At 41.3% G+C, this 144,179-nt stretch overlaps 1 protein-coding gene across 6 annotated transcripts; it reads left to right on the top strand.

Annotated features, from left to right (window-relative positions):
* Positions 1-37,607: 37,607 nt before the first annotated feature.
* On the top strand, positions 37,608-112,007 carry PCDH10 (protocadherin 10). 6 transcript variants are annotated; one of them, XR_014470443.1, is made up of 7 exons: positions 37,609-40,811; positions 42,113-42,171; positions 42,687-42,793; positions 55,078-55,422; positions 70,851-70,957; positions 78,910-79,047; positions 107,870-112,007. XR_014470443.1 is itself a non-coding variant. In XM_083173787.1 (5 exons), the coding sequence occupies exons 1-5, from the start codon at positions 38,295-38,297 to the stop codon at positions 107,887-107,889; spliced, it is 3,048 nt and encodes a 1,015-aa protein (XP_083029913.1). In that variant the 5' UTR covers positions 37,610-38,294; the 3' UTR covers positions 107,890-112,007. The 6 variants fall into 6 exon arrangements, 3 of the variants coding, with proteins under 3 accessions (XP_083029935.1, XP_083029925.1, XP_083029913.1); XR_014470442.1 differs by lacking the exon at positions 78,910-79,047; XR_014470444.1 differs by lacking the exon at positions 70,851-70,957 and having other exon boundaries at positions 37,610-40,811.
* Positions 112,008-144,179: the final 32,172 nt, after the last annotated feature.

Below are 144,179 nucleotides of genomic sequence, written 5' to 3'. Positions count from 1 at the left end.
ATAATGCCAGGGAACGCAATAATTTAAAGAAGCTATAAAAATCACCCAAGTGTATTAATTAGGTAAAATACTTCTACTAATGATTTTTTTTAAGAAAACTGTCAGCTGGAATACAATAATGCTTGTTTGTCATGTATTTCCTAGTGCAATTACAAGTAACCCCTCTACACCCGAACCACAGATTTATAAACAAGCCCTTAAAGTGAACCTGTTAAATGTGTATTATTATTATTTCTATTAAATTATATGGATATTATGAATATCTTCTGTCATTGCTTTTCCTACCACTCACAATTGCCGGCAGCGTTGTGTCAATCATGGATTCCTTCAAGTTCCTGGGGTCCACCATCACCCGAGACCTCAAATGGAACTCCAACGTCAATGCCATCATCAAAAAAGTGCAGCAGCGCAAGGTTCCTCAGAAGCTCATACTTCTCTTCTACTCTGCGATCGTCGAGACCGTGCTGTGCTCCTCACTAATCATCTTTTACGGAGCTGCCATAGTGAGTGACAGGCTCAGGCTCCAAAAAGTAGTCAAGACAGCTGAGAGGATCATCGGCACTGCCCCTACCTCCGGTTCATGACCTGTACCTCGCCAGAGTTAAGAAACGCGCTACTAAGATAACCAACGAACCCTAATCACCCCGGTCATGACCTCATCAAGCTGTTGCCCTCAGGCAGGAGGTATAGGACTATCTCATCCAAGTCGAACAGAAGCCTCAAAAGCTTCTACAATGAGGCAGTGCGCCTCCTGAATTCCTGAATGCCTGGCTGCTCGGACTCTTACTACTAGACCTGCTACTCCCCTCTCCTCCTCCTTGTTGCTGCCATCTAGTTATTGTGTGTTTATGACTACTATGCATGTACATATACTTTAATGCTTTTTAATGTCCTTGCTGCACTGTACTCAGCAACAAATTCCGAGTATACGATGAGTATACCTGGCCAATAAAGCTGATTCTGATTGTATCATTGTAAAGTTGGACATTTCTCTTGTTGGGTGTGGATCATGGTGTTGACAGTAAGTAGTTCAACAATGTCTAGGTCGATCCCAAAAGGTCGACATGCACAAGGTCATTACTGAAAAAAGGTCACTATAGGAAAGGTCAACAAATGAAAAGGTTGACATGAGTTTTGACATTTTTTTCGGTGTCAATGTGGATACTAGAGCCTATGGACCCGCAATCATTGTACTGCACCCCCGTGGATAGCTCACCATGCTCCAACCCGGGCGCTCAGCACAATTTACCATTCCCAATTTTAATTCAAATGGGTAGTAAGGCATGAAAAACTCACATCAACCTTTTCATGTGTCAACCACTGCCGTGTCGACATTTTTATTGACCTTATGCATAAGGTGTCCACCTACTGACTCGACCTAGACACTGTTGATAACCTAGAACTGGATCCCAGCTCTTTTGAAGACAACATTCAGCTACAATATTTACTGACATTTATTACATTTATCTTTATCACCAGCATGTACCATTTTCTGTACAATTGGGAAAAAAGCGTATTAAACTGAGATTATTAACAGACAGGCATAAACGTAAGAGGGCCATGCTCGCAGAACTACAATCTATAGGATAATAGGAGTTTAATACATGAGGTTTAGTGCTGCATATTGCATATTGATCCAGTCAGACTGCAAGGGTAAAAGTGCTCCTGGGTTATATGATCCAGTCACACAGAAATGTTGTTCTCAATTTAAAATGGCAGGATAACAGTGTTTCCATTGAAAGCTAATTGTCGCTACAGAAGTTTCAGAGCACAATGTTTTCTTCTGGCTGCAAGATTGGGCATTCTCTCTCTCTCTTATATAGTGTGTGTGTGTGTGTGTGTGTGTGTGTGTGTGTGTGTGCGTGTGTAAAGAAAATAAATAATGGGAGTTCAGCACAGAAGTTAATTACTTTGCTGAGTGTGTAACATCACATGGAACAAACATGCAGTAGCGGGACATGCAGATAAGTATGAGCGTACCCCTTTAAAAATACACCTATGTGTTAAAGTAAAAACGCAAGAAAATCACACATTAGTAATCACTTACCAAAAAATAATTTGTTAAACATCAAGGCATTCTTGCCTACCTGGCCATCTCCATGCGGGAGAAAATGCTCTGTTCCTGTGCGTCCCTGGTAATGTATGATTGCCATCACCTGTGGTGAAACACCTTTACATAGCTCCCCACAGGTGATGGCAATCATACTTTACCAGGGAAGTCCAGGAACAGAGCATTTTCTCCCGCATGGAGAGGGTCAGGTAGGCAAGTATGCATCAGGGCTACTGTAAAACATAAAAAAGACCAAGGGGGGTTTATTCAAAGCGCTAAGGGGCATTCACTACAGCTGCTGTCTCAATCCCCATAACCAGACAGAAACAGACCAATAGAAAATTAGAGACAGCGCTAGTAGTGCTGTTATACATAGCATAACATTATATGTGGGTATATTCAATGCAGATTTTGGTGAGCTATGATGGCAAGCAGTGCCTATTGCTCGCCATCATAGCCCTCCCTCAGTATTCAACCCACCACCCTGCACTCACAATGAAGGACCTCAGTCATCCCAACAATGGACTATTCTCTTTGTTACGGTCAGGGAAACACTACCGCTCATTGAAGCCAAACAGAGCAAATGAGAAGGAGCTTCTTCCCGCAGGCAATTAGAGCCCTCAACCAGACCTCCTACTACCGGGAAATTCTTTCTTTCTAGACCTACCGGACACATTCTCTCTCTCATCCTCAGCCGATCTACTTATCGTAATGTAGGACAGTTGCATAATAAGCATTTCACTACATATTGTACTATGTATGATTTCTGTATGTGACAAATAAAAAATTGACTGTTTCTAAAAAGTGAGGTGGAAATGGTGAGCGTGGCCATCAAAACAGCGAGGCTCGCGGCAATATGCAGTGGGCTTGCGGCGAACCTTGCAAGAATAGGGTGAGTGGCCAGTGAGGGGGTTAAATGGCGAGGATGGCTTGTTCTCGGTGATCCTCACTGAAATCAAGACATCCTCGCTATAAAACCCCCCTCACCGGCCGCATTGAATATATACACCATTGAGTATTAAGAAATAGCACTGCATGTGTATAGACTGTTTGTGGATTGAAGATCTACAGTGTAAGGTCAACATGCAATAGGTCGACAGTGTCAAAAGGTCCACATTCAAAATGTTGACAGGTGTCAAAAGGATGACATGGTCAGAAGATCGACAATGAAAAGGCCAACACTCGCCAGGCCATTCGCTGCAGAGAGGGCAGAGCGGATGGGCAGGAGGCTGTAGCAGAGGAATGTCTAGAGATTTATGCACATCCCCATAAAAACACTGGGCATTCCCCTGGGATGGCAGGCGGGTCAATGCCTGCTTAGGGCGGGCAGCTGACAGGACATCAGCGCCCGCCCCAGTTTTGGCAATCTGCAGCTTGAAAGAAAGTTGCTGAACATCGACTGATTTCTCTCCCCTTTGGCCGCGTGCGAAGGCATGTGTTCTCATCCACATACCCTTGTATGTGTGGGTGGTGCAAGGGCAGGGGGTGTCATTTGGCAAGGGGTGGACAGAGCTGACCTGTTCTCTAGGCTGCAAGTATATACAGCCTACTGAACAGGTCTGAATCAGGCTCTATGAGAGATCTCAGCCACCCTTGCTCTGCAGTCATCATCACAAAACATCTGCGCAAATTATTCCCACAGAAACATAGAACAAATCCCCATCTCTTTGTAAATAGTGTTTCTAAATAGTGTGCTAGATGTTCCCAGAAGAAGCCAACAGCTGTGTATGCTGCATGAGCTGTGTAACATGTTGTTTTCAGTCACATTACTGTCATAATGAACAAATACAAGAGAGAATCGGCCACAGTTTTAATAGCAGATTATAGCCTAAAGTTTGTTATCCCATGATCCAAATCGTTATTACTGAAAAGAACTCACATGACAGATGTCATCATGCACTTTATATTTTAAACAGAACTAATTATTCAATTTCCACATTGACAGAGGTTTTTAGCAGTGAAGTAAAAACCACTATGCGATAGTATGATATGAGCTACGATACATTTGTTATCTGTATTAGAAAATGCCACATTAGATGTGTGTATGGTATATTAATAGTCATTGTGTCGACATTTATAATGTTGACATGTTCATAATGTACGGATGGTCATAATGTACATCACTGAGGTCATTGGTTTAGTTCCTGCCATGGACATAACTGTGTGAAGTTTGTATATTCTCCCCACGCGTGGATTTCTGCTGACTACTCGAGTTTCCTCCCACAATCCCCAAATACACTGTTAGCTTAATTGGCTCCTGACAGTCCTTAGTGCCTAACCCAGGGGTGGGGAACCTCAGGCCCGGGGGCCGTATGCGGCCCCTGTAGCCGGTCTGAGTGGCCCTCTCACCCGCTCGGCGGCTTTGCCGGAAGTCAAGTACAGGGGAATTCTCGCAAGAGGTAAGTAGTTCTCACGAGATTCCTGTTAATCAACAGCAGCCATAGACTGTCAGTCCTTTTCAGTGGCAGCCACCGGAGCGTGGGGCGGCTGCAGCAGGACAATTCTTACATATGGCCCCCGAAGGATTTTTTCCCCATACAAACGGCCCTTGGCACAAAAAAGGTTCCCCACCCCTGGCCTAACCCATACCTCCCAACTTTCATCATTTTAAAACAGGAGACTGGCTCACACCGGAGGCATGTGGCCAAAATGTGTGGGGGTTGCCTAGTGACCAAGGGGCATGTCCTACAAGTGGGTGTTTCCTAGCGACCAACAGGGCATGGCCCCATGAGGCCATGCCCCTGTTTTCACTACTGTGTGGGCATGACCAGCGCTCTTTGATCTGCTATCTATGCCCCCAGCCCCTCAGTCTATGGGAATAGATCAGCAGAACAGCGCCAGGCAGGGGGTACTCCCGACTGCCCACCCCCCACTGCGGGACACTGCCGTCCCAAAATAAAAGGTCAGTCCCTGTGAAAATCTGGGCAGTTGGGAGGTATGCTTATACTTAATGACAATGTTGACATTTCACATTATAGGCGAGATGTACTAAGCCTTAAAGAGTGATAATATGGAGAGTGATAAACCTCCAACCAATCAGATCCTACCTGTCATTTTTCAAACACCCTGTAGAATGGCTGTTACGAACGGTTTGGCTGGTTGCTTATCACTCTCCATTTTATCACTTTTCAAGCTTAGTACATCTCGCCCTAAAACATTTAGAGAAGGAGGCGGACATGGTGTGGGTAGCTTTTTGACTACAAAACCTAGAATCAAAGCTATGGAAATCAAATGAACATGAAATACATTTTGCAGAGGTTTTACTAAAACAATTTGATACATCTAGTAATGGAGACATTGACAATTAGTAATTTAATCAAATCACGGGGGCCAATATTTTTTATTTTCATTAATACAGTTAAAGTTCTGTCCATGAGCTGTTAAAAGGGCATTTGCAGGCTCTTTTGTTTTGTGAAAATGAAACACTGTAGTTCTTATTACCATGTGATGTTTGAGAACATTCAGACTTGAAACATTACCCATGGTTGCCAGAGCTAGCTGCTGCTTGTAGACCCATGCCCTGGCTTCAAGGGAGGGCAGGCACAAAATCTAACACAGAATTGAGTTCAAATCTATTTAAATAAAAAGACCCCACATAGGGTGAGATTTAATAGGATGAGATATTCAGAAAGTGAGAGATTTTAGAAGAAATCTCCAGTTTTTTTTAAAGCGGCAATCATCTACACTTCAAAATCAAACTGGTTTTGCAGTGTAAATGATTGCCGCTTTAAAAAAACTGGAGATTTCTTCCCAAATCTCTCACTTTCTGAATATCTCATCCTATTAAATCTCACCCATTGACTCTTTTAGACATCCATCCATCAACTGCATCCAAAGTAAATCTACTTTTCTTAAAATGCTTCATCTTAAAAAAAAAAAAAAAAACCTATTGTTTTTGAAAATGTAATCAACAAGAAGCGTCAACTTGCAGATTTGGCTTGTCATTAACCTACTAATCAGACCGGTTGTCAGAAAATTTAGGACCATCTAATGCGGGCTCAAAGGTGTCAAAACAAGGGGGACCCCCCTACAAAATAATATAAACTATGTTTTGTGATTATTTGGAAAGTCTGATCAGGGACCCCTTTGTATACCCATGCTGAATATTGGAGACTGGAAGCAATCCTGAGAGCAGCACCTAATGTATTTTGAATAAGCAAATACGGCCCTTCCTGGACTATATGTGTATATATATATGGCCCACTGTCATGCACATTGCACTTTATGTTTGTGAACTGCTGAAGATGGATTAAAAAGAAAAAGTTATCTATCCATATATGAAGCCCGGTGAGTGTCCTCATTTTTCTCTGTAAGCTATATATATATATATATATATATATATATATATATAATGGCTGTGTGCGGTCCGGCACTCTCCCCTCTCCAGTCACGAGACCTCGGTGCCCTCCAAACAGGCAATGCAGATGAACAATAAGAGGCGGCACTCCAAGGATTTTCAAATCGAATTTTTTAGTGATGGAAAAGACACCAACGTTTCGGGGCTCTGGCGCCCCTTTGTCAAGGTGAATACATACACTGTATGTATTCACCTTGACAAAGGGGCGCCAGAGCCCCGAAACGTTGGTGTCTTTTCCATCACTAAAAAATTCGATTTGAAAATCCTTGGAGTGCCGCCTCTTATTGTTCATCTATATATATATATATATATATATATAACACAAATAACGATGCGCAAATAGGGTATATAATGTCCCTTATGGGTGAAGGAAATACCGTCCCAAGTCTGTGTAATCACAGTCCACTGGATAATGTCCAATAGGTATATGTAGCACTCAGATCTTTTGTTTAGTGATCCGGCAGCACTGTTTTCCACAATTAGATTTGGGTGGGATTTTACACCTGCCTCACCTGCAGTGCACATGGTTTTGTCCATCTAAGAAATATTTTGTCAGAAAGAGTGAACTAGAATGAGGGCCTCAGTTCCTGCTGGAGCCTTCTGAAAAATAGCCCTGTATATAAGTATATGTAATCAAACGGCAGTTGGATTTCAAACTATGTTTTGTTGCAAAACAACAGAATCAGCGTTTCTTCTTTGTCAAGGTGTAGATGAAACCAGAATACACATTTTGAAATCCCTCTGAGTGCCACCGTTTGTTTTCTTTGATTCTACATACTCTAATAAAGTTGTGGCCTGCTTGTGCACAATCAATGTGTCATTAAATACTTTGGAACAATGTACTTTATACAACAATGTGGGGGAAATGTACTAAGATGTGTATTCTACTTCACATCTGATGTTGCTATGGGCAACCAATCAGAATCTACTTATTTATTTACCACCTTCTAGAAGATAGTAGACATGATGGGGGAAATTTACTAAAGGAAATTTGTATAAAAAAATAGGTGTATTTGTATCCAAAAATACACTTATTTTTGACATTTACTATCCTGAAAATACGGCAATTCGTAGTCGTATTGATGTGCTTAAATATCCCTTTATTTTTCTGGAACAAAAAAGCTAAGCCATTACCAAAAGTATAATATTGGCCAAAAAGCCCAGTGTGCAAGATATTGAAATATGAACACTGAACAACGGGAAATCAAGAAATGTATTGTGAAGTTCAAAATAAAGAATTAGCAGTCACAGGCCGTGTCTATGCATACACAAATGATTCACAAATTATTCATTATGTAGAAAAAATATATGATAAACAAGTTCAGATAAAACATAATACATGAAAAGTATTGATTGCTGTGTATCTTTATTTTTTACTGTGCCAAGGAAGCTGTGAATATAGAATGTTGCATCAAAACAGGAATCAAACATTGGCAATAATTAGGTCTCAATTGACTTTTATTCTTTGTTAAAGAAGTGTTCTGTTTCATGGTACAAATCAAGAAAATAAAACTGAAATTATGTAGACATAAATGCACCCATTTCTGCAGGCTTGCAGGCCAGTAGCGCATACGCAGGGGGGGTGGAGTACCCAGAAAAAACCCCAGGAGTCTAAGGGCCCTAGGCTGAAAGCTGAGGGTCCCCTCTTTCCATGGGTACAAGAATTTTAAAAATCGGCTCTTGGGAACCGGAGATATCTGACTTCAAAGCAGTGGTCCTCATCCAAGCCTGTTAATTGGTCTTCCCAGTCAGATATTTCACTTTCTGTCTGACAGAGTTTTTCTGAGGGTATATTCCAAAAGCTGGGGTTTTCTTTCTTTGATGGACACTAGGAGCTTGTCTCTACTGTTCCCAGAACCCGAGATATCAGCCTTCCAGCAGCTGGTTACTGCTCCAGCTCCACACACCTGGTATGTTGTTTTATATACTCGTTGGTAGATTGCTCTGCCTCCTGAATTCTGATCCGCTAGACCCCAATACCATTTGGTAGGTGGGATTCTCTAGTTTTTAATTCCATTAAAATCTAAGAAATCTATTTCTGGGAACTGGAGATATCTGCAGTCAAGCAAGCTGTCCTCCCACCAGAAAATTATGAATAATAAGCCCACTCCACTATACACCCCTCCTCTGCATATTAAACATCCTCTACCATCCTGGAAGTTATGTATCAGGACCCCTTCATTCAGCCCAATGCCCCCTTCTCCCACCCCATCTCCCACCATCTGTGGGGTTATTAGTGGAAATTACTGATCCAGGCCCTACATGCTGACCGGTTGATATAATACCCCCTACCACCCTGGGGACATCAAAGCTTCCCCCACCCCGACCGCTGGAGGATCGGTAAGTGCCCCAATACATTGCAATGCCCAGGGGTCTACACTGCTGTTGACACCCCCTGTATGTATATATATATATATATATATATATATGTATATATATATATATATATATATATGTGTGTGTGTGTATATATATTTTTTTATTATTATTTATATACATTTGGTCTATCTCTAATAACTGACCCGGCATATACTGGGTCACCTAAGTGTCCATCTCTGTGCTTTGCTCCGCCCCTCTGGAAACCCCCTTCTGAAAATCCTGCACTGCAGGCTATTGCAAAACACACCATCAAGGCTGCCGAGAGGGGGGGGGGGGTGGGGAGCAGGTACTAATTACCCGGGCCCTGGCTTGCTGGAGGGGCCCGGCGTGGTCCTGGTCCTCCCGCCCAAGTATCAGCAGCACACACCTACAGCATGTGCTGTCCTGGCAGCAGACTCAACATGAGCGTCTCACGACACTGACATTGTGAGAGCTCATGCTGAGCCTGCTGTCAGCACATGCTGTAGGTGTGTGCTGCTGCCGCGACTGCTGCTGCTGAGGGAGGACACAATAAAACAAAACATTTTGGGGGCATGGCTTAATCGCGGGAGGTGGTCACTTATACCGGGGCCCAGCAGGGATGCAGTTACAATCCCGGCGGTTGGTGTCCCGGTATTCAAAATCACGACGCCGGAATCCCGACCGCCAAATCCCGACACTTTCTCCCTCTGTGGGTGTCCTGGCGATGCTGTTGAGCAACATGAAAACGGGCCAGGGTCACGGCTGTCAGGACGGATCGACAGTTGTGACTTTGGATTGAATACCTTAGAGAGAGAAATAAGAGATATAGGGGCCGATTCTAATTAACTTGTAATGATCCAAATTCAGCCCCTACCCCGGGGTGCAAACCTCGACAGTGAAAGGCCATTGACAGCAGGGAAGGAGGGGTGGAGGCAGTTGTGGCATTGGGCCATGGGAACACCCAGTATCGACGACCATTGAATGATTTCTAATGCAGTGGTGGCATGCGATGGGATGTGTCTTTGTTACACATCCCCTCGCATGGTTGCGAGAGCAAATGGTGGTGGGGGGGTGGGTATTTGGCAGGGCGGCCTCTATGGCACTCGGTAAGCTGCAATCTTCGCAGCTTACCGAGCCATCCAGAAGGAGGACCATAGTTCTAACTATTCAGCTCCTGTAAAATGTCAGTTAGGAGCTGGTTTTCTGTCACATTGGGCCAAAAGTTAAAGGGTTTGAGAATCAGAAAGTGAGAGATTGTGGGTAGTTTTCCTATATTTTTAAAGCAGCAATCATTTACACTAAATAAAAAGGGTTGGTTTTGCCATGTAATTGTCACTTTAAAATAATGGGAAAACTCTAACTTTCTGATTCTCACACAAATGGCCAATTATCTTTCTCCACTTTATCTCTTACCAAGGCATGATACATTGCCTCCTCTGCATTCTACCCACTGGACTGCAGATGGTGGTTGATTTGTCCTCAGATAACATTGATTTAGAAAATGTCATGGTTTTTACAGTGTCACAATGCCAAAATTCAACAGACAGATAAAAACTAGATGGTTCACTTATATTCTCTTCTTCTTATATCCTTATAGTCTCTCTACTCTTTTATAGGACCAAATTGCTCATTATAAAAAATAAATACATTTTTACCAGGTGGCATATGTGAAAATATTATGTGCTGATAAAATACAATTCATTTTATAGCGACGTTGGTGTTATGTAGTAGGATGAAAGAAGAACCGGTTGATTTGTAGAAATTTTTTACTTCGATTTTTAAGCAATCAATACAATGTGCAATTGTAAATTAACAATTCGTCAGAATCAGAGAACGTAATCTTTAAAAGAGTACCTATTTCTAGATTTTGATTAAGTATGAATGGAGAAATAGGGATTGTCACCAAAAATCACCTTCTAGAAATAATAATAATAATAATAATAATAATTATATATATATATGCCGTCGGGCATCAGTGACCCTTGCAGTGGACCACCATGCCTTTGTTATGGATGTGGTAACTACCATGTATTTGGACTATGTAATTTTTTGCATTGGTGTGTCCACTTGTCTTTTCCTGATGGAATTGATTTATTCACTTTTTGACATATAAAAACGTTTTTGGACATTTTCATTCACTGTGCTGGCTTCTAATTTTTTACCTATCTACATTTATGTGGCTACAGCACGGTACAAGTTGTTTGCAGTTTAGTGTGCATACTGCCCTGGCTTCCAGTAACTTTATTATGCAGATTGCACCTGGATTTAAAGATACAGTACGTCTATCTCTATTTTTGTGATTTTTTGTGATTTTTCACGTTTTTTTTTCTCCTTTTTTTACTTGGATTTTTTTGCATTTTTTGGTGGCATATATCGGTTTGTCTGCGCAGATATGATGGATAATACAAGTATCTCTCCTGACGCTTTGACTGGTGTCAAAAGATTCGACAGTAAAGATGAAGCTAGGATCTTATTCACCAACACTGAATCATTGGCATTTGATGTAGATACACCGGCAGAAATTTACTCCGACCTGTTGAAATTGAGAAAAAGGAAAGTTGAACTAACTTTACATGGGTTAACCTTGTCTCAGTATTTTAAGGATAAAATGATACCTCGTGGATTTCGGATACGGAATCAACCCACGATAGGCAGGGCTAATGTAAATTTCTGTCAACAGTGGTGCCAGATTTTAAATGATTGTTCGTTTCAGCTTATCTTACTAGTGATTGAACAAGTGAATGCTGATTTAGAGATACTAGATCATGAAATTAGGACCTGTGAAGCTATGGGTTTAGAATTGTTGAAAAATGACCCGACAGGTGACATGATTGCCAAGTTAGAGGATTCCATTAACACCTTTCACATAGAATTATTAGCATTTAAAAAAAACAAATATAAAGTTGTCAAGGAGGACTATAGAGACATGAGGGTCTATGGCTGGGTACAGGAAAATGACTCTAGACCTAATTGGAGGGAGAATTTTAGAAACAGACGTAGACGGACTGGACGCAATGACAAAGATTTTTCTGATATAGAAACACATACTTCAGCTAGTGACTCTGACCACTCTGGGAAACGGGTTTTACCTTAGGGCAGTGTCACCCGCTCCAAGTACAATGGCCAAATAGGAGGAGAACTGTTAGGAGGGGTGGAGTCAATCGCAGGAAAACAAACAGGACGCAAAAACAGAGGGAAACCATAGTTTTCAATTTATCTGACTATACTCCCAGTCAGGATGAATTAGATGTGCTCAGCAAGGGTTTATCCTTTGTGAGAACATATAAGCAGCGCCCTTTTGACTTTGAGATAGAACTGTACCGCTTTCACAGATTATTGAAACTAAAAAACTACTTTGCTAAATATCCCACTACTATTAAACAACAAAATCCGTTTAAAGTAAAGAGTACCTTTGAACCCCCTTACTCCAACCCATCTATTGAAATCTTCATTAATTTGGTCAAGCGAGACACCTTGGAATTTATTGGAAAACAAAAAATTTCCTATTCCAACGTGACTAAGGAACAAAATGTAGCCTTAAAAAACCTTAGCAACAACACTGAGATCACCATCCGCCCCGCTGACAAAGGGGGCGGTGTGGTGATCCTCAATAGGTGTGACTACATCACGGAGGTTAATAGGCAATTAGCCGATGGGTCTTGCTACAAAACCTTAACATATGATCCTACTTACAACTATAAAAAAGAAATTGACTCAGTCATTGCTCTAGGTCTCAATAATGGTTGGCTTGATGAGGCCACATCTTTTTTCTTGACCCAAAATCATCCCCGTATTCCAATCTTATATATTTTACCAAAAATCCACAAGACCCTTGTCAAACCCCCTGGACGCCCCATAGTGTCCTCATGTGGCTCCATATGTCAGCCTCTATCACAATACATAGATTTTTGGCTCCAACCGGTTGTACAGAGTACTCCATTCTATTTACGTGATACGACCGACTTTATTCAAAAATTACAGAAAATTGACAACTTACCCACTGATGCTTTATTGGTAACACTAGACGTATCTAGTTTATACACCAACATCATCCACAGGGAAGGTTTGGCTGCTGTCAGGAGTTTGATTTCCACCAGTCCACACTATGCGGGTCCCAATGTTAATTTTCTTTTATTATTGATGGAAATTGTATTAACCAAGAATTATTTTCTTTTTGAGAATAAATTTTTTTTGCAGTTACAGGGCACTGCGATGGGGTCTAACATGGCCCCATCGTATGCCAATCTGTTCATGCATATGTATGAAAATCAACACATCATGTCCAATCCCCAGTTTTCATCTTTTGTATTTTTCTATGTAAGATACATTGACGACCTGTTCATGGTGTGGACTGGTGGACCTGAACTCCTGGCACTCTTTGTGGATCATTTGAATAGTCTAGACACCACTATACGCTTCACTATAGCTTTTAGTGAGCACTACATTAGTTTTCTCGATGTGGGCATCTCCTTGTCCAATGGGTCCTTGTCCACTTGCATATATAGAAAACCCACCGATAAGAACACCTTATTTTCGGCAGGTAGTTTTCATCCAGCACCACTAAAACATGGGTTACCTCTGTCTCAATTACTGCGAGTGAGACGCATTACCTCTGATGATAATAAATTACTGTCAGCCCTCACTGAGATGGGGGATAGATTCATTGAGAGAGGGTATATGTCTGATGAGATACAAGAAGCTATTTCTCATTGTGTAAATTTGTCTCAGGAACAATCCCTGGTACCTGCCGTGAAAGACAATGACCCTGATAGATTAACTTTTGTGAGTACATACTCAATTGCCTCCAAAAGGATTAGAGATGTAATACATCGTCATTGGCACATACTTCAGGCAGATGATACCATGGGACCATTCTGTCACAAATTGCCCATGTTTTGCTACAAAAAAAGTGGCAATGTAAAGGATATTGTTGCAAAATCTGACTTGTTACCCATCAGAAACAGTGGTTGGCTTACTCCTAAGAATGGCAGTTTTCGCTGCACTAAATGTGTCAATTGTCAGTTTGTAATATCATCTCCTGTCTTTGTAGATCCTCGTACTTCCAACGTTTATCCCATCAGACATCATCTTAATTGTGACACACGATATGTTATTTATGCTATTACCTGTCCGTGCAAACTGATTTATATCGGCAAAACGATAAGGACCCTCAAAGAACGTGTTGCCATGCATCGATCTTCCATAAAAAAGGCTATGACATCGATTGATACCAGTACGCCTCCTGTTGCCAAACATTTCTACAATTGCAAACATCATATAAAGGACTTTCGGTTTCAACCAGTGGACCATATTCCCCCTCTGAGGAGAGGCGGGGATCGTGGCAACTTGCTATTAAGGAAGGAATGCTATTGGATTAATCTACTTGACTGTGTGTCCCCCAGAGGACTTAATGAGGAACAGTCTCTACATTGCTTCTTATGAAATAATATTCTATTGTTTATATCATTATCCACTGCGCAGTTCTGTTATTTGTCCCCTATACTGGTATATACTTTGCATTTTCTTTTCTTTTTCTCTTTTTTTATTGTGATGTTTTATGACATTATACTCCTGCTTGCCCGTCTCCAGACAGCCTGACTTTTCTATATAGCCTTTATCTTTTTTTGATCGTAGTGAGGGGCAGAGCGACAGCTGGATTATATATCTGGTTTTCGTTTTTGATCCCACACTTGATCTAACGCTTCCCCGACTCTGATCGGTGTCTTTGGCTTATAACCTATGACGCCGCCAGAGCCTGAGTGACGGAGCGTGGTAATGAGTTGCGTTACCATGGATACAGACGCCGAGGCGGGTTTTCAGCCCACCGGGCGTGGTGTCTGTGACGCGTACGCACTCTATCATTGTGTTCCCTTGGTGACGGCGCCGCGACTAGCTCTGGCCGGAAGCGACGCCACATCACTTCCTGGATACGCAGTTGTTGATTACACGCTGGCTACGTGTTACTAAACACAACAGGTGTCTGAACGAGATTATGGGCGCACAGGTGAATATGTTTACTTCATTTAATGCACTATATATATCCGGTCTTGCTGGAGGGTCACTTATGCTCCTGAGGACGGTGATACAGCATCGAAACGGCCGTCGGGCATCAGTGACCCTTGCAGTGGACCACCATGCCTTTGTTATGGATGTGGTAACTACCATGTATTTGGACTATGTCATTTTTTGCATTGGTGTGTCCACTTGTCTTTTCCTGATGGAATTGATTTATTCACTTTTTGACATATAAAAACGTTTTTGGACATTTTCATTCACTGTGCTGGCTTCTAATTTTTTACCTATATATATATATATATATATATATATATATATATATATATATATATATATATGATAGGGTAATATCATATGAAGTGGGCAATAAACAACTAGTGGCTTGCCCCTTTATAAGTAATGTAAATATGGAAATGACTTAATAAATCGCAACCTCATATTAGTAATAGTTCCTTAACCAGTTTGGGTGATGTGAAATATTAAATGATCACTTTTTGCTTTGTTGTTCTGGGACAGCATTCACATTTTCCACAGCAGGCATAATGTATGCAAATAAAAATGGAACGCAAACCTACTGTAGCAAAATAAACTCTTTTGCAAGAAATATAATCAGCTTTAATAAAAGCACCCACATCTAGGAGCCATTTTCTCTTAAATATATAAGTATTACTGATAATTTAAAGGACATTGCAATGTCCATTGCAATGCATGTACATTTGTGTATTTGCATTGCTGAATAAAACAAGGGCATATTCAGAACTAAGAGATCATTATGCAGTTTGAAATCACTTTGCCATATTCAGTTGCTGAAAATGAAAGATGTGGGTACTCGATGTAAGATCATTTTATTTTTTTTATTTTATTGAACAAACAGATGTGGTTCCGGTGATAGATCTACAGTGACTGGATATAAAGTCAATAGGTCTAACCCAAAAGGTCAAATAGGTCAATTGGGTCAAAAGGTCAACAAGGTTATAAGGCCCAAATGAAAAAGGTCGACAGCGTAAAAATGTTGACGGTGTGAAAATGCCAACATGAAAAAGCTAGACACAAAAAAGTGGACAGGAGTTTTTCATGATTATTGTTAAACTGGCCTGTTCTTACTTTACCATCCATGTCAGCATAGAGGAAGAATTTAATAGAGGGCAGAGCGTACCGGGGCACCGAGCCCAAAGCATGGTGAGCAAAGCGAGTCATGCGAGGGTGCGTGTTATACTAATTTGGGGTCAATGTCGACATTGATACAAAAAATGTGAAAAATTCAGGTCGACCTCTGACGAAGTCTATACGACGAAACGCGTCAGGGCGTGGCCTACGACGCTCCTTTCTACTCACAGCTGACGTTTGGTTCCTGGTGCCCCCTGCATGCTTCCCTGCAAACCAGCATAGCGGTGTCCTAGGAGAATCCGGTTCCAGCGCCAAAGTGTGAGCAGTCTAGCCCTTTGGCTATATTTTAAACCTTGTGGTACCCAGTCCACAGTGCTTTTATACATGGTACGAGTTTTATATTTGCCTGTGCCTGGATTTTACCATTGTCCATTAAAAAGCTTTTTAACGTTATTGCACCATGAAGCGCCTTCTCTCTGCCTTCTTCTAGACATCCTTCGCTCTGTGGATTCCAGAGTCCTCACCCCATAGAGAGAAGCAGCAGCAGTTGGAAATACTAACTTTGGTGCTGAGCATCCCCTTGTTTAGTCACTGGGGCTTTGCATTTACTGGTGACTTTCGTTGAAATACACTTGGCGCAGGGGTTCACGCCCACTCCATTTTGCGACCTTTTCATGTGTCCACTTTTTCCTATTGACATTTTGACCCTGTCAACCTTTTGACCTATTGCACGGTAACCTTTTGGGCAGTGGCGTAAGTTTATCCCAGTTACCCAGAGACAAGGCACATGTTGATGCCCCCCCCCCCCATGCCAGATTTAAAGCTAACTTTGGAGCCCTGTTTTTCAATGGTGGGGGGTCTGCACTTGTGCAAATATGCGCATGTTCAGACACCCTGTTCGAATGCCTTCGCTGAGTATCACTCTCAACGAGATGTGCGCTTAGTAAGGAGTAGGCAGGGAGCAACAGCAGGGGAATGCCCAGCGTTTTATGGGCATCCACATAAAACTGCTGGGTGCTCCGCTGGGAACACAGGCATGTCGATGCAAGGGGATGTATGACACTGATTGAATATACTTCACTATGATTGAAATATGATTTCTTTACTTCACAAGACCCCAAGTGCTGCTGTTTTTTATCGCTATGTCTAAACCACCAGAGCAGCTGCACCTAGTCCAATAGAAATGACGGTACTCCAGAGGCATAATGAATTAGAAAAAACATGTATTCAAGTCAATGTTTTAGGGATTTAAACCCCTTTATCAAGACAAGAGGTGTTGTTGTAGGTGTGTCTTGATAAAAAGGTTGAAATCCCCAAATCGTCGATTTCTATTGGACCGTGTATGTGATATGGATTTCTGGGTACCGCGGCCGCCGGGTAGCTCTTCTAAATGAAAGAGGGAAACAGAGCATCAGAAGGCAGTGGAGCCAGTGCACCCTTTGATGCTGGCGCCCGGCGGGAGATGACTCCATTGCCTCCGGGAGTTCCACCACTGCTTTTGGAGTCGATCTACTGACTGTCTATCTAATAATCCCCATCCAGTTGCTGATGGGAAGATTTTAGAACACAAAAAGGTACTCTTTACCTAGAAGGGCGCCCACGATTTTGATCGTGGGCATCGTTAGGAAAAAAAAATTACGTCGGTCGCATGCGACCAAAAAATCGCATGCAATGCGACCGACGCGATGACCGCGATTTCCCATAGGTAACAATGTTAAATGTCCCAATTGACCCGATTTTCCTGTTCAATGTCCCAATTGACCCGATTTTCCATAGGAAACAATGTTAAATGGCCCACAGAGGCCAAATAGGCACCCTGAAGTGTGAAATGGCCCCCCCAATTGTTAACGCCACCCCACGATCAACATCAACCGGTACGCTTCCTACGACCTTTTCATACCCCCACTATCCACGTCGGCGTGGAGTTGAGAATAGAAAGTGTGGCGAGCGCAGCGAGCCACCGAACCCGAAGCATGGCGAGCGGACGCGGACAGCTGTGAAGCCCGTGAGGGGACGCGTATACCTGTGAAGGTGTCCGCGTCCCCTCGCTGGGCTTGCTGCACTCGCCACGCTTCGGGCTCGGTGGCTCGCTGCGCTCGCCACACTTTCTATTCTCAACTCCACGCCGACGTGGATAGTGGGGGTATGAAAAGGTCGTGGGACGCATACCGCCGCCCCTCGCGGGCTCGCTGCGCTCGCCACGCTTCGGGTTGACGTTGATCGTGGGGTGGCGTTAACAATTGGGGGGGCCATTTCACACTTCAGGGTGCCTATTTGGCCTCTGTGGGCCATTTAACATTGTTCCCTATGGAAAATCGGGTCAATTGGGACATTGAACAGGAAAATCGGGTCAATTGGGACATTTAACATTGTTCCCTATGGGAAATCGCGGTCATCGCGTCGGTCGCATCGCATGCGATTTTTTAGTACATGCGATGCCCGCGATGGCCGCGATGGGCGCCCTTCTAGGTAAAGAGTACCCACAAAAATAACAGCTATGTATGTTAAATATAAATGTCACATCATATGTAGAAGTCATAGAAAGCATTTAAAAATAATGTTTTAAAAACAGCTGTACTTAAAAAAATAACCAAATATTAGACATCACTATGGTACCTCTCTCTTTTAAAAATGAACCATGTTTGTATGGTTTTATTGTTTATAATGTCATCTACTATCTACGCATACCCTAACTCTGCCATGACTCCTTTACTTGTCATGCCCACTGGAAGAATTCCCTGTAAAGCTACTGAGAGGAGGCAGATTTGTTCCTTCAACCATTAACTGCATATTACTTGATCATATGCAGGACCAGGTTGGTAATTAGTCATTTCCTGTACATGTAAATAATGATGGTGTCCCAGAGAACTATCGGGGTCTGGTTATTAATTTTTTACAATTAAGAAATGTAGTGTAGCAACAGTCCCTGCAGACCCCGTGGTGATTTTACTTGGAGCCCGAGGTGGTGCTCCAAACACCCAGTGTGTGACCTTAATCATGCATAGGGGGTGTACGTACAAATTGACCCTCTCCAAAGGGAGAAGGGCCCTCTTACTTCACCTAACCCCTGACAGCCAAAAGGCAAAGTGGGGAAAATAGGGATGGTGGTTCTCTTTGTCAAAGCCTGTAGAGACCCTAGTCCCTCAACCCCTGGAAGGGTTAGAATGGGTGGGTCCTACTCACCGAAGCTTGGAGAGAGTTGGTTTCTCTCCGCCTTGCGGCTCAGGTTGCCCTCACTTCCAAAGGCTTAGCCAAAGCATCAGCCTGGGGATCGGCACCTCAGCTCTTCCCAAAAGGCACCTCAACTCTTCCCAAAAGGAGAGAACCTTGGCACATGGGAAGTGGTTAGCCCAGAAAAAAATGACCAAAATAGACAAAAAACAGAAAATGTGGAAAAAAGTGACAAACACGAAACGGTTAAGAGAGATAAATAAAGAGACCACAGCCAGAAGGCCAGGGGGTGTGACAAATTGTCCTGCCCCAGCCAAAAGGTCCAGGAGAAGGATGTGCTATGGATACTTATAGGGAAGTGTGCAGTGCTAGCACAGTGTGGTACTAAACAAACCTTTCTCTGCATCATAACTGGATAACCCCAGCATTTGCAAAATACTAAGCCCTCTTTTTTATTCCTGCAAGGAGCCAGTCCAGACCCACTGATAAGAAAATAAACTGAGTTTGAAGAAACTCAGGGAGCCCGAGGTGTGCTCCCACCACCACCAGTGCAGTGACTAACACGTGCATAGGGGGCGTGCGTACGAACGTTTGGACCCTCTCCCAAAGGAGAAGGGCCCCGGGGTTCCCCTAACCCCTCTCGACCATAAGGCCGAGGAGGGGAAAATAGGGATCGGTGGGTCCTCTTTGCCAAAGCTTAGAAGGACCCTCGTTTCCTCCACCCTCGGAAGGGTTTTGGACGGTGGGTCCTCTGCACCCGAGGGTTTGGAGAGACCCACTTGGGCTTCCCTCCGCCTTGCGGCTCGGGTTCGCCCTCGAGGGGACCGAGGCTTTCCCCAAAAGGACAAGAGCCTCAGCACATTTGGGGAACGGAAGGCCCGTTAGGGTCGACCGCACAGCCCAAAAAAAAAAAAACGTGACAAACTACAAAAAACAAATAACGTGAAAAGTGACAAACGTGAGAGGGAAAATAAATAAATAAAGGACCCCAGCCAGAAGGCCGGGGTGGGGCGTGCAAAAATTGTCCTACCCCATCCAAAAGGACGGGGTAAGGACGTGAAGCGCTAACCTAAAGGGAAGTGCGCAGTGCAAGTGCCATACTAGTGCATGGTGATTTTGAGGATCACCCGTGCATATTCGGCACCCCCGAGTTTCCCCGGGGGCACAGTGCAGCCTCGGACTCCAGGCAGCCAGCCAGTCGGCGTCCGACCAAGTGTTTCTCCGTCTCACCAGCAGGCACTTTCCAGCCCCTGGCATGGGAATGGGTACTCCACTGGGCTTTTCGAAAGACTCCCTAAGATAAGAAAATAAACTACACTTGATCTTAGCCAGAAGGCCGAGAGTGTTGCTGGTTAACTACCTCTGTATGTGATCATCACTGACTATAATATTGACACACTCAGTGAGATTACCAAGATATTTTTTTTTTTTTTTTAACAAAATGATGATTTCATGTGCTTTGTATGTAAAGACTACTTTTTACCTCCAGTCCACCCTGAAGGCAGCTGATGGAATTAATACATCAAATGCTGTGGTAATCAATGCAATCAATTCCAGGTACTGAATACATTTAAATCTTCATTATAATCAAAGATGAAAGTGTAATTTTGAAAGATAAACTACAACTCTTTAACATGCTTGTTAATTAAATAAAAGTAGAGAAAAATGTTGAAAGATGCTTGACATGAAATGTCTCAACAACACTTGTCATAATTGTTAACTTTTGATCTCCTTTACAAAATAATTTTAGTCGGAATCTGTATAATTCTGACACCATTAAAACGTAAAAATGAAAGTTCATATCACTTAAAACAGTGGTATGACAGGTTTCGATTGCCAGAAAAATTGGATATTTCATCTCTTCATATGCAGTTTCATACAGCAAAATGTTTTTAAAAACATTCAAAGGTATTTTATTGCTTTTCATGGCTTTAAAGTGTTGCTCTCTTTGGGGGGGTGCACTAATATCTGCTACCCCATATCGCCGGCATTCGCTGTCTACCACAAATTGCATATGCACTAACATATGCGATTAATAACGCAATGGTTAGCTCCAGCGATAAGAGCTGTCCTTTGCGTTGCAGCTCCGTCACTGGACCGTGGGGCATGCTGGGAGAAATCCATGACGGATCCCTCAAAGAGCGCTGTGGAGAGAGGCCCATGGGCTTCCTTTGGGCAAAACCAACTTTTGCACGTGGAAAAAAAGAATGTCAATGATTGATGTTGATGAAGAGGAAACATGGAAATACTGTAGATCTGAAATGAAAAATATTTGTATAACATATACATGGGAAATTATTATTTCTATGCTATCAGAGAGCAATAAAACATTAATACAATACCAACCATTCTTGGGATCCACTGAAGCATCCTTCATCAATGCCTTTGGGGCCCAATCATGATTTTGCGCGGTGAACATGAAGGAGTTGCAGTGGCGAGTTGCAGTGGCAGACACAAATACACTGGGTCAATTCAGTATTGCGCCGGCAATAGAACAGATGCTTCACTGCTACTTTTCCCAAATACACTGTAGGAAAAAGTTGGTTGAGTGACACTAATTAGATGATTTGCTAACAAAATGGTTTGGAGGAGCCACCCGAGTTTGAAAAGCAAATGTTGCCTGATCAGACGTATGAGTGTGAGAAGTATTGCAGATGTTAGAAAGGTAAGCTACAGTAAAGGAGGTGGGACCAGTTGGAGTGACGAATGCGTTCTTGGCCAACTTAACCTCTTTAGCATCACGAATATACAGTTGGTATCCAGCTACAAGCTGGTACACCTAGGTGGCGCTGCTTAGCCAAAAAACAATTAAACAATTCAGATACTAATATTGTATTATCACAAATTTATTAAAAAACATAATTCATTGAACAGAATAAAAAAGATATTTTGGACATACAAGACATACAACATAAAACATATAACAATTGAGGCGAGGCTGAGTATAACTTTTGAATGTATATGCTGAGGCTTAGTTATTATGTGATTGTTCTATATATCACAGAGGCTTTTATATAGTATTATAGTTACCAGTCCCAGGGCCGTTTTTAGTAAGGTGGTTTTCGCAGGGATAGTTGTAAATTTGTGCACTGGACTTCCTCCCGTTATCTGAGCCAGATTGTATTTGTAATCCGATTGGATGGTCTACCTTTTTGTAAAGGGACCGGCTCCAGGTGGTGTCCGTCCAATGCTTAAGATCTTCTGCTGTAGAATATTGTAGTGGACTGTATGCCAGTATAATTGCGGCGCTGGGCTGTATTTCTGGGCTATCACAGGGCTCCCGATACGCGTTTCTCTGCCTGTTAGTGTATCGGCGGCTTCATCAGCTGACCCAGCCTCGCCTCAATTGTTATATGTTTTATGTTGTATGTCTTGTATGTCCAAAATATCTTTTTTATTCTGTTCAATGAATTCTGTTTTTTAATAAATTTGTGATAATACAATATTAGTATTTGAATTGTCAATTGTTTTTTGGCTAAGCAGTGCCACCTAGGTGTACCAGCTTGTAGCTGGATACCAACTGTATATTCTTGATCTATAGAGGCAGTGGCGTAACTATAGTGGGTGCAGGAGATGCAACTGCTATGGGGCCCGGCCGCCTAGGGGGGCCCGAGGATCCCAGCAGATAATCCCCTGCATCCGCTATAATTGCCGCACTGCCTGCACTTTTAATGTATTTGACATGGTGGGAGGCAGGAGGCGGCGTAGTACAGGCTGCTTGGTACGCTAGACAAGAGGACGCTGCAGCTACTTTCTCTCTCCGAATGCCGGGCGCCGCTCACTGATATTTTCTACCAGCATGCGCCCGGCGGCTCCTTCCTTCACAGGAGGAGCAGTGAAACTTTCATGTAGTACTGTTACTATGCTGCGGCTGCGCAGGGACGCCGGAGGGAGGGAGGGCGGCATAGAGCTCCTCCCCACAACACAGTAAGAGCCGAGGCAGAGAGTCTGGTGGCCGCTGGGAGACTTCCGGGCACGGACTCAACTGGTGCAGAGCCTGCAGTATGGCCACTCAGGAGGATCAGGTAACTCGGTGGAGTGGAGGGACGGGCTACCCTGTTGATACTTTTTACCCAGCCCACCTACATTTGAGAGCCCTGCTTCCTTCCCCATGCATGTGTATGTGCCAACCCCCATGTTAGAGCCTGCCTCCCTACACTCCGACTCCTGTGCCTTCCTGTGACCTTCCCTGCAAGTGACAGCCTGCCTGTCACCTGCATGTGTCTCCACCCCTGCCTGTGAAAGCCTGCCCCCTCTCCAAACTGCATATGCCCCACCACAAGTGACAGCCAGCCTCCCCTCCCCTGCCCGTGTGTGACTGTGTGTGTGTGTGTGTGTGTAAGCCTGCCTCTCTCACCTGCATGTGTCTGCTGCCCCCCCCCCCCCAGCCTGCCCACCTTTCCCATTTGTATGTGCCCCCACAGCCAGCTTCCCCTGCCCTCGTGTGTGTGTGTGTGTGTGTGTGTGTGTGTGTACGTACGTGCAGGTCCCTCCTATATTTTATTTGGTCTCACTTATATTTACAGATTTTTCTTCCAGGGCTAATTTATGGTCCCAATCTGGCTCTGGATATACTGTATATCACCCCTGTCTGTCCACACATCTATGCTCTGTCTGTCCATTTATCCATACAGTCTCTTTCTCCCCTATACTTTATCTCTCTCTCCCTGACATTATCTCTCTTGCTTACCTCTCTTTATCTCTCACTCCTGCTTGCACCCCTCCCTGTCCTGCTTCTCCCACTCTCAGCCTGACAGAAAGGGGGGGCCCTATCAAGATTTTGCTATGGGGCCCATAGAGTTCTAGTTACGCCCCTGTATAGAGGTACACAATTCCTCTAATTAGGAGGCTGCAGCTTGGCTAAAAAGGCCATCATCCCTAGTATAAATCTGTGTAACCAGCGCTTTTGGGTGACCCTAGTGGCCACAAAAGTATTGTCTTTAGCATCACAGTTGGTCACTGTAGGCGAATTGCAAAACATTTTAAGGTATTGCAGTGCTTTAGAGTGTGGCTCTCTTTGGGGGGGATGTACCAACATCTGCCGCCCCCCATTACCGGCATTTGCCGTATACCGCATTCTTAATAATTGCATATACACTAACATACGCGATTAATAACCCAAAGGATAGCTCTTTGGATGAGATGCCATTTGTGTTGTGGCTCCTTTGCTGGACTCTACTCATGTGCGGAGTGACCTGCCTGCTGTTGTCCAGGAACTTGTGGACAGTTTGCTAAGAAGACTGCAGTAATCACTGCATGTGGTGTACAATACAGAAATCAATAAAATCCAATTGATCTATGTGTTGTCAGTTTCCAATCACTTTTGTCTACATAGCGTAATTACTAATTGCTAGCATCAACAGTATACACTTTCTGGTTCATGTCAGGATTAATTGAGCTCACACATGCAAGCCAGTAGTAGTAGAAGCATATGAAAGGATCTGGACCTCCCACCCATTTGAACGTGCAGTAAGTGTATGCAGAATACAGAACTGGAGGCCCAGATGGTTTCATGAGAGAAGCTGCTAAATGGTAGGTGAGCCTACAGGTTGATAATGTTGGGCATTTTAGGGCAGGAAAACACTGTGTAGCATATTGGGGAAGCTGGTACATTTAGGAGGGGGAATACAAAGGGGCACTGTTGCAGCATATTGGAGGAGAATTGTGTTACTTGAGCTTCCATACAAAGACTTGTATTAGTGATTGGCAGCTCTCAATCAGTTATTCAGTAGATGTGCAATGTTATTATTCATCTCTTCAATGTGCCACAACATAGGCCCTTATTCTGTTTCGTGCGGTACGGCCCGCGTGCGGCCGTACCGCCGATGTTTTTACTCTGCACATGCGCAGAGGTCAATCTGCGCATGTGCAGCCCCCTTCGCCGCAGACGTATTTCGTCCGCCGCAAAGGGGGCGTATAGGGGCGTGAGAGGCTTCATGCCCTCATTTCCCTATGTGTACGCCCCGCGTTTCATGGGCGTTCCCATGCAAACGCGGGGCGTATGCATGGTAATGAGGGCATGACGCAACTCATGGGGGCGGAAAGCTGACGTCGCCGGATGTCAGCTTTCAGCCCCCATACAAGCTACCACACGGACGATTGTCCGTGTGGTCTCAGCTTGCGGGAGCTGCCGGGGCGTGCGGACCTGCCTTCGATGGTCGACGACCATCGAATGCAGGGGGCAGCTCCCAACATGGTGGAGGCGTACGCCCCGCCATTTTCATGCGGATCGGCAGCCGTCCGTGTACGGACGGCCGTGCCGATCCGTCTTGTAGGCGGGGATTCGTCTGGTGCTGTCGGAGCCGCATATGCGGCTCGACCGCACCAACCAGAATAAGGGCCATAGTGTGTGTGTGTGTGTGTATGTGTATGTGTGTCTGTTTGTGTAAGGATGGATGATGCTGTTATCACAGCTCACCAAAATACAAATCTACACAAGAACCATTAACAAACAAATAATTTTCAGTAATATTAACACTGTCCTAATAATATTGTCATTCTTTACAACATCATTTACACAGTTATTAATCAATGTATCCACATTTTAACGCTGTTAATACTAGAAGAGTTACATCAGTAATGTGTAATGATCTACGGCACAAATGAGCCTGGTTCGATGATCACTGTTTGCTCTGTTGCATTTTTAAATATGAGTTTACATGTTATGCCTGGTAAACAGAACCGTGTACTGAGGGATTGCAGTATCACTTCTCTGCACTGTGCTGTTGGTCATAAAAACAATCTATGAATTTGATGATAACCTGACTGCTCTCACACCGGGCCAGTACAAAAAAAGGCATTCTGAATAAATTGCTAAAAATAACAAATATTCCCAATGAGAACACTTTTGAGGAAATTTACTAAGATGGGAGTTCTATTTCACACGGGACGTTGCTAGGGGTAACCAGAGTCTACTTCTTATTTATATTGCACCTTATGGAAGATAATAGATAGTATCTGATCGGTTGCCCATAGCAACATCCCATGGGAAATAGAAATCCCATCGCAGTAAATTCTCCCCTTTGAGTCATTGTTTTTGCGTACAGGAGCCACTAACAAAAATACTCAGTTTGTGCACATTAGTATCATTGTACATTGTACTATTTGTGCCAGGGGTTCCTAGATGGGAGTTCTATTGAATCAGATTATATATATTATCTTCTGGAAGGTGCTAAATAAATAAGAAGTCTATTCTCATTGGTTGCTTTGGGCAACATCTCATCTTCAATAACTCCCAGCTTTCTGATTTTCAATTTTCTTAATGGAACAAGAGAGAGTGGGAGAGAGACAGAGACAAAGAGAGAGACATAGAGGCCCATTTATCATTTAATATTTGCGGCTAATCCCCCAGCAATAAACTATTTTCGGGGGATAGCCACAAATATTAAGTATTCCCCGAATGTATCACAGGAGGTCGCAGCAGGAATATCTGATCCCTGCTGTGATCCCTCCGGCCCCGGGGCCAGCCTCATCCACCATAGGTTTCTTTCGGGGATGCGGTGCTGCCCTATATATCAATATTGGACAGCATTGTATAGGGTCCAGAGGCTACTGCCATCCTTAGAAGCGACCCTATGGGCTAAAGGTCGCACTGCCGGCGGAGTCAGCGCTAACTGCGCATGTGCAGATCCCCAGCACTTGGCTGAGCATACAGCAGAGATGGGCTTCTTTCATAGCCCCTGTCCCTGTATGTGCAGGAAAGTATATCCCAGCAATTAGATCGCATATTACATTGCGATCCTCACCAGCAATTTTCTGCCCAGATCACATTGTATATGCAATCCTTCTTAAATGGGGAGAGAGAGAGAGACTGCTTCACAGGTCCACTGGCCAAAGAAATCCTTAAAAAGATGGGTGCCGGATGACCTCCGACAGTCGGGATTCCAACGCTCAGTAAACCGACATCGGAATCCCAAATGTTAAATGCTTAACAGTCAGAATCTCGACTTACAGGGGCTATTCTACCTTGTCCAGAAAGCCCCATAGAGGGAGAATAGAACCTGTGGTGAGTGCAGTGAGCCTCCAGGCCCGCAGCATGGTGAGTGCAGCGAGCCTTAAAGGGCTTCAATGAGCTTGACCCCCTGTCTTTGTACCTGCAGTCGGGATTCCGATATTGTTATACTGACCGTCAGAACCCTGACTGCCGGCTCGCTATACCACACCCAAAAAGACAACCAGGACCAGACTTTAGCCTCAAAACCTATACCCTAATAGATGTATTGTTTTGCTATTTCCAAGCCCTTAACATCAGAAACCATTGATCCATAATATCTTACACTGAAGAAAGTTAACAAGCTCAGACAGCTGTATGGAAGTGTTATTAATGGCTCTGCATCTTTGACTGTATACATGCTAGAATGCCTGTGTTTCTGGATGGAAGGGTGGCGAACAGGATATCTTTATCATTACTTATTAGGATAAGGATTAGTCATTTGAGCTTTGGTTCTGTAGGATAATGTTCATTTCTATAAACTCCTTATGAGATAGCGTATAGCTACTGTAAAAACACACACACAAATGTGATTATAATAATCCTCCAGCTAAATCTGCTGGTAGTGGTGGCTATTCAGTACATATTGTACATCACATTAGTTACATTGAAGTAAATTAATATTACCGCTCTAAAAGGTAATACGGAAGCAATGTTATACAGCAGTTATGCATATGTACTGTAGGTATCTCTCACCTGATTCTGCAGATAAACACCTGCACTCAAACATACACTTCCACAAGCCAAGGGAACAGTAATAGATGCAGACTCTGACTAAAAAAAAAAAAAAAATCTCTGCTAGAAAATAATATAATCACAAACCCTAATTTCTATCTTTATTTTGCTACTAAATCCACATATTTTTTCTCGACTTCTGCTGATTAGAAACTAAGCACACATTGCCCCATGTGTATGCCCTATAGTGGTGGCAATGCCCAGTCCCATGTGTTGGCATTGTTAGCTCAGATCTTGAGCACATATAGTAAGAGAAGTAGGAAGGGTGGCTCCTGTGGAGCTTAAGATCCAGGAGCCGAGGAGGAGAAAGGGTGCGCTGGAATCCCCCTTTCCTCCCCCCCTCTATGCACCAGAGAATAGAAGGTAGAAGATTCTGCCAGCGGGGAGCTGCCACTGCAGGGTCTCTGACTGCGGTGGTCCCTCTGCCACCTTGGAGTAGACAGATACTAGAGTTCCTACCAAAATATGAAGTGTCAGTCAGAGAAGAGCATAGTATGGATTCTGGGAGTGCTGGTACTCTGTTAGAATGGAACCGCTTGGGCAATGAACATGAAAGCCTCACTGGCAACGAGCATGTAAGTATTGTTGGCAATGAGCATGTACCCCCCGGCAACAAACATGTACCTCCCCTCGGGCAACGAGCATGCCACCTCCCCCCTCCTCTGGCAGGGGCGCAAAGCCCCCATAAAATGGAGAGGGTGTGGCCCGGTGGAATAATATATAAACGTAGGGTACTGGTCACTGGGTGGCAGGCGGGATCATTACTGCACACACAAAGGGAGAGAGAGAACAGGCTGCAGTTGTATTTCTCCAGGTCATACTCATCGTACACAGGATCGGCCATAATCAGTCTTCTGATTTCCTCCCTTGGATCACTGGCTGATAGATTAGAGATTAGAGAAGTCATCAGCATGACAGTCAGCAACATGAATGTGTGACCGCATGCTGAGAAGGTTGCAACCTACTTTGGAGTCAGGACCTACAGTTTGAGAACCTCTGTATTAGAGCAATGGAGTTATTTCACCATGCAGAGAGATAGTGAGCAGGAACAAATTTTTATAGTTTGGGAATCCAATTGATTAATTATCATATTGATAAAATGAGTATCCTACAGGAAAAATGCAGTAAATCTAATAAATACAATTTATAATCCAACTCAGATATCATAAAATAAAAAATAAAAACAATAATGAATATAAAACTAAAATATAGAAAATATATCTGTGTATTTGAATTCATACAAACTATTTTAATATAGCGGTTTGTGGGAACTGCCCATAGACAACCATGTTAATCGTTAACATGGGTGTCTATGGAGCCACAAATAGCCAATCAGCCGTGAAGCTCCTGCAGCTGAGGGGAGGACCCAGTGTATGATGTCAAAGCCAAATCCCCCATTAGGGAGAGGAGCCACAAGTGTAAACTTCAGTTCGTGATGGTGTCGGGACAATCGTGGATGCCTACTTTGGAACAAAAAGTATGCGATCTTCACCAGAGGACATGGTTAGTATAATTTGCTTTCACAGGTACCCTAATGGATTACTACTGGACATATCAAGACAGGAAAGGATGGAATGTCACTAGGTGGTGCACTTGAAGAGAAAGTTAACATAAAATATAACCTTTATTAAATTCTTGGTACTTATGTAGTAACTGGGCTGCCGATTTTGAAATCGGGTCCATCGCATCGCATCGCACCCGACCATATCGCATGCGATGCGATGCGATGCGATGCGATGGACCCGATTTTTCCATAGGATTCAATGTTAAAATGGACTGAGTCCATTTTAACATAGAATTCAATGGGAAAAGGGGTCCTTTTCATACCCCTACTATCCAAGTGGGCATGGAGTTGGATATAAACCTGTGGCGAGCGTAGCGAGCCACCGAGCCCGAAGCGTGGCGAGCGTAGCGAGCCCCGCGAGGGGACACAGAATACCGTCCCCTCGCGGGGCTCGCTTCGCTCGCCACGCTTCGGGCTCGGTGGCTCGCTACGCTCGCCACAGGTTTATATCCAACTCCATGCCCACTTGGATAGTAGGGGTATGAAAAGGACCCCTTTTTCCCATTGAATTCCATGTTAAAATGGACTCAGTCCATTTTAACATTGAATCCTATGGAAAAATCGGGTCATCGCATCGCATCGCATCGCATGGTCGTATGCGATGCGATGCGATATCGCATCGCATCGCATCTGATTGTATGCCTTAACTTAAGGCATACAATCATAAAATCGGCAGCCCAGATACTACATAAGTACCAAATTCTTAAATAAAATGTTGCAAAATATTGACATACAATACATATATGACAAGACAAACGTGTTTTAAAAAGGATACTAGATCCTTGCACAGTGGTTCCCCACTGCACTCACTTCCCTGGTATATGTTTATATTTTATTGTAACAGCAGGCGTTTCACACAAAATAATAAAAAGATGTTATATCTATTAACTGCAAATCGTCTCTTATTCGTATGTGTGCTATAAACCTTTTAATTAAGGTTTCTAGGGAAGACAATTGCCTTTAAGGAAATGTTTTTTTTCGTATTTTAAGTTAAGTGTGCAAATACATGTACCGATGTCATATACAATATCGGGCAGTGTGTACTGCACTCAAAGTCCTAGATAGGTGGATAACTGGTGGGTGTTGTATTCAAGGCTCAAGTCCTCCAGGCTGGCCGGGCACAGGGTACAGGCTGAATTCCCGACACTGTGACACCCGCCGCTTGGGGACAGATACCTGGTAGCCTCATCACTTCTCAAAATAGAGAGGGACAGTCATTATACAGGACAATTGTATTTGAGTGGAGACTTGCAGCGTTTTAAATGGGGTGCGCGGGCATAGGTTTCACTATCATGTGCAATGAATCTGGCAGTGTGTACTGCTCTTAGTTCCAATGCCAGTAAGCAGAGGATTTGTAAATGCTGATAGCTAAGATCCCTTGAGCACTGTGTCACCCGCCGTTCAAAGGGAAATCCTTAGTCGAGATCCCAACAAATAAGGCGGGGATCGGGGTTTGTACATGTATCACCTCCGATGTCCTGCCGCTCTGAAAGCAGATGGGCGCCACAACCACCGCTGCTGCGTGAACACGGACCCAGTGTCGACTGGCGTTCGTGAGTGATGCTGCTTTTTAAACTAAACACAATCAAAATACATTTCAGGGGGAAGGGAGGCAGGGGGGAATACACACACTGTGGGTGCAATGGTCTGTGTACGCTTCGCAAACAAGCTTCGTCAGGACCAACCTGACAGGCTGCTGGGGCCATTTTTTATACCATCATACTCATCAATATTCATGAGCTGTGTGGGCATGAATTTGTCACTCCGCAACTTTATTAGTTGGTATTGTATCCACATCAAGCGGGCATGTATGGGTTAATTAACCCCTTGCATGCTTACATGCCACTATCGTTTCTATATTGAAGATGGAGAAGGTTTGGTTCTTTAGGAAATAACCAGAGGGTATGTGCGGGTACTCAGCGTTTATTTCGCACAAAGGCATACGTGGATCCCCAGAGTGGGACCCTATGTTGGTATTGTAATCACCCGGGTTGGAGGAGCAGAGCAAGAAAATATGTGTATGTATGGGTATATGAATAGTACATGATAGATGATGGTGTCATTTATAACTTATACACATCTCTGCTATCGTCAAAATCATTGGTGGAAAATATTTCTGCAACCAAGACCAGGCTCAATGAGCCTGGGGCTTGTAATTGTCAGGCAGGGGAACAGAGAAGCCTGCACACATCTGACTGCAAATAGCATATGGCAGTGATGGCTAACCTTGACACTCCAGCTGTTGTTGAACTACACATCCTAGCATGCCCTGCATCAATTTTAGCATGGCCAAATAGTAAAACTGATGCAGGGCATGCTGGGTAGTTCAACAACAGCTGAAGTGTCAAAGTTAGCCATCGCTGGCATATGGCCTGAGAGCAAATTTGGATTCACCATTTGAATGAATGGTGAAATCCATTTGTATTCTTTCGATGGTGTATTCATTCGTATTTTTGGAAATAAGTATACTGGCAGTTGCAAATTCTGAAAATATGAATTTACACACGTACTGTATATGGCTACGAATGGCTATGAATACAGGCATTCGTAGCCTTCAATGTTAGTAAATTTCCCCCAGTATGTGTTAGCTGGATAGTTTTTCAATGAGTTTCATTTTAATATGTGGGTCATCACGGATGGCCATCTGAATACATGCTAGAGTTAGTTATAAAACATATACATATGATGTACGTACAGTACTACGTATGTAAATACACAACAAATCTCAGATATTATCTGGCAGTCTATAATACATGTTTCCTTAGTTGCCATGGCTATTATGTAATGGGTTCTAGAATACTAGTTTTGGCAAATGCATTTTGTAAAAATGGAAACAGGTATATAAGATAGATAGATAGATAGATAGATAGATAGATAGATAGATAGATAGATAGATAGATAGATAGATAGATAGATAGACAGATATATATTGAGACAGTGAGAGAGATTGATATTTAATAGAGATTAATCGATGTCCTTTGAGTCAACTCTAAAAGAGAATAGGAGGCCCACATAAGATGTTTTTCTCAAATATATATCATAGCTGGGGTTTGTAATGACCCTGTTCTTAAAAGTTCCAGAGCTAAACGTCCCTGTCGAGATGATACTTCTAAAGAATAAAGCGTGCAGGTATGGCCCCGGAAGGTAGCTTCTAATTGAAATATCTTTGTTTGTTGTGGTTGCCCCCTGCTTGTCTGATATGTGAACACAGCATGTCTGCTCCACTTCATGTCAAGATCGTTAGAATAGCTGAGCGTTTGCAGCAGGAAAATAACTGTTGCAGGATCCAAACCTCCATTTACCTAGTAGTTCTTGCAACATAAAAAAATATATATATATATATATATATATATATATATATATATATATATATATATATAATAAAAAAGGCCTCCAATTTCCAAGCTCTGTGCACACAGTGTAATAATAAGAGGATTTAGAGTTTGATTGCTTTCAAGTCATTTTAAACCACTGCAAGCAGTCAGTTATCCATGCGTAGATAGGTTAACAAACCGCTTTCTTAACACAGAACATAAAGAACAGCAATTGCATTATCTTATTTGTGGTAATGAATTCACAGAACATTTGCCAGCCTTTGTAGTCTCAAGAAAAAAATGATAATGGCATATAAAGCAGCATGGAAGGGTCATTCTGGGCCAGCTTTTTATTAAACACAGAACATATCAGTTCGGTCCAAGGAGGAATATACAGTGCATATACCATACTGTATAGTACATTACTGATTTTGCTATATGCAAAATATGGTTGAACAGATTGAGATGCTTTAGAACACATTTGCTGTGCAATATGCAAACACTGTGAGATATTCATTACCAGTGAATGTTGCAAATAAACCTGCAATAATGTCCTTATTTGCTATTTTTCCCCAGTTTTTTACATTTCCCACTATTCTCCTGTTTTTATGATATGGGCACTGTTGGCATGTTTGTATTTTTTTTATATATAACTATCATCATCTACTACTACTATACCCAATATCATTGTCTATTACCGTCATTTATAGCTAGCAAATCTATTTAAATCAAAAACCTGATGACAATATTTAGTTCTGAACCATATTTACATATACTGCAAGTGTCCAACGTGCTCTGTATATTAATGTATTTCCTGATCATTTTTGTGCACCATCAAAATACTAACATCAATGCTTGCAATAGACCAGGCATTTGGTGGGTCAATCGAAGGACGTCTGGCATGTGGGTGGACGGCGAGATGCTAGCTATAACGAGTTTCATCAGTATCATTGCCTCCTGTTACAAGCAGCAATATTGTGTGCACTGCAGCCGAGATTGGAGCTCTGTTTCAGTAGAGCGTGAATTAGACTTTCCCATTTGCCATGTGTGTTTTTAAACTGCCTTGAGTATATTTCCAGCAAGTTGTTGTGTTAAAATAATGTATCAAACCGGCGATCGATCGTGGAGTTAATTACGGACATGTACAATGAACACGGGCGTGAAAGGTGGAAAAGCTGTTTTCAGAATGCTGATTTCAATAATTAAATTGTTCACCTATGGCAGAAAAACATTATTACAGCTAAACGCATATAACAACAGCAGCGATCAAGGGATATGCACATAGCACCGTATTTGTCAAATAAAAGGACACATTCTAATGCCAACGTGATAAAATCTATGATTTTCATATCCAACCCATACATTTTACAGTTAAGACGCAAGGTAGAGTTATAGCTGTTACACCTGAACCGATTAATGCATTTACATAAGCCCTAGGGGAAGGCTTGAAGAGAAGCAGCAGGGGGGAGAAAAGATCTGTAGAATGAAAAAAAATATTTGAAAAAATGGAAAAAGCCTGTTGTAATGCGTCATTTTGTACGCTAGAGGGAGCTTTTAATCCACAATTGCAAGAGCTGTGCAAGAATTTCGGCTGAATCTGTGCTACAGCAGATAGAAGGCTAATCTACAATCAATTGAATCTATTGTATGAATCCTGAGCCAATATAAGATATTCACTAGAGGGAGAAGTTTGAGAAAGGCAGATTTCATAGCATATTGCGTTCATAACGCGTGGATTTTTTAATATCGAGAAATTGATTCAATCTTGTTTACTTAAATGTCGCTATGCCTGCAGATTGTTATCAAAAGTATCCCTAGGAGTATAAAACAGCAGCAGTTTTTTTTAATGAAACTTCTTTCTGGCAGTACCTGTGCCCATGCTAATCACATCCATTATCTATTGTGTTTCCAGCCACTGAAATCTGATCGCAGCTTCCTCAGCACTCAAGCATTTTCCAACATAAACGACACCTGTCACCAGGCTTCCATCCAATAATGCCTACCATGGGAAGCGACTGAGATCTCCTGCAGCCCAAGCTTGTTGTGTTCCCATTCACCCACCCCTGTCCTCCCTGCTGGCTTGTCAGTATGTGATCGGGGCACATTCAAACACACACACACACACACACACACACACACACACACGGACTTGTAGTTCCCCAAAAACTGGGACAATCAACCATGAAATGAAGTAGTTTATGCTCCCAATTTTTAGTTACACTTCTATTTATGACTGTCCTGATCATATTCATATGGATTTAATGTCACAATGGCTGTCAGTGGTATATTCTTTGAATTACAGGGTGTGATTGCCTACCAGACAAGCCATATATTCTCCCCATGATGTATAGAATATGGAATAATGCACTCTGATATACCCTGTTGTTAGCTGTTGAAGGAAAAATCGACTTGGCATGAAATAAAAAGGGAGGTATATAAATATATATAAATGCTGCCAGACGTGGGTTATGGTTGGGTGGTAGGATCAGAGGCTGCTATTACTGAGTTATTATGTGTTTCACAAAGCTGCACTGTGGTGTATAAATAGCATGGCTTTCTATAGGGTTGGAGATCTTATTGAACGCATTTCTACTAAACCAAATACAGACTTTTTAATACAAAATAGAGAAGAAAAAAAAACCAACACACCTGCTTATTAGTTTTGATTTAAACACACTGATGTGTATTATGCTGGGATTCTAGTGAGAAATCTAACAAGTCCCACTCATGACTCACCAGGCAGCAGGCACCAGGCAGCAGCAGCCGCAGATCATTGCTGGCTGGGTTACACGATGACAAGGAGGAATACATTGATCCGTGAGCGTGAGGAAGACAGACAGAGCTCTGCATCCAGCGCCCTCACCCTGCCTGCTGCCACTGATATCATATGATGTAGTCACTGGGCACTTGCTGCATCCATCGCCCTCTGGCATCCAATGCACACAGCAGGGTGAGATGACCGGAGCTTCTTGGGCATTATGGCATGCCAACACAGAGCACTGCACAGACTCCTACTGTGTTCAGTCTGTTGTGTAGAGAATGGTGTATATATAATTAGGTACACAGTGTTCGTAGTGCATAGGCATCTGAGTGATGTACTAATAAAATGCCATCCAAACTGCCACATTCTGTCAGTAACCAAGTGTACAGGATAGAATATATGGGTTGCTTTTATCATGTTAGCACTACAGACAGAAATGTTTTACTTGAAAGTGGATGTTTTTATTTATTTATTTGTTTATTTATGTATGTATTTATTTATTTAAATAAACGCTATTAGCACCTATCTCCAATGTATAATAACAGTCAACGTCCAGTTAAGGATTTGGTAACACTATATTGTGTTATGGCTGGAGCCGGATATATTGGTTTCCATGTATCATTTGTATCTGTGCTTGGTACATTGTAACCTACTGACTTCATAGTAATGAATGAATCTGCCCTCCAGTCAGTGTAACCAAAAACAGAACAGTATACTGTAGGTTTCCTATTCCTTGGAATTAGAGGGATTCCACCTCTCCTATGCCATGCCAGCAGGTACTGTACACTATAAAAAGCAAGCAGTGTCTCGTCACAGGCTCCACTTCCACTGAGGAACCACTATTTCACGCAATATTCTCCAGCCGGGGTTCTCCTATGTAGCAACTGGTGTCAGGGACGTTCCCTGGGAATTAAGGTTGTTGATCCTCTGCTGGGGTTGCCCTCTCATTATTACACATCTGAGTTCCAGTCCTTAAGGCAATGACTATTTATGCAATGCCCTCAGGGACTGCTGATAACAACAAGTGTTGCACCTTTTAATGTGCTCTGTGTAGTGTCTCCATGGTGTCTCCAACAAGAGCCCACAGTCGCCCTGATGGTGTTTCCTAAGATCTGCAGCGGTTAAATCAGCACAGAGATGCTGCTGACATATTAAAATGAAGTATAAATTAAAAAAATAACATAAAATAAAGTGTCCAACATATTTATATATAGTATATACTATATATAGTAAATATACAATATTTACACGACAACAGCAACAGATCCTCACTAATCACATACACATGATTGTGTGATCACGATGCAGAATTAACCCCTTTACAACCGAGGACAGTTTATAGACAGGAGTCTTGCTGTATATGAGGCAGACTAACTTTCCTCTGTATCTCACCCTCCTCCTGCTGTACTCAGGCTGAATGTAGATTATATGCAGTGCTCTGTAAGATGCCAGCCCTGCACATCCCATCTCCCTCTGCAACAGCCAGACATGGAGAATACTCAGCAGCAACTTCATCCTCCTTCCTGGATGGCAGCCCTCCTCCCTCCATCCTTGTGCTACATTAGCAGACAGCAGCGTCTGAGGTCACAGCTACCGCCTGATTGTATGCAGGGCACTGACAGCCCTGCCTGCCCCCCTCCCAACTCACCTTCTGCAAAGAGATCACCACTCCATGGCAGATGAGGGCTGTGAACTTCAATTGCTCTGCCATCCACAGCACATATACCCCCCAGCATCATGCTGATAAAGTGTTATCTAGATGTCAGTGAGCTTTATGTGAGTTATAGCACATGTATATCTATCTGTAGAGAGATATAGAGATATTTGGGTAGATAGATGGACAGATATGATAGATCAGAGAGATATTAGATAGAGTGGTAAAGATAGAAGATGATAGATAGATAGATAGATAGATAGATAGATAGATAGATAGATAGATAGATAGATAGATAGATAGATGGCAGAACTCCCTGTGCTAATTATGCATCGCAATCTTAATGTTATACCCCGGAGGCACAGTCACACAGACACCGGCTAGAAGAGTGCGAGGTGCTGCCTTTCCCCGCTCACACTACCTCTGTATCTCCTTTCTGCCAGTGACGCCTCTCCGCTAATTGACTGACGTCCCAGCCAGGCACCGCCCCCCTACAACTTCCGAACCTCCTATTGGCTGGCAGGAGGAGTGCGCTGCGCAAAAACAGCTAAGCTGTTAGCCGGGCGCTCAGACACTGCCAGCACCGCCAGCGGAGAGCACGGGAGCGGGCAGAGCTCAGTACCTGCTGCTGCTACATCATTACTGTACACAGCATATAAGTCACATCCCTGGGAAGCAGCAGGAGGAGGAGGATCACCACCAGCACCACCACTGTGGAGCCTGTGACATTGGGACACTAGCAGTAATAAAGTGACAGCTCCCAGACACACATATAAGTGACAGAAGAGACTGCTATTTATCATTACTGGTCCCTGCACAGAGGAGACTGCTATTCATCATTACTGGTCCCTGCACTGAGCAGGCTGTGAGAACGGAACTGTAGCCTGGATGCTTATCAATAATGTACCTGTGCACCTAGAGCAGTGGGGGGACCATGTGCAGCGGCGGCGGCTGTGACAGCCGGAGTGGCGGGGACAGGACTATCTGTGTGGTGCACTGACCCGGGACTGGCTGCTTGGGATTTATCGCCGGCGGAGGATACAGGGATACTAATAATAAGGGATTGTACTGATGGTGACTGCACGGCAATGCTGATGAGGGCTCCATCCTGCTGCACAGTGTGAGCCAGTGACCTGTGCGGAGGGGATGACACAGGGCCACTCTCCCTGCTTCTCACACCCGACAGCCCGCCGCGTCCCTATCACCCGGTGACCCCACCGCAGCTCTACCCTGGAGATGATTGTGTTCTTGGTGCTGGCGTGCATGGTGGACGGTGTGCTCTCCCAGCTCTCCTACAAGGTGCAGGAGGAGAGGGACCATGGCACCTTCGTGGGGAATATCGCCGAGGACCTGGGCTTGGACATTACAAAACTCTCCAGCCGCCGCTTCCAGAGCGCCCCCAACTCGCGGAGCCCTTACCTGGAGCTGAACCTGGAGAACGGCGTGCTGTACGTCCGGGAGAAGATCGACCGGGAGCTGGTGTGCAAGCAGAGCCCCTCCTGCCTGCTGCACCTGGAGGTCTTCCTGGAGAACCCGCTGGAGTTCTTCCGAGTGGAGATCGAGGTGCTGGACATCAACGACAACCCGCCGGTGTTCCCGGAGTCGGACATCCAGGTGGAGATCTCCGAGAGCGCCACCCCGGGCACCCGCTTCCCGCTGGAGAGCGCCTACGACCCAGACGTGGGCAACAACTCGCTCCGCACCTACGAGATGACCACCAACAGCTTCTTCGCGCTGGACGTGCAGACCCAGGGGGACGGCAACAAGATCGCGGAGCTGGTGCTGCGCAAGCAGCTGGACCGGGAGCAGCAGGCGCTGCACAGGTACGTGCTGACCGCCATGGACGGGGGCACCCCCCAGCGGACGGGCACGGCGCTGCTCACCATCAAGGTGCTGGACTCCAACGACAACGTGCCCGTGTTCGAGCAGCCGGTGTACACCGTCACCCTGCCGGAGAACTCGCCCCCGGGCACCCTGGTCATCCAGCTGAACGCCAGCGACCTGGACGAGGGCCAGAACGGCGAGGTGGTGTACTCGTTCAGCAGCCACAACTCGCCGCGGGTGCGGGAGATCTTCAGCATCGAGCCCCGCACCGGGCGCATGGAGGTGAGCGGCGAGCTGGACTACGAGGAGAGCAGCAGCTACCAGGTGTACGTGCAAGCCAAGGACCTGGGGCCGAACGCCGTGCCCGCCCACTGCAAGGTGCTGCTGCGGCTGCTGGACCTCAACGACAACGCGCCCGAGATCAGCTTCAGCACCGTGAAGGAGGCGGTGAGCGAGGCCGCCCCGCCGGGCACCGTGGTCGCCCTGTTCAGCGTCACCGACCGGGACTCGGAGGAGAACGGGCAGGTGCACTGCGAGATCCTGGGGGACGTGCCCTTCCGCCTCAAGCTTTCCTACAAGAACTACTACACCATCGTCACCGACGGCGCTCTGGACCGGGAGCTGGCGGGCGCCTACACGGTGACCGTGCTGGCCCGGGACCGCGGCTCGCCGCCCCTCAGCTCCAGCAAGTCCATCCAGGTGCAGGTGGCGGACGTCAACGACAACTCCCCCCGCTTCTCGCAGGCGCTGTACACCGTGCAGGTGACCGAGAACAACGTGCCCGGGGCGTACATCGCGGCGGTGAGCGCCGGCGACCGGGACCAGGAGGAGAACGCCCAGCTCACCTACCACATCCTGGAGTGCGACATCCAGGGCATGTCCGTCTCCACCTACGTCTCCATCAACTCGGACAACGGCTACCTGTACGCCCTGCGCACCTTCGACTACGAGCAGCTCAAGGAGTTCACGTTCATGGTGGAGGCCCGGGACGCGGGGTCCCCGCCGCTGGCCGGCAACGCCACGGTCACCGTGCTCATCCTGGACCAGAACGACAACGCGCCCTCCATCGTGTCCCCCCCGCAGGGCAGCAACGGGACGGCCCGGGAGCTGCTGCCCCGCACGGCCGAGCCCGGCTACCTCTTCGCCCGGGTGGTGGCCGTGGACTCGGACGAGGGGGAGAACGCCCGGCTGACCTACAGCATCCTGCGGGGGAACGACATGAGCCTCTTCCGCATGGACTGGCGGACGGGCGAGTTGCGGACGTCCCGCAAGATCACCAGCAAGCGGGACCCGCAGCGGCCGTTCGACCTGGTGGTGGAGGTTCGGGACCATGGACAGCCGCCGCTCTCCTCCACCGCCCTCATCCAGGTGCAGATCGTGGACAGCTCCGTGGAGCGGCAGGGGGGAGAGCAGCGGCCCAGCAGCCGCTCCACAGACACCGCGCTCGACCTCACCCTCATCCTCATCATCGCCCTGGGCTCCGTCTCCTTCATCTTCCTGCTGGCCATGATCGTGCTGGCCGTCCGCTGCCAGAAGGAGAAGAAGTTGAACATCTACAGCTGCCTGGCCGGGGACTGCTGCCTGTGCTGCTGCCCCCCCTCCTGCTGCTGCAGCCGCCAGGGCAGAGCCCGCAAGAAGAAGCTCAGCAAGTCGGACATCATGCTGGTGCAGAGCTCCAACGTGCCCGGCGCCACCCAGGTGCCCGTGGAGGAGTCCGGCAGCTTCGGCTCCCACCACCACAACCAGAACAACTACTGCTACCAGGTCTGCCTGACGCCAGAGTCTGCCAAGACCGACCTCATGTTCCTCAAGCCCTGCAGCCCATCGAGGAGCACCGACACCGAGCACAACCCCTGCGGGGCTATAGTGACCGGCTATGCGGACCAGCAGCCTGACATCATCTCCAATGGCAGCATCTTGTCCGGCGAGGTAAGACTGAACTCTATATATAGCACTTGTCTATTCATGTCACGTACAGCGCTACTGCCTCTGCTGCCACCACTGCTGCCGCTGCTGCTGCTGCTGCACTCATCCATTCCCCACTAAGCTCGGTTAACGTTTTAAATAACTTTTCCCTTGTAACCAGATGTTAGTGATCGCTTATCTGCAAATCCCTTTCCAGGCTCAGAGGAAATCCACTATCTCTGATTTACACTCATTTATTCCCTGTTAGAAATCTATAATATATACACTTCTAGCTATCTACCTATAATTCATATATATACTGTGTGGTGTGTGTGTATCTATCTATCACATACTCATTCTGCACCTCTGTTTTGGTTTCTGCTGTATTGATTTATTGTCAAAGTCCTGAAATGCCAAATGCATGCTGTGTAATATGTGTAACAAGAAAATCAATGCATTTAGTATAATACATTTTGGTAAATAATATATTGGTAATAACCGTTCAGTCTTGGTATAAGAACACACAGAGCTTGGTGTTGTGCACTATTTTGCTGTTCCATAAAGAGCTGCCATTAGAATTCCCATAGAAAACTGTTGCAGCTTGCAGCTCACTCTGCCTGAATGTGAATGAACCCAGTCTGGCACTGAAATATTAGGGGGATTTTTGTCTGCGCAGGGACGCCTTAAATTGTCACTGTTCACAGAATAATCTGTCATTTGATTTATTGCATATGGTCTGAAATCCGTTCTTCAATGAGCATGTATAGTGTATAGTCTATTGAAAATATTAATTTGTCAGTAGAATCTGCTGGTTTTATATTGTATGTGTGTGGTGTGTGTGATGCTCAGGAAATGTACAAACTGAATATATGCGTTTAAATGAAATTAGTTCTGCAGCCATTTTAAATGTAGGCTACATGGATCCAATCAGTAAATAACCTGCCTTTTTATACTGTATCTGGCATCCTTTCATCCCTTTGCAACCATTGGTATTGGTATATGGAGATTGTACAGTATGTCTGCTTGTAAACCCACCCATTTGGTGAGCACAGTACTAAGTGCATGTGTTTTTCTTGGGTTCAAAAAATGCCATCACGCCAGTGTCTGGGGAGGGAGGGGATGACTGCCCTCTTATGTTTGTATATTTTCTCCAATTGAACATATTCCGCTGAATAAGAAGCGATCTCAGTTTTTTATATGCTCCAACAGCTGGAGGCCTAGACATCTCTGTATACACTTTTAATCAATCAGCCCAGTAGCTCTGAGCTGTTTCATATTGCTTGTAGTGACATTTAGAGTCAAATTGTGTCTCATTTATTTTTTAGAATAAACACCAACGCACAGAACTCAGTTATCTAGTTGACAGACCACGACGGGTAAACAGGTACGAAATGTGTTTGGGCGTCTCCTCTTTCATTTGTGTTATTTTGTACAGTGGACATTATTGTGGATAATAACAAAGACTCCATCAAAAATCCTGTGACTCATTCCCAAACTAGGAGCATCCCCAATGCCAACAGGCTTATTCACTCACTGTGACCCAGTAGAAATGTCTAACTCTGGAACATGAAATAATTCTGTATATTGTTGCACATTACAGTTACATGTGTATGTCATTGCACATTGCATTTAATAGTTTTTGTATTTTAGAATGTAGATTCATCAGTATGCAAAATGCTAGTTGCAATATGTAAAATGTAACAGGTTTGCCCATGTTTTGCCCTTGCCTGACTTGCTGTCTGTGGGATTTTCTGTAGTCAGTTGAAGGGATAGGCAGTACTTCTATCAGTCACATACTGTAGTACAATTATTTAATGCAGCTCCCCCTGTGTCCATAAGATGGCAGAAGAATATTTGATTTGCTATTTCTCTTCAATACTGTGCTGTTTGTGTTTGCAGTTCTGCATTCCAGGAAGCAGACATAGTAAGCTCTAAGGATAGTGGGCACGGAGACAGTGAGCAAGGAGACAGTGATCATGACGCCACTAATCGAGGTCAATCCTCTGGTAAGTCTGATAAGAGGACGAATCAAGCATTGGTTCCTTATCCCCTTATTGGCGTGAGCTGCAATCCCAATATACTTTATTCCGTAAGCATAGTATATGCCAATTCAAGTTTATCAGCTCCCAGTTGTATGCACATTTGCCCAGTTCTGTATGTGACACATATGATATATAAATGATCAAAAATAGCAGGAAAAAAAAAGAAAGAATTGTATAACATTGTCCGGCCTCTAGTATATCATTATCTGACACTATGATAAACGGTGTAAAAAAGGTTTGTCTGAAGTCTTTTACTAAGTGGTCATCCATCTCCTCCAATCATAATTTTTGTGACCTCACAAAGAACAGAAATATTTTAAAGCCATATCATAATACACACACACACACACACACACACACACACACACACACACACACACACACACACACACACACACACACACTTATTACAGTTTTATCTATAGCAAATATACCCACACACATGTATATCAAAAATAGAGATCTATCTACCTATCTACCTATTTATCTATCTACCTATCTACCTATCTATCTATCTATCTATCTATCTATCTATCTATCTATCTATCTATCTATCTATCTATCTATCTATCTATCTATCAATTCTATCAATTTTGGTATCAATATAGTGTGCTACAAATATCTATATTTTTACGTTAATTAATATGCAAATAATGTATTCAGCTGGAGCAGCAACAAATACTTAGATACTCTCGTGTAAGCAAATATTCCATACTACTTTTATGTTCTTTGCTAATACATGCGTCCCAATAAGGATTTTGACTTGTTGGAGCCACTCCCATGATCTTTAATATGTCCTATAATTGAGGCCAGTGTCTATAGAAATGCACTCCAGCTGTCACCCTGCTATCATTCTCTTCCACTGAGTGCAATGATATTCATACTGTTACTCCTGGCTAGTAGCAGGCACTAGGCAGACTTTATGCAACAGACGTTGCTGGATATATGAGAGCTTCTGTTTTGGCCTTTGCCTTGTGTGCAGTTTGCATTGTATGTGTACTCCTGCGATGGGAAATCCTTTCAATAGAAAAGACTATACTCCAGGCCCCCTTCTATTTTTACAAGTCATTAATATGCAGGCCTAATGAGAGTTCAGGAAAGCCAAGAATCCCTGGAGGTGGCTGCTCCTTGTGGGACTTCATGCTAAAATGAACAGAGCGTCTATTTAATGTCTGAGAACCCGCACACTAACTAAGGCTTGCCAGAAGTTTACATTCAGCACAGAGAATCCTTTATTTTCCTATATGTGGGGCCCTGATTTATTGTTGTCTTGACTTAAAGAGATCTGTCTCGACCTATTTCATTATAAAGCACGTTATTAATGTAAACGTTTCAATGGGGCTTAGCTGCAGACAGTAGTCGCACTTTGTTATTTTTTTTCTATTTTTTTTTTAATCTGTTAACACAGTAAAGCTTTTTTTTATTATTTAAAAAAAAAAAAAAAAAAGGTTAGTTTACCAGCAAATACTTTGTAATTAAGGAGCACAGAATATGTAATTGGCATCTGTTAGGCAGATCAACAATACACAGAAAATAAATGTGTTTGAATAATTAAAAAAAAATGGAATTAAAGTAGATTGGTTCCCACATGCCATAATACGCAACAAGTAGTTTTACAGGTAGTAGAAATGGATACACATATTCCATACTTAAGTATATTTTATAGGTAGTAGAAATGGATACACATATTCCATACTTAAATATTAATATTTTGAACAGTAGATAAATGCTTTAAAAATATAAAATACTAATTTGGTTATAAGTGAAGTAGAAGAAAGCACGGTACTTATGTATTATCTGGGCTCCCATGTTAAATGCACCCTATTTTTTCATACCCCTACTATCCAACTACGCATGGAGTTGATTTTATATAGTGTGGCGAGCGCAGCGAGCCACCGTGCCCGAAGCGTGGCGAGCGCAGCGAGCCCCGCGAGGGGACGGGGTCTCATAAGAAAAACGGGAGCCCAGATATTACATAAGTACCGAAAGCACTGGTACTACGGATCAAGCATCTCACGAACGTTGGATATAAATGTTTTTTAGTCATGTGTTTTTTAGTCATTTTATAGCTTCCAAACAGATACCATTCACCCTCTAGACAGATTTATTAAAAAAATTATGAAAATGTTAATTTATAGAGGATGGAGTGGTATTATATTACTCTGTTCTATACAGATGCTTACCATTCATTAATAAATAACAATATTTCTGTGTTTGTGTTTATTAGATCACAGATAGAGATAAAAAATAAGATACATGAAAAGCTGATAGATATAGATAGATAGATAATTGAAATATGTAATTACCAAAAAAATAATTTAGAAGAATGCTCATTTAAAAATGATTGAGGGGACATTAGATATATAGATAGGTAGATTGGCATAGAGATAGATAAAGAGATAGGGGGGAATTCAATTGCCGGTGAAGGGTCGAATTGCGGTTGCCATGGCATTTAATGAGAGAGATAAATGGAAGTAGAAAGATAGATACAATATTTTAGGGATATCTCCCAAAAATAGATTTTTAATGGGAGTATTTGCAAATATTAAAGTTCCCAAAGATGTACCATTGAGGACCACAATCAGATATGTCTAATATTGCTGTGGTCCTTCCATTTCCGACAACACACCAGCCCCCTAGTTTTCTATAGGGGCTGCTTACTGACTGGTTTGCAAAGTGCTACTGTACCTTAACCTCCCTCTGACACAAGTGCTGACCAGTGGACACACTTGCATAGTAAGCACACAGATGCTGAAACCTGAATTTATGCTATCACTCTTCAATCTGATGGGTTCTTTTTCTAGTATGTGTCCCTACTAATTTTCAGTGAAAATGTGTAAATTTAGGCATAAAATAATTATTACCTTTGCACTTAAAATTTGGATTCTGATATGCCAAATAGATAGAAAGAAAGAAAGAAAGAATAAGGAAATATATAGGAAATAGTAGAGATAAAAATATGATACATTATTGTGTACATATCAGAATTAATTACCGTATGCCATTATTTACCAAAAATTGTGTAAAACTGAAAAGAGCTGGCCTTTGTGATGATTTGGCTTCCTGGCTTATGATCTGGGAGTCTTTCTACATATGTGCTGTATGAAGCATGTGCTACAGGGGATGCTGTACAGGATAGGATTTAATTTCTTTCAGGAAGTGTGTGATGATCAGCCCATAGGGCTTCCATTTTGCAATAACATCTCCCCCTGGGCAATGAGCATTTAACCCCCTATGGCAGCAAGCATGTATTCCTCACTGGCAATGAGCAGTTAACACCTATGGCAGCAAGCATGTATTCCCCCCCTGGCAATGAGCATTTAATCCCATATGGCAGCAAGCATGTATTCCCCCTGGCAACAAGCATGGAACCCCTATGGAAAGAGCATGTAATCCCCCTTGGCAACAAGCATGTAATCCCCCCTGGCAATGAGCTTGGACCCCCATGTGACAACAGCATGCAATCCCTGCTTGGCAATAAGCATATAATCCCCCCTGGCAACGAGCATGGAACCCCTGGCAACGAGATTGTAGGTAAGCGGTACTTATATGCCTAATAATGCGATGAATCGCAGTTCATCACAAAAATTTTATGCAATTAATAGCTATTAAAACTTGTAATCTTTGCCCACCACTAATTTTAATATGTAGTTGATCCCCTTTTGCATCTATAACAGCTGTCACTCTTCTTGGGAGGCTTTTCATAAGATTTTGGAGTGTTTCTGTGGTAATTTGTACCCATTCATTCTGCATTGATGAGGTCAAGGAATAAATGAGGTCAGGCACTTATTTTGGATGCGAAGCCCTGGCTCACCCCTCTGCTCCAGTTCATTCCAAAGGTGCTCAATGGGGTCAGGGCCCTGTGAGGGCCAGTCAAGTTATTCCACACCAAAACTTGTCTGTATAGTCCTTGGTTTGTGCACTGGGGCACAATCACGTTTGATTAGAAAAGTGCCTTCCCCAGGCTTTTGCCACAAAGTTGGAAGCATAGCATTGTCCAATGTCTTGGTGTGCTAAATCTTTAAGATTGCCCTTCACTGGAGACGAGGAGCCTCATCTAAACCCTGAATTAGCCCCATACCATTATTCCTCCACAAACGTCACAGTTAGCATAATGTAGTCAGACTGATAGCATTCCCCATCCATCAAACCCAGACTCAAACAGAGAAGCATCATTCATCACTCCACAGCTCGAACATACAGTGTCTGTGTGCTGTACATCACTCCATCTTACACTTGGCATTGGAGTTGGTGATGTGAGGCTTGCATGCAGTTGCTTGGCAATGGATTCCCATTCCAATAATCTCCCACCACACAGTTTGTGTGCTTCCATTAATGCCAGTGGCATTTTAAAACTCTTCAACTATGGAATCAGTAGAGCACTGGTGACTTTTACGCACCATTCACCTTGCTCTTTGATTGTATGTGATCTTCCGCTTCGTGGCTGAGTTGCTGCTGTTCCTAAATGCTTCCACTTTCTAATAATATCACTTACAATTGACCATGGAGTTTCTGTCTAATAGCATAGATGGCTCCCTATGACAGTACCACGCTTGAATTCTCTGAGCTCTTCAGAATGAACCATTTTGTATCACAAATGTTTGCAAATGTAGACTGCAGGGATGTGGTGCTTTATTTTATACACCTGTAGCAACAGGTCTGATTGAAATGGCTGAATGCAATAAGTAACAGTTGCTGCCAATTACATTTATCCATATACTGTATAAGAAATGTGAAAATAACAGTGAAAATAACAGTGTTCTGAGTTTGAATCTCTTTAGTATATACTCTTTAGTATATTCTGCCCATAGTGAGATACACACATATGGCCTTATTCTGTAATACGCAGTTCTATGCTTGTGCATAAGCTGGGTACGAGCGGGTCTGCTAGTTTGCCATATTAATTGCACCCACCAGTGCGGGACGGGGGTATGGGGAGGCGGCTAGGGCACATGCCCATTGGAACGCAGAGCGTTTCATGGGTGTTCCCATGAAAACGCTGAGCGTTCCCATGGAAATTAGGCAGTGACGCGGCTGACATCGGATGTCAGCTGCCCGTCCTGTTCCCGTACAGGGAATATGCAAAGCTAAGACGGTAACCATCTAATGATTTGTCCCCCGCACCCAAGGCTGCGAATGGATGTTTATGCAAAACATCCATTTGCAGCTTTGCAGGGAACTTGCCGGGCGAGGGGGTGGGGGGCATTAGGCTGTACGAGCGTCGGGCGGCATTAAATCCACATGCAGCGCTGTGTGTGTACTAGATTACAATAAGGTCCATAATATGATAATGAGAGAGTGTGTGGGCGGGATGTATTAAGCCGAAAATGTGGTAAAACCACTGTTGTACCGCATTTTCAAATTTACCAAAGCCCGTCTGCACCATCTTTGGCGGGTCGGATACCCTATAGAAGCCTATGGGCTTCTATCGCTGCCTGGTGTCCGCACCCCCCTCCTCGTGCTTCGTGTTGCTCATCCTCCCCCAGCAGCGTCACAGCTGGGGATGTCCTTCTGGCTGCAGGGGGGAGGAGGACACGCCAGGGACGCCGCATAGCCCAGGAGGTGATGGAGACCCCCGCAAACCACATCACAGGTATCGCGGGGGCCTCCGTCACTGCACTGCGATGTCAGCCACATATATTAGTACAAATGCGCTGGCATCACAGCGGTGGCATAGCGAGGGGAGACATATAAATATATGATAAATAGATTAATGAAGATAGACAGACAGTTGATATTAAAACAGTATAAACTAAATCTCTAAAGAGAGAGAACTAAATAAATATAAGAAAAAAGCATAGATAGATAGATAGATAGATAGATAGATAGATAGATAGATAGATAGATAGATATGAAAAACATGTAGGCCTGATTGCAACATTTGTATGGCTTTACAGTGCCTCAAGGCAGACCCTTTGGACCAAATGTAATAGGGTGAGAGAATCAGAAAGGGAAGGATTTTGGGAGTTTCCCCATTTTTCTTACCTGGTTATTTAGTGTAAATGATTGCCGCTTAAAAAAAAAAAAAGGGAAAACTCTCCCAATATCTCCCACTTTCTGTTTCTCACACCCTATCACATTTGGCCCATTATGTTAGAGATAGATAGATAGATAGATAGATAGATAGATAGATAGATAGATAGAAAAGACATAGGTAACTACAGAGAATAAAACATAAAATCTGAAACTCTCCAGAGCTTGTCCCTGATAAGCAACACCAACTAGAGATTCCATTTTCTGAAAGAGGCATATATATCCCCAGAGAGGGATCCCAAAGATGCATTCTCTGCTTCATCACACCACTGCAGTTTTCACTTGTGCAGTTGGACAGCCGCACATGTGCAGTAGGACTTTCTGGTCATAAAAGAGATGTCCTATTTGTAAATATTCACTTCTAGTCTTTTGACAAGAAGATAGATAGATAGATAGATAGATAGATAGATAGATAGATAGATAGATTTTTATTAAACTAATAATTCCATTGATATCTGTTTGCAATAGCAAAAAAAGTATATTGTGTCATAAAGAGATTATAAAGAGCATTTCTGTGACCTGCATTTTTTTGCATGCTCATATTGTTTGGTTAAACAAGTAATGGCCTTTTGGCTTTGTAAGTTGTAGTTGTAAGGTTTTTATAGTCTATGGGTGATATTCAATTGTTATATTGCACCTTATCACCCATCTAAAATCACGGGAGATCGTAGGGCGATTTTCAATTGATCCATTTTTTGGCGCATATCGCACTCATTATGGTCAGGTTTAGAAATGCATTTGCTCCTTTTAGCTCACCACCCCCGGGGATAATGAGCTGAAATGCTGGTGAAAAACAATTGAATACCACCCTATGTCTGTTTCCATTTTCATGTTGTAACAGGTCATATCATACAATTAATATGACTATGTTGAGCAATTCCACATTTGCCACTATTTCCCTATATTCAAGCTAATTAATTTTTTACAAACCATGGGGCAGATGTATTAAGCCTGAAGAAAAGACGAAATGGAGATAAAGTGGAGATAATGTAAAAGGAGAAAAAGCAGCAGCCAATGAACTGTGTTTGAATATGACAGTTTGGAGTTGATTGGCTGGTGCTTTATCTCCTTTCACTTTATCTCCACTTTATCTCTTCCCCAGGCTTAATACATCTGCCCCCATGTGAGCTATTACACGTTTCTCTCACCTTGCCTGTCATTATTGAATATGTGCAGATACTGTATTTATATCATCATCTCTATGTGTTGCTAATGGGTTGGGATCATTTGGTCTACAGCATGATGGTCGACAGTCATTAGGTCGACATGGGAAAAGGTCGACATGAGTCTAGTTCGACATGGTTATAGGGCAAATGGTCATTAGTTCGACAGGTCGTTAGTTCGACGGGTCATAAGTTAGACAATGTCTAAATCGACAGTCAAAAGATCGACATGGGGTTTTTCACTGTTTTTTTTACCTGAATGTCAACACAGTTGACATGGACACAGTTTGAAGTGCACCGCATCCCCGCGCATCGCTTGCTGCACTCGCAATGCGTCGGGCACGGTGCCTCGCTACTCTCAGCACACTATTTTATTCTCCCACCACGCCCTAGTGGATGGTAGGGCAAGAAATACTGCCTGTCGGCACATGTCGGCTCGAAAAACAGAGAAATAACCCATGTCGAACTAATGACCTTTCGACCTTTTCCCATGTCGACCTTTTCCCATGTCGACCTAGACCCATGTCGACCTAATGGTGTCGACCTAATGACTGGCCACCATCATTCTGTAGACCAAATGACCGCATCCCGTTGCTAACATTGTGGAATGAATGACATAGCTTCTGCAGAAGTTGTTTTTTTATTTAGAATATGTAAATCTCTAGAAGTGTGATACATTGTAATTGATGTTTAATAATTTGCTCTGTTTGCAATTTTGTGGGACCGTAATTTATAACTTAAGCTTACTTGTAGTAGATAGATCGATAGATAGATAGATCGATAGATAGATAGATCGATAGATAGATAGATAGATAGATAGGGGCCACTGGTTTAGAGCTATAGTTTAATATGTACAACACTGTAGGGGGCTTTTGAGCATGATGGTGTCTGCTTTTAAATCAGAACGAGCCCAACATTGTGTGCATGAATCTCAGCTTCAGGATACGGGGCTAGTCTGAAGCTATCTTCATGTGCAGATGATGAATATATAAATACCTCCATCGTAATGAAATGATTGAGTTAGACAACTCATTTGGAAATAATTTAGACTTTACTCAGCCACTGATCGTCCCTGCTCTACCACTCAGGCTCACACATTATTTCCATAATGTGAAATCACAGTTTATGATTTGCAAGGCCATAAAAACATAATATCAATCATCTATCAATAAGCAAACCAAAACACATTTATTGCAATCACTAATAGACATGGTTAGTTTATCTGTTCTGCAATAAAAATGGAATTGCATTGAGAGAAAGACTGTTTGGGTGAATTAATTATAAAATAAAACAGTTGCTAAGATACTCCACCGACTTCATATGATTACTGAATTCATTTCTAACTTCTTAGATCACATAAGTGTGTGATATAAATTAAAGGCAAATAAAAACCAGTGAACTCAAAACAAATTGGTAATTGTTGGTCGTCTCTTTAATGAGTTTGGTGAAATGTCAGTACATTTGTTATTTCACGCAGTTCAGCATCATATTAGTAGATTTACTGAGCCGTATACTAGGAATTGGTTTGTGGGTTCTGTACAAATATATAGAGCTTAGTATGGGGAAGTTGCCCGTAGCAACAATAAGATCTTGTCTATCATTTTCCAGGATGCAATTGAGAAATGGTAGCTAGAATCTGGTTACTGGGTTTTAGTAAATTTACCCCTAAATGTATTTAGTTACTCTAGGTCTTACTCTTACAATATGAAAGACCCATCTGGATTCACAAAGCAGTTGTGTTAAAATTTCCTTGAGCATTTGCACATATGTAGTAAAGCAATCCTGTATGTAAAGCAATCCTGCAGGTCATTTATGTCTACAGGTTTCCAGTGCTTACAGTTTAATAGCATTGCATTGATTTGTAAATAGCAGGACCCCGAATCTAGACAGTAATGACCCAATGTATGGTGGGTACACCTCTATCATTCTGTCCCCGTCCAAACTACTTTTCCCACCCTCTCCTCACTAGTATAGTCAAGCCCTTTGCCCTTATCCCAGGGAGAAGGAACAATGTCTCATGAATAAATGTCACTACTTGCATAACGTGCTATTCAGTAGAAGTTGATTTAAAATCTGTAATTTATTTTAATGGCCTTCGCTTTTATTCACTTAAAACCAACAAAGCCTGACAGTTGGCAATCATATAGAGGTTGAGTATCCCGTATCCAAAATGCTCGGGACCAGGAGAATTTTGGATAGCGGATTATTCCGTATTTCGGAATATTTTTAATATTTAAATGATGTATTTTGAAATATCTTGCATTTATGCTGTATAAACACATAAAATACACACATATATATTTTATTACCACATGAAATGCACACAAATATATTTTATTTGTTCAAAAAACAAGGTTTCAAAACATGAAACAAAATTTGTGTACTATCTCAGATATTGAATTTGAAGGCCAAGCAATCAGTTTCTTGTACATATATAGTGCTAGTTACATATCATGTCACCAGTAGTGCTGTTACAAATGTCCCCAGTGAGTTTTTAGCAAAAAAAAAAAATTTTTTTCACTTTCTGGAATGTATGGTTTTTGGAATAATTCGGATAACGGATATTCGGATACGGGATACTCAACCTGTATAATGTTACATCTCTCTCTCTCTCTCTCTGTCTATCTCTCTCTCTCTTCTTCTTCTTCTCTCTCCCACCCACCCACCTTATCTGCCCAATTATCTTTGCACCTCAATTTTAATTTAATGTTCCCTGATAATTCACCACATTTCATGTTAAAAACATTTATATTTATATTGAATTGATGATCGTAAAGCGTAATCATCTTTTTGAAATGATGGTTTCTTAAAAACATTCCTTCCAATTACTAAAAACCTCTTTGCATTGTTTTTTTATTTGCAATGCTTAGTATAAAAGATATTTGAACTTGTAGGTTTCTGTATAAAACGCTTTACAAGTTCCTTCTCGCCCCGTCTCCGGTTCTCTTTCATCTCAGCTGCAGTTCACGTCTGCATTCTTCAACAGCTCACTGATCAGTAATTTATTTCCAGACTTCTGCATACTTATTATCAATGGAAGGTTAGAATCCTAGGCAGAGTTACTATGTGCTACATTGCTTAATTTAAAATAAAAGTCATTACAAAGTGAGATTAATCTGTAATAATAGCTCTTCCATTTGCTGCCCTTTACCACTTGTTGATGATTCTGCTTTTTTTTTTATTTTTCACAAAGTGCATTTATGGCATAGACAGGTAATATTATGAATCTCATTATAATGTACGGTGCTCCTTGAATATTAAACACTTATTATATCTTATTCGTTGGGAAGGCACATACATACAGAATAGCCGGTTTAGTAACCATAAAATAGATGATCAATTTTAAGTATATGGAGATTATTGCTCATACTATTTTTCCAATTGGTCACTGACTTCTAAACAGATTGCAGGGTGCTTAGTAAATAATTCCTATTGGAGAAAAAATCAATATATGTTCATTTACCTGGCATAGTAAGGAGATAACGCCTCCCAAACCCCCTGTTGTTTATATGTGGTTCATCTGCCTTGTACCATCTCTTGTTTTATACTTATACAAAACCCTATGTACACAGTTGGTATGGGGAGGCACATTAGCATACATATGGCATTGTGTACACAAGCATTACTGCACAATCCCGATTTCTACACAACCCCACAGAGCATATCATTGTGCAGATCAATCACAAGCTGTGCGCCTCACACACCAAACGCTTCATTGCTGGCAAATGGTTGCTGCCAGCGGCAAATTGAGCTTATATATTTGAAATACACATTCTTTGGTGTCATGTGGAATTTATACCCTGCTCCTTGACATACAGTGTTTTGTAACCACATCATTAGTATAAAAGAATGTAATAGCACAGACAAAATATGATAGTAAAGAAGCGCGTATAAAGCCTATTTTACATGTAATTAGAAAGGCCGATTAAAATGACGAGTGTCACTTAAAAGTAGGTTTAGATGTGACCGGCGTCAGCAGCTGCCTGAAAGTGGTAAGGACAAGCACTTGCTGTAAGACATCTGCGGATCTGTCAATAGTATCAACATCGACATCTCACCTTACATGGACACTGACTTCACCTAATCATGGTCATTTGCAACTGAAATTCACTCAATCACAATAACAGGAGATGTGCTACTAATGCTGACACACACAAGCCTTAGGAGTAGTAAATGAGAAAGAGAGATTAGATAGATAGATAGATAGATAGATAGATAGATAGATAGATAGATAGAAGATTTTTTTTTTCTAGTTAGCTATACCCAGGCTTTCAATGACCAATCAAATGCAAAATAATTTTCTTCTAAGCTGATGGAGTTAGGAACCCCCCTCATTATGGGAACATATTGCTGACTCCTGATGAATGCACCACAGGCAGACAGACAGGTGGACATTGTGCTATGGGAACGAATAAATTAGCTGACTGGCACTGACCTTTCTCCTGCTCTCAGGCTCCCGACTGTCGGGCCCATTCTCAGTAAAGTCCTAGAGGCCAGGGGCCAGATTCACTGCACTGAATGATACCTCCCATGTCAAGATATCTTAGTCAGCAGTGCACTGTGGTACCTAGACATGATGCTATGTTACATTACTCATTAAGCAGTGAGGTATATGGATAGTTTGATAAATGGGCATTTGGTGGAGGAAATAGATCAGCTAATAGCTCATTATCTTTCTTGTACTAAGAAATCACCGCAATGAAGATTATATGTGCGATCACATAATGAAATGCCTTTTTATGTCTATCAATACACCAGTCAAAGAGCATAAGTTCTTAACACTCAGACACTCCAACTCATTAATTGATTTTTACTATTAGTCACCTTCTTCATGTCTTATGCATCGAGTTTTCATCATACCCAGTTTATTCCTGATTCCACTGAGACCATACAATGCAAATGTGTCCTTATTCCCTGTGAGTCCCATAATAGACTAGGAAGCTTTATGTTACTTGATAATAGATGCCAGGCCAATGCTATTTCTCTATAAAGCATTTGCAGTTGGCACTGCCAGCATTGATGAAGGCTGATCCTCTACTTTGCCCTCTGCAGGCGCTGACCTGTTCTCCAACTGCACGGAGGAATGCAAGGCCCTGGGCCACTCGGACCGCTGCTGGATGCCTTCTTTTGTACCTGCCGGTGATGGCCGCCAGGCGGCGGATTACCGCAGCAACCTTCATGTGCCCGGCATGGACTCTGTTCCGGACACTGAGGTGTTCGAAGCCCCCGAGGTGCCTCCAGGAGGGGAGAGATCCTTTTCCACCTTCGGGAAAGAGAAAGCGCTGCAGGGGCTGGCAGGAGTGGGCAACGGGAGCGGAGGAGGGAGTACGCAGGAAAGGAAAGAGCTGGACGGCCTGCTCTCCGCCACCAGAGCGCCTTACAAGCCCCCCTATCTGAGTAAGTACATCAGTGATATCAGGGAGAGCCAGTTGCCATCTCATTGCACCCAGGCCATGGAGGTGGCAGCGTCCTAAAACCACCATTTATTATTATTATTATTATTTTATGCAAAATAAATACATTTATTAGACACATTAATAAAACACTTATTAAAGGAGTCCTTTGTTTTTAAAATGAACAATTGTGTCTGTACATCAACTTGTGGGAGTACTGCTATGTATCCAGTGATGGCATGACAGTGATCATTATAGTACTTGGCTCTAACTGTATATTATTTAAGTGTAATATGTAAATAATAACACAGACTACTACTAACAAGGTCATATACTGCTAAAAGTGCAATTTAGTCTGTTTGCTGGTAATGGAGATATGTCATATAGTATTGACACCACCCAGTGTAGGACTGGGGCATGGAAGGCCCAACAGAGAATTGCAGTAGTAGGGACCCATACTTGGTGATGTAGCCATCCTCCACAGAAACTTCCCTAACTACAGTTTTAGAAAGTGCATAATCTGCCCCTTTTATATATATATATATATATATATATATATATATATATATATATATGGTACTTATGTATTATCTGGGCTCCCATGTTAAATGCACCCCATTTTTTCATACCCCTACTATCCAACTACGCATGGAGTTGATTTTATATAGTGTGGCGAGCGCAGCGAGCCACCGAGCCCGAAGCGTGGCGAGCGCAGCGAGCCCCGCGAGGGGACGCGGTCTCATAAGAAAAACGGGAGCCCAGATATTACATAAGTACCATATATATATATATATATATATATATATATATATATATATATATACATATATATTAACAAATTAATAAAAGGAGTGCACTGTAGTGCATACAAAATAATTATGTGCAGTATAATGTATTATATGTATAATGTTTCATTCAAATACACAGTCTAAAACACTATCCCTAGAGGAGAAGGTGGGTCTTCTGGCAGTGGGGCCCACTGTGGGTTTCCCCTGTAACCCTATTGGCCAGTCCAACCCTGACACCACCAGAAAAAGACAGTTCAGTGGAGTAGTGCAAGTCCAAATTAAATGGCAAGTCTCGTATTGTTTGTGTGTATAGACAAACTTATATTAATCCTTAATGATACCTGGTTACTCCTTTGTGAAAACCTTATATGCTGAGGTGGAACCAGGAGGGGATGTTGGCCAGTAGACCGGCTGCTCCATGGTGATAGCAATAGAGCATCTTCATTTTGATTAAACATCTAGAAGCTCTATTCCAAGGGTAGGAGTTGTGTTGAACAAATTTAGGGGCTGTCATTTTTCAACCAGTCAAACCGATCACAAAATGAATGAATTTGTTGTTTATTGGCTGAAAAATCATTATATATTTTAGTACTAGATACTGTATGAGATCACTCCAGAATATAACTAGTTACACAAGGCACGCCTACACAGGGTAGATAAGTTATAGCATGATCAGTAAAATAATACTGTGCTGGATAATTACATATTCAGTAAAGAAAAATAAAATTTATTGTTTCCAAAGAACTGATGTACCTGTACCAAGCTACATTCTGACTAAATGCAGAACTGAAACTGGTTTCATTTTAATTTTGTTGTTAACAGATGTTATCATATGTTCACTTTTCTACAGTATATTTTATATGATGCTGTATTTTTCTAAGGATGTTAAACAGAAAGATGTACAATAGGTAGTTATATTAACTTGTTTTTGTATCAGTGTGACAGTGCGCCTGCCTCATTCCTTTTTTCATTTTATCGCTGTCTTTATCTCGGCTGCTTTTATGTATTCTGTTTTGAATGTTTTTACTTTTTTTTTTTTTTGTACTTAACTGAGGCTCCCATTCATTCTGTCTATCAATACACACTGCTCTGGGCTCTCTTGTAAACCATTGATGGATTTCATCACTTTCCTCCCACAAGATGCTTTTGTACTTCTCACCCTTTGTCTCCTTTCTTTTAATGTAAAGCTGTACCATAATCCCTTCCTATTTCTATTTTTGTTATCATACCTCTTTTTTGCACTTTCATTCTTGACCCTCCTGTTACTGCTAATTGTATTCCTTTTCAATCTTTTTAATCTCACAAACTTTGACCCTATTTTTTTACATTATAGAGATTTTGCTTTTCAGCCAGAGATGGAACATATATGTACAGGGTGAAGCAAAACCTCCCAGATTTTAAATGTTAACAAAAAAGGGCATGGTAAATGGAAGACGTGGTAGACGTTTCGCATCTCTTGGCAGGTTATTTCCGGCGTTGTCCCAGCAGTTGCTTGCCGAAGCTCACTTTTAGTTCTCTGGCTTCATTAACAAGCAGAATTGTTGATACTGGTTGTAAGACAATCCTCATCAGCTTTATGAAAGGCTCCTACACAGCCATCTGAAAGCTCAGGTTTACGAACATCAACCAGGAACCATTAATGACCTGAAGGCTGCTGTGTGCTAAGAAATGATGATATCATATTCAAAACCAATTGAAAATAAACTGTATTCCATGCACTTTTAGATTATGTACTACAGTTTCGGATAGCATTTACCATTCTTTTTTGTTAACCTTTAAAATCTGCGATTTCTTGTTGCCTCACTGTGTGTGTGTGTGTGTGTGTGTGTATGTATGTGTGTATATATATATATATATATATATATATATATATATATGTATTTGCCGGCGTATAAGATGACCCCCCAACATTTCCACTCAAAATATAGTTTGTTATATAAGTGCACCCGGCGTATAAGACGACCCTCCCACTTGGAGGCATGTTTTTCAGCGGAAAAAAGTAGTCTTATACACCAGCAAATACAGTATATAAATGATTTTTTATATATATATATATATATATATATATATATATATATATATATATATATATATATATATATATATATATAGAAAATGGAGAAGGCCTGGCACTCCCGCAGCTGGGTCCGAATACCCCGGTGCCTTCCAGGACAGGTAGGTAGAGGAATGGAAGAGGCGGCACTCAAATGGGATTTTTCAAAAGTGTATTGTGGCAAAAGATAGGACCAACGTTTCGGGGTCTTAATCACCCCTTTGTCAAGGTGCAAGTGGAAATCAAACAAACATAGTGCTGTGCTTACCTTAACCCCTTCATGACAGAGCCAGTTTGTGCCTTCATGACAGAGCCCTTTTTTTCAAATCTGACATGTCTCACTTAAGTGGGGATTACTTTTTTTTGCTTTTACTTATCCCAGTGATTTTGAGATTGTTTTCTCGTGACACATTGTACTTCAAGTTAGTGGTAAATTTTCGTCGATACAGTCTGTGTTTTTTTGTGAAAAATACCAAAATATCGTGAAAAAATGGAAAATTTAGCAATTTGCAAAATGTTAAATTTTCTGCTTGTGAGACAAATAATCATACCACTCAAAATAGTTAATAACTAACATAGACCATATGTCTACTTTATGTTTCCATCATTATTTCAACTTCCTTTTAATTTTTTTGGACACTAGGAGGCTTACAATATGAATAGCAAATTCTCAAATTTTCATGAAAATTTCAAACACTGATTTTTTTAGGGACCAGTTCAGTTCTGATGTGACTTTGAGGGACTTGTATGTGAGACACCCCCATAAATGATGCCATTTCAAAAACTGCACCCCTCACAGTATTCAAAACAGTATTTTGGAAGTTTGTTAACCCTTTAGGTGTTTCACAGGAATTAAAACAAAGTGTAGGTGAAATTTCAAAATTTCTTTTTTTTTGCAGAGTTTCAATTTTAATACATTTTTCTAACGAATACAGTAGATTTTACTAGAGAAATGTGACTAAAAATTGATTCCCCCAATTCTTTTGTTTTCAAAAATATCCTATATGTGGCCCTAGTGTGCACGTTGACCAAACCACAGGCTTCATAATAGAAGGAGCACCTACTTGATTTTGGAGCCTCCTTTTTATGAGATTTTTTTTTAGGCACCATGTAGGTTTCTAGGCACCATAAGTGCTAAAAGTTAGGAACCTCCCCCACAAGTCACCCCATTTTGCAATCTACACCCCTCAGGGAATTCATCTAGGGGTATAGTGTACATTTCAAACCCCCAGGGGTTTCACCAATTTTGGTACAACTGGGATGTGAAAATGGAAAATTACATTTTTTTACACAAACATGCAGTTCTGGCTCAAAATTTTTCATTTTCACAAGGAATGAAGGAGACAAAGCACCCCAAAATCTGTGCCCCAATTTCTCCCGAGTACGGCAATGCCTCACATGTGACCAAAAAATACCAGTTGGGTGCATGGCAGGACTTAGAAGGGAAGGAGTGATTTTTGGATTTTGCAGCAAAGATTTTGGTGGAATGAATGGTGGGTGCTATGTTGCATTAGCAAGACTCCCAAAGCACCAATACAGTGGAACCCCCCCACAAGTCACCCCATTTTGAAAAGTACACCCCTCAGGGAATTCATCTATGGGTATAGTGTACATTTCAAACCCCCAGGGGTTTCACCAATTTTGGTACAACTGGGATGTGAAAATGGAAAATTACATTTTTTTACACAAACATGCAGTTCTGGCTCAAAATTTTTCATTTTCACAAGGAATGAAGGAGACAAAGCACCCCAAAATCTGTGCCCCAATTTCTCCCGAGTACGGCAATGCCTCACATGTGACCAAAAAATACCAGTTGGGTGCATGGCAGGACTCAGAAGGGAAGGAGTGATTTTTGGATTTTGCAGCAAAGATTTTGGTGGAATGAATGGTGGGTGCTATGTTGCATTAGCAAGACTCCCAAAGCACCAATACAGTGGAACCCCCCCACAAGTCACCCCATTTTGCAAAGTACACCCCTCAGGGAATTCATCTAGGGGTATAGTGTACATTTCAAACCCCCAGGGGTTTCACCAATTTTGGTACAACTGGGATGTGAAAATGGAAAATTACATTTTTTTTACACAAACATGCAGTTCTGGCTCAAAATTTTTCATTTTCACAAGGAATGAAGGAGACAAAGCACCCCAAAATCTGTGCCCCAATTTCTCCCGAGTACGGCAATGCCTCACATGTGACCAAAAAATACCAGTTGGGTGCATGGCAGGACTCAGAAGGGAAGGAGTGATTTTTGGATTTTGCAGCAAAGATTTTGGTGGAATGAATGGTGGGTGCTATGTTGCATTAGCAAGACTCCCAAAGCACCAATACAGTGGAACCCCCCCACAAGTCACCCCATTTTGCAAAGTACACCCCTCAGGGAATTCATCTAGGGGTATAGTGTACATTTCAAACCCCCAGGGGTTTCACCAATTTTGGTACAACTGGGATGTGAAAATGGAAAATTACATTTTTTTACACAAACATGCAGTTCTGGCTCAAAATTTTTCATTTTCACAAGGAATGAAGGAGACAAAGCACCCCAAAATCTGTGCCCCAATTTCTCCCGAGTACGGCAATGCCTCACATGTGACCAAAAAATACCAGTTGGGTGCATGGCAGGACTTAGAAGGGAAGGAGTGATTTTTGGATTTTGCAGCAAAGATTTTGGTGGAATGAATGGTGGGTGCTATGTTGCATTAGCAAGACTCCCAAAGCACCAATACAGTGGAACCCCCCCACAAGTCACCCCATTTTGCAAAGTACACCCCTCAGGGAATTCATCTAGGGGTATAGTGTACATTTCAAACCCCCAGGGGTTTCACCAATTTTGGTACAACTGGGATGTGAAAATGGAAAATTACATTTTTTTACACAAACATGCAGTTCTGGCTCAAAATTTTTGATTTTCACAAGGAATGAAGGAGACAAAGCACCCCAAAATCTGTGCCCCAATTTCTCCCGAGTACGGCAATGCCTCACATGTGACCAAAAAATACCAGTTGGGTGCATGGCAGGACTCAGAAGGGAAGGAGTGATTTTTGGATTTTGCAGCAAAGATTTTGGTGGAATGAATGGTGGGTGCTATGTTGCATTAGCAAGACTCCCAAAGCACCAATACAGTGGAACCCCCCCCACAAGTCACCCCATTTTGCAAAGTACACCCCTCAGGGAATTCATCTAGGGGTATAGTGTACATTTCAAACCCCCAGGGGTTTCACCAATTTTGGTACAACTGGGATGTGAAAATGGAAAATTACATTTTTTTACACAAACATGCAGTTCTGGCTCAAAATTTTTCATTTTCACAAGGAATGAAGGAGACAAAGCACCCCAAAATCTGTGCCCCAATTTCTCCCGAGTACGGCAATGCCTCACATGTGACCAAAAAATACCAGTTGGGTGCATGGCAGGACTTAGAAGGGAAGGAGTGATTTTTGGATTTTGCAGCAAAGATTTTGGTGGAATGAATGGTGGGTGCTATGTTGCATTAGCAAGACTCCCAAAGCACCAATACAGTGAAACCCCCCCACAAGTCACCCCATTTTGCAAAGTACACCCCTCAGGGAATTCATCTAGGGGTATAGTGTACATTTCAAACCCCCAGGGGTTTCACCAATTTTGGTACAACTGGGATGTGAAAATGGAAAATTACATTTTTTTACACAAACATGCAGTTCTGGCTCAAAATTTTTGATTTTCACAAGGAATGAAGGAGACAAAGCACCCCAAAATCTGTGCCCCAATTTCTCCCGAGTACGGCAATGCCTCACATGTGACCAAAAAATACCAGTTGGGTGCATGGCAGGACTCAGAAGGGAAGGAGTGATTTTTGGATTTTGCAGCAAAGATTTTGGTGGAATGAATGGTGGGTGCTATGTTGCATTAGCAAGACTCCCAAAGCACCAATACAGTGGAACCCCCCCACAAGTCACCCCATTTTGCAAAGTACACCCCTCAGGGAATTCATCTAGGGGTATAGTGTACATTTCAAACCCCCAGGGGTTTCACCAATTTTGGTACAACTGGGATGTGAAAATGGAAAATTACATTTTTTTACACAAACATGCAGTTCTGGCTCAAAATTTTTCATTTTCACAAGGAATGAAGGAGACAAAGCACCCCAAAATCTGTGCCCCAATTTCTCCCGAGTACGGCAATGCCTCACGTGTGACCAAAAAATACCAGTTGGGTGCATGGCAGGACTCAGAAGGGAAGGAATGATTTTTGGATTTTGCAGCACAGATTTTGGTGGAATGAATGGTGGGTGCTATGTTGCATTACCAATACAGTGGAACCCCCCCACAAGTGACCCCATTTTGCAAACTACACCCCTCAGGGAATTCATCTAGGGGTATAGTGTACATTTCAAACCCCCAGGGGTTTCATCAATTTTGGTACAACTGGGCAGTGAAAATGAAAAAAATACATTTTTTTACACAAAAATGTACTTCTGGCTCAAAATTTTTCATTTTCACAAGGAATGAAGGAGACAAAGCACCCCAAAATCTGTGCCCCCATTTCTCCAGAGTACGGCAATGCCTCACATGTGACCAAAAAATACCAGTTGGGTGCATGGCAGGACTCAGAAGGGAAGGAGTGATTTTTGGTTTTTGCAGCTCAGATTCTGGTGGAATGAATGGTGGGTGCTATGTGGCATTAGCAAGACCCCCGAAGCACGGTGAAATGATGAACCTAATAATCCATAGATGTGTGGTATATTTTGAAACACTCCTTTATACATAGGCCGGGTTTGTCGGGGCAAGTTTCACAGTGGAAAATAGTTTCCTTTCTTATTCCCTTTTTATAGCAAACTTTGCACCTTTTTTGTGTCCTGCCCTTTCTTGCAGTGGAGGGGATTTCGTTGGGAAAATGCTGCCCTGGTACAATACGGGGGCCAGTACTAGAAGTACTGGGGCCCTCTGCCTGCTGATTCCCAAATGTTAGGCTCTTTATGACTTCCTCTTGAAAGTGCATAAATGTCCCCCTCTGGCCGGTAGAACGGAATAGCACGTAAGCGTTATACAGTGCCATCTGGATGATATACACGGCCAGCTTCTTGTACCAGATATTTGTTTTCCGCAGGGCACTGTACGGCTTCAGTACCTGATCTGAAAGATCCACTCCACCCATGTACTTATTGTAATCTAGGATACAATTTGGTTTTGAGGTGTGGGTACTGGTACCTCGTACAGGGATGGAGGTGGTACTGTCTCCATGAATTGTTGTCAGTATAAGGACATCCCTCTTGTCCTTATATTTGACCAACAACATATTTTCGGTGCATATTCCCCTGCTTTCACCCCTTCTCATTACTTGGGCAATGTGCGTTTTGGGGAGGCCTCTTTGGTTCTTGCGCACAGTACCGCAAGCTGCTGTACCTCTTGAACCAAGGGCCTTAAACAGGGGGATGCTGGTGTAAAAGTTATCCACATAGAGGTGATAACCCTTATCCAGGAAGGGGTGCATTAAATCCCAGACAATTTTTCCACTAACACCTACGAGGGAGGGGGGGCATTCTGGTGGTTCAATTCTTGAATCCTTCCCTTCATATACCCTAAACTTGTGGGTGTACCCTGTGGTGCTTTCACACAGCTTATACATTTTTATCCCATACCTTGCCCTCTTACTGGGAAGGTACTGGCAGAATTTAACCCTTCCTTTAAAATGTATAAGGGACTCGTCGATACTAATACATTTATCAGGGATGTATAGCTCTGCAAATTTGGCACTGAAATGATCAATGACCGGCCTGACTTTGAATAGCCTGTCAAAGGTGGGATCATCTCTGGGTGGGCACTGTGCATTATCGGTGTAATGTATAAATTTATGGATTGCCTCGAAACGAGCCCGGGGCATGGCCATACGGTGAAATGGGGTGCTGTACAGAACATCTGTACTCCAATATTGCCTAATTTGTGGCTTTTTTACTATGCCCATATGTAACACCAGACCCCAAAACGTCATCATCTCTACTGCATCTACAGGGGTCCACCTAGCAAATGATGACGTGGGGTTTTGAGCAATAAACTGCTGGGCATATAAATTAGTTTGGTCCACCATTAAATTTATAAAATCATCAGAGAAAAATAATTTAAAAATGTCAATTTCTCTGAGACCTGTTGAATCAAATTGGATTCCTGGGATGGCCAAAAACTCAGGAACCTGGGGCTCAAAATTGTCTGGTGGTGGGGTCCATACGAGATCAATTATTGGGGGGGGGTCTCAGCTGCTCTACGGGGGCGTCTTTGAGGGGGTCCCTCATCATCAGAGGAGAAAGAGGAGCTTAAGACAAATCCTTCAAATTCCCCGCTTGCCTCACTGGCTGTGTCAGAGTCAGAGGCAAGCATGGCATATGCCTCCTCCACCGAATACATTCTCCTGGATGACTGGGACGACATTTGGGATGACATTTGGGATGCCATTTATATTTTTGTGTTACTGGTAGTGAAATGTTTCAACACGTGTATAGTGTAGGGGGGGTACAAACTTTATTTCAACCCGGGGGGTATGTAGTGTGTATGTATGTAGTGCAGAAAAAAAAAAAATACAAAAATAAAAAAATTGAAGGGTTCAAAAAAAAAAAAAAATGGAAGGGGTTAAAAAAAAAAATGGAAGGGGTTAAAAAAAAAATGGAAGGGGTTAAAAAAAAAAAAAATGGAAGGGGTTAAAAAAAAAAAAGGTCCTGCGCCAAAAATTGAGCACAGATGTTGGTCAGTAACGTCCGTCACTGAACAGCGCTCAAAGGCAACAGGAATTTGATCAAAAAAAAAATAAAATAGATCAACCCTGTGCCGAAAAAGCTGATCAGTGATGTACGTCACTGATCAGCGCACAGTGGCCACAGGACACACACAAAATCACAGTGTGTGTAAAAAAAAAAATGTAAAAAAGACCCCACAGCACTCACAAAAAATAAAAAAAGGTGATCAGTGATGCGACACTGATTACCAGTGAGGGGCAGCAGGTGCACAACCTTTGGTGGTACTGACAGGTATATATAAAAAAAAAAACCTCTGCACCCCTAAAAAGTTGCTGATCACCTCAGATATAGTGATCAGCACAAAAGGCGGGGGCAGCAGACACAAAATTTAGCACTCTCTATCACTCTCTGTCACTATCTCTCTCTATCTCTCTATCTCTCACTATCTATCACTCTATGACACTGCAGCAGCAGCACTGACAGGTATATCTATATATAAAAAAAAACCTGCGCCCCCAAAAAGTTGCTGATCAGTTAATTTATACTGATCAGCACAAAAGGGGGGGCAGCAGTCAGTTATAAAAAAAATATATAGCACAATCTGTCACTATCTCTCTATCTCTCTCTCTCTATCTCTCTCTATCTCTCTCTATCTATCTATAGCTCTATCACACTGCAGCAGCACAAAATATAGCACTAGGCCTCTCTATCTCTCTCTATCTCTCTCTATCTCTTTCAGTTATATAAAAAATATATAGCACAATCTGTCACTATCTCTCTCTCTATCTCTCTCTCTCTATCTCTCTCTATCTCTCTCTATCTATAGCTCTATCACACTGCAGCAGCACAAAATATAGCACTAGGCCTCTCTATCTCTCTCTATCTCTCTCTATCTCTCTCTCTCTAACTCTCTCTCTATCTAATAAATCGCAGCAGCACAAGATGTCACAGGATGTCACAAGATGTCACAAGCATAAGCAATATCAATGATCAGGTAAGTATTTTGGATGGGTTCTGGTCAGTATAGGCGGCAGCTGGGCACGGTGACCGCACTGCACGCTATTCCAGACCGGAATGGCGTCTGCAGTGCAGTCACCGTTAGTTTAAACCCCCCTCCATGGCTGTGATTGGTCCGTCGGTCCGACGAACCAATCACGGCCTTTGGGGGCGGGAGGGGTGAGGTGGGGTGACACCAGTGTCACCCTTACACTCCGCGGTGATTGGTGCTGTACTTTACAGCACCAATCACCTCCGATCCCGTGTCACCGGCGAACGTTATTCGCCGGTGACACAGAAAACGCTGTGAATGGCTGTTCACAATGAACAGCCAATCACAGCGATCACCGGCGTCTCTAGACGCAGTGACAGTTTTAAGCCATGACGTATATATACGTCAACGGTCGGGAAGTACTTCCCGGCCATGACGTATATATACGTCAAATGTCGTGAAGGGGTTAAATAACATAGTGCTGTGCTTACCTTAAATAACTCTCCTTGTTATTTAAGGTAAGCACAGCACTATGTTTGTTTGATTTCCACTTGCACCTTGACAAAGGGGTGATTAAGACCCCGAAACGTTGGTCCTATCTTTTGCCACAATACACTTTTGAAAAATCCCATTTGAGTGCCGCCTCTTCCATTCCTCTATATATATATATATATATATATATATATATATATATATATATATATATATATATATATATATATATATATATATATATATATATATATATATATATATATATATATATATATATATGTGTGTGTGTACAATAGAAGATAGCGTTTAATTGACCACTGATGCTATACACTAGTACTGTATGGGGTAAATTTACTAAGAAGGGAGTTCTATTGAAGATGAGATGTTTCCCATAGCAACCAATAAGATTCTACTTAGTATTTATTTAGCACCTTCCAGAAGATAATAGATATATTCTAATTGGTTTCTAAAGGCAACATCCCCTTCCATCTTAGTAAATTTACCTCTGTGAGTGCTCTACAAATATAGCAATGAACCAGATATTGAGTAAATTGAACATATTAGTACAATATTGTGTAAATAGATGATATTAAATGAATTTAAAAACTAGAAAATCAAAATTAAAATTTGGAGGGGTTTGTCTATTCTACACAGTGCAGATATATGACAATACAATTCCCTAACATATAAGTTATATAAATATACTAAGTTGTAAAACTGTAAAATCTGGAAAACCAAAAGATAGCTTAACTAAGTTAGAAGTTAGAAGCAGCACCCTATATATTAGAGGTTAAAAGAACACACCCAGACTTGGCAATTTTGAATCGACTGACTTGGTTCACTTTGGATCTCAGTTATAAAAAAACATATATTGGGTGTTTTTTTAAAGTCATGTAAGTCTTTCCCTTGTGCTTAAAAGTGCCATTTCCCACTGATGGCTCAAAATTAATGTTTTTGATATTATTTATACTGTACAAACAACAATAGATAAGCACAGGGATCTTAAATGGGATACGGTCATGAGGTCTACAAGAATTCGGTCGACACCACTAAGTCGACATGCATGAATGTTGACATGCAGTAAGGTCGACATGTGTTAGGTCGACAGGGTCATTAGGTCGACATGGGAAAGGTTGACAGTCAAAATGTCGCCATGGGGTTTTTCACTTTTTTTTGAGCCAACATGTGCCGACAGGCAGTATTTCATGCCCTACCATCCACCAGACCGTGGCTGGATAATCAAATAGTGCCTGAAGCATGGCAAACACAGCGAGCCATGTGAGGGGACTCGGTGCTACGTTTCAGTGTCCATGTCGACTATGTCAACATTTAGGACAAAAAAAAATGAAAAACCCCATGTCGACATTTTGAATGTCGAGCTTCCCAATGTTGACCTAATGACCCTGTGGACCTAACCCATATAGTTCTACAGTCATGTCGACCTTCCTGCATTTCGACCTTCATGTTCTGCCTCTGTAATGAAAGATTACATTATACTGTTCTACACTGGCACATAGCATTGTGATTACACAAGCCATGGATCTATGTCGACTTAAGCACTTGTGATTGATAATAACTAAATAGACATTTATAAGCTCGAGCTGCTAAAGGCCAAGGTGGGTAAACCTATGCATATCGACTAAATAAAGGACTTGGCAACCTCAGATGAACATAATACCTGGTGAAAAACCTTACTCGGGAAAATAAATAATCTGACTATTGGTAAAAAACACAAGATATATCACTACATGTTTGTGAGGAGTTATATGCACATTACATGTTTGTGAGGAGTTATATGCACATTACATGTTTTAATTGAGAACATTTTCATTGTAATTCGTTCCAAGCAGTATTAGTATTAGTATTAGTGTGATGATGCTCAGCATAGTGCCCTCACAAATAGGTCATAATTCTCAGAATAGCTTTTGTGCTTGGTTAATTCAGCAACACCAGTTATAGGGTCGACAGTTAGTAGGTCTACCACTACTGGTTGACAGGCCATAGGTTGACACATAAAAAAGGTTGACATACCTTAGGTCAAAAGGTCGACAAATGCAATAGGTCATGAGTTTTTCACATTTTTCTGGTGTCTATGTTGACATAGGTCAACATAGACACGGTGTAAGTGTATTGTGTCCCCTAAAATCACATGCTTTGCTCGCCATGCTTCAGGCACGGTGCCTCACCATGCTTTGGGCACGTTGCCTTGCTATGCTCGTCACACTCATAGTTTTACTCATAGATACATACATAGTTTTATGTGAACTTGGATAGTAAATTATGGGAAAAAAGCCTTTTTTTGAAGAAAAAAACGGGAAAAACTCATGTCAACCTTTTTCATGTCAACCTATTGACCATGTCAACCTAAAGGTATGTCGACCTTTTCCATGTGTCAACCGATGTCCTGTCGACCAATAGTGGTCGACCTATGCACTGTCGACCTGCATTCCGCATCCCAGTTAAGGTAGCCTACTGTAGATGCTGTCTGGAAAAAAAGGGCTGTCCCTTAGCTTAGCCAATGTTACTTACTGTATACACTACTTTAAGTATGAAATAAGGTGGATTTTAGTTAATCACCCTTACAGGATTTATTTTCCTCCTTAGATAAAAACGGTTATCATGAACAACATTGTTTGTTTCAGTTCACTTATAAAGCTAAAGCTAAAATAGTTGCTACTGTAGGTTAGATTACAGTTATAGATTTGAGTGGTACTCTTTGTAAGTAGGAGCATTTTAGCAGGGTTGAGGGGCATGTGGGTGCTTAACGGCATATGACATGATATTTTAATTGTTTGAGAATTTGGGCCTGTTTTATTTATTAATTGTGTGTAATATGTGACCATTTTGCATGTTATAAACCCACACATACAGCCATTTAAATGTATCAGGTTGCCCACATTGCCATACATAGTGGTAGTAGTAGTAGTAGTGTCAGTAATCCATCAATCATTGCAAGACCCTGGAGGCAACCTCTCCTCAGCTTGAAATTGCTGATAATAATAAAGGAAAATAAAGGCTAAAAAAAAATACAGTGTTAAATATTTCCAGGGTCACCAGGGAAATGAGGAGCCATGACCACATCAGGGGTGGTGGGACTATTTTCCCTCAACAACAACAAAAAAAATAAGAGTTTTCCCTAAAGTTGACAAATGCAAAAGGGGTTCCGGTGGCAGCACTGGGGCACATTTGTCTTAGCAGCTTAATCCATGTAATAAGCTGAAATGTATAATACTGTATAAAGCAACACAATGACTCTGCATGTACTGTAGATAATACCGATACTGTAGATAAATCACCCATCTTCAATAGAACTCCCATCTTAGTAAATGTTCCCTTTTGTATATGTGTGGGTGTGTGTATAATAGCATTAATATTTTTTATGTATCTGAGGGGTAGATTTATTAATATTGCGCTAAGGAACCTTATGGGCGCAGGATCGCTTCACCACTTTATCGTGCTGAAGAGAACCTGACTTTCGCCCGAATCTATTAATCTTTGTGTGCACGTTATGGGAGTGTGTTATCCCCTCCTGCCGGGGATACGCTTCCTCCCATAATGAATGCTCCGTAGGCGCCTGGCGGCGTCTTCTGCGCATGTGCCGGATACCTTGGTCTTGCGTTGTGTACCCGGCGCATTCGCAGTTTTCCGCTTGCTGGTCTCCGGTGTCTTCAAATTCAAACTGCGCATGCATCGGGTAATGTTCGCAAGGGATGCTGTGTGCCCGGCGCATGCGCAGTTTGAATTTGCAGACGCCGGAGACCAGCAAGCGGTGTGGAACACAGCAGGAGAGACCCACAGCACCAGATAATTCTGACGATATGTACATACGAAAAAAAGAGCAGCGCGCGGCCATCCAGCAACTTAATAAATAAGGTATATTAGGCAGGTGCCCATTTAGATAACGTATAACGTTATCCCTCCTTCCCCATAGCGCCGCCGCTACAGCAACCGCACAGCGGGTTTGATAGATGAGGGGATATTCCCTGTTTTAGCGCACGGGGATAGCGCATATGCCCCATATCACTGTTTGATAAATCTACCCCTCAGCTCTAATTTCAAATTTAGTGATCACATAAAGAAAATCTGTAGTAACATTTTTGGTCTTATGCTTTTTGGAAGCAAAGCAAAAAATAAAGCTAACCAGCATATGTTTATACATGCAAAAGTATTCAGTATTTACCCTGCATACATTTTTTTAAATACATTTTCACCCCTTGCATCACAATATGGGTTGTACCTCATTTAAAGTAAATAGCTTTTTTTGGGTGTACGCCAAACTCAAACCAGTCAATTGATGTGTAACATGAACACAAAGGGACTGTTTTGCAAATATAAGCCTTATCAGTGTCTGCAAATATGTTATTGTTACTCTCTAGTATAGTTTATATAGCACTTACCTGTTCTGCAGCTCCTGTCGTCCAACACAGCAGTTCATGCTGCTCAGTGCATACCTGATGTCATTGCAATTTTGATGCAGCAAATGGGCTAGACAACTGACAATGCTGGCAGCTTCAGGTGAGACCTACTGTACAGTGGGCGGGATTCTCTAATAAATGCGGATGCACATCACCGGCATTCGCATTGTTAATAATCGCATATGCACTAACATATGCGATTATTAAGGCAAAGGACAGCTCTTGCGATAAGAGCTGTCCTTTGTGTTGTGGCCGGCGATGTGCAGCGGGTCCCCCCTCTCTCCCTGGGCCCGCTGCACATCGCTGGCTCTGCTTCCTCCTCCCTGCACTCGGAAGAGGTGCAGGGAGAAGGAGATCACTGGTCCGGGCAGCACAGCTGGAGGCTGCCCGGACACAGGTGAGGGGGGGGGGGGGGGGCGGCGTCCCAGATCGGCGGGGGGGGGGGGGGGGGGGGGACTCGGGATGGCGGGGGACGCGAAGGGAAGCCCATAGGCTTCCATGGGGTTATTCCATCTAGAACTGGCGTAACCCCCACAGCAAAGCCCCGGCGGCGGGACTTTTCTGCGTATCAAAATGCGGTAAAAACCCCGAAAACAGGGGTTTTTTACAGCATTTTTTTTTGCAGCATCTCGCCCAGTATGAGATATAGATATATTTAGCAAATGGTTACAGATGTAATATCGGTTCCATTTGCAAAATAAGCCATTTAAAAAAAACCTTCATGTCCGAAAAAGTTAAAGCAAGAAGACTTAAAAGTTTGCTACTGGCTAAGCACTCATGTATCTGTGCATATAATTATCCTCATGCTGTTGCATCACATGCTAGATTAAACATTTGAAATTAAAACTATTTAATAATCAAACATATCTATTCGCTATGTTGTCCTGACTAGAGAGGTGCTTTACACAAAATACTTTTTTGAAGTAATATAATTTGCTTTGTTGTATGTCCACCGTGTTCCATTAATTGCAATACTCCATCATCCCACATTGTCTTGTGCTGTAAAGTAAAGTGGTGGATGTTGGTGTTCACAAAGTGGAGCAAGTGTTAGGGCACTTCCTCCAACACGTAGCAGCCATTGTCACTAACTGTAAAGCCCCCTAAGAGTTGAATTGCCTTTTAAACAATTATGTCATTTTGAGGCAATGAAATCCAACAAAATATTATCACAGAAACATAATCTAGACTTGGGAATCTATACTTAAGTAGTGCCCTAAATATGTAGTGTAGTTTTTGGCAGACATTCAGGAAAATGATTTTCAAATTAACCTATTGCCTTTAAAAGAAAGGAAATTCACATCTCTACACACACACGAAAGGTGGAAGGTAATGCTGAGCACACGTCTATAATATGTATTTGAACAGAATTTAAAATAGTAGTTGAATGATATAGGCAGAACCCTGGAAAGTTAAATATCCATACAGAGCATGTAGCACAAGTAAATTATACTATAAAGGACAAATAATAGTAAAGTATATTAACATGTCTAGAAAACATAAATATCATCCAAATGTGCCCATTTAAAACAAATACAAATAATATGTAGGATATATAGACATAGATAGATTAAAATGCATATCTCCATTCACTATCCATAAATAAATTTATATGTAAGTTAATGTAAGAATTATTATTATTCGTGTGCTGAGATTTAGAATATACATTAGCAGGTTATATACACTTTTCTTGTCTGTGTAAGAAGTTGTCAACAAACAAAATGAGCCTAGCTCGGGATACCCAGACTACATGCATCACTTTCAGGCTATAAAGCAGCCACATCTTGTGTGCAGTAAACATTGAGAGACCATTGAGACTGAGGGAGGAAAGCTGCCATTTAAAATATAAAATAGTCATTGTATAGACAACAGTTTTCTGTTATATAAATGGAATGTAGCTCAAGAAAATCGTGGAGGAAATACCATGGTATCATTAATGTCTATGCTGAGCCACCTATGCTGTGCAGAAGAACGACAAGAGCATACAAGGCTCGGAGGATTGCGTGAGAGAATGGTGTCAACACAAAATCAATTAAGGAATTTAAATTCCTACAGAGATTTTGTTTCCAAGTACAATCCACCTGCACCGGATTGACAGTATGATAAGGGGATACTTATGAGAAAATGTATCAAGACTTCTAAATAATGGACAAGTGAACATTATAGATATGTTGTTCATAGCTAATAATAAGCACTATCATTATTCTACTACATTCTATAAAATGATGTGTAGAACCCTAGTGGTTGCTATGTGTAACTTCTCCATTTGTCCATTTGGATGTTTGGTACTTGTTTAGTTTCACGGTGGCAGCGTCTCAGTCGCAGCAGCGTCTGTGTCCCCTCGCTACGGGGCTCGGTGGCTCGCTACGCTCGCCATGCTATCTAAAATCAACTCCATGCCAACGTGGATAGTGGGGGTATGAACCAATTCACGTTGGCATGAACTTTATTTTAGATAGTTTTCCGAGTGCCGAACCCGGAAGTAGCGGCCATGCTGCCGCCGTGAAACTAAACAAGAACCGGATGTTTATCATAGGGTCAACAGTAATTAGATCCACATACAATTTGTGTCAACATACGAAAAGTTGACATAGACAAAAGGTCAACACAAGGTTGTAAGTTTTTATGGTGTCAATTTGTTGACCATGTGCCAATATGATTTCAACCTATTGAATGTTGACCTATCATACAGATCCCGTTCACTCTTTAGAAAGCTTGATACCTCTCCACATTGGTCTATTGGATAACCCTGATCCTTATGCTCACTGTGGCCCCCTGACATTTTTCAGTTTCATCGCCTCCCATCCTTTTCATTGATATTATCGCAACATAAACATATAAATGCACTAGTAGTTAGTGTACTTAACAGTATTTTACTTCCCTTGCCGTGCAAATTCCAAATATATTTCACCTGAATATTTTATTGTTGTCATTAAAACAACAACCGAGTAACAACCTAAAATAAATATTGTTACCTTATGCTATAAACATTAAAAAAAGAAATGTGTTCTTAATATAAAATAGTATGCATTATCGAAAGGTTAGAAGTTGATGCTAGGAAGAAATCTGATTGACATTTTCAAGCCAAGTAGAGAGGGTTGCCCTTTTAGGCAGGCTGGTAATGGTTTCAGTAGGTGATTCGGGTTATTGTGTATTTGTAGCAAAAGGATTTAAGAAAAAAAGGATTTATGAAATGTTAAACTTGATAGACTTTTATTTTCATCTTTAATGGCTAAGCAACCCAATAATTCAATTTTCTTATTTATTGTATTAGATCTCTAGAAATAGGGAATGAATTCACTTTGCTTCATGACTGATGACCCAGACTTATATGCCATCTCTCAATGATATTAGACGTGTCCTCTCAGACTCACATGGTAATGTCTGTCATGACTTCTGCACATTTCAAAATGATCTCTTTGTGTGTGCACTCTTCTTGTAAAGAATGAACAGAGAGGGCAAAATAAGGTCATCTACAATAACAAACTAGATAATAACCTAAATTTATCTCTAATTGCAGTTCTGGATTGTGTAAAGTGAATTTGTACAGATCTAATGCTAATGAGAAATCGGCAATGCTTTTTACTGTAAATGTGCTTCCTAATATTGTACTTTTCTTACACAATGGAGATTGGCTACTATATTGGTTTAGAGCAAACAATTATATGTTGAAACAGTTGAGTATCTGTAATCATGATTTGTGTTGATTTTAGAGTATACTGAATAAAGGCAGTTCATTTTTGGGCAAGCTAATGGCACTTAGGTCAGTAAAATAGAGGTCTACTCAGTTTTGGTTTTAATTTAATATTCACATTTACTTATTTATAAACATTTATTTTCTGCTGCCTATGTTGCAAAAAAAGTCCAATTTCATTCATGGATAATTTTTGCTAATTAAAGTGTCTCCCTGGCTCATGTTATACATTAAATATGAGAAAAACTTATTTGACTATTCAGCTTCTCTGCAGCAGTAAGGTTTCATTTTTATACTCTGATGCAATAAAGTGAAACGGTGTGATCCTAAAATACTGTTTTAACTGATTTCATAGATCAGCTGGATGTCTCCAGCTCACAACTACAAAGGTTATATGCATTTATCGAGATTTATGTGATAGGGGCTAAGGTCTGAGAAAAAGGGTGGGATGTAATGAAGTCCGTGTTTGGCGTACATGCGGGATCCCGGCCATACTCAGACATTTTTTTAAGGGGCAATCATTTACAAGGCAAAACCATGCCTTGTTAATGATTGCCCATTTAAAAAAAAGTCTTAGTAATGCTGGCCACACATCAGACCAACTTTCCTCCAACCATCCAACTAGTTTATTGGTTAGCCTGAAAATCTGGTACTGTATGACCTGAGTGACAGTTGTTGTCCATTTTCAGATTTGGGAAACAAATGACTTAATTACAAATTACACTTGCTCCTGTCCAGTACCAGGTTTTTATTCCATCCAACCAACTGGTCTGATGTGTGACCAGCATTAGGCCAGCATCCCCCAAATGCGCCAAACTTGGAATTCATTACATCCAGTCTGCTATGTCATTCTGGTAAGCGTCAAAGCAAAAATCCCTTATAAAATAAAAAAATGTGAAATTATTTCTGCTTTAGATCTGCTGTTTAAGTTTCTAGAATCACGCTGATCACATGATTCACATCTTGGGTGAAATTTAATAGAATAAGAGATTCAGAAAATTAGAGATTTGGTAAGAAATTGCCATTTTTTTTTTTTAAGTGGCAATCATTTACACTTCAAAATCAAACTGGTTTTGCAGTTTAAATGACTGCCGCTTTAAAACTGGAGATTTCTTACCAAATTTCTCACTTTCTGAATCTCTCATCCTAATAAATGTTACTCTATATTTAAAAAACAAATCAGGGGCTCATTTATCAAGTTTTCCAGCCATTCAGCTGCAGCGACGCCGATGTGCGGTCCCACACATCGGTATCGCCCGCTGGGAAAGCCATATCGCGGGGCCTTGCCTAGTATAAAAAATAGACAAAGCACGCTCAGCACGAACACTCAGCAAACAACAGCACAGTGTGCTAAGTGGGGGTCCTGCTATGTGCTGAGCATTCATGCTGCAGTACATCGCTCAGCTAGAAAAGCCAGGGCAAATTGGCCCGCCGGGAAACCGGGCCATTTCCTGGTGGGCTGGTCCAGATTTCCACCTTGCTACCAGGGCTGCCCGGTGCTATCAGGGCTGGTGCGCGGGTCGCTGATGGGTGACATCACCCGCGAGTGGACTGCACCGTGGAGCCTGAAGGCAGGTCAGTATCACACACATCACCCCCCCCCCCCCCCCCCCCCCCGGGCAGCAGTGCATCCACCACCCCGGGCTGCTTCAAGATTGTTCCCGGGCCGGATATCGATGCCAATCCGCCCCTATTTAGAAAATGGCAGTTGGAGGCTTATTGGCTGGAACATCGTTTATCATGCACAGTGACTTTTATCATTCACAACTTGTTTTATCACTCCTTTATAAATGAGTTGTACTGTTTCCTTTAATAGTCCCCATTTAGTCTGTGTCCTACTTTTACATTTTGCATTGCCTTATGTCCTACATTTCCACTGTCACATTTTTACCCTGTAGCTACTAGGGATTTTGACCTGTTTAAAAACTTCTTTGATTTTGCTTTTGACCTGCATACTGTTAAATCTATTAACATGGGGTAGTATGGACGATGTAATGGTTTGCATTACTGCCTCACAGCACTGAGGTCATGGGTTGGATTCCAGCCATGGATTTTTGTATATTTTCCCTGTACTTGTGTGGGTATCCTCCAGGTACTACCGTTTCCCCCCACAGTCCAAAATTATACTGGCTCCCAACAAAATTAACCCTAGAATGTCTGTGTGTGCATAAACATGTGGTAGGGAATATAGATTGTAAGCGTCACTGGAGCAGGGACTGATGTGAATGTTCAACTATTCTCAGTAAAGCGTTGCGGAATATGTGTGTGCTATAAAAATAATTGATAATAAATGTATGCTAGATAATGCTAGATAATTGAAATATCCTCCCTCATACTTTTCTTGTATCTAAAGCTATTTTCTATGTATATGTTGCTTGATGTTATCCAGTTGCTGGTAGCTGTTATGTGGGAACAAAAAAAAATTCAATCAGCAAAAATTATTATTGATAGCGTTCAGTAATGACTTTAGTAAAGGTATGAATTGTATCTATCTACAGACTAATACTTTCAATATTCCTAAGCACTCAATACTCATACAGTATTGCAACTGCAAATGACAGAAAGAATATCTCCAGTAGAGGGAGTGGCAGTAGTCACATTATTACTGGATATGACAGCAATGAAAGCAATGTGAAAATGAAATCATTACAGGATGAAATCCACTTACTGTACCTTAAATATAATATGGAGTTTTGTACATAAATATGAACACAATATCCACTATCTGCATTGAATTCAAGTACGTTTTTTTTATTTGAACCCTTTGAGTGCCAAGTGAATTTGCCAAAATAATAATAGTAATGTGTACCTTATATAGGAAATCTCTCACAGAGATGTTGGAACTCAAAGAGTTAATGATTCATCTTTTAGTTTTTATCTGATTTATGAGGAAATTTTATATTGCCATTGTCAGGGACTGTACTGTATGAATTTACAGATTAGGGCAATTCCATTTTATGGTGTGCTTTTGGATTATTTCAACATTAGATATTGTTAAGGTTTTTTTTTACCACATTGCTTTGCATTTTCTGATTTGAAACATGTTTTTCTACTATATTGACAAGGGCTTTGTGGTATGAATGGATGAATCTCACGTGTGCATGTTTCTGATTTGGTTATATAATTCTGCCTAAAATAATTTTATTCAGGGTCATTTTTATTAATTCAGAACTCACTATCAGTAAATATAACCAATGATGTATAGTATCATGTTATTGGATGAATCTTCTAGTCTAATGCACAATGTTCTTTGGAAACCTTCAACAAACCTTTGTGCACATCTCATGCACTTGATTGTTATCCGTGTGCAACTTTTCATATCTATAATCTTTGGCTTGCAAATAGTAACTGCTCTATTACATTAGGTAGAGTTTCACTTCTTGAATTGAGAACTGTCATTGTGCCTGATTATAAGATCATCATTTATGTCTAGTATTTCATTTTTGGTTTAGCCTATGGGATTCAAATATTCGGTATTGGGGAGGAGGCTTTATCCTTTGCAGATGTGATTGGTTGGACAGGCATCTTATTATAAATTTATATTCTGTCTCCTTAATAAAAGTTACATTTAGTTTATTTTCTAGACATAATGGCAGTCTAGTAAAGTCCTGAGCTGGATATCTGAATACAAACAGTATATGGGTAATTTCAAGTACAAACTTTGTTGTTATTAATTATTGTGCACAACTGAATGAAAAAAGACAGTGTGATACGGGCAATGTATATAAAATGATCACCACTATTGTACTCCCAGATAGTCTGTAAATTGCTAATGGACTGACATTGTAGAATGTAAGGTCTTATCAGGGAATGCCATGATAGGGATCCATACTTGATGGTATGGCCAACCTCAACAGAGGTTTGGCTAACCATTAGAGTGCATGGTCTGCGCCTCTAGATAAATGTAATTACTGCTAATGCATGCCTGACAATGCACCAAATTAATAACAGCAATGAGTTATAGAAAATACAAAAATGTATCTGAAATATAAGGTAACATATGTATAATGTATATTTCAAGTGCACAGTATAGATTCTGATCCATAGGGGAGGATCCCCAGGTACACCAGGGGTTTCCCCTGTGCTACTGTAGACCTGCCTAACCCTACATTTAGGCAGTACAACCTATGTAGTGTCCTAAAGATGGTGCCTTCATCTTGTACCTTCTTTGAACTGATGACCCAAATGGTTTCCTTTACTCCTTATTATGTTCTTGATTTTCTTTTTTTCTGGCAAGCTAAACCACTGTTCAAAGTTCATACTGTTAATGCCTGGAGTCCTATTGTTGAAAATGCTATATAAATGAAAATATTATATTATTTGCATTATTATTAATGCTGCTATGTATTGAACATACACAGAAAAGAAGTGAAGATGTGAATAGCACAAGGCCAAGTCTCTGAAGTCACAGTTGATATTGCAAGTTATAATTACAAAGAGAAGCATTCACGGACATTTGTCTTTAGAACCATCCTAGATGACTGAGTACCAGAGAGGATGTAAGCTATTTTTTTATGTAGACATTTGTTTGTCCCTTTCTACTTTCCTTCATTATTCTCCATGCACTGTGTTTGGCCAATTTTTCTGAGGATGTGTGGGAGATTGATCAAATGAATTTCCAAATCAATGACATTTAGATGAATTTAAATTTTGGTCTATTTTATTTGATCATACTGTAGTTCCAAGGAGCCAAAACTATATAGTTGAGCCTTTTGATAAAATAAAATAACATTCCTACTACTCCTATTACTACTACTACAAACATTATAATTAATAATAATAATAATAATAATGGTAGTAGTAAAAACAATGTAAACCACCTTATTTAGCAATAAGATGTGTACCGACAACAGTCCACAATTAATTCTTCTTGCCCTATCCTTTCTTTACACTTGTGCTGTATTCAGTTTCTCATGTGTGAATCTCATGTTGAATTTATTTATATATTTGCTATAACTTTAAGCAATGTATATATAAGGAAAAAGGACATTTATGTAAATAATGTAACATACTGTAAAATGGATGGATATATGTGAAAGGAGATAGAGTTGGGAAAAAAGGTGATTCCCACAGCAACAAAACGTTTACTTTTATCACTTGTGGATATAATTACAGATGTTTTCACATTTTTGTTGACCATGTCAAGGTCCATGTTTCATGACAGTTCTTAGAAAATATGGAGAGCTGACCAGTAGTGCCAACACCATCAAAATGTCGACATGACATGGGTCTACAGATTTATTTATTTTTTACTTATTTTTTGGTGGTTAATGTTGTATGTTTCATGTTTTGTGATCACCATAAGCCTGGCGGGCACGCTTCAGTTGCCATGCTTTGCCGTGCTTTGGGCAAGGTGGCTCGCACAGCTACTGCTATACTCACCACTGGTTAGTACTCCCAAACAATGTCCACATGTATAGTAAATTAATCGAAACCCAAAAAACATGTGTTGGTCATGTGAGTGATTGTCATATAGGGTGGGATGTAGTAAAAGACATTGCCGCCCCTCTCCGCCGGACCGCAGCGATGCTAGAGCATGTGTAATAACATATGTGGCTAGCATCGCAGTGCGGTGACCGAGGCCTCCCTGGGTGCCTTAGAAAAAATCTAAGTAGAGTTCCTGACATTTTCTTATTAAAGAGTGGTATGTTGCCGGGGTCTGGCCGGGTCCGGGTCGGGGTGCGTGACGTCTCCTACACGTCTGTCTTGCATGCTCCGCCTCCTCCTACACGCTGTGTGCACCAACCGAATCATCAATGTGCAGCAGCACAGCGTCCTCATGTCCAGGAGTTGGTAGCGTGAGCGTGGAGCGGGGTAAAACATAGGAGCAAGCAGGAGGCAGCTCAGGTTACCGCCACCAGTCTTGTCCACAAGTAAAACTAATAATTGCATTTATGTGCCTATTATTGCATTTATTATATTCATGCATGTCATCAACATGTCACATCATGATGAAATGCATGAATATAATAAATGTAATAATAGGCACATGAATACATATTGTATTACAGACACCACACCCATTTTTCAGATGAAGATATGCCTACTTTTGTGATGCCATGCTCACTTTTCGGCGAGCCATGAGGGTTAGAAGATGGCGAGGATCTCCAGGAATTTATGATGTGTGAGGTGGCAAACCTATATGTTGCCATGGAATAGTTGCTGTCCAACTAGGAAACTCTAGTAATGATAATGAACTCTCTATTTCTCTGAGATGACTGTTTATATAAACCCACCACAGACATAGCCACGGAAGGTGGCTCTGTTTATGCATATGCTGCCTAAATAAAATAGAATAAAAATTGCTGTGACATATTTCAATTTATGCTCAGAATTTTCTTCCGAGTTCACCTATGGACTCTAAAAGCTGTTTATAATAGAACATGTTTTTATCATGTCATGAATAAAACAGTGATTTTTAATCCGTCAATTTTCTGCAATATTGATTTTTTTTTTTGTTAAAACGTATTACCGGTATTTACTGAACGGAGAAACTTTGATGTGCAAACAATGTATTTTATCTGATTCTAGCTTTTAATTGTGAGAACTGTTAGGGGCATCAACTGTCTTCTGCATATTCAATATCTTTAATATATTTATTTAAACACCTATGTTTTAATTAACTGTCCAAAAATAAACCAGCTGTTACATGTACATGGGTTTACCTGTAACTAATTGAATTTACTATAAGCAGTGCAAGAAATATTAGGCATTCATTTTGAAGAAAAGTATGATTTGTATGAAAAACAGATCACAAGCTTGTAATAATACAAATAAAATTCTGGTTGACAAAAACATAATGCTTAATGAGGGGGCTCTTTAATTAGCTGTGAAGAGAGATAAGGAGGGAGAGAGAGATCATTTGTACTATATTGTATAGATAATGCTTGATTATATAATGTAAAATAATTTAGAATTGTGGGGTAAACAATGCGGAAATGAAATAATTTTCATGATACTTTTTGTACAGGCGGATTTTTCATCAATATTGGCACACCAAACCCTTAATAGTGAAGCTAGTACAGGTTGGCTAGTACAGGTTGAGTATCCCTTATCCAAACATCCATTATCCAAATTATTCCAAAAACCATAGTCTTCAGAATGTACTTTTCGTTTTGCTAAAAACCTTCTGGGTAAATCTGTAACAGCACTACTGGGAACATCTCTGTAACAGCACTACTGGGGACATGATATGTAGTTCTCAGTAAAGCGCTGCAGAATATGTGTGCGCCATATAAATACATTTCATGTCTTTGATGTGTTTGTACCATACTTGCCTACTTTTGAAAACCAGTTTCAGGGAGATTCCTATAGCATACCTCCCAACTTTCCCGACGCAGGCCCTCCCCCCCCCCCCCCACGGGAAAGAGCGGAGCTACAGGTCATGTGGGCATGGCCTCTATAATCAGGACAGTTTGGAGGTATGCTATAGTACTAAAAGCAGCAAAAAGAAAAAAAATAATATAAGTATTGTACTGCATCCATATATTACATTATACACAGCCCTCCATATTACATTATACACAGCCCCATATTACATTATACACCACCCCCTCATATTACATTATACACCACCCCCCATATTACATTATGCACAGCCCCCATATAACATTATGCACAGCCCCCATATTTCATTATACACAGCCCCCATATAACATTATACACCACCCCCCATATTACACACAGAGCCATATTACATTATACACAGCCCCCATATTACATTATACGCAGCCCCCATATTACATTATACACAGCCCCCATATAACATTATACACAGCCCCCATATAACATTATACACAGCCCCCCACACACACATTGCACAATTTGCACAGTTACTCCCCCATATGACATTATATAGAACTCCCTGATACTATAGTACATTATATACATTCACCCCATAATACATTATAAAACATTATAAAACAGCCTCCCCCTATATTACATTATAAACACCCCCCCACACACACACACACACACACACACAGTGCACAATGTGCACATAGTTTCACTCCCATATATTTCAGCCCACACTCCCCAGTACACACAGCACTCACTTAGCTGTGTTGATCCTTGTAGGGGAGTGCAGGGACCCTGTGTGTGGTGGGAGCAGGCAGTGTGGTGAGGGGGAAGCATTGGGCAGCCGGTGACAGGAGAAGCAGGCAGAACAACCAGCATGAGTAGGGCTGAGGCGCGGAGTGTGGTGGGCGGAGCCAACTCCGGAAGCCCTGGCTGCTGCAGTGCTTATGCTTACTCTCCCAACTTCCTGATAGCAGCAGCTCTGCCACCCATACCCCGCGGTGGCCAGCAGTGATGTTGCCGCACAAGCCCCGCCCCATACGTTTCCGGATGCGCACATGCACAGTCCGGATTTTATTGAGGGACCCAAAAACCGGGAGGTGCCGGTATGTTTCCGGGGCTAATTCAGTCAATACACATAAGAATTTATATTAAACCCTAAAACTATGTGGGTTGCATCATTGACAGGGAATAGCCACACTGCTTATAAACTCTCATTCAGTTCTTTACATTGTTAAACTGTATGAAGAAGGTTCTAGAGTATAACTTTTTCTATGTTTCAAACAAATATCTCATAGAATTCAGGTTTTACTACTTCAGCACTGATTAATATCCACTCATTAGCATGTTTGCCAAGTGTTACCAAATTGGTTATAGCTTCACAGCTATAGATACCTATAATATTAAATTTTTCATATATACACTGTACATAGTGATGCACATTTACTTTGTATTTATTGATTATCCCATCTCCTCTATGGGGCTCATATTGCATTTAGGTAGATAATTAGCATTATATCTTAGAAAATGATTAGACACATGCTTCCATGGGCCAATTTGTACAGGTAAAAGCTAAAAAGTTATTTGCTGAATGAACATTGCAAATCTTGTACCCTCTAACCTGCTGCTGCCAAAGTGGTAATTACTCGTGGTGGGAGGTGGTACTGGCTAATAACATGGTTCCTTCTTTATTGATTCTTGTATTCATACTGTATCCCTGCAAACTCTTACAATTTTCTGTAAGATGTATTCATCATGTGAGCCCTGTCACTATGAAAAAATATTGCTCAACATGACATTGTTAATCAGGGTATGCTAAATTGACTGCCTTGTCCTATAACCCCAGAAGTGCAGTGCTTTGTGCACTGTATGGTCGATGCATCACCATGGCAAGTGATTGAGTGGCTTCTATGATTTGATGGTTGTTACAGACTACTAGAATACTAAGAGGAAAACAACATTACTGTACTTAGAAAAATTGACCCAGTCACCTAAGTGTGCTGCTGTATTCCTTGCAGATATATCTGCAGATTAAAGTTCTCTTTCTTTCAACTGCAGAGTAGCATTGTGTTCTCTATGGAGACCTAATTCTGAGTAGGTTGGAAAAGTTTTTTTTCTGTATAGACAATGCACAAGATTATTTTTCTGGTATAAAATCTCACTTTTACAGTAGGACATTTAATGGTGGGAACAATAAGACTCCCACATTTAGACATATGCCATAGGAGAGAATGGACCTAAATGATCTGTACACAGCACTTTAAGGGTATATTATAGTATAGCCAATTTTGAATAATTAGTTATACATTGCTGAGAAAAATGGTACAGCGGGACTTTAATTCAGAATACTCCTGAGAATGGTTCTTCGGTCTCAAACTGGCATAGCATAATGTGTTTGATAATGTGACACATCAGGAGAGTAATTGAAAATTGTTTGTGGTTATTATTTCTAGGAGAACACATCTTTGCTAGAGATTGCATTAAGATTATTTAAATTCAAAGCTCACGTCAACTTCAAAGTTAAATAATGTATTTTATAATCAAAAGAAAGTAGTACGCTAGTCTGTATAAGTGATGAGGAACAGAAGTGGGTGTGATACTGTAATGATATGGTCATTTTCAGTATGTAGTTATATTGACTTCTTGCATCAACACAACGATGACATATGTGATAATTCTCTTATTTGCTCTAATGGCTGTAAATTGTACAGACACAGTAGTAGAATTCTTAAGGGCCCTACATTAGGGCCAGATGTAGCAAAGCTTGGAGTAAGAGAGAGCGAGAGGTACTACATATCGCATCCAGTATTGCAGTACCTACCAGCACTTTCTGATCCGATTGGATCCCCTTAGAGGAAAATGCAAAAAGGAGCCCACAGACTGCTATTGTTTAACAACATCTAAAGATGGCATTACCAACCGGGTCCAAGCACCAGAATGCAACCAATTTCTGTCCTTATTACTTTCCACTCACAAAGTAGAAAGAGAAAAATCTCCAACCAGTCTGCTCCTAACTGTAATTTTTTGAAGCACAGTCTTTAACAAAACAGGAGCTGATTGGTTGGTACTTAATCTCTCTCCAAGGTTTGATACATATGCCCCTTTGTCATTATACAGTTCACAAATCTTATATAAAACCTTAATGAATGAAAGTAAGGGTATATTAGTCCATTTTATTGCACAGTTTATCCTAGCGAACCCTGAATTACATCCAAACTCACTTTTTACACTTATTATTTACAAAGGTTAATAAACACTGCTATTAAAGTGTATTTTCCTATAAATAATATACTATATATCAGTACTAGCGTATCAAAATATTTTATACTATAAATAATATCAAGATTATTTCACTGTTTTTAGGGAAAATGTAGGCAGACCTTTTTATTTTGCAATATGTTTTTCTGTTTATTATATTTATGGGGCAGTATGGACGGTGTAATGGTTAGCTGTTAACTGTGTGGAGTTTGTATATTCCCCCTGTGCATGCGTGGGTTTCCTCAATGATTAGCAAGCCTTGTAATGCCGCTGGGCATGCGTGTACGCGGATGCCCATCCTTTGCCTCACAGCGAATGTACCCGCCTCACTGCGAATGGATGTTTTGAATAAACATCCATTCTCAGGCTAGTGTGCGGGCCCAAAATCATTCGAGGGTCACTGTCTCTCGAATGATTTTTGTAGTGCTCACAAATCTAAGTCTCCTTAGATCTGTGGAGTCCTCCTCTGAGAACTGGGCGGGTAGCTTACATCCAGTTACAATAGCCGCCTGCACACAGAAGCCAGATGCCCGCCCTTGCTCGCATGGGGACGCCCAGCATTTTCCTCGGTACACCCAGGAAACATATGTGAACGCCCCCTGCCCTCCACCTTTACGCCCTCCACTTTGCAAGTGCCATGGAGACTAGGCAAGTCTCCAAAGGCACCCACGTAGAAGCCATGCATGAGTGCATAAGTGCATATGCGCATGCGCAGAGCATCAACATCTAACCCCCATGTGTACATTTGTTAACTAGAATCAGGGCCATAGAGTGTAAGCTCCACTGGGGCAGGGACTGATGTGAATGTTCAAATATTCTCTATAAAGCGCTGTGGAATATATGTGCGCTATATAAATAACTGGTAATAAATAAATAATAATCGGGCATCATAGACTGTGTAATGTTTAGCATTACTGCTGCACAGCAAATCTCTGTAAAGCACTGAAGAATATGTGTGTGCTATATAAATAACTGGTAATAGATAAATAAATAAATATTGCACAATGGATTAATCATTATTTCATATATAACAATAGAATTAAGATATATCATTAGTCTTAAAGGACTATTTATCTAGTGCATTGAATACTGACAGGGTGAGTGGCGACAGCGAGCAGGAAGCCCTGCTCGCTGTCGCCTCTAGCCTGCAGCATTGAATACACCCCATTGTATCATTTGTTTATAAATCATATATCTTACTGATGCATTCAATAGGGAAATTGTGTTCTAAGCTTATTTTCCTTCTGTTTCACCATTGTTGTTTTCCATTTCTTTCCATCTTTATTTCAATCCCCAGTTTCTGCCTCACTCCTCTCTTCCTATGCATGCTTTCTCTCTTGTCAGTTTAAGGGAAAGGTGCGAGTGGGAAGTAAATGCTATATACTAGGTGTAGGAGTTGTGCCAGCATGTATAGAAAGTGCTTCATATACAGATGTAGCCCTCTTCATCCTTGCAAGACCTGGTGATTCCATCGCCGGCTACCACCAGGGGCACGCGCGCATTAGACGGTCGCACGCCGCCTCCCCTGCCGTCACCACCTGTCCCCCTTTGCCGCCCCGACCCCCCGAACTGGGCAGCGTCTCCCTGAAGCGGAGACGGGCAGGGAGTCGCTGCCCAACCGCTGTGATACTGGGATGCACGTGAGATATATATATATATATATATATAGATGCTTGGATACTTGCGGCACTCTACACTAGCCGTGTAGTTGTCGTTTATTTGTTCCAGTCCCGAGTGCCGCACGTATCCAAGAATCTGTATCGAGTCCTGCCACGGCAGGTTCTATTGTGAGGGCACCAGGCTTACTCATCTGATTGGAAGCGAGTGCCAGCACCTGTTTGTTATATATATATATATATATATATATATATATATATATATATATATATATGTATATATATGCAGATGGCTGGAAAGTGCTGAAAATGAGAATCAGAATATGCTGCAGATGAATGAATATATGTGTTTGGTGATGATAGTATAGAGTCAAGAGAGGACAGGCCTGGATCATGTGGAGTTTGTGATCACTGGAGAGTATTAAAGGACAAGCTGATCCCAGTGACCATTAGATTTCACAGCCAATTTAACTTTGCTGTTTTATGGATAACAACAATTTGTTGAAGAGCCCTAAATCGACAACAAATAATCTGTGCCTGATTGTGGTAATTATCTATTGTGTGGACACTTTGTTTTCTCTCTCTTAAAGTTAAAATGTTCAAGCTGTTTGGCTTTTGTTGGCTATATACCTTTCTGTCTCTTTTTGTTAACCGTTTGCCTTTTACTGAATGATGTTGGTGCAATACACATGTATCTATTGATCCTTTTATATTAAACCAATGCATATGCTACAGTATTATGCAACAGCGGAATTTTCTGTTTGTTTCAATGAATTAATGCTTAAGATTGTCACCTGAAAATAACTGGGGTATAATTGTACAGTTAGCTGGTGGTTTCAGCAACGAGAGAACTGATAATACTTTAAAATCCTTATAGTAGTGCATTATTTTTTAAGTCTGCTTTATTTTAAAAATACATCTGTATCTAAGATTTAACATATATTTCTAGTCCCGGTTCATTGTAAGCAGACTGGAAATGTAAGTTCGTACTGTAAGAGCAGCCGACAGGATGTCTTACATCTCCTACACAGACAAGCAAGAAGCTATTTAAATCAATGAACCGTGCTAGTATCTGGCAGGTAAAAAGGACTATCACTTTTCTGCCTTATTTTAAAAGCAACATGCATGGATGTACATGCCATATATCACTTCTAGAAATTCTGCTAGTAATTATCATATATTGCCACAATAAAGAAATAAAATTATGTCCATATAATTATTCTTTCTCTAAATGCCGTAGACCCATCTAGCACGTAACTTAATAAATGAATAGCTACTGGCTTCTGTTCACAGAACAGTCCATAATTTGCTGCAGATGTTTCTCTGTTTGCCTTTTGGAAGCTCCAATGTGCAGGACCTTTGTGTAGCAATTTGTCAGATTACACTCTAAAACAGCTTTGGCCTTAATGCAAAAGTAAAAATGTTTCTTCTGGGTCCTGTTTGCTGTCACAATTTTTTTTTTTGCTACCAAATCCATAATAATGGACAATTCTCAGATTTGTATCCCTAAATATGAGTCTGTTAAAGGCTATTAAGTTTTGTGTGCCATGTACATTTCCAAAGGCAAAACATTTGTGAAAGCTTATGCTGATTTGAAAGAGGATATCTTCCATGGCCATTACTATAGGGGTGCCATTGCTATAAGGCCCAGAAACCTGGGAGGGTCTGGACCCTGGTTATAAAGTTGCATACCAATTTCTTAGATATGCCCCGCTAAGCAATGAAGTCTGAACCATTGCCAGCCTGAATTGTGTGACATTAAATATTCAGTGACAGGAATGTGTAGTGGATGTTATAATGGTAAGGGGGCACAGAAATGTGGCATTATTTTAAATGGATGCCAATGTAATTTGACACAGTATAAACTGGAAGGCACTGTGACACAATGTGAAATGTCGGCACTATAGTGTGGTATATTATTAACTGGGCACTGTATGTCATAATGTGAATTAATGTGTGGCATACTGGTAAACCTAGAATATGATATCATTTCAAAAAGGATATTGACTATATTTCAGAAAATAAACTAAAGCACTGCTATGGTTCAGAAAATTAACTAGGAAACTGGTATGGGGCATAAAACCAATAACTGGTTTTACGTGTGTCTCTTGATAAACATTAGGACCAGGAGCCTCTTCTCTAAGTTGCAATGGGTCCCAAAGAGTTCTGGATAAGTCCCTGTTATCTTGCATGTCTTCTTACTACACAAAACGTGAGCAACTGCAAGTACAGACAATGGAAAGTCTTACATATTAGACTGCATCTACTATTGACTGTAGAAATGCAACTGGTTAGTAACAAGCCAATCTCACCAAGGAAAATTTTGGTGAGGGTGTGTGTAAGTGCAACTTTGGGGTATGCAGAGTTGGACATGCATCTTAGTGCAGTAAGGGTTCAAGGTATGTGCAAAATCACACTAATGATGAAGACTAGTAGTAAACCAAGTATACACATAGGGACAGGTGCACCACAAAATGCATACAATAATGCAACATCATAAATATAATTTTTTTTTTTTTCATTTTCGCCGCTCAGAGTAACAAATTCTTGCATTTTGTCACCCTTGCCAGTAATGTCAAATAAGCAATCCTGATAACCTAGACCTAAGGGAATTTAGAAGTGTTGGGTTCTAAATTCTGACACTTACTGTATGCTCATATTTTAAAAGGGCAAAGCTTACTAGCTGTGTCTTGCTAGTAAATGCATTTCCCTTTTAATAATTGGGCACAAACGCTCGGAACTGTTATGGTTTACAACCCAACTGTGAATAACCCCCTTGATCTCTTTTGCCTTGCAAATCTGCACCTCTATAAATGTATTTTTAGCTCTTAGAATATAATTATATCTTCAGCACAAAATATCTATTGCTAAAAGTATAGAATGAGAATCATGGCCTATTTTGTTTTTATAGTGGAATTGACCTAAATGCTTTGTCCAACAGATGCATAGAAAGAGATGGAGGATAAAACATGGGTGCCCATTTGTTATCGGCTTTTGTAGTATTTAGTATTGTTGCCTAAATATTTGGTTCTGGATGTAACTAGTAGGCTGCTTGTACTATTTACAGTGTAAGTATTACTTCCCATGTACCAGACTATCATAGAAAAAGAAGGAAGTCAGTTTAAGTTTAACCGAACACAGTTGCTTAAACACAATTTAAATCCTCACAATTGCTTCAACGCAAAGTACCATGCAATAATTCAGTGGTTCCCAAGCTTCGTCCTCAAGGCACTCTAACAGTCCAGGTTTGAGGATAATGATACTTTTGAAAATATGGATTAAGTAGTATCTCATTGATTTGGATTTACAACTGTGTTTTGGTACCAATCTTTCTGACCCATTTCTAATTGGTAGTTTTAACTAATGTAAAATATAATAGCAATGCAAATGATCAACACTCATTTGAAAGTAACTGTCTTACCAAGATCCCACCTTACGCTCATAGAATCCCCAAGCAATTATTAGAGTTTAAGACTCGGCTAGAGATTCACTGGGACCCTGTACCATATGTAACCATTGCACCCCTCACCTGTGATAACTGCTGATTAATGTAATTATGTATGTATATCAGATGGAGCATGATAATTGTACCCTATATATATATTACAACCTGGAATAATGTAACACACAAGTTATTGCTTTATGTTTGTTTATTATTTTCTTTATTTTATTTGGTATTGTACTAGTTATGTAATTGTTTTACATATAATTTTCAAAAACCAATAAAAAAACACTTGATTCAAAAAAAAAAAAGAAAGTAACTGTCTTATACGGTCAACAGGATAAGCATAAAAATTGCAGAAGACATTTTTACAATTCCTTTGCTCCCAATTAATCTTTATCAATTAGCTATGGCAATTACTCATTTATTAGTGTGACATTTTACCCATGGTTATAGTTACTCTGCTTTGCTTATGTGTTGCCGTTTCCTTTCACCTAAGGCAGTTATTCATATTTTAACTTTAATGACGCATACATTATGATGTTTCTGTTTTTTATTCATCTTAATAAAATAGATGTTAAATAGGCTTTCTAGAAAATGTTTTATTTTATGTTATTTTATTTCAAAGTAACTTTATTCAAGATTGGAGCCAAATTAACCTTTATTTTTACAGTACGGCAGTATATCATTTCTCATCTATCTAGATTAATATTAATTCCTTCTCACTTTGCTTATGACTCATTAGTAAAGAATAGCAACAAGCAATAGATTCTGAAAGCCTAAAGTTAGCCCTGTGGTGTAACCATGCTAACGGAATAGCATGTTTCAGCTTACATTTTATGCAATCCATTAAACTTTAAGTAAAGTACATCTGACAGGACTTGTCAAAATACACTTTTCAAAAAGCAATCCCATCAATTAGCAGTTGAGCCATCCCATCTTTTTGAGCGAACCTAATGAAATATAACTAGCCTCTCAATAAAAGTAGAACTATAATGTTAGCTTTAGCAAGTGTACCCAAGGCAATGTTGTTCAGTACTGAGGAAGCTGTCAAAAAAGGAACACTGGTTTTCTTTTTTAATAGTTTTACCATATTCTGTTCTTGCTTCCATCCATAAAATGGTATTACTGTTGCACTGTTACATAGTCCTCTGATAATAATAGTAATTTTTACTACTTGGTTTATAGGGAAAAAATTAAAACCCTTTCACTCTGTGGGTAGGACATCTAAGTCACGTATACCAAATTGAAAACTATTTATTTTTTCCTGTTTTTTCTTTCACAACCTTAGAAAACACAAATTGTTCCTTTTCAGCAACATATACCTTCAAGCTATATTGTGTTTTTGTTTTTAAAGTAAAACAATGTTTACCCAAATACCATTCACTTTCAAACAAACTTAGGCAGCATACATACAAGGTGATTGTAGCCCTATTTCTAAGCAATCTGACTAGATTGTATATACTTTCTAAGCAATCTGACTAGAAATTAATCACTCTGGGGGTAACCCCCTCCCACACACACACACACACACACACACACTGACTGTGATGCATCTTCCCATAGATATATACTTCATGCACTATAAATCTAGTCATTGCCAGTGTTCGCTCACCAGCGAACACTGTTCATGCCAGATGGCTCAGCAAACATCACTGGTGCATCGCTGTGTGCTGAGCAATTTGTGCTGAGCAATATCGCTCAGCACATAGGCTCTGTTGCCCAGTGTGTATGGGGCATTAGAAGGACTCTGTGAATTGTGTACAATTACAGTGATTTGGGGTCTATGTATTAAGGATTGGAGAGATATAAAGCATAGAGAGATAATGTTATCTGTTGTGTTTGTAAAACATCAGGAACTGGTTGGCTGGTACTTTCTCTCTCTCTCTCTCTCTCTCTCTCTCTCTCTCTCTGTTTTTATTTTATCTCTCCATGGTTTAGGGCAGTATGGATGATGCAATGTTTAGCATTTATTACTCACAGCACTAAGGTCATGAGTTTGATTCCCGCCTGGCCCCTATCTGTGCGGAGTTTGTATATTATCCCTGTGCGTGGGTTTCCTCTGGTTTTCTCCCACAATACAAAAAAAATATACTGGTAGGTTAACTGGCTCTCCCAAAAATGAACCCCAGAATTAATGTGTCTGCATGTATATGTGGTATAGAATATAGATTGTAAGCTCCACTGGGGCAGGGACTGATGTGAATGTTCAAATATTCTGTAAAGCGCTGCGGAATATGTATGCGCTATATAAGAAACTGTTAATAAATAAATAAAGGCTCATCACATAGACCCCTTAATACCAATGATAAATGCCAAGGATTTTAAAAAAATACTCTAACAAACAAATTCTGTCGTTTTCTAGTAGTGTTTTGGTAAATTAAACTTACCTGATTGGTTGCTACAGTATATAAAACAACATTTTCATGTGCATCTGTTCTCAGAGCTTGAAGATATGTCTACCCTATAACAATCAGTCAGATCAATATGGTAATCATTTTGACTAATGAAAGCAAGCATCTGGTTACTATGGTTGAAATATGGAATTGGTTTCACATATATGGAATTATCTAGCTTATTCATGCATGATATGTGAACACAAACATTACAAATGCTCTTTGAGATCGTGCTGTGGAATATTGAGAAAACATCTGGTATTTTCTAGTAAAAGCTCAATACAAAGCATAATATATGTTGTGGGATATTGTATTAAGAGATATCATTGTGTCTGCTGTTTGTGGCCCAATTTCAGTAATCTGAGTACAGAAGAATACAATTTTTGAATAAGAAATGAAAGATTGTATGAATCGCCTGACCTTCATCTGTCATAGAGTGTTAGCATTGATTACTGAGACAATTCTTCTTGTATTTCTAGCTAAGCTGCCAACAAAACCTTATAAAGTACAAGAGCTATGTAACAATATATAAGCTATAACAATGGAAATTAATCAAATCACCAGGGAAAAGAAAGCATTGCTATGTTCCAGGCATGCTTTGCAGTATGTTCGCTTTTACTGTCCGTTAGAATCTACTTTTTATAGCCTGAAATGTTCAGCTTTATGTCACATATCCTGTATGTTTCTATGGGTTGTGGCTTGGTATATTATACTTCCATGTAAGTAGATAATGGCTAATGATAAAGTTCTTCAACAGTCACTGCAACATTAGGCTTATTCTAGTATATAAATATACACCCATTACTTGCCTACCTCAGGCAGCGGCTGCTGCATTGTGCTGTATCCGGCACTGGTAGCTATCTATAGTAGAATGAGAGTGGGCCGGTCAGACAGATATAGGCAGGTATTCAATGCCGGTGTGAGCGGCCTGCGAGGGGGTTAAACTGCGAGGATCACAGAAAACCAGTGATCCTCGCAGTTTAACCCCCGCGCCGGCCGCTCGCACTATGCAACGTTCCGGGGGAATCCTCGCAGTCACAGAACGGCGAGGATTCCCCTAAACTGCGAGAGCCGAGGCTAGTGCAGCAAACTCGCTGTAATTAGCCTCGATTCTCGCAGCTTTTGGAGGCACATTTGCAAATTTCCCCTCGCTCAAAAAACAGAGCGAGGGGGAATTTGCGTATGAGGGGGGTCAGTTGAATACTGACAGGGTGAGCGGTGACTGCGAGCAAAAAGTCCTGCTCGCAGTCACCGCTCGCCCACGGCATTGAATATATGCCATAGACTTGATGACCCCCAACGGGGGTTTAGGTGGTACACCTTTATAAGGCCTGTGCAGGTGGAGGGGGCCCTGTGTCTTCAATGATCCTGACTACAAACTGCTACTGTGAAGCAGTGGTTTGGGTCAATTGTGCATGCCACAGGGCCAGACTATGATGAAGAACCTATGCTAGAAAATGCTTTTACAGACTTGTGCCCCTTTCAGGCTTCCTCATCAAATCAGTAGAGCTTTCCTTCCTCAGGTCTGAAGTAGACACGCCCCCAACTCTCCCCGTCTTCACTCCTTCCTCCCTGGCTCTGGCCTGGTTCTGTAGCAGCTAGCTGTAGAGCAGCAAACCACATAAGTACTCCCAATCCCCTGCATACTTTTACACAGTCTTCCCTGTCCCTTACAGTCTCTGCCACAGTCCCTTGCAGAATCTTCCACAGTCCCCTTGTCTCCTACCATCTTTCCCATGTTATCCTTGTCCTCTGCAGTATCTGTCACTGTCCCTAATCGTATGTACACACGGTGAGATCTGGTTTTCGATTCGATTATGCCTATTCTCTACTGCGATTTACACTACACTGGAGCGTTGTCCATTGAGATGTACTTTTCAGTACTGCATACCCTCCAACATTTGAAGGGCAGAAATCGGTACACCCCCAGAAAGGGGGCGTGACCATGACCATGTTTAAAGGGGTGTGGTCACTCGTAAAATGGGGTGTGGCCACCCTTTTCTAATGTGTGCTCAGCATTTAAAATAAAATGAAAAGTGAGCGCTAATAATAAATCTTAGGCAGGTATATACAAGGATGGGAACAAGCCAGATATCTGAGCCCCAGCTAGCTACAGACCCAGAACCAAACAGCGCTCAAAGCAAAGTAACCACCAAATGGTACAGGAGGCAGAAGAGGAGGCACCAAGAGGAGGTAAACCCTGGTGATCCCCGATGGCCGGAACACAGGCACAGCCGCCCGCACACTCACACTCACCCCTCAGGAGGCAGAAGGAGCTGCGGGGGGGGGGGGACACAGCATCAACAGGTCCGACTCCTGCCATAGACAGTCACGGCGCCGGCAGCATAAATTCTGAGTGCGCATGCGTGGGGTCTCATGGAGGCATCCTGACGCGATGCATGCTGGTCCCGGCTTGCAATGCCCCACTGGGAACGGGTGCGGAAGACAGCATTGGGCCGGATAATAGATTCCATGTACCCGCTGGGACAGCGCATCACATTGCTGAGTAGGAGGACTGAGGAACCACATAAAAATTCATGAAAACCGGTACATTCGGTACACATTTATTTAGCCGGTACAGACTGTTAAAAAACGGTACTGTACCGGCTAAATCAATACAGATGGAGGGTATGGTACTGTATGTACCTAGAAATGCGCAAGATACAGCTCTAATAATAATAGCTGTTCTTTGCAATGAAAGTACAGTACTTCCAAATTTAGGACCCAGGAGTACTTGTGTATCACAATTCAAATCCATATAAACATAATATTTATTTTCACATTTATAGTGATCTGTCATTTTAATGGTCTGTCCACCTACAATTTCTGTTTAACACTGTAAAAAAATCCCACATTTTCTATACCATATACAGTATGTAGCAGTGCAATAACTCACAACTCCCTTACATCCCTCCATGAATCGGGATGATCTTACTGTTTGCCGGACTGTCAGAGAATGTTCCATAATCAAGACTGTCCCACTGAAAGTGGGATGTTGGATAGTTTGCTTGAATGCATATATCTGTGCTATACAATATACTTGAAAAAGGTGGAGTGTTCTTATTATCTGATTCATGGGAGTTTTCTGTGTTAGAAGCAAGGTGCTTTCTTAACAAAACAGGCAGCTAAATGCACAGGGTATTTTGGTTAATTAATAAGCAGGAACAGGATCAGTGAGGTCAGCTTTTAGTCCAGTAGCAGATCTTTCCACTGTCCTAAAGATGGTATTAAATTGAGATATGTTATAATGTTGCAAAGTAATACTTTACTATTTATTTTATTTATTTATTTGTGTAGTTGTAAATGTTTCGGCAGCAATATACATATAGTGACTGGGCTGCAAATTATCATTTGAGGATTATTATTGCCTTGTGTACTGGCTATAAGGTGATGGGACTCTGCATTGGTCATGGTGGGGCTCAGCAATATTTTCCTGCCAGATCAGTCTGACAAGGTATTTTATTATTGCTTATTTTTTCCTAAAATGTATTAACAATAGCAAATCACACCCTAATAATCAACGGTCATTTGGCATATTTTAAATGAATGAGGTTGATGTAGCTGGAGGTTGGTTAATTAATTAATGAATTATTATATTTAATGCAAAGTTATATATAGTCTTATCACTATACTTATGTGTCCCTTAAGATTAGGGCTGGTTTAAGGCATCTCAGCGTCAACCTACTGTACCCCCCCATACTGCCACCAATAACCACTTTCCAATCCCTTGAGGCATACCTGCCTAACATTCCAGAATGGCAGGGAGGCTCCCAAAAATAGGGTGGTCCTCCGAGCCCTTCGGGGAGGTGGGCAAGTCCTTTGCTTTCCCTGGAGGCCCCCCGCACCCTCCATTTTGACACCCACAACAGATTACAAGGAAGAGGGTGCAACAAAGTTGGGAAGTAGGCCTCATGGGAAAGTATGGAGGTCTAAGAAGTTCCACAGCCGCCACCTGCATTAAGTGCAACAAGGATCCTCATAGGCATTCTTGATTTTTTGCTAGGCAGACCTGGTTGCGTCCATCCCTCCTTCCCCCCCTGATCACAGCACCCTAGGCTGCTGCCTAACGATGCCTAGTGGTAGAGTCGGCCCTGCTTAAGATTAAGATAATGAGAAATATAATAATATATAGCACTTTGCTCCCAAAAGTACTCACAGTGCTTTTTATTTTACATGTGTTCAGTGTTTTGTAATTCTGAACCCCAAGTGTAGGTCCTATTGGTTGGCTTTACTGTAGTGTTTTCCTTTGACCTATTATAAAACTTTATCAGGATTCAGTTGCAGCCAATTGCACTCAGCCATGGAGCACAGCTAGACAGCCAATTAGGATTGTTATTGGAAACTCTATACCCATAGCAAAGGACAGGTACAGTTGTGACCAGGCTATGGTGTCTGATTATTTCACCAAGTGGTAGAAGGTATACTGCAAAAAGCATGGGAGATAGTGAAACACTACATGTGAGTGGCGAAGAAACTCTATATTTCAGGGTTGCCTACCTGACCCTCTCGTTCAGGGAGAAAGTGCTTTTATTTCCGTCTTTGTCAACTACACTTTAGCGGCTTTCTCCTTCTGTTAGGCATTTCGGTACTTGCGTAGTTTCACGGCAGCAGCCCAAGCTACATTTGAATGTACGTTGTCAGTGTAGAACAGCATAGCCCAAAGGTTGCCTTACTTATGTAGTTTCACGGTGGCAGCCTAAGCTACGTTGTCAGCGTAGCCTAGTAAGCGTCCTGTCTCCGTGGCAACCCTGTGTAGTTAGCGTAGTCACTGTACTGTCCCCGGGAGCTGCAGCTCTGTCCCTGGCAAGCGTAGTGAGCGCCGCTCACACAGTGCCGGTAACTGCCAGATCCCCTGCACTGGCGGATGCCGGCGGAGAGGGGATCATGTGGGCACCGGCCGAGAGGCACTCCACCTGTAAGAGATGCTTGAGCATCTCAGACGCTTGTGCGTCTCAGTTAGTATTGCGGCAGGGTATGGCAACATTTGCCAGTGCTCCATGTTACATACTGGCAAATGCCTCATTTTCAAACCCCCACTATCCACGCCAGCGTGGCGAGCGGACGCGTTACGCGTCCTCCCGACCTTTTCATACCCCCACTATCCATGTCGACTGCATAGTCCAAATCGAATAGAAAGTGTCCCGGAATCAAACCACGTTTACATTAAGTACATTATTCTTTGCTTGTTTCTTCTGCTGGAGTGTGTATAATATAAGACTGGTAACATTTAAGAAATAAATTCTATTATTGCGATTTAAAGTAATGTGCTTCAATCAGAAAGTAACCTTTATTTCTATGCTCAAAAATGTAAGAATTTTGAACGTTTTATTTTGTAGATTCTACTATTATAATAAAAAGGGTATTCATTTTATTTTCTAACGTAAATAGTTCTATCTATAAAAGGCAAATTAAACAACAGTCAATGTTTATAAAATGTTGCATAGTACAGCATGCTTCGTATACATATATAAATATATATATAGAAGAAGAAGAAGAAGAAATATCCGCGACACTCCAAGGACTGGTGAAATCAACGTCTTTATAAGAATGCAGATGAGCAATGGGTACAGGTACAAGCACAAATAGTCAACGTTTCAACACTCAGCGGTGTTTTTGTCAAGACGGTGCAAACCTGTATAAACCTTGCACGGCGGCAAGAACATAACCTTGCACGGCGGCAAGAACATAAACAAGAAAGCTCACGCAAGTGAGACTTAAATACATTACCTGCCTATGATCTCTCCTGTGGCCGTGTGTGATGCGCGCTGCTCCACGAGTGAGAGACGCACACCACTGACGTCAATCCTTTGCCGTTGCCAGGAAACCCAGGTCACCTAGGAAACCTAACAGACGCAGGACGGCGTCCACGGCCACTGGGATCATACCAATTGGCCAGGATACTAATGGAACCAAAAAATTGAATATAAAGTTAAATATAAAGTACTTAATGTAAACGCACATATAGATAAATCACAGGGGGGAAAAACAGTCACATGAACACCTGCCAGTTAAAGCGTTCATTAAGACCCATGGGTCTGATCGTTTGAAGCTTGTAAATCCATTTGGATTCAAGTTTAAGTAGCAAATTGTCTTGGTCTCCTCCTCGTCTGAGCGGGGGAACATGATCGATAATGATAAAACGGATATCAGATATACTATGTCCAGCATCCGCCCAATGTCTAGCAACCGGTTGGTCCGATTTTTTATTAATGATCGCTGCATTGATAGCTGAACGATGGAGGGCCATCCGCTCCCTTACTGTGCGAATCGTTTTGCCAACATAATAGAATGGGCATGGGCAGAACAAAAGATACACAACATAGGTGGTGAGACAGGACATAACGTGATGTAGTGAGAACTGATGATCATTATGCGGGTGTTTGAAAGTTCTACATACAACCAAGTTCTTGCATGTAGTGCACTTTAAACAGCGGTAGCATCCCGGTGGCTTCTGCAGGAAATGTGATGTCTTTGCATGAGTATCAAAACCAGTGATGTCTGTATGCATTACCTGGTGAACCCAGACAGCAGCGGTTTACCCGCAATGATAATTACAGACAGAGACGAGAGAATCGATCCAGAGAAGCACATACCTCCAATTCAGACAGTGATTTCAGAATGAGAGACTCTGATGAACCTTCCCAAAGAGGAGAGGTCCCTTTAGGGGTACCAACAATTCCAAAACGAGGAAGAGGAAGGCCACCCGCAGGGGGGACCAAAACTCGCGGATCGCGCGAGCTGCGCGCCCTCGCCAGGAATTGATTTACAATCTGTCAAGTCATACCCTATCTGAAGCTGAAGCATCTGTACTTAACAAGGGTTTATCCTTCATACCCACCAATCCACACAACGATTTCCAATGGCAGATTGACCGACATCGTTTCGAACGCAACCTTCGCTTAAAAGAATTTTTTCAGAACAAGGATTCGGCCACTACTGCCATTTCACCTATTCAACAATTTGTCCGCACCCGATCTAAATCTTCTTTTGATCCCCATTCAACCAATTCCTCGTTACCCACATTTTCCCGTTTAGTCGACGCATCGGTTACAAAATATACCCAAGCTGCCAAGTCCGTCCATAAGAAATTATCTAAGGCCGAACAAGATGCACTCCAGAAACTATCTGAGTACCGCCACATTATAATCCGTCCGGCGGACAAAGGTGGCGCTATCGTTATCCAGGACCTCAGTGACTATAAATCTGAACTTGAATCCCAACTGCAGGGATAGTACCAGCACGAAACAGGTGGAAGGCCAGTGATCTCAGCATCAGATGGAAACGCCCCAACGCGTTTCGTCATTGGACTTCGTCCTGACGCGTTGGGGCGTTTCCATCTGATGCTGAGATCACTGGCCTTCCACCTGTTTCGTGCTGGTACTATCTGCTGTTTCCCGCTGTGAATGATTGGTCCCCGCTGCCGTTACATCTGAGCCGGAGTGACCGCCGCTGTTGATACATTCAAATCGGTGTGACTGGAGTCACTGCCGAGAGAACTGCTGTTGCATCAACATCTGTGTTGGATCGACTGGTGTCCCCAGTGCCTGCACTGTGACGCGCTCTAGGAGCGGTGAATATGTTACAGCTTCATGCGGTTATATACTTCATGTCATGTATGTGAGCCTTCTTTTACCGATTTTCAGTAAATATCTGATAAACTATTGCTCACGCTGTGCGCTCCTTCTTTTTCTGTTTATATATATATATATATATATATATATATATATATATATTGTTATAAATTATTTAGTGCTTATCTGTATAAGGGGAAAGTACACTTCTACTGCCTATTGGGAGCTTCTCTAATAAAATAAACTCTAGGATACAAGATATGCAAAGTAGAGTAGTAATTGAAGGGCCCCAATCAGAATAATAGAAAACAAAATGTTTACTTAAAAGACTCTGTAGAATTGCAGACTTTGTTGCTCATTCATCCAGTTGACCTGGTTTAAAACACTCGAGCCACAATGTCTTATTGTTCTCCATTAAATGGACACAGCGTCCTCCTCCCATCCTGCTAGTATTTTGTCCAAACTGCCAGGATTGTTTGAAGGGCATGGCAATGCATAGGTGTCTTTAGGGATAGGAACTTACAGGGCGGCCTAGAACTTAAACTTGTTGTTTAGGTACTTCTTTGTTTTCCCCATTTGTTTTGTCCCTTTTGTCTGGAATGATTTTGTTTTACTCCAGCATATTTAATAAAAACATTTTTTAGGATAAATCTGTTATTTTTTTACATGCACAAAATAGTAATGTAAACATTGTTTTTTTTAATGTATGGACATTATATGCAAAACAATGGGAACAAAAAAAAAAAGTAAATCATGCTATGTTTTTTTTTTTTAACCTTAGCTGCTTACACAACATTCATTCTTTCCACAATATATAACTCTTATTTGTTTTCTTATGACTTTTAACATTTACAAGGAACTATGTGTTTATTTTTTTAGATGTTTAATTATATTTATGTGGGCAGCAATACTTTGGTTTTTACTTTATTTTAGTTTTAAAATATGCGGCAACGTGATTTAGTGTAGGCTTTTATGCAATTACCAACTAAGGGCCTAATTCAGCATGGATTGCTAGTTAGAGAAAGCTGTTATCTGCGATCAAAAAGTTGCCTCCAAGAAAGAAAGTATAAATGCCCCCTGGCAAAATTGTAAATGCATTCGCAGATTAATTTCCCAAAACTAAAACATCAAACAGTGTTTTTACATCTGGGTAAATCTAGGACTTCCACTAATCTGCTAGAGAACCAGGCTGAAAGTGGTCATCGCAGATGACAAAGACCCAGAAAACGCTGTGCCACACCTATGTTTTCAGACACACCCAGTTAACGCAATGTTCCCACCCCTAAACACTTGCTTCCTGTCAATGAAACGGCGATTGCTATGCGCAAGGATATTTATTTGCAAATTTCAGGTGTGCATGCATAATCTTTCGATAGATCGTGAATTCTCTGATTAGAGATCCATTATTAATTAGACCCTTAGCCTGCATTACACCTTTACTCAATGCTATGACACTAGAGGCACCATGTGAAAAGAAATATAGGCGTTTACTCTTCTGATTCTGATAGCTTCCACATACTTTGCATGGTGAATGTTGCAATCACTACGGTGGACAGTGGTGCTACACGTACTGCTTTTGTCCTTCAGTCACTATCACCAACTGAAGGTGGCAATAGATGTGATTGGGAAAAGATATACTTATTAGTTAAATTAATCAATTTATCCCTTACCGTTTTTCTATCCCCGCAAGAAACGCCATTAGAACATTATGGTTATTGGACCACATATAAGTAGGCCTTTTAAATTTGATTTCTCAAATCGAGTAACCCAATATACAAAATATACTAACCTCTATCATCAATTCTTTAATTATAGTTATTTGTATGTGTACAACTCGTCTGTATAGATATATAGATAAAGACAAATGTTTTTCTTTATTTAAACTGCAGCTAGTACTGTATGATACTTAAGATTTTATTAGCACCAAGGGCATACATTTCATTTCCATGTAAGGAAATCGTTACTAATGTGCCATGCCAGGATTAAATTTGTTTTGCGGTTAGAAGGGTACATAGATTTTCCGCTCTCTTTGATGCTTGGTTTTCTAAGGGATTTGTTACCATGCAGTTTCTATGCAGTGGTCGTAGACATTATTGCACATTAAAGTCAGGATTTTTAAATGGATTATTGCTATGAAAGTTCCCTGGTTTTGTCACAACATGAATTTGATGGCTTAGGCAGCATGGAGCCTTCACCTATTTTATGCATTTTAAGGCAAAATGGATTTTCTGACAAATGCATAAAACTATTTAGAGGAAAATAAATGTAGAAAACAGAAAAATAAGCTGCAATGATTTATCACTTTCTACATCATATAAAAGGCTTTATTACTGGAATGTGTAGTAGCATTGCAGAAATAATGAGCTATAGTTGTAACAGTTTCTAAACAAACTGTATATTCTGCAGTGTTTGGAACCAAAGAATTTCTAGATCTTCTCCAAAAAACAGAGCACCATGACTAAAGTCTATTTAAAATAGGGTTTATAGGAGTAAATGTAATTAAGTTACTTATACAAAGTTCACATATTTTCACTTTTCAGAAGAAAAAATAATAAATATAGTTGTTCAACATCATCATCATCATCATCATCATCATCATCATCATCATCATCAAATAACCTCGCCAAACCATGCTTATAGTATTGTATTAAATACATGGTGGAAAACCGTGTGTGTGTGTGTGTGTGTGTGTTTTTTGCTTTGGGTGGGTTTATTATATGATGATAGATACATTTTTTAAAATATGTCACAAAAGTAGGGCTATATAATGTTTCAGTAATTGGGGACTGTGTTATGCAGTATACTGGGTGAATATGTGACTCAGAATGTAAGCTTTCATGAGCAGGGCCCTCTATCCTCATTTGCTTTTCTTAGAATATATATATGCGGGATATGGTCTTTGGGTCACCACCAAGTAGGTTGACACCACTAAGTCGAGCTGCAGATAGGTCGACATGACTTTAGGTCGACATGCAGTAAGGTCAACAAGACTTTAGGTTGACATGGGTTAGGTCGACAGGGTCATTAGGTTAACATGGGTTAGGTCGACAGGGTCATTTAGTTGACATGGGTTAGGTCAACATGGGTCATTACATCAACATGGGTCATTAGTTCGACATGGGTCATTAGGTTGACATAGGTTTATTTTTTTACAGTTTTTTTGAGCTAACATTTGCTGACAGGTGGTATTTCATGCCCTACCATCCACTAGGGCATGGTGGGAAAATAAAATAGTGTGCCAAGCACAGCGAGGCACCGTGACGGAAGCATGGAGAGCACAGCGAGCCATGCGAAGGGACGCGGTGGTACATTTCGGTGTCCATGTCGACATGACATGCAACGACAGGCAGTATTTCATGCCCTACCATCCACTAGGGCGTGGTGGGATAATAGAATAGTGTGCCAAGCACAGCGAGCCATGCGAGGGGACACGGTGGTATGTTTTAGTGTTTGTTGACTGTGTCTTTTTTCACTGTCAACCTTACCCATGTTGACCAATTGACCTTGTCGACCTTACCCATGTTGATCTAATGACCCTGTCGCCATTACCCCTGTCAAACTAATGACCCTGTCGACCTTATGACCCTGTTAGCCTAACCCATGTCGACCTAGAATTATGTCGACCTTCCTGCATGTTGACCTAGACACAAGTCGACCTAAATGACTGTCTAAAAACTTGCTGGTGACCAACTGATCCACACCTATCTCTGCCACCCTCTAAATTTCTTCAGTGTCCCTAATAGAACTGTCTTTATTTACCATGTACTTGTCCTAAATTGCCTTTTGTTTTGCTTAATTATGTATTGTTAGGCATTACGGAATACAAATAAATGATAATAATAATTATATTCTGGATGACCTAGGGCTATATCATTTGTTGAACATTGAACAATTTCAGCCCTCTTATACCCTTTTCCAGACAGATTATCCCCAGGTTATTTTGCAGGTGCCAGCCTAACCCCCCCTCCCCTCACACAGAGAAAAGCTAACTACCTGGATAAAAAATTTGACCAAGTAATTTGATGAATAACACGGGTATTTCTTCTATGTGAAAGGGTTAACCTGAGATTTCCGTCCTGGGTTGACCCTTTCACACAGAGAAAAGACCCACGTTGAATGGCAATTTACCGGGTAGAGATATTGAACCTGGTAATTTTCTCTTCTGTGTGAAAAGGGTATTATACTAGAAGTTAACTGTATAATAGAATGGTGGAAGAGTGATTGAGCCAATCTCAAATGAAAGTATTAAGCTTATCTCCCTTACTAGCTAGCACTAATTAGATTACCATTAATTGAGTGAATGCATAGGGATTAGTTGTAATATACTGATGTGATGTAAGCTTAAGACCCCAAACCATTTAAAAGCCTACTATCTGTACTTCAAACTACTTCCTATTCACCTACATATTTCTTAAATAACCTACTCAATGCATGAAGTGGGAGTGAAACCCACTTTTTTGTTTGTGATTTATCATGAATGTATTTTTCGTGTTCATACTGTATCTTCCAATGAGTTATTCTCTGTTATCTTTGGAAGCCCAGTTATGACCTTTGTAAGAATCTGGATGGTTGAAGTTGATGGAATATTTACTGCAATCATTGTTTTATTTGTCACAATACAAGGCATGATACTGCAATGAAATTATAGTAAAGTGTATTTATTTGGAAGGATCCGGATGATAGGTCTGTAACGTTTTGGTAAACAGTCATTAGGTTGACACCAAAAAGTCAGTTTACATTAAGGCCAACATTGTCAAAAGGTCAACATGAGCTAGGTTGACATTGACAAAATATAAGAAACAAAATGGCAGCGCTCTATGTAAATATGTGTGAAGACAGGTAAATGGATTAAATATACCAATTTAATAACACATACAAATAAATATAAATCACTGAATCCATATCCTAAAAACATTAAATGGGACCAATTGGTGGTAATATTGTGAAAAACCTGCACTGGACCATCCACACACTGGAAGAGTCCCACAAGATGGAGTCCAGATAGGTGCAAAGCTGGGTGCCATTGGAAGTTTGTAATCCAAGTATAGATAATTTGAATAAGGAGTAAATATAGGTCCTCTCTGAGTATGACTGAAATTCAGAACAAAGAGCAGGTGAGTGTCCAAATAATTGGTAGTGGTCCCAAGTTAAATCACCAATGCATTTCACTACCATTGGAGGGGTAGCTTTATATATAGTAAAGCTACCCTCCAATAGTAGTGAAACGCATTGGTGTTTTAACTTGGGACCACTACCAATTATTTGGACATTCCCCCATCAATCTGTCTTCAGATACTCCCATATATCTTACCTTTTTCAGTCATGGATATGATGGGACAGCTGAGCTGTGGTGACCCAATTTTCTCTCTGCACCTCTTCAACTAAGTAATATATGAGAAAAATAGGGACAGTGGCATAGCAAGAAGGAGAAAGTATACAACTAAGATATATAGAGGATGTTCAGCACAAAATGTAGTCTATGTACTGAACATTGCTGCCATTCCTGCACAGCCGTGAGTCAGAATTACAGCTTACTGTATTAGTGAATGCTGACACAGCACCACCAGCATGCTGCATCCCATAAAGGCATAGATACTGCCATAAACATACTCCAGTAGGCATTGCTATTTATTTATGAATGGTTACTTATATAGCGCACACATATTCTGCAGCTTTACAGTTTTACAGAGAATATTTTGAACACTCACATCAGTCCTTGCCCCAGTGGAGCTTACAATCTTTATTCCCTACCACATTTACATGCACACACATTCATTATAGGGTTATATTTGTTGGGAGACAACCTACCAGTATATTTTGGATTGTGGGAGGAAACCGGAGTACCTGGAATAAAACCCATACAAGCATGGGAAGAATATACAAACTCTGTGCAGTTAGGGCCATGGTGGGAATAACCCAACTCCTCAGAGCTGTGGGGCAGTAAGGCTAACCATTACACCTTCCATGCTGCCCAAAAAATTATTTAAATAATCTTCAACTGTTAATAAGGTGTCTAAGTATTAAGTGCCATGAAAACATCCCCCTCATCATAACATCACCACATGTAGCCAGAACAATGGGTAAAAGTCAGAATGGTCCCATTGATTAATGTCTTCACAATCCTATTGGCTGTAAAAGACATTTAGATGTGTCAGTAGCCAATGATTTTCTGATCTTCATATCCTCAATTTGAGTCTGTTCATGGTAAAGTCTCATATGCCTCTGTTTTGTTGACAGAAGTTAATCCCATTGTGGTATTCTGCTACTGTAATTCATAATTTTCAAGGTTCAACAATAGTATGCAGAAGATGCTCTTCTACATAATATTGTTGTAAACATGGTTATTTTAGTAACTATTGCCTTCATGTGAACAGTTATGTCCATTAACCTCTCATTATGGACAGGATGGGGGCAAGAGTCAACCCTAGCATTTTTCCTCCCACTGAAAAGGGTGTGGCCACAGGGCAAGGTGGCATAACATGAGTAATTGGAAAATGGCTTTGTGGCATGCCCTATCTTGGAGTGCTGAAAGGTGTAGCTGCTCAGTCAGATGGCCTGTCTAGTCATGGATTTCATTGACAAGCAGTTCTTCAGTATTCACCTGTAAAGTGCTGCTTGATGGGGTTTTTTTTTCGTTTTTAATAGCAATGGTTTCTGTGAACTTTAGAAACAGTTCTAAATGAAAATTACTGGAGGTCTGTTTCTGATATATTATCTGGCATCAACAATAAATAATGTATCATGCGGAAGGGGTTTTGGGAAAGATACCTGTGCACAAGCACCACTTTATTTGTATATCTCAACAATCAAACAAGAAACAATATGATTTATCTACAATGAATGAACATACAGTATGAGTGCCTTGGCACTAGTGAATAATGTGGAGGTGCTCCCCTGAGAGTAATTATTAGTATGAAGCAGAAGAAAGAAAAACACTCTCTTTGTTTGGGTACCCAAATAAAGAGTGCTTTTGTTTCTTCTGCTTCATATCAACAATAAATAACAGAACCACTGAGAGTGAGTTTGTGTCTGTGTGCAGCTGTGGAATTATGTAGTTTTTCAAAAATCATTAAAAATATCTGAATTAAAAGGCTTATATGGTCACCTCAAGATGAAAATGTATACTACGGCACCAATACTTTGGACTGGCACTATATGATTGTTATTATTATTAATAATAATAACAACAGATTTGTCAGGTGAGGGTCATTATTTTCAGGATACTGACCTGCATCTGATGGAAATTTTGGTTTGTATTGATATGGGGAATTGGGTATTTCCAACCTCGGACCTCAAGACAGACTAACAGTGCAGGTGTTAGTGATGTCCAGGCTTTAACACAGATGGTTAGAACAAAATAACTGAGGTACTAATTAAGTCACCTGTTCACAAGCATGGAAATAACTATTAACCCTTAGAACAATTTGTCCACTAACTTTGAGTGGAATGTTTTGCCTATGTCCTCATTGTTGGTGTTGATGTATTGGGATTTGTTTCATCATCGCCATTGGCATAATGCTCCAGTCCTCTGGAACACTATTACAGTATAAGGATTTATTATTATTATTATTATTATTATTATTATTATTATTATTATTATTATTATTATTAGGGAAACTGTTATCTGGTATTGATTATATACTAATCTTATGATAGTCTTTAAATACTGTATTGTGGTGTTATTTTTGAGGAATAATTTAATACGCCTTTTATTCTAATTTCTTTTTTGTTGTTGTCCACAGCACGGAAAAGGATATGCTAGTCAGATCTACAGGACTTACCTGAAGCAGCATGATTTGCACAAGTTGACCAACAAAAGCATCAACTGTTCAACTTCATTATCCTGGCCATCTAGTTTGGTATAACAGAAGGATTATTAGTCTGCTGCTGAAGACGTTGGCCAATATAAGGACCTTTCTGCTCTCAGCAGGCCTGAGAAATGAGTTGAAATGTGAAGAAGAACTGTAGAAACTGCAGAGGCGACTACCTTTGCCTCACTTATCAGTGTGTGCCTGTTTACAGCACTATATATCTTTCTTTCTCCAAAACGTCACTGAGCCCTTTAGATGTTTATATTCACCACAAGAAGCCAATCGTACAGATAGAACATGCATTTTAAATGCAATATCACTGTTTTAAACTTGACTGTTTTATATTATTTTTTTGTGTGATCAAGTGTTTCCCAAATTATCCAAACTTTACAAGAGAGTTTGTGATCATGTAATTTTCACTTGTGGGTCATAAAAAAAAGAAAAGAAAAATAATGTTTATCCGCAGACCCATAAAATATCAAAGACATTCTGTAGTTTATACACCGTGTTGCAAAGTGTTTACTGTACTATTTCAAAGCTTCTAAATAAATATAAAGTATATATATTATATAATTTTCTGAAAAAGTGGTACAATTTAGTTGATTTATAAATGGATTCATACAGCCCACATGATAAAAAATGAAAATATTTCATGTCCTAAATTATTTATTGTTAATATAATTATTAAATAGTGTTTCGTAATTATAGATTTGGACCAATTCCTGTTCACCATGTTAAAATACGCTGTAAGCTACATCAAATTTGTACGGAACTTTCAATACCAAAGATGCAGCTTTCAAGATTGAGCTCTATGACCTACTAAGGCATATTTTGATCTTCCTTACTTTATCCTGTGGATTTTAATTTTACAACTAAATTTTATATTAAAAAAAAATAAAAAAGTGATCTCTAAATGTTGTCAAAACAACACTGGATATTCTGTACAGTTTAAAATTGTAAAATATGTATCTGAAGATAACTATTTTGAAAAAATATCCCCAAATCATATAACTTACACGTATCTTTCTCTAGCATAGTTTTGTGAAAACTTGAAATATATATATATATCTTCTAATCTTACTTAGAAATGTTTTTTAATAGAGGAATCATGAAGCATAGTGTTTTCCAATTCATTTTTTACACAACAAGATTTAAAATTAGGACCATTTCACATTATTAAACACTTCAATATTATCGGTGTCTGATAATATTTTTTCATCGTAAACTTGTAATATTTCAATATATATCTATAAAAATGAAGAGTGATATGTTTTATTAAAAAAAGTGGCTCATAAGGACAATCATTTTAAATTTAACTATTACTCCATGTCAAAATATTCAAAAATCATAAAAATATTAAATGTTATTATTTTAATTTTATTTTTTTATATAATGGGGTGTGCTTGTTGTAATTTTTTGACAACGTTAATTTCAATTCATGTCACAACAATTATTTTTGACTAGATGTCAAATCAAACACAATGTGTTTCTAAAGTCAATACTTAAAACTTTAACAGCTATTGATTTTGAATGGTATTTATGTATCTAAAAATTAAATGTGTAAAATGGAATTAAACGAGATGGATGCTCCTGACCAAATTGCATTGATTAATGTAATTGGGTAGCACAATTGGCAGGAGACTAATGTACCTGGCCTCAGAAGATGTAACATAAGTGGATGTGAGTCAGGTTCTTGAGGTTTGCATTCACTCATGGTACCATCTTTGCCCATGAATGCCTGCTACTGCCAATGACTGCACCCATCCCCATAACAACCTGGCTCTCCTGCTTCTTTTTTAGTTTAAAATATTACCATAGCTTAGCAGACAGAGATGAGATTTTGTTTTTTTCCCAACCATAGTCAACCCATTATCTTCTGTTTTCGTTATATCTTAGCTCTCAACAAACTATACTATTTTCATTATCAGCCAATGATGAATAATGAAAAAAGTGTTTAATGCACTTTTTACACTTTTCTTTTGTTCTTTTGTTGGTTGTGTGTATTTATCTGAACATAAATACAGTAAGTAAAACAGTGAATTATACATGTAAAGGGGGATGTACACTCCTCTACATATAAGGTTTGTATTATAATAATACATTGTGGAGGAACAAACTTTAATATATACTACCTTACATTTATATTACCTCTGAATTATCCAAGGCAAACTAGTTTATCATAGCTGGAGTGGATCTCTGCTACAGCCTATCATATTCTCATTTTACCCACCTCACCCAAAGGATAATACTACAGCAGCAATTTGCTTTCTATAGCAGCAAAAGATTTTTAATGAAAAGGACCACATATATTTTATAAATAAATGCTTATGATCTGATCATACTGAAAGCAATTAAAATTATGGGATGCGAACAATACATGATCTGTTTAGATGGCCCTATTTTACTTTTTACCTTTTTAAGTTATAAAGATACTTCCTATTTATGATAAGGGCATTTATTAATCTTTACTACGATCTACTGTATAGATTGCACATTACTCTAAATAATGGTCCCATGAATATCTAAGATTAAGTTATATGAAATTCTAGATATGGTTGTGTGTGTATATGATTGGACATTGTACTTTATTGTACAGTGACCTACCCTAACTACATAAGTAGCGAATATGTCAGATGTATATAACTTATTTTGAAGCACATCATTTCATTATAGTAATGTAATGTGGAGGTGTTATTCTCTCTTTCATGTGAATCAAAAAGTATAGCTGGCTGCCAATAGGTTTCACCAAAAGAGCCACATCATTGGTGTGATTGGGATTGTGAAAATAATATTTTTTTCGCTAGAGAATTACCATTTTTTTATACATTATTTGTTTTCATTAATTAAAATAAATTGAACACATGGGTCATTGCCTTCACAAATTCTATCAAACTAAGTTTGACTTGCTTTATTTTCTATAGTATATGATCAGTTTCACATGATACAAATTAAACATAAGTATAATTGTCAAATAAATTTAGGTTGGGTGATATTCAGGTGCATTTTCTTAAAATATATTTTCTTATTATTATCATACAAGTTTCATTTTGTGTAAATAGACACATCTATGTGGCCTTTTGTCCTCTACTTCAGTCCGGATCACTGTGTCACAACTCCTTTGCTAAGGGATGAATAAGAAAAAAGGAGATTTTTTTCTAAATGTATGTTAATGTATTTTATGTGCATACTAGTCATGTTATTTTTTTTTATCTGCGACACTGGTACGGCTTTACCATCCTTGAAGTTTGAAGTAGTTCCAAACAAGATGAATATTTTTTATTGCAGGCTATTCAAGTACAATGTTCTACAGTGTACTTTTGTCTTAGACAGTGAATAAAATACAGTTGGTGATCATATTTAATACAATTAAGATTATACCAGCAATCTCAATTCAAAATTATAAAGTTTAATTGAAAAGTAATTTTTAGTAGGATTTTTGAAGAAACAAAAAAAATTACAAAAAATATAAATGTACACCAGGGATAAAAGAATTGCTGTTGATATTTATATAAATCTGATGTATTTGTTTTAGCTTTAAACTGTTGCGGAATTTACAGTAATGTCATATAGTTAAGTTTACAGTGTTGTCAATGTGATTTTATGTTCAAATGTATTTGCAATCCAATTATATACCGTGGCCAAATAATTAAGATTACCTTATCCCAGTATTTTTCACAGGTACAAAAGCTAATTTCTTCACATTTTCCAAACCAAAGATGAAAAATTAGGAGATAACATTTTAATAATAAAATTTCAGCTTGCTAAATTACTGTGCACATATAAAACGGAGATACCTTGTTTTCCAAAGGTCAGCATCAATGTTCTTGCTCTCTTTTTCAAATTCAAATATTGCTTTATCCTACTTGCACAGTTATAATTTTCTACTCATTAAAATGTGGCTTCAGATTTGTTAACCAGTTACTGTATCCAACGCTATTTTTCTGCATTTATATGTTCCATGTGATTATTTGTTGGAAAATTTCATACTAACTTGCAAATTATACCTAAAACTAGAGATATAATAAAATAATAGCATTTTGCAATAAAGAAAGTAATATACAATAACGTATTTAGATATCTTGCCTTTAGTTATATTTCCGGGTTATTGTCCACTTATTATATCGATATTATATTATAGTGTAGGTCATTTAATATTTTTCATTTTCTATAAAATGCTTTAAGCTTTATAAAATAACTTATATTCTTTTGTTAAAGATTTTTTATACATTTTAGTCATAAGAGAAATACAACAAGGTTGGGAGAGATGGGGGAGCTGATATAGGTGGACAGAAAATTAGGTATTTCTTTTTTGTGTTTATTATGTTTTACGAAGAACAAATCGAATTAAACTACTTACTGAAGGAAAAAAATTCAAAGCAAAAGGTGTATACATGTTTTATACATGTTCTAAATGCATCTATAATACACTTATATACAGTATAGAAAATTACTTCTACAATTATAAACAAGAAGCAGGAAGCATGGCTTGGGGAGATTATATATATATATATATATATATATATATATATATATATATATATATCTTACTCTATAAATAACCTTTGCAGAGACCTGACATAAAACGCCAAAAACCATCAAAAATGTTTGACTTATACTCGTAGATCTATAAAGCATTATTTCAGCCGATAAAAATGAAAGGTTCTCTCCATCAGGTTTGATCCGACAGAATGTGACAGCCTAGTACTCCCTCTTCCTCACACAACACTCAGCTCCTTGCAGGTAAATGCTAATTTATGTGTTCAGTTTTGGACCAATGACTACTTTTTCCAGACGGAGAAAAAAAAAACACATCAAATTATATTTATTAATAATAGTAAAAGCTGATTTAGCCGGTTCAACCACACAAAGGTTTGCTGGGTGCAATATTTCGCCCCTTTCACCCCCTTAGGAGTTACATCTCAAAAAATCAATGCTTAGTTGGTGGCTAGAAATAACTGCCACAGTTTACAGACCACCCAGGATTTCACAAGTTCCAAGTCATCTAGCAGGTGCACAGGGAGAGTTCCCCAACTGTCGCATTTCCTAGAGCACAAGGGTGGTGCATTGTAAATGGTCAGTGGATGTTCTGCCACATAACTCCAAAACCAAGCAACCAGTTACAGCACCAATATTTCTGTAATTCTATGGACAAAGACCTTAAATTTGGTATATGATGCGCCTGCTCAGACAATGGCATCATAGAAATATGTCACTTATAGAAGTCATCCTTCTCCTATTAATATAGATAGATAGACAATTTGTGTAAATGCTAACAGAGAAGCAAGGATGGATAATAAAGGTGGGAATAGAGAAAGGATATCCATTGCTTTAGCATTCAGACAGCTCTTTGTGTAGCCAATACAGTGCAAAGTTCTTTGCACAAAGTAAACTAAACAAAAATACAACATTGCCAAAGTGCCTATCAGGGTGGACATCAAATCAGGTGAGAACTCTTCAGGACCATGTTATAGCAGAGCATTACATTGCAGAGACAGAACTGGATTTAGAAACACTGTGGCAGATATAATTTGAAGGCAGGAATTCTAAAGGTCCATACACACTGGGCGATTATGCCCAGCGTGTATGGACAGCGATGACCTCTCAGCACTGGGGGGAAAGCCAGTAACTGCACAGTCAGCAGGGGGGGCGGACGGCTTTACATAGCGCAGCGCTATGCAAAGCTGTCCTCAAACCAACTCATCTGCTGGTAATACCAGCAGGTGAGCAGCTTTCCCAGTGAAGGTATACATCACCGCTCATTGCCGGGCCACACACACTGGGCGGCTTTGAACTGTTTTAAATGTCTTTCAGCACAAAGTTACCCATTGTATATGAGCCTTATGAGAATCAGCTTTATTGGCCAGGTATACGTCCGTAAACTAGGAATTTGTTTTTGGTTTGCTGTCTAGCAGCCAGGTGGGTAACAAGTAAACAACATACAGTATAAACAATATAACCAGGTGGGGGAACATGTACAGTCATACAGAAAGTTATAACGAGGGGACAATTGTTAGCGGATGAACACCAACAGGCTTCTTCCTAAAGTCCACTACCATCTCAATGGTTTTGAGTGGGTTGAGCTCTAGATGGTTGCTGCTGCACCACTGGGCCAATCGGTCCACTTCTTGTCTGTAGGCTGATTCATCCCCATCCTAGATGAGGCCAATAATGGTAGTGTCATCGGCGAATTTGAAAATCTTTACTGTTTGCGCCTCTGAGGTGCAGTTGTTGGTGTACAGAGAGAAGAGCAGGGGTGAGAGTACACAGCCCTGGGAGGCTCCTGTGCTGATGGACCGCACTTGGGAGGTGAATTTCTCCGCTTTCATAACCTGTTTTCTATCAGTCAGAAAGTCCACAATCCAAGAACACGTAACTTCAGGGACTGCTAGGCGAAGTAGTTTGAGGTGGAGGATGTTGGGAATGATTGTGTTGAAAGCCAAGCTAAAGTTAACAAACAGGACCCTTGCATAGGTACCAGGCATATCCAGATGCTGCAGGCCCAGATTGACTGCGTCCTTGATGCATCGATTCCATTGGTAGGCAAACTGGAGGGGGTCTAGCTGGTGGCCAGTCACAGCTTTCAGGTGGTTCAGTACCAGGCGCTCAAATGTTTTCATATCACAGACATCAGATCTATCGGCCGGTAGTCATTCAGATTTGTAATAGTGGATATCTTGGGGACCGGAACAATAGTGGAGCTTCTGAGGCAGGAAGGAACCTTGCATAGCTCTAGTGATTTGTTGAAGATAGTGGTGAATATGGGGGCAAGTTGACCCGTGCATACTCTCAGGGCAGATGGTGACACCCCGTCAGGACCTGGTGCTTTCCTTGGTTTGGCCCTCTTGAACATCTCCACTTCTACTTGGGTGACAGGAGTTGGTTGTCGACATTTGGGGCAGCACAGAGGGTATGGTTTGGTTCACAGTGGACTACTTTTTTAAATGTGCAATAGAAGTTGTTCAGCTCATCAGCTAGGTCTTGGTACATGGTGGTGGGTTTGGGTGTTTTATTGTAGCTGGTTATAGATTGCATTCCTTTCCACATAGATACAGACAGGGTCATTAGTGAACAGGTGATTTGTCAGAGAACCGCTTTTTTGCTAGCCTGATTTATTTTGTTAGGGGGTTCCTGGTTCAGTTGTATTGTGCTCTGTCACCGCTGCTGTAGGCCTCATCTTTGGCTTGGTGGAGTTGTCTGAGCTGGGCATTGAACCAAGGCTTGTTGTTGAAGATGCGGTAGGTCTTTGTGGGTATACACATGTCCTCACAGTAGCTTATGTAGGATGTGACGGTGTCAGTCAGGTAATTCAGGTCAGTTGCCGAGGCTTCAAAGACCCTCCAGTCCGTGCAGTCGAGGCAGGACTGGAGTTTCAGCTCAGCCTCGTTAGTCCATTTCTTAAACTGTCTTGATGACAAGCTTAGCCACTCTCAACTTTTGTGGTCATCCAGCCATGTCTCTGTGAAGCATAGGACAGATGATCCTGCTATGCTCGACCTTGTGCTTCCCATGAGGAGGGACAGCTCATGGAACTTGTTTGCCTGGGAGCGCACGTTTGAGAGCAGGATCACGGGGAGTGAAGACCAGTGCCCCCTCCGCTTCCACCTCACTTAGGCACCGGCCTCTCCTCCATGACCAGGGCAGGTACACACCGGCTTAATCCAGGTTGGCCTCTGCTGGCAGTGTTGGGCTGCAACTCGGTCTGGGACCACCGCCACACTGCCCCGGGGGTTTACTTTTCTGCTACCTCTGTGCATGGTTCTCCATGGTTGCCAGTCCACTTTCCAACAACTGCAATTCAACTTTGCTGCATCCTTTCTGCACAGGGCAGCGTGGACTGTGAGGGCTGATGATCTGCCTACCTCCCGCTCCGTCAGGCCCATACGGGTGGTCTGCTCCAGGGTTAAGCTCCATTTTTCAAGGGCTTCTCTGCTGTGCTTGGTCACCACACTTGGCAGGGTCACCGCACTCGAGGGGGTGATGAACGAGGACAAGGACGGGGAGACAAGAGGAGACATGTAGTTGGTTGAGCTGCACAGCTCCAAGGCAGTCTTCTGCGGTGCCATATTTGTGGTATCCAGTATGATGAAAACACTTTTGCAAGTCCGTGAGTGATCCAGGTTATTGCTGTGTTCGGTTACTTCTTTCTTGTACAAAGATGTATTTTGAGCAGGTATTCATTAAAAAAACTACAAGTAACTTTCCTTTTCCATTGCACATTTATTGATTTAGTCACACAAGTTATTCAGGAACAAAGCAGGCTTGTGAAGAGGTGTTAGAAGCCATTCCCCATGTAGGTGTGAAATCCGAGTGTGAGGCTTTCGAAGTGTATATTCTTTCTAGAGATAACATGGGGCCCTGTATTATAACATGATTGTGGAATCGTGGAACCAAGGGGCTGGGGATATTGTATTTTAGATTATTTAAGGGAATGGATCAGTTATTTTCTGAACAGAGAAACATAGGTAACTGTTATCAAGGGGGACCTTGATAGAGTCAGAGATAGTTATTTTTCCAGTACCCTGTTCTGTGATGTTCCCTGAAGATGTAAAGCCAGTCCTAGTAGAAGGGGCAGGGGTTTAAATCCAATCCAGTGTGCATCTCAGTGCAGGAGTGCAATCCGTTTGTTCTGGAGAGACGTCCTTGTAGTGATGTACAAGTTAAAGGTAAGTCCCTGGATATTTTTTATGATTCTAAAGTCAGCTGTGTAGAATAGAAGCTGTTTTGTAGAGATGTTCAGGAGCATTTAAAGTGTGAGGCAGCCATCTTGGGGGCTGATATGTGCTTTGTAGTTGAGAGGAACTATTAACTTTAGCTGATGGGCCAAACCAAATAATAAAGGATGTATTAATAATATGCAGAGAACACAGTTAAATCAGCCTAATTTATGACTGCCATTTTTAAAACATCTGCTAAAGAGATGATAAAGCTTAGCACACAAAGTTCCATTATAAGATAAACCTGCAGCTGGCTGATTATATGAGAAAGACTAATCTTCAGAGGCACTGTGTTATTTCCTAATTCTCTTCTCACGTATTGCCAGACAGTTTCTAGCTCTCTGTGGCCTAAGCTCCTATATTAACTAACCTTATATCTGAATAGTTAGCGAGTCAATGTTTCAACTTGAAGGTTTCTAATACAGGTTGAGTATCCCGTATCCAAAATGCTCGGGACCAGGAGAATTTTGGATAACGGATTATTCCGTATTTCGGAATATTTTAATATTTCAATGATGTATTTTGAAGTATCTTGCATTTATGCTGTATAAACACATAATATACACACAAATATATTTTATTACCACATAAAATACACACAAACATATTTTAATTGTTCAAAAAACAAAGTTTCAAAACGTGAAACAAAATGTGTGTACTATCTCAGCACTGAATTTGAATGCCAAGCAATCATTGTCTTGCACATATATAGTGCCAGTTACATATCATGTCCTCAGTGATGCTGTTACATATGTCCCCAGTGAGTTTTTAGCAAAAAAAAATTTTTTTTCACTTTCTGGAATGTCCGTATTTCGGAATAATTCGGATAACGGATATTCGGATACGGGATACTCGACCTGTATACACATAATGTGGCTTAAAGCTGCAGCATATTTGTTTTACTAAGAATATACATGTGGCTTCTATAAAAAACACTGGTGCAGATGTATTAAGCCTCAAGAAGAGATAAAATCAACAGTGATAATAAACAAGCCAATCAGCTTTTGTCAAGTTACAATCTGGGTTTAAAAAATGACAGGAGCTGATTGGCTGGTAGGTTATCACCTTCGACTTTATCTCTTCTCCAGGCTTAATATATTTGCCCCACTGTGTCTTAACTTTTTGAGTAATACAGAATGCAAAAGCTATTGGTATAATATTATATATGTCAATGGGCAAAATATACACAAACAAACAAACACCGGGCAGCACGGACGGTGTAATGGTAAGCAGCACGGAGGACATGGTTTTGATTCCCGCCATGGCCCTAACTGTGCAGAGTTTGTATATTCTCCCCGTACTTGCGTGGGTTTCCTCCGGGTATTCTGGTTTCCTCCCACAATCCAAAAATATACTGGTAGGTTTCCAACAAAATTATCCCTAGAATGTCTGTGTGTGCGTGTACATATGGTAGGGAATATAGATTGTAAACTCCACTGGGGCGTGGACTGATGTGAATGTTCAAATATTCTCTCCAAAGCGCTGCGCTATATAAGAAACTGTTAGTAAATAAAGGCAGTCTAGTTAAAAGGTTATTTAAACCAATTTATTAATAATAATAATAATAATGTGATTGGTTGCAAGTAGCAACACCCCATGTGAAATAGAACTCACATCTTAGTAAATTTCCCCCTAAATCAGAATATTCCTTATCTTCTTGGTTGCAAGGATTATACTGAGATTTATTAAAAATGAAAATGGAGGCAGCTTGCTTGGACAGTTACAACAACTTAGATCCATGTTTGCCAAAACCAGGGCACCCTAACATTACATGTTTTCCAGGTCACAAAATAAGGTAACAATTTTAGCACCACCTATGGACCCTTTAAAATCCTTTATGTGAGGAAGCACATCTGGAAAAAAATGGATTGCTCTGGTGACTTTTGGGAAGACTTGCTAAAGTTTGGAGAGCGATAAAGCGAAGTGAGATAAAGTACTAACTAATCAGCTTCTAAGGCTGACTACACATCAGATGTGCAGCCGGCTGATACGCTATGGGACCCTGCATCGTCAAGTGCACACACACTTGCAAATGCATGCTGATAAATGTCGATTTATCCTGTAGAAGGGCTGACCATAAGACACCGCTAATGACTGAGGGCGAGGGCAAATTACGGCAACACACTGATCAATCCCGATGATATTTTGTTCCGAAAGGCCAGAAACTACATATCGGGCTGGGATTGCGCTAGTGTGTACCCAGCCTATTTTATATTTCAGGTTGTGTTTGCAAAATGATAAAAGACAATTATTTGGCATTACTTCTGCCTCCACTTTATCTCTCTCCAGGCTTTGATAAATTTCTCCATCAATTTAGGAAACACTGCATTAGAGTGAACATCGAATCAATATTGCTTCTGAAAATAAATCAGAGATGCATACAGAGATAATATCATAGATACAGTGAGGAAACAGAAAATATTCCAGAATCAGTTCCATCTATGACAGTGAAATCTTCACTTAGTAGTTCAGAAGAACAGTCTACAGTTATAGTGGGCAAGTTATCTCCTTTCACATGTTTTCTCTGCAATTATATCAGATATAAAGGCATATAATATTACTAGGTAAAGGCCTGTCACAAAGATGTCTCCTGCTATGTACTTTCACTTTGACACTGTGACAGTTTTTACACTTACTTTGAGCTGTGACAGATTTTAGCCCACACACTCTCCACCCCACCCCCAGGTTCTATCGGTTCCTACCTCAAATATCTGTCTTCACAGCTCCTTCTCTCATCAGGTTTGAAACAGATCAGTGTCCTTGCAAACATTGTGTTCACTTCCTGGTCACTGGCGTTACTTCACTTCACCTTATAGAGATAAGGAGAAGTTAGCCATATATTTATATATATATATATATATATATATATATATACACCTTGGAGAAAGTTGGCACTCGTGAGTCTTCAATAATGCAAATAATTTTCTTTAATTTCACATGTGTGTGTTTCTTAAGGAGGGTTGGGTTGGGTTGACACAAACACAACTAGTCTGGGTGTTACAATATCATTGTGGTGTATAGCCAGCTTTTTTTATCCCCATGCATAGGCGAATCTAAGGGGTGGTCCAGCGGTGCACCGGACCACCCATAAGACCACCAGCCACTTAAAATTTAGAGAAATAACAGCCGGGCAGAGAGAGCTGTGTGCTGCCTGGCTGTTTAGTCTAAGGAATTGCTCATTGCCAAGGGGGATGTCTCACGCCGCTGGACGTACCTAATTGAAAGAAATGACAGCCGGGCAGAGAGATGTGCACTGCCCTGCTGTAGTCTAAGCAGTGGCATCGGTATTTTCAGTATTCCCTTTTGGGGTCCGGCAGCCAATCAGAAGCGGCATTGGTGGTATTGGTGGCTGCTCCTGATTGGCTGCCGGACCCCAGCGCGAGAACTGAAAATATTGATGCTCCTGCAAAAACTACAGCCGGACAGCGCACATCGCTCTCTGCCCAGCTGTCATTTATTTCAGTTAGGTGAGTCCAGCGGCGTGTAACATCCCCCTTGGCAACAAGCAATTCCTTAGACTAAACAGCCGGGCATCATACAGCGCTCTCTGCCCGGCTGTCATTTCTTTCAATTAAGTGAGTCCAGCGGCGTGAGACATCCCCCTTGGCAACAAGCAATTCCTTAAACTAAACACCTGGGCAGCACAGAGCTCTCTCTGCCCGGCTGTCATTTCTTTAAATTAGGTGCATCCAGTAGTATGACATCCCCCTTGGCAATTAGCAATTCCCTCCCCCCTTGGCAACAAGCTAACCCTCTCCACCATGGCAACGAGCAATTCTCTCCCCACCTTGGCAACAAGCATTTCTCTCCCCCCTTGGCAACAAGCAATTCCCTCCCCCTTGGCAACGAGCAATTTCACTCCCTCTTGGAAACAAGCATGTATTCCCACATGGGATCGAGCATGAAGCCCCCTTGTCATAGAGCAAGAAGCCCCTAGCAATGAGCACATAGGTAAGCGGCACTTATGTGTCAAATATGTAATAGGCATAACGTTTTGTTATATAGTATGTAATGGACATTATGGTGTGTGGCCTTATGTGTAATTGGCATTATGGCATGTTGATTTATGTGTAATGGGTATTACGGAGTTGGCTAAAATGTGTAATGGGCATTACTGTGTGTGGTCTAAAGTGTAATACCATGCCCCATTTTGTGATGCCACGCCTCCGTCCCATGAGGCCATGCCCCTTTTTGCCATGCAAAGGTCCACCCTGCTCATGAATTTGGATTTGGGACCACCCTTTACCATAATTCTAGATTCATCTATGTCCCCATGGTAACTAAGTCATGCTATTTGAAACCAGTTCATGCATTTTTTGGCAACATGTAAATGTTGCACTAATTTTCTCTACAGCAAAGGATGATTGGATCTTCCCTTTTTCCTGACCTTGGAGCATTGTGGATGGATGCATCTTTTTAAACTCTCACTCCCCTAAATCACGCACATGTTTTCATTGCATAAAACTTTGCTTCTGAGGCAAGAACATATTGTGCAAGACATTTCAGATTTGAGGTTACAGAATAGCTCACTCAAAGCTAATCAAGTGATATAGGGCCTTATTCTGGTTCACTCTTAGAGGCAAATTCCTTCTGAAATGGACAAAACCATGTGAACTGCAGGTGGGGCAGATGTAAGTATGTATGTGCAGAGAGAGTTAGATTTGGGTGAGTAACTTTTTTTCTGTGCAGGGAAAATATTGACTGCTTTATTTCTACACTGCAATATAGATCTCACTTTGAAGAAAACCCCCACCCAAATCTAATTCTATCTGCACATGTTACATCTTCCCCACCTGCAGTGCACATGGTTCTAAGAGTGAACCAGAATAAGACCCATAGTGAGGAAGTCATAAAGTACTTTAATCATAAGTGGACCTTTATGAGTCTCATGATACAGCCAGTTCCAACTCTGAACATGAAAGGGAAGAAGGTGTTACCACCCCTTTAGGTGTAGCAGCACAAGCTCACACTGCAGGTACAAGCGCAAATGCAAGCAGCGCAGAGGGCAAAACAAAAGGGAAGGGAAGGCAGGCCACCCAAGCCCAAGTAAGTGCCATTTACAATTTGTCCTCCTTTGACCTTTCTCCAAGTTAGCAGAAATTGCTCAGAAAAGGACTGTCTTTTGTCCCTTCTACACGCTTTGACCACTTTCAGTGGAAGATAGAAAAGAATGCACTCGATCTTAAAATAAAAACCTCTTCCTACTAAACCCTTGCCAGTTAAGTTAAAGCAGTTTACCCCACAGTCTTCATTTGAACCATTTGTCCAATAACGCAAGCATTAAAACATTTATGCAGGGAGCGTGGCCTGGACGCTGAGGAGAGAGGACATTCATCACTGGGGCTCCCCTTCCCTATGCCCACAGTCGGTGCCCAACGCTTGCCACACAGTATTAACAGACTCCATTAGCCTGCTCAGGACCCCCTCTGTCAGGGGAGCTGAGCCGCAGAGCCGGGGGACCTCTCCGGAGTCCCCGCGGGTTGCGGCCTACAGAACAGGTGAAGCCGGGGCCTAGATTTTTACAGGCACCCGCGGCGCAGTTCCAGGAGCGGGAGTTTGCGGCCGAACGCCGCGGGAGCGCAGCAGGGGCTCCCCAACACACCCACAGCACCACCAGAGTGTCTGCAGGTCAGCGGCAGTGGGGCCCCGACTACTGGGGGCGGCTGGGAGCACTGGGGAGCCGCTACAAACCGGGAGCTCTCCTGCTCCATAGAAGCTGCGGCCATCTTGGATCGGGGCACTGCAGATCCCAGCTACACGCTGCAGCCCCATGCACACAGCACCCCAGCTGGGCCCTCTAATCAGTGGTAGGTGTAGTTGTGGACACCCCCTGTGCCCCCTGACCAGCACCCCCAGCTACCCCTTAAACTACTGAGGCCTACTGTACCCCTGCACGGATATCACCCCAACAACAGACAGTGGATCCCCTGCCCTATAGTGTATGCCTGAAGGTGTTAAATAGAAGACCTGTACAAGGTGTTATAAACTAGTCAACCCACTGTCTCCAGGACTGGTGCCTTAAGGACAACCTGCATTGGCATCACCTGTTATGCAGCACCATAATGGACTGTACAGGGTCCAGTTAAGCACATCATCGTCAGAGGAGCCACAGTTCCCCTGGGTTAACCCTAGTGGACCTCACATGCACGCTTAACGCATCATTTGCCCCTTCTCGCACCCAAAAAGCTAAATGACTACCCGTGGAGCCATCCCAAACTGACCCTTCCCTTTGCTGAGGTGTCTCGCTTCTCCTCTTCTCTACAATCTCACAATGCCACCCAAAAGACCTAAGGCAGATAAATCCGCACCCCCAGTAACCTTCTTTAAGCCCTCACCCCAAGCCTCTAAATCAAAACCTAACAGCAGTCCAGCAATGGGCCCTTCCACTTCGTCCCAGGCGTACAAGCCTGATCCCCGATCTGTCACTCAGGAAGCCACCTTACAGGACACTATGGGCGATTCCGAGGCCCTCACAGTGGGGTCAATGAAACTCCTGTTACAGCAGTTTAAATCAGAAGTAGCAGCGGAATTTCGCTCCACGCTTCAATCCTTCCAACAAACAATAGATGACATCGGGGGCCGAACAGACCACTTAGAGAACAAAATGGATGAAGTGGTGAGCTCCCATAATGGCTTGATTTCCAACCATGACGCGTTAAAGGCCGAGGTGGAGCTACTGAGAGATAAAGTTGCAGACTTGGAAGATAGATCGAGACGACAAAATATTAAACTCAGAGGGATCCCTGATAATGTTTCTAACTCCAGCCTTAACGACTATGCAGTCGATCTATTCAAGAAGCTCCTCCCAACAGCGAATCCTGCGGACCTACTGATAGATCGAATACATAGACTGCCTAAGTCCAGAAATGCGCCGGAAGGTACCTCTAGAGACGTACTGCTGCGCATGCATTACTATCATATTAAGGAGGCGATTTTGAAAGCTGCCAGACCTTCGGAAGACACCCACTCCTCTCTTGGCCCTATTCAAGTATTTGGAGACCTATCCCAATCTACTATTGCCAAGAGACGTTCCTTTTTCCCTATCACGTCGACCCTAAGAAAAGAGAACATCCAGTACAGATGGGGCTTCCCCACTAAACTGCTGATCACTCGAGATGGCTCCACGACAGCGGTTACGAATTTGGAGGATGGACTACAACTCATCTCTAAATGGAACATCGCTGGGCCCTCACCCACGACTGCCTCCCCTGATCGCGGCCTCCAGCAGGACTGGGCCGTGGTTGGCTTCAAGAATTGAACATCCGCTCCCAGTGATGTATCTTTATCTCATCATATGGACATCTTCCCTGTTCTGCCGTAAATATTACAGTTTCTTTTTTCCTTCCTAAATGTTATCAGTTGCAGGCCTACATCCAGCTTTGGGTATAGTGACTTTTCTAATCCTTTGACACTGTTTCTCTGTTAGGTTTGAAAGTTTATGATCTAGATTTACAGAAAGGTTACCTTTTTTTTTTTTTATATATGTTTCCTCATATTCCACCTCAGACAGAGACGCTGTTCTAATTCCCAACAGAGGTAGGCGCCATAAGCCAACTGGGTAAACATCTGTTGTAGACATTAGGAGGCGAGAAGGTGGCTATTTCTGTTCCCCCCGACCACCGCCCCGTTAGGTTCGCCATGGTATGGCACCTCATTGTGCCCCCAAGAGGGGGCATTTCAGTTTCCCCATATTCTCTTTCCTTGATGTTTTTCTTTATCTGGTTAACTACCCCCCCCCCCCCTACCCCTACTGTTATCATAGTAGAAGCCAGGTATTTGTGAATTCTTATTGTATAAAGTGCTCTAAGTGCAGACTAATCATCACCATGTACTTTGACTATGGTTAACATTATTTCGATGAACGTGAAGGGACTAAATTCCCCTCACAAGCGCAAAGTAGCTTTGAAATACTTTTCCAAGTTAAAAGCACATGTAGTTGCCGTACAGGAGACCCATTTTAAAAAATCGGCACCACCGCTCTTTACCAACGCAAAATTTCCTCACTGCTATATGTCATGTGGCCCGGTCAAAAAAGCGGGAGTTGCTATTATTCTATCCCAGGGCTGCACATTCTCTCTGACAAAACAAATTACAGACCCAGAAGGTCGCTATTTAATCCTAGTGGGTCTACTAGATAACGTGGAGGTCACACTGGCCATGTGCTATGCACCTAATTCCAAACAATTAGCGTTTTGTCGTAAGGTACTGGAAATTATCCAAATACATGTCAGGGGGGCCTTGTTGCTGCTTGGGGATTTCAATACGGTTTTAGACCCAGCTGTAGACAGAACTAGAAAACCAGTTATACTACCTATTCCTCCTCAACTGGAATCTAACAAAAACCTTAAATCACTCCTGGCAGAATATGACGTGTGGTGGACTAAGCACCCGTCAGTTAGGGATTACACTTACTACTCACATGTACACTCCACCTACTCTCGTATAGACTTGGCTATATCAGATAAATGGTCTTTGCCTTAATTTAGTAAAGTGGAAATTCTCCCTCTAACATGGTCAGACCACTCTCCCATTTTCATCGCATGGGACATCACTGGGAGGAGTACCACCCCCGGGCCATGGAGGTTAGGTAAACAGACACTAACGACCCCAAGGGCACTACAAGAGATCAGCAGCTCAATTCAGAACTACCTAAGTGAAAATTCCCCAGGAGATACCTCAACATTCAATCACTGGTGCGCTCTTAAATCTGTAGTTAGGGGTTCTGCAATACAAGTGGCAGCGAAACTAAAAAGAGAATATAAACAGCAATTTATTGAGGCAGAGGCAGAAGTAATAAGACTTGAGGGACTACATAAATCTAACCCTACAGACGGTCCCTTACTAAAATCCCTGAAGAATGCACGTGAGGAATTAAATAAATTCTCCCTAGCTGAAGTCCAGAAGAATATTACAAGACTCAATCAACTATTCTGGGAAATAGAGCAGGCTGAATGCTGGCACGTAAGCTAGGGGTAGAAGAGCCAAGGAAAGAATTCAGAGCATAACCTCAGAGCAAGGACAGAAGGTTATGGACCCGGTTGGCATAGCTAATGCTTTTGCCACGTACTACTCTAACTTGTACAACCTTAAGAATGACCCTACAACTCCCCAGCCAAAAATAGATCTAATTGAAGAATTCCTTAAGGAACTGAAGTTGCCCAAATTGTCCCCTGATGCCTGTAGTTCCCTCAACGAACCCTGGTCAGTAGAAGAAGTCTCCCTGGCTATAGACTCCATGCCCCGAGATAAAGCTCCAGGCCCAGACGGATACCCGGCTAACTTTCATAAAGTTTTCAAAACAGAATTAGCCCCAGTCCTTACGACAGTCTTTAATGAAGCTTCCGACCTGAACTCTTTTCCCAAAGAAATGCTAGAAGCACAGATTATAACTATACCCAAACCAGGGAAATCCCCCTCCATAGTGCAGAACTACAGGCCGATTGCCTTACTCAATATCGACATAAAGCTGTATGCAAAGATAGTAGCCAACAGACTTTGCCCATTACTGCCAACACTCATTGACCCTGACCAGGTTGGATTTGTGCTAGGCAGACAAGCCCCCGACAATACCCGTAGAATGTTTAATGTGCTAGAGCTCTGCTCCAGGGCGGGTAGGCCATTGCTCCTCCTGTCCCTGGACGCAGAAAAGGCCTTTGACAGGCTGCATTGGGGCTACCTCAGAGCTGTTTTACACCAGTTCGGCTTCACGGGTAGAATCTTGGATTCCATTCTGGCTTTGTATTCATCCCCCTCAGCAAAAGTATACTCCAACGGGTGTCTATCGTCGAGTTTCCCCATTACCAATGGCACCAGACAAGGGTGCCCCCTCTCCCCTCTTATCTTTGCCCTAGTGATTGAGCCGCTGGCGGCGAAAATAAGAGGATCAAATTTAATATCCGGCCCGGAGCTAGGAGGCCTATCACACAAGATCTGCTTATTTGCAGATGACGTCTTATTATGTATATTAAACCCATTAACCTCCCTTCCAGCATTGCATACTATCCTGACACAGTTCTCCTCCGTCTCCTATTATAAGTTGAACACAAGTAAAACAGAAGCCCTCCCATTTTTTACCCCCCCCCCCCCCCGAAATACTGAATAGACTCAAATATGAATACAGGTATGCCTGGCAGTCGAGATCCTTAAAATATCTAGGGATTCATCTAGCTAGCGAGGAAGACATCTTAGAATGCAATTATGGCCCCCTCCTAAAGGCTTTTGAGGGTCTAACCAGAGACTGGATGATGCAAGAAGTCTCTTGGCTGGGGCGGGTGGCAGCAATAAAGATGGTATGGCTTCCAAAATTACTGTACTTATTCAGGGCAATCCCTAGACTACTCCCAAAAACCATGTACAACAAGTTCAACAGGTCTCTCACTAAGTATGTCTGGAAAGGCCTAAAACCAAAGATAGCCAAACACGTATTAATACGCTCTAAACCAGCCGGGGGAGTTGCATTCCCGGATATTGAAAAATATCACCAAGCGTGTCTCCTTTCCCAGACAAAGGAGTGGCTTACTCAGGACCCCCCGAAACCCTGGGTGTGTCTGGAGCAGGCAGAGGCCTCGCCATGTAGTCTGGCTGATCTACTCTGGATGCCACCCCCTTCCTTCCGCTCACTGCATATTAAAAACTTATCTATAGGGGCCACAGTGAGGACCTGGCACAATAGTATGTCAGGAAGCAGGGATACTACTCTGCCCGCCACCCTGCTGACCCTGCGGTCAATGATGTATCTGATACCAAACTTACAACTGTCAAATTGGACATCAAGCGGTCTGACTAAATTAGGCGACATGTTTATTGATGGCCACTTAGCCCCCTTTAACCATCTACAAGAAATATACAATATCCGTAGGGGCGATTTCTTTAAATACCTACAGTTGAGAAGTTGGTTGTCAAAATACCTCCTTCCCCCAAATACGACCCCACGCATTGCCCCAATGACCCATAATCTACTTAGCAACCCACACCAGAAGGGAGCAATATCTAAGTGGTATAACTATCTGGTTAATGAGAACAGCTCAACTAAACTTAAATCTCTTAAACTTAAAAAAGATCTCCAAAGAACCCTGCAAGTTGAGGAATGGGACCTAATATTTAAGTCATGTTTCAAAGTGTCTAAGTGCATCAACCATGCTGAGATGTTTTTTAAATTAATTCACAGGGCATACTATACACCGGACCGCCAGCATAAAATATGGCCTAATATCTCAAAATCATGCTGGAGAAATTGCGGGGGAATAGGTACCATATTTCATATATTCTGGGACTGCCCTGTACTGAAGCCACTATGGTCGTCAATTTTCAGCTTGATTGGTAAAATAATTGGTGAACCGATTGAACCTAACCCCGAAACGGCTCTCCTTCACCTATATGGAGGCCACCTAACCAAAGACGAAACTTATGTTCTGGGACACATTCTGATCGCTACAAAAGCAGCTATCGCTCAGCTGTGGAGATCAGAGAGGATTCCCAGTGTTGACTCGATATGCGACAAAATCCAGAAACACTACAGTTTTGAGACGGCGGGAGCACATTATTCTTCCTCCCCTAACTCTATACATTTGTTGTGGCTGGGGTGGTCAACGTTCAGAGAAGAAACGGGGCATATAACTAAGAGCTCTACCTCTGTTGATATTAACCTTCTAAATTCCCCAGATTCTGAGTGTTAGGAAGGGGACAGGTATGATTACTCTTTGTAAACTCCTTATAGAAGGTTAGGCAAAGTTAATACATAGGATACTCCTCCTGTTACGCTCTACCACTATTTATACGTCTAAAACAAGTTGTTTGAGCACCATTTAAGTACGCTCCTGGCTCTCAAAATGAGTGACGAGTTAACGTTTACTTTATACTATTTACCAATTGTGATCTATGTATGTAACTACTATGTATAACGCACCCCCTCCCTCTATTTTCTTTTCTGTAACCCCCCCCTGTTTGAATGCAGATAAAACTCAATAAACATATTGTTAAAAAAAAAAAAAAAAAAACATTTATGCATATGGTTGATCATGATGTAACAGAGTCAATGAAGGTTCCTATCAAACATCATTCAAATTTGATTCCATTAGAACAAGAAGTGCTTAACTCTTTGTCAAGAAATAAAAATTTGATCATTAGGCCAGCAGACAAGGGAGGGGGGATTGTCCTCCAGCACCTCCAGGATTATAAATTAGAAGCAGAAAGTCAACAACATCAAGGTGTATCAACCATTACCTGGGACCGCACAGGTACATGCAAGAAAAAGCTAATAAAAGCATTAACAAAAGCCATCGCGAGTGTGGACTCATTAGTGGATGGTTACTCTCATTCCTGATTACCCTATAGTACCGCTCTATTATTCTATCCCCAAGATACATAATAACTGTGAGAAATCACCAGGGCACCCAATTATTGCTGCCAGAGGCTCCCTTTTCCAACCCGTGGCCACTTTTCTTGATTCTATACTGCAACCGCTGATTGTTCAGGAATCGAGTTTTCTTTTGGATACCGGACAATTTTTGTCAAAAATTCAGGACATCTCAGCCATTCCTGCAGGTAGCTGGCTTGTGGGCATCGATGTAGTGTGTTTATGCATGTCGATTCCGCATGAGTTTGGGCTGTCAGCAGTAAGAAAATTGCTTTGTCAAAATAATGTGTTACCAGAGGGACAGATTGAAGTCATAATAGGATTATTAGAAATTAATTCTGATTAATATTTTTTTCATATACGACAAATTCTCTCTGCAGAAACAGGGCTGCACTATGGGATCTAGCGCAGCTCTGTGTTATGCAAACATAGCCATGTTCACGATTGAAGAAGAGTTGTTTTACTCCAACCAAATTATGATGGAGAACATAATTATGTTTGGGCATTATATTGACAACCTGTTTGTAGTATGACAGGGATCAAAATTATTATTTTTACATCATATGGCCAATTACCATGCTTTAGCAGGCCCTTTTACATTTACATACACCATGAGTCAATCTGATATTAACTTCTTAGATGTAAAGGTACAATTCATTAAAGGTCAAATAATTACCTCAGTATTTACTAATGCCACGGATCGTAATCTTCTATTACAAGCAAGGTAGCTGCCTTTCACCCTCGCTCATCAGGGGTTTACCATATCCTCAGATGGTCCGAATGGTTCGCTTCAATAGTGATCATAATACAGCAATAGCCCAAATTGATATTCTTGTAGAAAACTACAAAAGCGTGGCTATTCTTCTCAGTCATTAAAGCAAGTGAAAGACAAGGCACTGAAATGAAATCGGCAGAAGCTACTGCCAGGCACAAGGACCCCTATAGAGGTTCCTGATATCACACAGAAGACTGTACTGCCTTGGGTTAATAAATACCATGCAGAATCTTCGGTAATTCAAAAAAATAGCCCGTCATTTCTTCAGATTCTAATATCGGGCTCACCTATACATGACTATATCAAAGGCAAAAACCTTCGCTCTTGGTTAATCAAAACTGATATTGCTAAATTAGGAATTCCTAAAACTCTCAAAATGTTTTTGCCCTCTGACCGGTTTGGTTGCAGTAGGTGTGCATGTGTTATCTGACAGTTTTTATTGGCCGGCGACACTTTCCATCACCCTCATTCTGGCCTTAAATATTCTATTAGGCATTACTAACCACGACTGTAATAACGAGTTAAACGCTCATCAAAATAATGGCTTAGTCCTTATTTGCTCCTACCTCCTTCAAGCGCTCCCTCAAAACCCACTTTTTTCGACTTGCCTATCCCTCCTCCTAACCTCTTTTGATCCTCCTATCCTGCCTCCGTTCCCCTCCGTTCCTACTTATCCTGTTGTTTTTCGTTCGTCCACCCACCTATTTTTAGTATGTTAACTACTTATGAGTAGGGTACTCCTGCCTCACGTACTCACCCTACCTCTTTACCTCACCTGTCCTCCTGTCCTGTTCTTCCCTTCCTCTACTTCATCTTCAGTATCCTCGACAATTTTGACACCTACTTCTGAACTGATGCTGATTTTATTTCTACCAGCTATACCCCTATTTATACTGTATTTTTCAACACACCCTGTACGTTACCTTGTCATTTGTTTTTTGTTTGCTATGTACGGCGCTGCGGACACCTTGCGGCGCCTTATAAATAAACGTACTACTACTACTACCTCCAATCTCTGACTTTACAGTTCCCTCTCTCCATCTCCAGCAAGTTTGAAAAAGATCATTTGGTACTTATGTAGTATCTGGGCTGCCGATTTTTTGATTGTATGCCTTAAGTTAAGGCATACAATCAGATGCGATGCGATATCGCATCGCATCGCATACGACCATGCGATGCGATGCGATGCGATGACCCGATTTTTCCATAGGATTCAATGTTAAAATGGACTGAGTCCATTTTAACATGGAATTCAATGGAAAAAAGGGGTCCTTTTCATACCCCTACTATCCAAGTGGGCATGGAGTTGGATATAAACCTGTGGCGAGCGTAGCGAGCCACCGAGCCCGAAGCGTGGCGAGCGAAGCGAGCCCCGCGAGGGGACGGTATTCTGTGTCCCCTCGCGGGGCTCGCTACGCTCGCCACGCTTCGGGCTCGGTGGCTCGCTACGCTCGCCACAGGTTTATATCCAACTCCATGCCCACTTGGATAGTAGGGGTATGAAAAGGACCCCTTTTCCCATTGAATTCTATGTTAAAATGGACTCAGTCCATTTTAACATTGAATCCTATGGAAAAATCGGGTCCATCGCATCGCATGCGATATGGTCGGGTGCGATGCGATGGACCCGATTTCAAAATCGGCAGCCCAGTTACTACATAAGTACCGATCATTTTGCTTTTAATTTCTGTTAAGGAGTATTATTATTATTTGGTCCATTGAGTGGCCTCTAATGGTCACTCCTCATCTCAGAGGTAAGGAGTAAGCTATTTAACGTTTTACATTTATAGATGTTTATTATTAACTACTATATGGTACATTTCACAGCCTACGTATATGGGTGTTATAAGTAACTAAAGTGCTCTGTTACCATACAATTGCATAAATATAAAGTGGCAAAAATGATTTACAAAGATGGCTGCATTTTTCCTTTCCTTCTTGGACACAGTAGATCCGTGCACTACAAAGCCGATTTATTACAGTATGCCAGCAAGGGTGTGCGATAAAATTGTGTCTGCAAGATCGCTATTTTTTTTTTTTATATATAACTTTTTATTGAAAATTTTCATGTACACAAACATACATATAATAGCAAAAAGAATGGATATGCAATTGCTTTGCACATTGTATAAGGAAGTTGAATACTGCTTGATCTTTAACAATAGGTCAGTTATACAATGTCAGAAATTGATAGCCAAATATTTTCTTTAACAATAGCATAGTATATTGAAATAGACGTAGAACAGACACATCAGGGGTGGGGTGAGGGAGGGGGGGGGGGGGTTTGAGTTTAGTAAATGACTGGACAATTTTATAGCTTAATTTGGGTATTGCCGACTACGAATCGGACCAGGTAAAACAAGGAACAAATCTAGGAGCTCTCTCTTTGACATTTATTCTAACAATAGAGTATCTATGTCATTTAGGAAGGTATTGGCTAATTCGCTGTTTGAGTATTTCCTTTGGGAGGTACATTATGTAAGGCGTCAAAAAAAAATGAATAATGTCAGAGCTGAGTAAGTTAGTTCGAAGGTGAGTTTGGCAATAAGCCTTTCAAATGGGGTCCTGCCCTTACCCATTCTCCCTTATTAAAGAATCCCTGTATGGTGTTTCGTGCTTCTTCGTCCATACAATTTATGAAGGCATCCCATTTATCATGGAAGGATTTAGCGGACACCCCTGCGTTTATCATAAGGGTTTTCACATCAAAATATAGCAATTGTAATAGTTTGCCTATCAGTTCTCGTATTGTGGGCGCTGATTTTTTGGTCCAATGTATTAGAATGTTTTTTTTTGCTAAGGTTAGTGTAATCACTAGAAAGGGGACCCGACGTGGTGTGTGAGGAGCTAGGCTCCAAGAGCTAAAATCAAGGAGCAAACATGCCTCTGGTGTTGGCAACACTGATATCCCCAAAACTCTGTTGACATAAGCTACCACCTTTGCCCAATAGCGACGGATTTTTGAACACTCCCAGAAACAGTGATAGTATTTTGCATTTGCCATTTTGCACTTAGTGCAGTCACCTGATTCCGAATTCCCCGGCATCATAAATCTACGCTGGGCGGGGGTAATAAATGATCTATGCAATGTCTTTAGGTGGGTTTCTTGTAAGTAGGCAGAAGATAAGTATCGATTACATCTACCATAGTGAACTATTGTGGATGGAGACAGTTTACCAGGATCAGTAATATCTGTGGTCCATTTTGCTATTAAGTCTTGCGTAAGGGGTCTAGATTTATTTTTTGCCTCGACTAGGCATGGATATAAGTGTTTTATTCTATATTCTACAGTATCCCACGCCCGAAGTATAGCAGAGATAAGGTGTGTCTCCTTGCCCAGCAGGGGGCCCTTATCCAGTGACCGTACATAGTGTCTCACCTGAAGATAGAGATAGAAGGTGTTTTTTGGTAATATGAATTTCTCCTGAAGGTCAGCAAAAGGGACAACGTGTCCTCCTGGGTCGAACGCCCTGCTTGCAAGGTCCACGCCAGCCTCAAGCCAGATCTTGAACGCAGGATTGGTCAAGGATGGGCTGAAACCGGGGTTTCCCCACAGAGGTAGGTAAGGCGAAATGTGGTAGTCCCGGTTAAGAAGTTTATTAATCCCCACCCAATTCTTGTATGTGTCTTTAAATAAGACATTTGCGAGTAAGCCTGGGGGAATATCAGAAGGTTTCATATGCAGTAGCGCCGCAGGTGAGAAAGGATGAAAGACTGCTCGGTCTAGTGCAGCGTCCGTATATGTAGACCTCCCCAGCAACCAGTCCCCTGCGTATCTGAAGAATATAGACTTAGAGTATAACTCAAAGTCGGGTATTCCTAAACCACCTTGGGGCCGAGGAGATGTTAGTTTTGCAATCGAGATCCTGGCCCATTGCCCTTTCCATAAAAATTTGGAGATTGCCGATGTTATCCTTTTAATGTCAGTGTTGAGTATGGCTATGGGGAGCATCTGAAGTGCATAAAACACCTTAGGAAAGATCACCGTTTTGACTGCCGCGGCTCTACCTAAGAGGGAGAGAGGAAAGCTGTTCCACGTATTCATCAGGTTAATCACTTTGGTAATTATGGGAGTGAAGTTTGATTTGTATAGGTGTTCCGTTGTGTTCGGAATTTGCACACCTAGATATTTAATCTGGGTCGCTTTAGTTTTTAATTGTGCCAACCTGGGGGAGGAAGAGGGATCGATCTTGTAGTGCCCCAAAATCATTATCTCAGATTTGTCGAGATTTACTTTGTAACCTGATTCATGACCAAAAGTTTCTATTATCGAAAGTATAACTGGAATAGACGTCATGGGGCTGGCGACATACAGCAGCATGTCGTCTGCGAAAAGTGAGACTTTAATCTCATGTCTTCCTATTTTAATACCTTGGAAATCAGGGGCGTTTCTCAGTTTCATCGCTAACGGCTCAATGGCCATAGCGAAGAGTAAGGGTGATAGAGGGCACCCTTGTCTGGTGCCTCTATGCAATTTAAAGTGATCTGATAATTGGCCATTACACATTATTTGGGAAGTGGGTGAGGTATATAGTAATTTAATATATTTGATAAATTTAGAGGGAATGCCGAATTCGTCCATTGTTTTATATAGATGGGGCCATAGCACAGGTGCTTTTCCTTGTTTTAAAGCCTTAATTGTATCAAGCACTTCTTTAGTGGTTATGGGGGCTGTGAGGTGTTCTGTCTTTTCCTTAGATAGGGTAGGGAGGCGAGGGGCTTCGCTGTCTGGGAGGGCGTCTTCGGGGGTTTTAAAAGCTGTAGTGTTTTGGCAAGTCGGTACTGCATAAAGGGATGAATAAAAGTCTTTCATGGTACATGTTATTTGTTTGTTTGACCTTGTGTATGTCCCGTCAGGGAGTTTTAAGGGATGGACGGTAGTGGCCGACCTAGTTCCATGTAACATGTTGGTGAGAAGTTTTCCAGTCTTATTGCCAAATCTGTGATATCGGTAGTTTGTATTGTATAGGTTTTTATTTCCACATGAGTGCAAATATTCATTGAAATGGGTATTGGCTATGGTGTACTCGTGCTTATTAGATGGCGTAGGATCTTGTTGGTATTTGGTATATGTGTGAGTAAGGGTTTTTTGGAGTTTAAGGTAGGTGGTTGAATAAGATTTATTGAGTCTAGTTGTGTATGATAAAATGTTCCCTCGTATGACGGACTTTGCCGTTTGCCAGAAAAGGGGGGGGTTGCTATCAGCATGGGACTGGTTGCTGGATTGGAAGTCCTCCCAGCTGTCCTTTAACATCATTTTGAAACCTTCTGACGCTAGTAAATGGGCGGGGAATCTCCATATTTTATTATGAGAGGTTTCATCTGCCACATGAAGTTTAACCCATTGTAGTGCGTGATCAGATATAGTAATCGGCTCAATTTCAGCCGCAGATATTCTGGCAAGCAGGGTTTCGGAGAGGAGGATATAATCAATCCTAGAGAAATTATGGTGAGCTTTTGACTCACATGTGAACTCTTTAGATGTAGGATTAAGAGATCTCCATACATCAATCAATCCCAGGTGATTGGCTACCTGGGGGATCCCCAGGCCGGGCAAGGAGACACCACGTGTTGAACCAGTGGACCTGTCCAGGACCCGGTCTGATATTAAATTGAAATCTCCGCCAACTATCAAGTTTGTGTCGCTATAGGGAGTCAGCTCTTTGATTAATTGTTCAAAAAATCTCTTGTTGTAGGGTGTGGGGGCGTATACATTGCATAGTGTAAACTTTTTTGATTGAAGGGACACAAGAGCGATAGTATATCTTCCCTCAGGGTCGGAAATGACCTTGAGTACCTCGTGGGGTATGGACCTTTTAATTAAGATGACTACTCCTCTAGACTTGGAGTTGTATGGAGCAGATGCTAGTAGGCTCCAACCCAGCATTTGTAGTTTTAACACTTCCGTGTGGATTAAATGTGTTTCTTGTAAGAACAGCAGATCCAGATTTAATTTATTGCTATAGACCAATACTTTCCTTCTTTTCGCAGGGGAGTTAAAACCCCCTACGTTAAGAGAGCCTATTTTAAGTTCCGACATGTTTATTAATCAAGAAGATATAGCTACCCTTAACGATTTGTATAACTTGAACCCATCTCAGCCTAATATTCAGATCGGAGTAAATGCTAAGGAAAGAAACATGAAGGGAGGGGGAGACAGCATACAGCAATGAAATAACGAAATAAACATATAACATATTACAAGTGATGCGTTGAAATGATCCACATCTCAACAATACCGTAATGAAAGCTAATGGACTTCCGTAGCAATGGTAAGTTCCTACCATCTTAAGGATTTAACTAAACAAATTTAAACGTATCCGGAGCTAGGCTCCCTCCGTTCCCAACCGAGGAGATTTGGAGTGACTTTTTATAGTTTGTACGTTATCTTGCTAGATTTAAAACTTACATGGTAATTAACTAAGTGTACCATATTGAACTAGGAGTGAAAAGAGGGGGGGGGGTGGGTAAGTGGAGAGGAGGGTGAGGGGGGGGGGGGTTAATGAGAGAGATATGGGGGCGAGACCAGTCCAAACTTTCGCCATACTATATCTAGATATATGACTATATGCAGAACATGTTAGCGTGGATGATCATCATAAATCATTTCTTATCTGAGATGTCCTGGTCTACTTGGAGGTCTCGATGACGGAGGTATTCAGCCGCCTCTGCTGGTGATGTGAAATCGTAGTGAGTGTCTTTGTAGAAAATTCGGAGTTTCGCCGGATAGATAAGGGCAAATTTATTTTTGTCTGCAATCAGCCGACTGCAGATTGGTGAGAAGGCCCTGCGTGCCTTGGTCACTTCGGCAGAGAAGTCTTGAAAAAGTCTTATAGTCTTTCCTTCCCATTTCAGCATAGGTTGCTTCCTTGAAGCGTTCCATATTTCCATTTTGTGTGTATAGCTGAGGCATTTGAAAATGGTTACCCTCGGGCGTGTATCTTGGGGGCGAGGAGGGGGCCCTATTCTGTGGACTCTTTCAATGACCATGGTCGAGCAGGCCTCCTGGATTCCCAGCATTTGTGGCAGCGTTGTTTTTACAAAGTTGTCTAAGGAGGGTCCTTTCAGGGATTCGGGGAGTCCTACTATACGCAAATTGTTGCGTCTGGAGCGATTTTCGATTTCTTCAACCTTATTTATCAAGGTGTAGTTCTCCTTTTCAAGCCTTTTGATTTCGCATTGAGCGTTCGCCATATTTTGAGCCAAGGCCCCAATTCTGTTTTCTGTGGTGTCTACTCTTAAGCTTAGTTGTTGGAGTTGAGTCTTAATGTCCTTTACAGCTTTATTCAGAAGTGGCCCCATCGTTGAGGTGATTGCATCAACAAGATCTTCATATGTGAGGGCGTTGACCCTTTTACTGTCGGAGTCTGCATCTAGTGAGGTTGTAGTAGTTTTTTTTTAGGCAGGGGATGTGTCTATTGATTCCATCTCGTCTTCCGTGGGGGGAATGATCCCTCTTTTTACCTGTCTCATGCTTTGCTGCGAGGAACGTTGGGGTTGCTGAGATGTGCTGTATTTGTCCATTATTACACCGCTGGTCAGTGAAGAAGCAGTCTTTCAATATGTCAATATTATGGCCGGGGTGGTGGTCTTTTCAAAAAATCGCCTGTGATGGGACTGAGAGGTATCGGAAAAGGATGTTGTCTTTGCAGTGTATTATATAGGCAGTCCGCAAAAGTATTGGGTTGATAACTTGTGTCCACAAAAATGTTCGCTACCACGTGGATGGGAGGTCAGTTTCCAGGTTTTTTTTTTTTTTTTTTCCTCCTCTGTGTATAGGAAGAGGTACTGGTAGGGTGTACAGGAACTTAGAGGTTTAAACCCAGCTGTATTATGTTCTTTTTAACAGCTTCTCTAGTTTCACTTAAGTAGTATTCTAGAGCAGTATGGGGGGTAACTTCGCCTTCAGGTGTTTCATTTAGGCTTAGGTGGCGTTTTAGCAATGAGACAAGGGTGTCTGGGGGGGGGGGATATTGTTAGGAGCTTCCTTTCTCCCTCGAACCCTCTGTGGGATCTAATTAAGGATCCGGGACTTTAATTAGTGTAAAGGTACTTCCTCAGCTATACCACACGGTGCGAATGATGAATGGGCAAGCTCGCTGGAATTATGGTCGAAGATTTCTCAGAGTCTTTGAGTAAGGGAGTCCAAATAGTAGGGAGGAAATTATGTAGTTGGGGGTAGTTTAGGATGTTTGACCAACTTCAGGCGTTATTGTACCTGTACTTATATTTGTAGTCTCCTTAGACTGTGTCAATTTGCTGACTTATCTTGTTTTTTTTTTTTTTTATTTTTTTTTTTTTTTTTTTTTATTATTATTTATTTCCTTTTCTTTCTTTTTTTTTTTTTTTTTATTTATTATATTTTTATTTTATTTTATTATTATTTTTTTTTATTATTTTTATTTACTTTAGTATTCAGTTCAGGCTGCAGGGATGGTCTCTGTTTGGATAATTCCCAAGAGGCTTTGGTGCAGAGGTTTAGAGGAGGGAGGGGATATGAAGTTTGCAGGGGCTGCTCAGTAGTGACTTTTAACTGCTGCCCTGGTGAGATGACGTCACTAGGCTCAAGCGCGGTGTCCTGGGAGCAGTAGTGCGCCAGCAGAACTTCCCACGATGGTAAGCAGAGCTTCAGTACTAGCCTCCTGAGGGGGGGGATAGCGTGCGCTGGCGTTGATGTGCCGAGCCTGATGTTCTGGGCTGTGTAGTGCGCCACGCGTCAGTCTCCACGTGCGCAATCTGCTGTATTACCTGCCGTCTGTCGGCTGTTGGGATGCGGGGAGCCCGCCGTCACAGTGCTGGCGCTTGCAGGTCTGGATGTCTATCTTACTGTGTTCTGCCGCCGGAGGTGTAGGGGGTCTCGTCCCGCTGGGAGAGGCTTGTGGCGCGGTGATCGTTCTGCGAGCAGGCCGTCAGCGTCTCCGTTGCCGGGGGTGGCAGATTTCTTCTCTCGCCCACTTTGTGCTGTTAGGTATAGTCAGCGTCTCTCTGCAAGGGCACTCCAAAGTATTAGGGAGGCTTTTGGCCGTGTAAATTGGCTTTTTCCAATCGGTTCAGGAGGGAGCCTTGGAGCAAGCAGCTACTCCATTGCTAACCGGAACCGGAAGGGCAAGATCGCTATTAAGCTAGTGATCCTACGCCTTGAGCAATTAAGGGCAGCATATGAGGGAAATTATAATGTTACTGACCAGTGCCTTAAACTATTCATGATAGTCTGTTTACCTGGAGAACCATGATATTTCCACCAGACATTCTTCTGAAGTGTATAATTATGATATAGTATGCTGTATTTATTAGTTTTCCCGTAGAAGGGCTTAGAGTATGTTTTGTAAGCAGGGACATCAGCTGTAGCATATTAACTTTTTCCCCTGTTTAAAACACAGTAAATAATGAGCTACACTGATTTGCAGTTGCAGTCAATCAAAACAGTCCGTTTAATTGAAGCAAATGTCAGAAGAGTGCAACTGTGCACATGAAAAATAATGCATGCAAACTCAGCCACACATTATGGAAAGATAATTAAGGCTGCTTTAGTTCATGTACTTTCTAAATTGATACACTACTACATCAGAATAAATATGATCATATTATAAATAACACTAAATTGTTAAAACAAAAATAAAAAATAACTGCATCTAATAAACAGTGATATAAACACACTAATGAAAGTGTAAAAAATGCATATCATTAAAAAGACATACTTGTCTATTAGGACTGCAGCTTTGCCTGCTACGTGACGGAAACACTGAATTTGTGTTATGGCATATTTGTTTTTTCTGTCCCTCTATTTACCTGAAGGTGACTTCACATTAGGTGAATCTACCGTAAGACAAATTGCCCTTACTGTATTAATTATTGTCCCACACTCCCCTTTCTCTTGTAGGGGTGGTAACAGTCATTGGGGCAGATTTATTAAGCTTGGAGAAGAGATAAACTGGAGATAAAGCGGAGAAAAGGTAAAAGGAGATAAAGCACCAGCCAATCAACTCCCAACTGTCTTTTTCAAACACAGCTGATTGGCTGGTGCTTTATCTCCTTTTACCTTTTCTCCGCTTTATCTCCAGTTTATCTCTTCTCCAAGCTTAATAAATCTGCCCCATTATGAGACAGCACTGGTCACTAGTATTAGAAGAAGAAAATTAAGTGGAGGATGCTAGAATGCAAGTTGAGCCCCATGCACACTAGGCGATATAGTAAAGCATATCACTGCAAAGGGCTTAGTGGCAATTTAGGCCAAGTGATTTTGTACTAAGGCGGCATACACATGGGGCGATTTTTGCCATTTTTCAAAGCAATCTCTCTAGATCGCTTAGAAATTAATCATATATCTTTTCATGTGCCAAGCGATGGCAATGTGTCGCCCTGCGCGTCACCATTGCTTGACTAGATCTTGACTACATGTAGTTAGTTCCCCAGTGTTTTCACCATAGAACACTGGTTAGCAAAGATTGCCCATACACACATCGCTATGTGTGTATGTGCGATCTAGCCGCCGGGAAACACACGGACAATTTCCTTAGCCTGCATCACTCAGCATGTAGGCTAGCAGAAATCGCCCCTGTGTGTATGGGGCTTAAGTGCACATAGTGCACAAGTGATTTTGAGTAAGTGCACTAAGCAATTTTGTCAGAAGCTTAGACAAAATTGCATTGCCTGCACTTATCTATTTCGCCGGGCGATAGTGAAGCTGCGGGGCCACGCATTGCTATCACCTGCCGTGTACACACGGTGCAATTCTGGCTTACTTGCTAGGTGATTTTGCCTTTCTATTTAAAATTGCCTGGCCAAATCTCACCATGTGTACACCCCTTACTTACCTACTTGATGTTCCTCCTGATTTTGGGCTGACTTTGACCTTTTTAATTTATAACATATGAACTTTGTTCATTTAAAGACATTTTCTTGCACTGGATTGAGCATATTGTTCTTATATACATTAAATGATCCTATCTGGTCCTTCTGCACACCGGGGGCCTTATTCTAGTTCACTATTTCTGACAAAATCCTTCTTAGATGGACAAAACCATGTGCAGTGCAGGGGGGCAGATGTTACTTGTGCAGAGAGAATTAGATTTGGGTGAGTTATTTTGTTTCTGTGCAGGGTAAATACTGACTGCTTTATTTTTACACTGCAATATTGATCTCACTTTGAAGTAAAAACCCACCCAAATCTAATTCTCTCTGCACAAGTAACATCTGCCCCACCTGCAGTGCACATGGTTTTGTCAATCTAAGAAGGAATTTGTCAGAAAGAGTGAACTAGAATAAGGCCCCATATGTAATTTAAGGTAAAACAGTAATATTAAGAAACAGTTCATAACAAGCATATGTAGATATTTCTAATTTTATTCACAACCATATTTTAAAGTAATTAAATTTGTTGCCATTTCTCTCACAAGCAACATTTGTTGTGATTTCCTCATCTGTAGTAAACAAGCCATAGTGAATATTTGTTTTTTCTGTTATAACAGGACCCTTTTTGTCCCGTCAGTTTTAAATAACAACTACAGTACAATAGACAGTATAAATAAATATCATGCAAATTAGCATGCGTGCAGTATGTTATTATTTTTTTATACTATAATATGTATATTAAAACATACTCTTTCATATAGTATCTATTTCATTCTGAATTCATTATTTTATTTAACTAAATCAATCTTATTAGAATACATCTTAAACACCTAAACATATGGCATTGTTACATGTAAACTTTAAATAAATCACATTTAACTGACTTTTCTGTAATGTTGAATAACTAAGTTAACTTCCCTACTCACCTTGAAATGTGGCCTAGTGAGTTCATGAGTACATATGCTTTTTTTCTTCAACAAGCCAGATCAATGAAGTTAGATCAATGTGTCTGTTCAACTCTGTCAGTGGCTCCTCGAATCTTATGGATTGTGAAAATAACATTACAAGGTCATTAGTAAAACTATCATTGAAATAGAAAAGGGACCATATTTGGGACTGCTGTTTATTGTGATATGCAAATTATCTAGATTCAAAAGTTATTCAGTAAGTCAAATAAAATTAGAAAATATCTGATTTATTGGTAGTTCAGTATACTAACTAAATTGTGGATAATACACAGAAATCAGATTAATAGTAAATTTTTAAAAATTACAGTTCTAGAAATGTTTCTCGGTAAATAGTAAACATTAGGAAGAGGTTATTTTATTGGTATATGTTTGGCAATCAAACGGTCAAGATTCCAATGGCAAGAAGATTGGAGCAGGAATCCGGATACGCAAATGTAAGTATGCCAGGGACGGTTAGGATTAGGGGGGGGGGAGGGGCGGGAATTGATTGACAAGAACAGTAGCAATTTTAGAGAAGCACGGGACACAGTTGGGTAGAATGAAAACTTTATTATATTTATTATTTAAAAAATGACTAGGTGGCCCATGCGAAAATTTTCTATGAGAATATACTGTATATGATAAGAATTTAAAAAGTATATATACTAGTAGCGGCACATTGGTCTTGTACTGTAATTGGAATACATTTTTGGTCTTTACATACACATATAGGATCCAGGATGTATAGGCAAAAGAGAAAATAAAAACTAGCTACATAATAAAGCATATGTGCAGATTATTGTTTGATTTTTGAAACACTAAGTTTATAGATGAATGAAATAACTTTATCACAGTCACCTGAAGGTAGGATAGAAAAGGGTTCCTATTAAAATACTTGTTACTTGTATGCAGTGCCGCAAATCTATTTATACTTACATGACATATACTTCATATGCCCTATTGGGGCCTACACACATAGCGATGTAGGGGCATTTCTAAGCAATCTCTTGAATTGACTTTCCTGCAGCACCCAGAGTAGTACTCACCACCTGACCAATGCACCAACCTCAGAAGCACCTAGGTACACTTTTCTTGGCCCTACTAACCCATTAGCAACACCTAAAGTTACACTCCCACCCATCTTACTAACAACCAACACCAGCAGCACCCAGAGACACACATTCTCCCTTCTAATAACACCCAACCCAAGCAGCACACAGTGACACACTCCCTCCCACCAACACCCCATCCAGAGTTACCCTCCCCCCAGGGACACACTGAGAGAGGAAGAGGCACAGTTTCTGTCTTGGCTCCCTCCTCTCTGGTTGGCATAGCAATAGATTCTGGGTGCTAGGGACATAGGAGACCGTAATGGTGACCTAAAGCCTAGCATCTATGCAAGGTATCCAGGAAATGGCAAAGCAGCCATTTTATCAGTGATTTTTAGTGTGCAAGTACAAAATGCCAGATAAATGGCTACCATGCCAATTTCTTTGTGGTTTCTAAAGTGTTGCTGCTGCTGCTGCTGATATGGGACTATAGAGGGTAAGTGTTGAAAAAATGGGTTCAAGATGTGTCCTCCTTTACCCAGGTTCCTTTGTGGACATCATACATTACAGTTAAGCCAGTGTTCCCCCACAAATCTACAAGAAACCCAATCTCAGCAGCACACAGAAATATAGCAGTATACCTGATGCTGCCAATTGCTTTTATTACAGGTCAGCTATGTTCTGTTTTTAGCCTCCAACAGCCACAGCTCAGCTGATAGTAAGCACATATGAGGAGTAGAAGCTAGGGTGGTATGGGACATGCACCGTGACCTGCTCTTTTATGAGCAATGTAGTAAGTTGTAAGTTGTAACATACATCTTATTTGACCATGTGTCTCTAGTGAAGCTTCTTGGGCTCCCTGCTTAACATGTCTTTAAGGCACCTAAAGCAGTTCCCAGGGTAATGAGAGTGCTCAAGGTTCCCTCTTCAGTGCTAATGGCCAGAATTGATTGCGTTTATTGTCTACAGCAGTTCAACCACTGTATTCAATGTTTTGCTGAAAGAAATAGAAAATACCAGGAACATAATTGATCATCCTATCATATCGGCCCTAAATTTATGGTGAAATCATTTGAAACACTGGTTAACAAAAATTGTCAACCTTTTTTTCAAGAGTGAATAAAGGTAAATTCAATAGAAAACATAATAAAAAAATAAAAAATATATATTTTCGAAGGATTTTGAGTGACACCTAATTAAAATTTCCAATATTATGTTAATTAACAATACATACATAGTAAATGATTGATTCACTCAGGGGACCATTTACTTTTGAATATTTGTGGCTAATTCCACGAAAACACCAGTTTTGGGGGTTAGCCACAAATATTAAGTATCCTCCAAATGTATCACAGAGGAACCACAGCAGGAATCTCCGATTCATTCAGGGTTGCTGCAGTGCAGCTAGCCTAGGCTGGTAAGTGTTCCAGTTAAGATAGTAGAATCATAGGATCACGGATTACAGCTGCCCCTGATATTGTCTTTGGTCAGGGAATAGAAAGGGAGCCATGGCATTCTTGAGCCACCTAAGCGTGCAGGAAGACTGTGTT

The sequence above is a fragment of the Crinia signifera genome, chromosome 1 (assembly GCF_055691185.1).
Source record: "Crinia signifera chromosome 1, ASM5569118v1, whole genome shotgun sequence".
Lineage (NCBI taxonomy): Eukaryota > Metazoa > Chordata > Amphibia > Anura > Myobatrachidae > Crinia > Crinia signifera.
This window is presented reverse-complemented; position numbering and strand designations above follow the sequence as displayed.

What these genes read in the sequence shown, in the direction of transcription:
- PCDH10 (XM_083173787.1), top strand. Translation starts at nt 38,295, where the DNA reads ATGATTGTGTTCTTGGTGCTGGCGTGCATGGTGGACGGTGTGCTCTCC. An exon ending in AGACCACGACGGGTAAACAG is followed by an intron (nt 42,172 to 42,686) that starts GTACGAAATGTG and finishes TTGTGTTTGCAG; the next exon opens with TTCTGCATTCCAGGAAGCAG. An exon ending in TAATCGAGGTCAATCCTCTG is followed by an intron (nt 42,794 to 55,077) that starts GTAAGTCTGATA and finishes TGCCCTCTGCAG; the next exon opens with GCGCTGACCTGTTCTCCAAC.